General features: G+C 44.7%; 1 protein-coding gene across 1 annotated transcript; it reads left to right on the forward strand.

Moving 5' to 3' along the window:
- The first annotated feature begins 608 nt into the window (after nt 1-608).
- On the forward strand, nt 609-107,441 carry NWD1 (NACHT and WD repeat domain containing 1). The gene is made up of 21 exons (XM_040321131.1): nt 609-1,372; nt 7,501-7,586; nt 11,361-11,477; nt 18,949-19,303; nt 23,215-23,570; nt 24,658-24,984; nt 25,063-25,661; nt 32,412-32,615; nt 36,315-36,474; nt 44,121-44,238; nt 49,327-49,491; nt 52,751-52,948; nt 57,388-57,510; nt 59,098-59,294; nt 68,207-68,485; nt 70,859-70,949; nt 79,399-79,553; nt 79,700-79,976; nt 90,426-90,973; nt 92,871-92,976; nt 106,981-107,441. The coding sequence occupies exons 1-21, from the start codon at nt 1,270-1,272 to the stop codon at nt 107,277-107,279; spliced, it is 4,863 nt and encodes a 1,620-aa protein (XP_040177065.1). The 5' UTR covers nt 609-1,269; the 3' UTR covers nt 107,280-107,441.
- Nucleotides 107,442-144,179: the final 36,738 nt, after the last annotated feature.

Consider the following 144,179-nt stretch of genomic DNA (forward strand, 5'->3'; position numbering starts at 1 on the left):
ACGACGCACGGGGACCAAGTTCGGCGCCAAATTCAAAAAGTGAAACACACAATACACATACAGTATAATCTTACAGATTACAGTACTGTATCAAATAATTACACACCCCCATTTGTCCCTAGTGGTCTGTCCAGTGTCCTACATGCACTTTTATGTTATAAAAACTATTCTTTCTTCTCGGAAACTGGAGATTGTCCATAGCAACCAAAAAGTGTCCCTTTACATCAAAAGTGCTTTTAGAGCAGCTAGAAAACAGCGATAACAAATTAGAATCACTTGCAGAATTGTGCAATAGCGATTTGTGGGGAAATTCATTATCAAACAATAAAAATAATGATAGCGACAATTCTGCAACTGAGCAAATTTCAGTGTTTTTGATTTGATTACATTATTGAATAATTTTTATTATAATTACATTATTATTTGTTATAATTATTTATAGTTATTTATTATATTATAATTTATGATTTTGTGTTTCAAACTTTATCATACCCGGGATGTCTACTAGACTCTTGTTTGGACAGATTTAAGTGATTTATTCCTAAGAATTGCGGGCCTACAATATAAAACGCCAAATTTCCATGCAAAATAATTGTACAGCTTTCAGCACCTAAAACCAGAAGGAATCATACTGCCAGGGAGGTTAAAATGTAATGTAAAATTGCTGTATGATGGTGTATAAACAGCAAAAAAACAAAGCCAATTGTACTTATTTTGCTGATAGATCAGGTAAATTTTATAACCCCTGTCAGGTGTTTATTACTGTCTGTGTCTGTGACTGGGAAATCACCCTCTTTATTTGTCCTGCTCACCATTGTTATTGGGTCTGAATATTTGGGAAAAAAAGTCAAAATTTTAAGCGGTAACTGGAACGAGTCAATAATGGGAAAATCTTCCAACTATTAAAAAATAGATTTTTCTCACTTTGGAGAGATTTACTCTCACTTCCTGTTGCGTTTACAGGAAAAGAACAGTACATTTCCCCAATGGGCCACAGGCAATACAAGATCCTGTACATTGACTTTAACCATTAGCCATAAATATTCATCTGCATTGTCCAGACATAGATCTTTTTTATTATTATTGTTGGAAGCAAGTCTCCTTCTATTCTACTATGCAGCTGTCTGAAAATTGTGAAATTTAAAAGAAAGTCATCTTCTAAGGTGTTTATTCAATTGTTGATTACTTGGCAATGAAAACTTGATTAAAAAAATAATATAAATTCCTGAATTGTCTTATATTTTTATACAAATAGTTTAATACAGCACAATGGATCTAGGAAACATAAAAGACATTCTCAGTGGAAAAGATGTGCCTCTCCCTGTAGAGTCCACCAATACTGTCCGACTCTTCATAAGCTCCACATTTTCAGGTAATGTCATGAGAGGTGTCAGCAGGCACACAGCAGGCATTGACCATGGCCTGAGTGGTTTATATTTTGTCCTACTGTATTTCCTCTGCAGGTTTGCTTTTTGCAGGAAAAAGGTAGCAGGTGTCCCTGTTCAGAAGAAAGGCCTCTTGTCCTCTGCCTATCTTGTTTTCCTGAATCGTTAATGACAATAATGATATGGTTTTAAATAAATAATGACAAACTGATTCTTTTCTCAGTCTTAATCCTGTCAAGGAGCCTATCCTGCACTGCTTCAGTCTTAAAAAACATCCAGTAGACACTAGGGCCTGCAGGTATTATGGCAAATAATGTTAACAAACATTTGTAGCCTCCATCTACCCATCAGTCTTTATATGCCTCCATTGAGGAGACTTCAAAAGTTTAGTTAGGACTGCAGATCGCAGAGAGCCTTGCCGCTGGCTCTGCAGCTTACTCATGTACTTGCAAATGCGTGCAACCAATCCTCTGCTTTTAACATATACAGTTAGACAGTTGAATTTGGCTTGCCGTTTGGGTGGTAAGTATGAGCCTGGTTATAAACGTTTACTATTTTACTTATACTACTGTTTGTTTAAAAACGCATCTCATTTAAAGTCCCAAAAAAAACTTTTTTATGTATCCAATAGGGATGGAGGCGTGTGTTTTTCATACGCCACATTTAAAGTCCCAACCCCAGTTTTCTTTGCAAACATTTGTAGCATTTCAGTCCAGTAGCTTAAAAATAGTTTTGGCAATGCATTTACGGAAGCCTTGTTGCATTGGACTGTAAGGCCGCGTACACACGGTCCAAACCGATGAAAACGGACCGAAGTCCAGTTTCATCGGTCCAAACCGACCGTGTGTATGGCCCATCAGACTTTTGTCCTTCAGACCAAAGTTTTAGAACTTGCTTTAAAATCGAACCGATGGACGGCTGACCATCGGTCAAAACCGATGGTTAGTACACAAAAGCATTGGTTCAAAACCCGCGCATGCTCAGAATCAAGTCGACGCATGCTTGGAAGCATTGAACTTCGTTTTTTTCAGCACGTCGTGTGTTTTACGTCACCGCGTTTCGACCCGATCGGTTTTTGAACTGATGGTGTGTACGCACATCAGACCATCAGTCTGCTTCAGCGGTGAACCGATGAAAACGGTATGTCGGACCATTCTCATCGGATGGATCGACCGTGTGTACGCGGTCTAAGAAGACAATGGCAGTTTCAATGGTACGAAGCAGTAATTGTAATAATGTGACTGTCATACTTAAAGCAGAGTTCCACCCTAAAAACAAACTTTTTATTAACAGCTTGCCTTTAATGTAAAAAAAAAAAAATCTTAAAAAATGTTTTTTACTCAATTGTATATGGCTGTTACTAGGCTAATTTCGTAATCTGCTTAGTTCCTAGTCCGCGGTGGTTCAACTTCCTGTCCTAAGACCGCATTGCCTCTTGGGAAATGATGACACTCATTTCCCAGGAGTCTCTGGGCATTACTGTGCCTAAAAATCCCAGCATGCACCTCTCTAGGGAAATTCAGGAAGACACAGGAACTGGGCTTCTCATGCCCACAGCTAACATGGAAACGGCCACAAGATTGATGAGCAGATATCAGGTAAGTGTTTACATTTTATGTACTGATCATGTTTTTTTGATAATTGTAAAAGAATATTGAATGTTTCAATATTCTTTTACAATTATCAAAAAAACATGATCAGTACATAAAATGTAAACACTTACCTGATATAAAAGTGAACTTTTTTGTGGATTGCAAAAAAAAAAAAACTATGCCCGGAATCCTGCTTTAAGTGATAGTAAAATCTTTTTTTTTACTTGTACCTATAGGTAAGACTATAAGGCTTACCTGTAGGTACAGTGAATATCTCCTAAACTTGCACCTTTTAAGAGACAGTCACACTGTAGGCAGCAGGTGACATCACTGGCGCATGCACTCTGAAGGGACGGCATAATCAAGTTCCGTGCCGCAGCTGTGATTCCTGAATCCATGCACTGGAGTGAAGTCATTGCAGCTCGGCTAATCAGACGTCCCGAGCATGCGAACCCGGACAGAAGACTGGGTGAAGATGGAAGCCCTTTCAGTGGTGACAGCGCACCGCTGGAGGGCTTTGTTCTAAGTTAAAACATACTAGCACATTATGCCATTGTCTTGCAGGGCTTTTTTTTTCTTTGAAAGGTGTAGTTTACTACCGCTTTAACAAACTATGAATGGTATTAAATGGTATTAAATGAAATTTATAGAATAGTGTATTTATCTAAGTATAGATTTTTAGTTAATATTGCAATGTTTTATTTGATGTTATGTTCCCATTATTACAGTTTTCCTCTTCCATATTTTTGTTATTGTAAGAAACTTCATTTTTAGATTAGCCACTAGAAAAAGCTCTGTGATTTAGATTTGTATTATTAGAAGGAACAATAAGAAGCAGCCATTGTGTAGCACTTTAAGGCTGCATTCACACCTGAGCGTAACTTGTTTGGTCATTTTTTCGCGCGTTTTAATGCGTATTTGCGCGTTTGCATACAGCGTCGTCCGACGTTTTTGTACTTCGACGTTTTTTATTTTAGCCAATAGGATAAATGATCATCTTTTCATCACTTGTTGCTATGTTGGTAGATTTTCTTTATCTTCTGCCTGGGTGAAATGTTCTATTGATTAAAGTGACAAAACGCCCGTAGCAAACGCTCGTTGTCGCGCTAGTCACTTGATTTAAGCGTTTCCATTACTTTCTATGGGAAATACAAACGCTCAAAAACGACCAAACCGCCCGATTCGCGCAACAAAAAAGGGTCCGGAACTTGTTTGAGCTTCAGGCGTTCGGCATCAGGCGTTTGGAGCCATCTCCATAGGGAATAATGTATTTTTTCCCCTCTAGCGTTTTGGAGCGTCGCGCTTCAGGCGACAAAACGTTTAGGTGTGAATGCAGCCTAAAGCAGGTCAAATGTGAAAGCAAATATGTCTGCCTCCATGTACATATATAATTGCAAATTATACATAAAAATATTTTTAAAAACATTACCTTATACCAGTGTTTCTCAATTCCAGTCCTCAGGCCCCCCCAACAGGTCAGGTTTTCAGGATTTCCATTATTTTGCACAGGTGATTTGATCAGTTTCACTGCCTTAGTAATCACCACAGCCTTTTCATCTGAGGGAAATCCTGAAAACCTGACCTGTTGGGGGGGCCTGAGGACTGGAATTGAGAAACACTGCCTTATACTAACAAGGACCAGATATAATGCTGCTTTACACATATCTAAATAAAAGTGAACTTTTGTAAAAGCTCCACCCCTTCTATTACAAGATTTGAAAACAAAAGATCAACTGGTAAAAAAATGTACTGATGGAAGCATGCAGAATACCAAACTATAGAGCACATTTTGGGAATATCAAGCTTGCTCTACCTTAGAAGAATTTAGTTTGACATTTTTTTGTTATAATAACTTTTCGGCGATTTTCTAAGTGATAGTGGGTTCAAATAAATTACTGTTTTCGACCATAAGGACGAGCAGATTCAAAGAAACAGGATGGAAAACTATCAAATTTCTAACAGTGTATGTAATTTTCGTTCAGGAAATGACATTCATTCCAAAATCGAATGGTAAAAGCAAACAACAGTTTTAGGTACCTTGGAATGACATTCATCCAGTCATGGAATGTCCAAAGAATTTTTGTACAAATATTGAGATGTGCACGACGGAAAAAATTGTTTCATTTCGTATTCGTTTGTTAGGTTAATAATTTCGTTTCCATATATTTGTTATGTTAGAATGATTAATTTTCAGAATTTGTTTTGTATATTTGGATTCATTTAGTATATTCATTACTTTCAAATCATTTTGAAATTTTTATTTTTTTCAAATCAATTAAAACATTTAAATTTTTTTAAACTGATTCAAAATTAGAATTTTGGAAAATGGCTATAAATGTTTTATTTTATTCTATTCTACCCTAATGTATTTGATTTTTTTCTATTCCATTCTAATATCTACTATATTTTTTCTATTCTATTCTTTTCTATTCTGTTCTATTCTATTTTATTCTATTATTTTCTATTCGATTAGATTCTAGTCTATGCTATTCTGTTCTATTTTATTATATTCTTTTATATCCTATTCTATTTCGTTTTATTCTATTATTTTCTATTCTTTTCTAAAGCAGCCTAGGTAGGAATCATCATGTTATTTCACTTTTATACCTGGCCGTATTTATTGCAATATGTTTCAATTCCTTTTTCAAACTCATTTTTTAATTCAAATTCATTTTCAAATTTGAATTCAAATTCATTTTTGAATTCTAATTTGGATAATTTGTTTCGTTATAATTTATTTCGAATTCGTTGAAATTTGTTACTATTGTGATTCGGAAATTAAGATACATCTGAATCTCCAAATAACAAAACTTTTGTCCAAATTGCAATTCATAACAAAATGAATCGCACGTGTCTATACGAATGTTCTTAAGAATATTCAGACAAAATGTTTCTACTTGTGTATAGCCAGGTTAAGACCAGCAAACAAAAGTAAAGGAGGAGTGGTTTAAATTTTCTTGAAATTTAGTCAGCCTCCTGACTGCTCTCAACATCCCATGCACACTGGAGCACAGGCAGGCTGTTCTTCCAGCACAGCTAGAAAATGCTGGGCAGGATATGCTTGCATGCCTAGCATGGTCTGCTCCAATTAGGAAAGCAGGGGGGATGGCAGGACAACCAAGGAAGCAATGCAAAGAGAACAGGATATTTTTTTAACATAAGTACATGATGCAGCAGGCACATATCAGGAATATGAAATGTTGGGGTAGCACACACTTCAAAGATGAACTCCAGTTAAGAAAAAAAATGACTGCGCTGCAAGAGCTACACACTAATTTTTATCTGGGTTAGTGGGTGAAAAGAAAATCCAGTAATACCCCAGCAGCTTCTTTTTGCCACTTCATTAGTCGGAAGCACTCTGACGTCATCACGTACAGTGCAGGGACAAGTTGCAAATGAGTTTATTAAGGGCCTGCCCACACAGAGGCGTTGCTAGGGGGGTGCGGGGGGTGCGGTCCGCACCCGGGTGACACCCACTAGAGGGGTGACACCATCCTGATTTAAAAAAAAATAAATAAAAATACTGTGTAATTTTAAAGGGGTCCAGTGATGCAGGGGGCTGTGTAATGTAAAGAGGTCCAGAGGTGCAGGGTGCTGTGTAATGTAAAGGGGCCCAGAGGTGCAGAGTGCTGTGTAATGTAAAAGGGTCCAGAGGTGAAGGGGGCTTTGAGATATAAAGGGGTCCAGTGATGCAGGGTGCTGTGTAATGTAAAGGGGTCCAGTGATGCAGGGGGCTGTGTAATGTAAAGGGGTCCAGTGGTGCAGGGTACTGTGTAATGTAAAGGGGTCCAGAGGTGCAGTTGTGGAGAGGGGTACACAGTAGTAACAAAAAGATATTGAAGGATGCAGAGGTATGCAGGGGGCACAGCGGGGTGTTTTTACATTTTAACGTGGGGGGGTTGCCAGATATTGGATCCGCCCCGGGTGCCAAATGCTCTAGGTACGCCCCTGGCCTATAGGCTCCTGAGATGTGAATTCCGGTCCTGGAGAAAGAGAGGTGGGGGGAGGGGACAAAGAAAAATGGAGAGAAAGAAGAAGGGATAGAACTAACAAGAAAGATGGATAGGGAGAGAGAGAAAAGGGGAAGAAAGGAGAACAATGAGCAAACAGTAGGGTAAAAAATATTTGAAAAATGTTATTTGGGGGGGGGGGGGGGGGTGACACCATATTTTACCGCACCAGGTGACACCAACCCTAGTGACGTAACTGTGCCCACTCTCTGTGATTTGAAGAGAGGAGAGCACTGGCTGCCAGGAAAGTGATAAATAAAGTAGGTATAACTGCTTTCTCTGTTCCCTCTAGACAAAAACAACCATTTAAATCTTGCAGTTTAGAAGAAACTCAACTGTAGGGGTATTTTTATTTTTGGCTGGAGTTCGGCTTTAACATATATCACATATAAAGTATATTTATTCCTTTTTACTATAAAATAGGTTATTGCGATATTTCCTTACAGATACTACAGTTACTACCTTTGCAATAGAAACTCTGTGAGCATTTTGTTACTATTTAACCTTTTTTAGATATGGCGGAGGAGCGTAATGCACTAATGGAGATGGCCTATCCTGAGATACAAACCTTTTGCCAGCAACATGGACTAACATTTGAGGTAAAAATGCTTCTTAAAAAAAAAAATTGTTGTGAGTAGGGAAGGATTTGAACCCCTTTCAGGTTTTTATTACTATCCAGGGATCTGTTAAAGATATTTCTCAAACTTACTGTCCCAGTGACTACAGTTTTATCAGATGGGAAGATCTCCAAAAGCATGCTAAGGACTATAAAAATGTAGATAAAATGCTGGCAGCTTTAATTGATGTATATATCCCCATTGCAGATTTTCCTTTGACTTTCACCATGACAACAAATGAGGGAAAATCTCTTTAATGGAGCATCAAATAGCATTACAAAACTGCCAGGGGTGCTAATCCCTTTCCTTTGAATCCAAAACTAAAAAAAACATTGCCTGGGATTGCACTGTAAAAATAGGAAAGAACCCAGAGGAAGCATAATATGGGGAAGTGGCAGCTGGTGATCGATTTCTTGGGGAGGGGGGATGGTTGGCTGGGGAGGCCGCGGGCTGCCCCCCTCCCCAAGAAATCGATCACCAGCTGCCACTTCCCCATATTATGCTTCCTCTGGGTTCTTTCCTATTTTTACAGTGCAATCCCAGGCAATGTTTTTTTTAGTTTTGGATTCAAAGGAAAGGGATTAGCACCCCTGGCAGTTTTGTAATGCTATTTGATGCTCCATTAAAGAGATTTCCCACACAAGCCAGCCAAACAACCAAACCCCATAGTGCTCGCTCAATCACTGCTTCCCCCATCGCTCAATCACTGCATCACTCACCCGTCACCCACCAGACCCCCTGCCAGCCCCTGCACTTACCCCATCCAGGTCGTGGCTTCCCCCCTGCATCTCCTCCCGGGTCCTGGCGGTTGCTTCTCCCCCGGCCAATCAGGACTTAGGACCAATTGTGTCTCGGGTCCTGATTTCCTTTCTGATTGGCAGGGAGGAGAAGCAGGAAGACAATAGCAAATATTAATTCGCTATTGTCACACAAGTGGGTGAGCCCACCCTTTTGAAGCCTCTGGCTCTAATCATGTGCTTCTAAAAAAAAACATTGGAATCCATGCGTCCAATGACCAGCATGGATTGGGGGGGCAGCACCCCTGTGCCCTGCATGAGCGACGGCCACTAATATAGGGTTAATTTACTAAAACCAGAGTGCAAAATCTGGTGCAGTTGTGCATGGTAGCCAATCAACTTTTAACTTCCGCTTCAATTAACCCCCCTGACGGTAAACACGAGCGTGACTCGGGGTTGGTTTTACATGTTAGGATCGGCAAACCCGAGTCACGCTCGGGCTGGACGGGCTTACCTTTCGCTGGATCCACAGGCTTGGTTTACTCACCTTGTCCCTGGATCCAGCGATGCCACCCGCTGTGTGAGCGAGCGGGACCTCCTCGCTCGATTCACAGTCCCCGTGTGACGCCGATCTCCGTTCCCTGCGACGTTACGACGCACGGGAGCGGAGAACGGCGCCAAATTCAAAAAAGTAAACAAACACATTACATACAGTATACTGTAATCTTATAGATTACAGTACTGTATGTAAAAAAAACACACCCCCCTTGTCCCTAGTGGTCTGCCCAGTGTCCTACATGTTCTTTTATATAATAAAAAATGTAATTTCTGCCTAAAAACTGTAGATTGTCCAAAAGTGTCCCTTTATGTCAAAAATGGTTTTAGATCAGCTAGAAAACAGCGATAATAAATTATAATCACTTGCAGAAATGTGCGATAGCGATTTGCGGGGAAATTTGTCATAACAAAAATAAAATAATGACAGCGACAATTCTGCAACTGCAAATTTCAGTGATTTTGAGTTGATTACATTATTGAATAATTTTTATTATAATTATATTATTATTTGTTATAATTATTTATAATTATTTATTATATTATAATTTTGTTTTAAAAAAAAAATCATACCCGGGATGCCTACAAGACTCTTGCTTGGTCAGATTTAAGTGAGTTATTTCTAAAAATTACAGGCCTACAGTATAAAACGCCAAATTTCCTTGCAAAATAAATGTACCGCTTTTGGTACGTAATTCCAGACAGAATCATACCGCCAGGGAGGTTAAGCTTTGACAAAATAAACATGAAAGCTGATCAGTTTCCATGCAGAGCTGTACCAGATTTTGCACTCTCCAGGTTTAGTAAATCAACCCCACTGTGTTGTGTTATGTGATCTCTGAACTCCATATTAAATCGTCAAGCTATAAAAAAATCTGGAGTAGAAAGTTGTATTTTGAATCTACCAGCTACTTATATCTCTGTAAATTGAACAACATTTTTTCCAATGAAGTGTTCCTAGGTTCCCTCATCTGCAGTCACCATTATGAAGGGACTTCACTCTCACTGTTGAATTTTTAACCAAATGTAAACCTCAGACATGAAATATGAACAAAGCATATCCCTCTATAGTGTGCACTTTAATTCAATTAAGAGCACTAAGTGTCATTTCTGTCTGTTGCTTTGTACCTCGGCTATCAGCATGAATAACTTCTGACAAGTTTTCCTGACACCAAGAGAAAAAGGGTGGAAGGCGAGGAGCTCCAGCTGATTGACAGCCTCAGTTCTGTTCCTTTGTGCTGTGTGATGGGGGTGTCCCTTTCCTCCAATCAGCTCTCAGAGCTCTCCTTACTGAGCTCCGCAGTGTGTAACTTCAGCTCTCTGCCCCCTGTTTTCTGACAGCTCAAGTAAGCTTTATAAAAAACTGAACTTTGAAGGCTGTACAGAAGAAAAGACTGCAGATAAATGTGTGCAACCTACGTAGGAGGATTTGATTCATCTCTGTGTATAACCTGAGGATAGTCACTTCACTGGGTATATGGAAGGGTTTACAACCACGTTAAAGCGGTTCTTAAGGCAGGTTTAAAAAAAATGAAAAAGTCAGCAGCTACAAATACTAGACTGCTTGTGACCTTTAATAAAAGTACATTTACCTGTCCAGGGAACCAGCACCGTCCCCACTAGGGCTGGTTCTTTGCTGGTCATTAGGTCTCTAGTATTGGCATGTTTAGTGTGGCAACTCGGCTGTAACTCCATGTGCTGGCTCTTGGGAAGGGTTATGCAAATATCAAAAGGGAGGTTGTCAGTCTGGAGGAGTGGAGGAGTTCTATCCAGACTGCATTTGCATGCCCTAGGTAACATCCACATGTGATGCCGGGCCTTTTTTTTTAAACAACAAACATGTTATACTTACCTGTTCTGTGTAATGGTTTTGCACATAGCAGCCCCTAAGCTTCCTCTTCTTGTGTCCCCCACTGGCACTCCTGGCCCCTCCCTTCTGCGGAGTGCCCTCAGAGCAAGCAGCTTGCAATTGGAGGTACCCAAGCAGGCACGCTCCCGAGCCGGTGCTCTGCGTGTTCATTAGCACATAGAGCCACAGCTTGGCCCAACCTCCCCTCTCTACACATAGGCTCACTGGTTGTGATTGAGGAGGAAGAGTCCCCAGAGAGCCAAGACTCTTGTGCACATTGCTGGATCGCTGCGTAGAAAAGTTTTTTACCTTCATGCATAGAATTTAGCCTTTAGAACCACTTTAAACTTCTCACAGTGTTCATTTAATTAAGGTAAACACTTTCTGTACAGGAGAGGAGCCTGTACAACCATGCAAGACTCCAGGTAAGGGTGAAGTTTGACTTTAAGTGCACATTATAAGTAGGGCTTGACATGTAAGAAATAAGTACTTCAATTACCTACTTTTTTTTTTTAATGCCATTACTAAAGGAATACATGTGTCCACCCATTTTTGCATAGCACACTTTCCTAGTACATATGTGTTGGGTACTTCTTACATTCTGCTATTTTACAGGTTGTGGACATGCGTTGGGGAGTACGAGATTATGCATCAGTGGATCACATGACTACAGATCTTTGTCTAAAGGAAATTAAAGTTTGTCAGAAAACCTCTATGGGACCATATTTTATTGTGAGTTTATTATCTTTTAGGACTTTCTGATTCTGCACCTCTGCCTCCATACCTATATAGCTTTTTCCTGTGGTGAAAGGAAAGAACTTTGTATAATCTATGGCCTGCCTTAGGCTTAGGCACATGTTAAAATAATGTAATATGAAAAAGAAATTGATCTGTTTAGCTGTAAAACATATACCAAAAAAAAAGAAGAAAACTTTGAAAAATAAATGAAACAGGGAATGTTCCCTGTTTTACAATTAAAGTAACTCATCTATCTTTGTCAACAAATAGAAGTGCTATAATTGTAGAGCTGCATGATTAATCGTTTAAAAATTGTGATCTCGATTCAACCCCCTCACAATATTAATCTGGCATTTCCACGATTCTATGTAACAAGTGCAGAGCCGTTCTCTGCTCAGAGCTGTCATAAAACATTTTTTTTTTTTTTTAAAAAGCCGGCAAATGTAACATTTCTTAGTGCTGGGAGATAAAGAGAAACATTGTAACATTTTGTTCTTTTAGATCAGTTTAACCACTTAAAGACTAATGCTGCGTACACACGATCATTTTTCGGCATGTAAAAAACAAAGTTTTTCAGCATCGAGAAAAAACGTATTTTTTTCCAACTTCATCATTAAAACTTGATCTAGCAAAGCGCGGTGATGTACAACACGTACGACGGCACTATAAAGGGGAAGTTCCATTGGGATGACGCCACCCTTTGGGCTGCTTTAGTTGATTCCGTGTTAGTAAAAGACGATTCGCGCTTTCTGTCTGTTACAGCGTGATGAATGTGCTTACTCCATTCCGAATGGTAGTTTTACCAGAACAAGCGCTCCCATCTCATAACTTGCTTCTGAGCATGCGTGGGTTTTTAACATTGTTTTAGCCCACACACGATCATTTTTTACAACCCGAAAAACGACATTGTTTAAAACGTCGTTAAAAAATGCAGCATGTTCGAAAAATGATGTGAAGCCCACACACGATCATTTTAAATGACATTTTTTAAAAACTTTGTTTTTTACATGCCGAAAAATGATTGTGTGTGGGCTTCACAAGCCTTTTTCTGATACTTGTTGCTTACAAGTTGAAATCATTATTTTCTGCTAGAAAATTACTTAGGACCCCTAAACATTGGGGGCCGGATTCAGATACGAGTTACGACGGCGTATCTCCAGATACGCCGTCGTAACTCTGAGTGTGCGGGGTCGTATCTATGCGCCTGATTCTTAGAATCAGTTACACATAGAATTCCCTAAGATCCGACCGGCGTCTCTTACGCCGTCGTATATTAGTTGCATATTTACGCTGGACGCTAGGTGGCCCTTCCGTATATTTACGCATAGAATATGTAAATTGGGTAGATACGCCGATTCAGAAACGAAAGTCCGCCGGGCGCATTTTTTTATGTCGTTTACGTAAGGCTTTATCCGGCGTAAAGTTACCCCTGCTCTATGAGGCGTAGCCAATGTTAAGTATGGACGTCGGGCCAGCGTCGAATTTTGCATCGTTTACGTCGTTTGCTTAAGTCGTTCGCGAATAGGGCATTGCGTAAGTTACGTTTACGTCGAAACCAATGAGGCTTTGCTGCGTAATTTGGAGCATGCGCACTGGGATACGTCCACGGACGGCGAATGCGCCGTTCGTAAAAAGCGTCATTTACATGGGGTCACGAGTAATTAACATAAAACACGCCCACCTCCTCCACATTTGAATTAGGCGGACTCACGCCGGCCCAGTTACACTACGCCGCTGTAACTTACAGCGCAAGTTCTTTCTGAATACGGGACCTGCCGCTGTAAGTTACGGCGGCATAGTGTATCTGAGATACGCTACGCCCGCCGAAAGATACGCAAATGTATCTGAATCCGGGCCTATGTATATTCTTTTTAGCAGAGACTCTAGAGAAAAAAATGTGTGTTTTATGTCACACTGTATTTGTGCATCGGTCTTTCAAACGCAATTTTTGGGTAAAAAACTAATAATTGATACACTTCAATGAATTAAAAAAAAAAAAAATGAAACAGTAAAGTTAGCCCAATTTTTTGTATAATGTGAAAGATGATGTTACGACACGAGATTCGTGATCTTTATTCTAAGCAAAAAAATTGTGATTCTCATTTTAGCCAGAATCGTGCAGCTCTATGTAATTGTATGTTTTTTTGTGTTCATGTGGCAAGCAATTGCCAGTAGGCAGACACCTGTACCATAAAGCCTTTGAGGGTTTAGACTGATCCAGACGGCTGAGTAAAACCAAGGAGTTACCTGTTGTTTGCCTTAGAATAGAATAGAAAACACGCCTCCCCTGAGTATATTCCACTTCTAATACAATCCTAAAGGAACCTCTCTAGGCAGACCACTTCATACTCATTATATAAATAACACAGGTGTGCATGTGTGCCGTAGTCTTTATGAAAAACATACCCAAGCTTAATATCATCTGGATTTATGCATCAGCTGAATCATTACATACACACAGCACATAACACATTTTTAGGTAGCATATTAGCAGGAATATACCACTGTCTGTGTTTAGCTATATAGGGACCTTGCCTTAAAGCGGAACTATACTCACTTTGGATCCAGCGATAAAGCATCCCTGAGCTGCCCGCCAGCTGCTGACATCTTCGGGTGGCCAGCTTCCAGGTCTCGGTCACCATTCGCTTTAATTGCCCAGTAACTTTAACTTACTTACTTAGGAACATTAATGAAACGTTAATGCAAAGCATGTCTCTTCTGCATTAAAAATCACCTTTTTTAACCTGCAAAAACAAATGCATTTATAATTTTTTTTAAGCCTTTAACCACTTGCCGACCACGCTAAAGCCAAATGATGGCTACAGCGCGGTCCTCCAGTTCTGGGAGCGCACCTGTCAGTGCCCTTCACTGCCACCTGTCAGTGCCCTTCACTGCCACCTATCAGTGCCGGATATCACTGCAGCCTCATCAGTGCCTCCTCATCAGTGCCTCCTCAAAGCTACGCGTAAGCATCTTACGATGTGAAACATGTCAGCCATCCTTTTTCTTTTGTCCACTTCTTCTTTTTGACTGCATTGTTTTTGGATGTTTTCTGTTTTTTGAACTTCACTTGCTAAATAAAGACATTGTTTCAAGGAGTGCGGCGGTCCAGGACCTTTTCTATCTAATGCACCTGTGCATAGCCAGCACCCTTTTGGTTCAGTGGGACGGAAGCAAAGCCAAGGGATCAGCAGTTTACAGAGCGGTATATTTTCTCACTGCCTCCTCATTGTGCGATTAGCATTTATGCACTTTGTCACTTTGTGATATCAGTTAGTTTTATACTTTATGGGCTAGATTCAGATAGCCCGGCGTAATTTTCTGCGGGCATATCGTATCTCAGATACGTTACGCCGCCGTAACTCAGGGCGCAAGTTCCGTATTCATTAAGAACTTGCGCCCTAAGTTACGGCGGCGTAGCGTATGTGGTCCGGCGTAAGCCCGCCTAATTCAAATGTGGATGATGTGGGCGTGTTTTATTTAAATTAATTGTGACCCCACATATTTGACGTTTTTTATGACGGCGCATGCACCGTTCGTGAAAGAATCCCAGTGTGCATGCTTGAAATTACGCCGCAAATCGTTAATGCTTTAGACGTGAACGTAACTTATGTACAGCCCTATTCGCGAACGACTTACGCAAACGACGTAAAATTTTCGAAATTCGACGCGGGAACGACGTCCATACTTAACATAGGATACGCCTCATATAGCAGGGGTAACTTTACGCCGGAAAAAGGAATCTACCTAATTAGCATATTCCTTGCGTAAATCGACGGAAGCGCCACCTAGCGGCCAGCGTAAATATGCATCTAAGATACGACGGCGTAAGAGACTTACGCCAGTCGGATCTTAGCCTAATTTCGGCGTATCTTGCTTTCTGAATACAGAAAGAAGATACGCCGGCGCAGCTTTGAATTTACGCGGCGTATCAATAGATACGCCAATGTAAATTCTTTCTGAATCTAGCCCAATGTTTTTACTCATAGTAGGAATTATTTACTAGGAACAGCGCAGCACCACCCCCCCTATTTAATATTGTTAATGGTAGCACAGGAAAAATCATACACTCTATACTTTTTTTAAGCCTTTAACCACTTCCTGACCACGCTATAGCTGAATGATGGCTACAGTGTGGTCCTCCAGTTCTTAGAGCGCATCTATTGACCTCCTCCTAGAACTGCGCTACCCTGCTGCGGTGTGCAACCGGTGCACTCTGTGTTTGCCAGTGCTGCCTATGGGTACCCATCATTGCTGCCTATTGTTGCCCATCAGTGCCCGTCAGTGCAACCTATCAGTGCCCTTTGGTGCTGTCTATTAGTGCCTATCAGTGCAGCCTCATCAGTGCACATCAGTGAAGGAGAGAAATTACCTGTTTCAAAGTTTTAGAACAGAAACTAAGAAAAACACTTTTTTTTCTCCAAATTTTTGGTCTTTTTTCATTTGTTTAGCAAACAATAAAAAAAAACAGTAATGAATTAATAGCTCTATTTGTGTGGGGGGAACAAAATTATATTTGGGTACAGTGCTGCATGATGGCCCAGTTCTCATTTAAAATGCAACAGTGATGAAAGCTGGAAATTGGCCTGGCAGGGAGAGGGTGAAAGTGGCCAGTAGGCAAGTGGTTAAAGTGTATTTCCACTTTTACAGACAAATTGGGTTGACACCTACTAGTTACATATTTCCATTCTCATAGCATAAAAAAAAAAAAAAAGTTTTCCACTGTTATGCAGAGGGTCACCAATCTTGGTGTGATCAAATTCTTGTAAGTGCAGAGGAAGGATTTGGGTCTTATAGACCCCAGATCTCTCCATAAAGAGTACCTGTCACATGCCCATTGCTGTAACGAGGGATGTTCACATTCCTTGTGACAACAATAAAAGTGATACTTTTTTTTTAAAGCGACGGTGTAAAAATAATGAAAAAACATTTTTTTTTAAGTGCCCCCATCCCCTTGGCTTGCGCGCCAAGGTGAACGCATGCATTGGTCCCACACACACAAACAGCGATCTTCCCACACATGTGAGGTATCCCTGCAAACTCAGATCATGGGCAGTAATTCTAGCACCAGACCTCCTGTGTAAATCTAAAGCGGTAACCTGTAACGGCTTTTAAATTGTCGCCTATAGATAGCAAAATGTATGCAGTTTGTCGCAGTGGCACAGGCGTGCACAATTTTTGAGTGCGACAAGTTTGGTATACATTTTCTTTTATATTTTACCAACAATTTGGTTATGTATTATTTTTTTTGCATTAAAATGTTTAAAAAGTGTATTAAAAAAAATAATATTGCGTTTGAAAAACTTCTACGCAAGTACCGTGTGACATAAAAAATTGCAAAACCCATCAATTTATTCTCTAGGGCCCCTGCTTTAAATTTTTTGTATAATGTTTGGGGGGTTTTCTAGCAGAACAATACCGATTGTTACAAAATGTGCCATAAAATACTTCAAAGGGTTAATTCCACAGGGGACCCCCAAAACACAACTCTTCATGCTGGCTGTAGCTCCACCCCCTTTTGAAGTGGACATTATGGAATTATGGGTGTTAGTGTGGGGAAGGTACAGCCCAACACAGCCCCTTCTCAAAGCAAAGTGATCTGTCACTATGAACGAACAAGCAGTGCTGATAGTAAAAGTAATACTACAAATAGTAAAACAAATAAAACACTCAGAGCTATGGCTCTATATACTGTATACTGTATCTGCCTGAGCCCTGTATGAAGTAAAAGTAGCTAGATATATTACATAGAGTGACATCTCTGAATGATCTTCTACCACTATAAATGAAGAGACAGCACTGATCGTTCATACATAATAATGACAGATCACCTTGGATCATATACACTTTGGGGAGTTAAAGCGGAGCTCCACCCCCTAAAGTGGAACTCCCCCTGATCGGAACCCTCCCCACCTCCGGTGTCACATTTGACACCTTTCAGGGGGAGGGGGGTGCAGATACCTGTCTAAAGACAGGTATTTGCACCCACTTCCGGCCACACAGTCTCGGGCATACTGCGGGCATGACGTCACCTCCCGTTGTGTTCTGGGAACACTCGGCTCCCAGTACACAGCGGGAGCCAATTTCAAATTGTTTAGAGTAGCCTTCAGTCTGCCTGCTCCAAATAAACACCTAATAGGGTAAAAATACAAATATTTAAAATATATATAAGTATGGTGTGTGAATGAAAAGAATTATTGAAACAAATTAAACGTAAACGGGCGGGGCCCCCTATTAAGCGGGACCCATGGGCTTCAGCCCAGTCAAGCCCAATGGTAAGTCCGGCCTAGCCTGTAGGAGAGATCAAATGCTATTGGAAGATAGTAGCCCATCCAGACATTTGGGCCCGGATTCAGAAATGAGATACGACGGCGTATCTCCGGATACACAGTCGTATCTCTGAGTTTGGCCGGTCGTAACTATGCGACAGATTCATAGACTCAGTTACGCATAGATTTCCCTAAGATCCGACCGGCGTAAGTGTCTTACACCGTCGTATCTTAGGCTGCATATTTACGCTGGCTGCTAGGTGGCGCTTCCGTATATTTACGAGATGAATATGCTAATTAGGTAGATACACCGATTCAGAAACGTACGTCCGCCCGGCGCATTTTTTTACGTTGTTTACATTAGGCTTTTTCCGACGTAAAGTTACCCCTGCTATATGAGGGGTATCCTATGTTAACTATGGACGTCGTTCCAGCGTCGAGTTTTGAAAATGTTACGTTGTTTGCGTAAGTCGTTCGCGAATAGGGCTGTACGTAAGTTACGTTCACGTCTAAAGCATTGACGATTTGCGTCGTAATTTCGAGCAATTTCGAGTTCGTAAAAAACGTCAAATACGCGGGGTCACATCTAATTTAAATAAAACACGCCCACATCATCCACATTTGAATTAGGCAGGCTTACGCCGACACACATACATTACGCCGCCGTAACTAAGGGCGCAAGTTCTTACTTGCGCCCTAATTTACCGCGGCGTAACGTATCTGAGATACGTTACGCCACCCGAAAAGATACACCATTGTATCTGAATCCGGCCCAAAGAGTTTACTGAGATGTCTGCTGTGCAGAGGCATTTTTACTGCTGTTTTGAGGATATTCTGTACCCTCAAGATTCCCTCCCAAAGACAATGGAGCCAATAAAATTGCAAAAGAAGATTAAAAGGTATTAAAAGATATTGAAGTCTGTCTGGAAGTTCTGAAATCTGTCTGTCCATCTGAGGATGGTGAGTGTCTTGGTGTAGCTACAGGACTGGTCACCATTAGGAAGGCTAGGAGGGCCCATTAAATATCTAGCTGCTTCTGAAGGAATCATTGTACAAGGAAAACTTATACACATATAATAATTTCAGTCCCAGCACTGCACACGGAAGAAAATCTATTCATGTATAATTTCTTTATTAATGTTTTTGAATGTCTATTGATCCATATTATATATTTGCCTAAATCTTCATGTCCACAGGGTTTGGTTGGTGATCGATATGGTTATAGACCCATGCCTCGAGTTATTGGTGAGGAAGAATTTAATATTTTGCATAAAAAAGTACTCAAGGATGAAGTTCAAGCTCAGTTGCTGACCCACTGGTATTGGAAAGACACCAATTCTGTTCCTCCTATTTATATTTTTCAACCAATCACAGTTCACTTTCCTCATTTCTCTGACACAAATCCATGCCATGCAGAGCTTCAGGCAAAAGAAATCAAGGAGTGGAAAGAAACTGAAAAACGACTATCTGAGGCAATACGCTCAGCAGCAGAAAATGCTCAGAAAGAAGGACTGATTACATTAGAACAAAAACACAAGTATTTCAGATCAGGTTTGTAATTATAAAAGTCTAGAGGGTTTTGGGGTGGCTACTGTTACTTTGGGTTAAAAGGTAGATTTTTTGTTGTGCATCGAGTTGAAAGGGCAGGGTCTTTAGTCGTATTTTCATTGCGGAGTCCCTCTTGAAAATATTTAGCTTGCTTCCTGTTCTGGCATTACAGATTAACTTACTGTGAACTGCATTTTTTGTCCTATCTGAAGTGCATTCTTTTTATATTCTTTGAAGAATCTACTATGGGCTATTGAGAGTGTCACTGGTAACCTGGAGGATTATCTTAACTTATTGAAAACACACTGCAGCAGGGGCATTGCTATGTGGCAAAAAGACCAGGGGCTTTAGCCCGAAGCTGGCACCAGGGGGGGGCGCACGGTGGAGTGGCGTGTTTTTTTTTTGGCTGGGTGGTGGGGTTGCGTGAACTACCTGACACATATACACTGACCTACTTGACATACACTGACCTACCTGGCCTACATACACTGACCTACATACACTGACCTACCTGACCTACATAGACTGAGCTACATACACTGACCTACCTGACCTACATACACTGACCTTACACTGACATATATACACTGACATACCTGACATGCATACACTGACCTTACATTGACATACATACACTGACATACACACACACATATGAGTGTCATTATTACACACACAGGCTGAGATTTATTGAGATAAATACAATATTTTTTATTTTTTTGCAATGAAATTGTGTATACTCTATTCTCCTCTTTCTCCTGTGATGTCCAAAACAAGACAAACAAAAGATCTAATCTGACTGGGCACCATTAATCTCTGTCAGAGCTCGGGGGGGGGGGGGGGGTTGGGGTTTCAGTGCTTTCTGTTTCCACCACAATTATAAGGATCAAGCAATGTTGTAAGTCGATTTGCTTCAAATTTGTAAAATTGCATTCACAAATAACAATGACAGTTAAATATTCATGAGTGCTGGTGAGCATAGGCTTGAACTCACAAATACCTTAACATGTAACTTTACACTGACATACACACACACACACTGACATACAGACACACACTGACATGTACACACACTGACATATACACACACTGACATACATACACACACACACTGACATACACACACACACTGACATACACACACACTGACATACACACACACTGACATACACACATACACTGATATAGACACACTGACATACACACACACTGACATATACACACACACTGACATACACACACTGACATACACACACACTGACATACACACACTGACATATACACACACTGACATACACACATACACTGATATACACACACTGACATACACACACACTGACATATACACACACACTGACATACACACACTGACATACACACACTGACATACACACACATACACTGATATACACACACTGACATACACACACACACACACTGACATACACCAACTGACATACACTGACCTACCTGACCAGAAGACAGACTTTATGGGGGTTATTTACGAAAGGCAAATTCACTTAGCACTACAAGTGCACTTGAAAGTGCAGTCACTGTAGATCTGAGGGGGAAATGCAAGGAAAAAACAAAAACAGCATTTTAGTTTGTACATGATTGGATGATAAAATCAGCAGAGCTTCCCTCCATTTCATATCTTCCCCTCAGAGCTACAGTGACTGCACTTCCAAGTCCACTTGCAGTGCACTTGTAGTGCAAAGTGGGTTTGCCTATGTGTCCTGCAGCTCAGCTCAGCATCAGCCGCGGTGTTCTGTGTGCGGCGCACCCATCTTTCATCACAGGCTTCACAGCAGGCACTCTGGGCTTACAATGCAATGGTTGTTGCCTGACTCCCGGGCTTTTCGCCGACCCATTCGGGGGTCCAGCCCCGCCCAGCCCCCCCTCTCCCTACGCCCCTGCACTGCAGGTTGATGAAACTTGAAGTTCAGCTAACAGAAATCTTGTTAGGAAAGTTGTTAGGAACAGAAAACAGACTTTTGAGGTACCCAAGGCTTACAACCATATATTTGTGCAAAAAGTACACATTTGTATTAATATATTTTAAAAGCATCATACAAATTATACAGTCATTGAGATGCCTACTACAGGTATCCTATCTGTTCCATATGCAGTAATGCTTCATATACCAGTGGCAAATAATTATATAATTTCATCTAATTAAGAGCCTATAGGCATTTTCCCGGGCTGATAGTACAGTAGCCAAAACAATTGCTTATCCTTCTACATATTTCATTGATCTACTTTGCTTCCTCAGTAGAATGACATGAATTGCACTGAAAGTGCACTTGGATGTATAGTCGCTGTAGATCTGAGGGGAACATGCAAGGAAAATAAAAAACAGCATTTTAGCTTGCACATGATTGGATAATAAATACAGCAGAGCTTGCCCTCATTTCACGCACTTGTAGTTTGCACTTGTAGTGCAAAGTGGATTTGCCTTTGGTAAATAACCCCCATAGTATTATAGGCCCAGATTCACAAAAGAGATACGATGGAGTATCTCAGATACTCCGTCGTATCTCTCAGAGTATCTATGCGACTGATTCATAGAATCAGTTACGCATAGATATCCCTTAGATCCGACAGGTGTAATTATTTTACACTGTCGGATCTTAGGATGCAATACCGCGGCCGCCGCTGGGGGAAGTTTGCGTCGTAAACCAGCGTCGGGTATGCAAATTAGGAGTTACGGCGATCCACGACGGTTTTTCGCATTCGCTACTTCGCTGCTAGTCTAGTTTCCCTTCGCAAAGTTAGATGTCGTTTTTGGTGCCCTAACTTTACACAGCACACGTATGTGCTGTATAAAGTATGGCTGTCGTTCCCGCGGCGAAATTTGAAAATTTTTCCTTCTTGCGTAAGACGTCCGGGAATACGGAAGTACGCTACGCACGTCGCCATTCGAAAAAATGACGTCACTTCGCGCAAAGCACGGCGGGAATTTCGAAACGGAGCATGCGCAGTAGGTCCGGCGCGGGAGCGCACCTAATTTAAATGGCACACGCCCCTTTGAATTACGCGGGCTTACGCCGGAAGGCCGCCGGCGTAGGTTTTCATTGCAAGTGCTTTGTGAATCAGGCACTTGCGATGAAAACTTGCGGCGGTGTAACGTATCTACGATACGTTACGCCGCCGCACTTCTACGTGAATCTGGCCCATAGTTCTTATGTCTGTGTAATGTTTCAGAGGCTTCTTACTTTATTCTGGGGCTGATTGGTAGTAACTCCAAGGCTTCTATAAGTCTTTTTGAGGCAACGTAGCTTGTGCTTTGAATGCCCAATGTATATATTAGGCTCCAAGGTTTTTTATATTGTTGGCTTAAACCAAGAAGTCAATTGACCTTGGAGCTGGCCACAACAGTCCATAAAAGACCTGAAAGGTATGTGGGAGGCAAAATGGGTTTCTGAATTATACAACTAATTTGCAATAGCAGAAAAACAGCCTGTATAAAATAAATACATGTTTATCGATTTACCTGCTAAAGAATTCTTAATTATTATTAGGCATCCAATTTGCACAATATTGCTATGTGGCACCACGAATCAGGTGAGACACCTATAGTATTTTCTGTTTGAGCCATGCAGCTTTCTGGGTCACCTCTTTCTCCATATTCACTACACAACCAAATAGTATAGAAAGTGGCAATGTGATCTCTGGGACACTACAGAATTGGTGTGGAGATCCCAAGAGCAGCTGAACAATCGTTTCCCATGTAGACAGTAAATATATAAAGTACTGTGAAAAAGTTTTAGGCAGATGTGAAGAAATGCCGTAAAGTAAGAATGGTTTCACAAATATACAGTTTCAGTGTCAATGTAGCTGTTTTCTTGATGCTTAGCTTTATTATAATAGCATAATATGTATATAATAACCCATTTTTTATCGATTTTTTCCAGTGACAGAGTGTGAGATTGATTGTGGACTATTTGCCTCTAACACAGATGTGGAAGGCTCTACTATTTTCTTCAGAGAAATTAAAGACATTGACCTCTGTAAAGAGAATGCTTCACAATTTTTAGATGTCAAGGAAGATGGGAGTCCTGACTCAGAAGCTCAAGGTCTTTTAGAAAATTTCAAATCCTGCATTGTCGAGAAACATTCAAACAAAGTAAAAACATTCACAGTGGAGCTAAGCAAACAGACATTAAAGACCACTTACCTTAGGAAGCTTTGTGATCAGGTCATTGCTCTTGTAAATCACCAGATACTTAGATGTCTTTCTGCAAGAGAAAAGGAGATATCAGAATCACAGGTAAACAAGACTACAAAATCCAAAATAAGTTTATGTGATCTTGTACATGTAATCTTTTACTGCTCTGAGAACGTTTTTCATCTGATTGCATTCTAAGTATAAGTAATGCATTCTGTATTTATAATATACTGTATCTTAAACACAATTTTTCTTTAGATTTGAACAGAGTAGAAAATCCCTGTCATGGTTATTTGCTGTCAGTGTCCCGTGAGGTATATTAGCCTTCACTTTTTGTCTCCAAACACAATAGAAAGCAAAAGGTCATCTCCCCAAAGTAAGGGAGATATTAAACATATGTCACTGGAACAAGTGTCCCCATTGGAAGATCTGTTTTCCTTTTTCCGGTGACAAGTCAACATTTTGGATTTCACCTCACTTTAAGTTCTAGTAACAAAGGTCACATAAGCAAAAAGAGAGGGTGGATCATCTTTAAGTGGATGCAAACATCACTAAAAAAATGACAGGGGTTTCTAACTCTTTCCTACTACCTCCCAGGGGGTGCACATGAGTGCTTCTAATATGTGAAACGTCATACCACATGACGTCAGTTTATGTGCCTGTTCAAAACAGTCCAAGCTTTCGTGGCATTTAAAGCCAAAATCTGCGCAGATATACAAGATAAACATTAAAATAGCTCTGCAATAATAAATGCATTATTAAATGTATTTTTTTAATGCAAGGAGTGTAAGGGTCTGAATTTTACCTGGTATCAGCCTTTTGCAGTGCCTGTACAACAGGGCTAGAGTGTGAGAAGAGGAAGAAGCAATACAAAGAGACAATCAGTCTATGTGCTGACAAGGAACGTTATAGGAGGAGAAAGCAGAGGGGGAGAGAGCTGAAGCTTGTAACTCACTGTGCTGCTTCTCCTTTCACTGTCCAGTCACAGGGTGGAGCAGGTTCAGGATGAACTGGGCTTGGAGGAAGCTGATTGCAAAATGAAACCAAAAAACATAATTAGTTAATGTACCAGTAATTTTGTTCTACATCCAGTTATTACTATAAATCTTCACAAATTATTAAGTATCTAGATTCTTATTCATCCATTTAAAAAAGTAGAAAACTAATCATTGCTGATACATTCTTGCAGAAACAATATCCTTGGTTAGGAGGGCTACTGCAGGAGGTAACACATCATCTGCATTTGTCACGTACAAAGTCAGAAGTATTTTGTGGACGTCAGGATTTGCTCAACACCATTTTGAGTCGACTCAGGAATAATACAACCCTTGTGCAGTTCCCTCTCATCATCTATGGAGCTTCTGGGTTAGGAAAAACTGCTCTTATGTGCAAGGCTTTTGAACTGATGAGACAATCTGCAACAACTGATGGAAATCATGTGTTAGTCTTAAGGCTTCTTGGAACTTCACCTCAAAGCTCTGAAATCCATGATGTTCTCAAAAGTATTTGCTATCAGGTAGGTTTGCTGTGACTTGTGCTTACTCTCAGACACCGTTAAAATGCTGTGTTCTTATGACTGTCATTTTCTACTTAGGTATGCTTAGCATTGGATCTGCCCCTCCCCACTGCACAGGTCACTAACATTTACAATGAAACAGTGAGATTTTTTCACCAGATCCTCACACAAGTATCCAATCAAAGGTCAGAAACGTTGGTGCTTTTTCTTGACTCACTTGACCAGCTTTCCTCTTCAGAAGGAGCCCATCATCTCCACTGGCTACCAAAGGAATGCCCAGCCAATGTGCACATTGTCTTGTCCACATTACCTCACGAAGGAGGCATTCTGAACACCCTACAAGAGAAAATTACAGATGCAACTTCTTACTTGGCGGTGCAACAACTCTCTGCTGAACAAGGGGACCAGGTGATTAAAATGCTCATGTCTTCAGTTGGACGGAAGTTGACTCCTGCCCAACTTGATATTGTACTTAACAGCTTCAGCAAATGTGGGCAGCCACTGCTTCTTAAACTGGCATTCGATGAAGCCAAGAGATGGTCATCTTACACACCACCCTCAGAAATCCATATTGCTATAAGTACAAAAGAAGCTGTGTATCAGTTGTATAAAAGGATGGAAGATGTTCATGGCAAATTACTGGTATCTCATGCCCTGGGTTACATTGCAGCATGCAGGTGGGTAAATACATTTATCTGCAGTACATTGTAAGAATGTCTAATCGGCTTTACTAAACCTCTTTACTCAAGAAGAACCCTTCAATATAATCAGGATTCAGGAAACCCCTGCTAAGATTAGTTCATAGGGAGTCAATGGAAAATGCTTGGTGGTTAGTGGGAAGAATGCCCTCTTACTGTGGTGATCAGAATGCCACACTTACAGTCAATTAGAAAGACAATTGGTGTCATTCTATTGGCTCTGCCCTGTGGCCATGTACCTAAAATTATGCAGGCACCATCAGATGGAAAGTCAATTACCCACAGCTAAACAAACCCCTGGCAACCTTTGGAGGAACCCTAGGGTTCAATGGAACCCTGGTTTAAAATGGCTGGTCTATATTGTTATATGTATAGTTTAGATTACATTTGTGAAAATATTGTTTAAGTGGTTGCAGAACATTTACATGTTTAGGAAGGTCACATTATCCTTGCAGATTCCATAGATCCATTCTTACAGACATATTCTAACTGTGTATGCTAAAAATGTGCTTAAATTGTGCAATACAAGAATTTGGTTTATTTCTTGTTCAACTTAAGTACTAAACAAGGTTCAATATAGGGCAGACAGCAGATTTGTCATGAAAAACAAGTCTGAGGCCCCATACACACCATAGAATCTATCCGCAGATAAATCCCATCAAATGGGTTTCAGCGGATAGATTCTATGGTGTGTACACTCCGGCGGATATTTATCCTCGGATAAATCTCCCCTGGGATGGATTTCCAGCAGATGAATATTTGCTGACATGCTCAACAAATCCATCTGCTGAAGTCCATCCCAAAGGATGGATCCGCTCGTCTGTACAGACTCACCGGATCCATCCGTCCAAAGGGATTCCCCGCACGCGTCGTAATGATTTGACGCATGCGTGGAATTCCTTATATGACAGCGTCGCGCCCGTCGCTGCGTCATAATCGCGGCGACGGCGCGACACGTCATCGCCAGAGGATTTCGGCGCGGATTTCAATGCGATGGTGTGTACACGCCATCGCATAGAAATCTGCTGAAATCCTCGAGAGGATTTATCCGCGGATATGGTCCGCTGGACCGTATCTGCGGATAAATCCTCTCGTGTGTATGGGGCCTGAGAAGTAACACAATATTGAATGATAGTTAGTACTTGGGCATCGATGCCTGGCCACCAGCATTGTTTGCATAGTCTTGGCTTTTTCCCTAAATCCCTTTGTGACGGTTATATGTGTGAAAATTGAGTAAACACACGTGGATGCTTAAACTTTGTCTATATTGCAGAAATTGACTGATCACAAACATAATTATGGGAGGACATATGTTGCAGGTCATACACTTTTTTAGGCAGCAAAGGGCACTGTTTATCCACAAGACACTTTCCAATAACAATGTTATAGCAATAGCACTATATTTTCTGCAGGTCATACACTTCTCCAGGCAGAAGAGTGTACTGTTCCAAATAGTAATATATCAGCTATTCACATACCAGAGTTACATTTCCCTAGGAGGCAGCTATAGCTAGCTCACACAAAGCTCCCTAAAAGTCCAAGCAGTTATCCAGCTGCCAGCGAGGGACTCTTCCAGGAAGCTGACAAAGGAGACACCCTGTAAGGGAAACCTATTCTTCGCCTCCTCAAGCACCTCTCCCTATCCCACTCCCACACTGTGGGCACACAAATGATGCTGGATCCTACTATTTAGAGAATCCTTCGTCAAAATGGTTGCTCACGTTTTGCAGGACTTTGGTATCAAAATAGGATTGCTCCCCAAGGTGGCTGCCTGGAGCTCATAGCAATAGATAAGTTCCCAATGACCATAAGTTCTCAATGGTCTCCTGCCAGCCTGAAGAAAATGACACAGTACTATCTTCAGATTGGAATATATACTGCAGCCTTAAGCCTATTCCCCCCAATAGTTTTTTTTTTTGTTCAACCCAGCATGGCTGAATGGAAAAAAAACGACAGCTTCGGAGGAGCTACTGTGCTAACCATGCGATGTTAGTACAGCGATCTCCCCTACTGTGCTATTGTGTTCTTAAAAAGGCTGAGAGCACTAATCGGCAGACCCTTTTTGGTCACGTTCCATTGACAGAAGTCAGCTGAACAACCGGCTGCAATACACACAGGCCGTATTTATTAGGCTTTACCTGCTTACTTGCAAGTTGTGTAAGGCAAGATCTGTGGTACTAGTAAGTTATAAAATCCACATAACATACAACCATTTATTAAGGGCAAGACTATGCATGTAGTTGGATCATAGAATAGGGCTTATTTTTTTTCTAAGTTTGGCCATTGGCTTTGCAGATTGTGCCTTAGTTGTTCTTGTTCTGGGCATGTAAGACAAGCTTGTTCTACGTTGTAGTAATTTCTTGGGGAAAAGCTTCTCTTACAGAGAAGGGTAAAGCATCTCAATTTCTGACACACTGGTTTTATACTGGATCTTCTTGCACAGCCTAGTGACATGTTGCTGAGTGGTGAAACTTTGGACGGTGGTAACACAAGGACAACTGGAGCTGTTGTGATAGGACGGTCCACTAATTGTAGATTTAGTGCAGAAAAAAGATTTCTGCCTAGTGTAGTGGTGCATTTCTTTATATTGTATAATTCAACTTGTACACAAATTTACAGTTACTTTAAGAGAACCAAGCACAAGGAATAGAGTCTCCAAGTTAGTTAATTTGTTTTACAGAAAGAGAAGTAGGTGGTTCATTTGCAAATTAAACATTTGTACAAACAGTAGATTCTGTATGAAGCATTATGGAGTAGTCCTTGTTGGCAGAAGCAGTACTAACAGTTACAGTGCGCTTAAGTTTATCATAATATTATTTTTTTCAAATATAAATTTTATAAGAGAAAAGTCAGGGAAAGTACTAAACAGTACAACGACAGCAACAACAGAATAGGTACATAGGTGGTTACAGCGATCAGTGCCTGTTATCCATCCAGAGTGGAAAACACAGAACAGTAACATCAACAACGTTTGTGGTAACTAGTACAACAGTGTTAGACACTGAACCGGATTCATTTAATGAGACAAAACACATTGGCTACTTAATCAAAGATACATTCGGGCTGTTTGATCCCCAACCATTAAAACAGAAAAATCAGAGAGAGAGAAGAAAAAGAAGGCACCGAAGCGCCAAAAGAAATATTGAGAAGAGGAGAGAGGGAGAAAGAAAAAAAGGGGGGGGGGGATATTGACCCGGTAATGATGCATGCATCATCACTGGCGGGGTTAATTAGGCCCATATCAAATATCTGTTCAGGAGCTGAGTAGGGATATGCCTTCATCGGATAGAAAAAATATATATTCCAGAGCCGCCAAGCCATAGAGTGTTTTTCCTGTTTGTGTTGTGCCGTGAGGACTAGGTCCTCCAAGTGTTTGATTTCTTCCACTCGCAACCACATTCCAATAGATGGCGGTGTGTTCTTTTTCCACATGATGGGGATACATGATTTTGCGGCATTCAATAAGTGTTGCATTATTGATTTTTTTTATAGCTCTGCGCCAAAATCGTGGTGGCGTGGAACAGGAGGAAAGCTGGGTCATTCTGGATTGTATGATCAGTAAACTTCTGGGTTATTGCCCTGACTGTCGTCCAAAAGTGTTTCAATAGTGGGCAGGACCAGAAGATATGGAGGATTGTCCCCTTGTCCATCTGACATCTCCAGCATTTGTCTGTGGTGGCTGGGAAATACTGGTGGCGTATAATACCACCTTGTCAAGATCTTGCCATTTGTTTCCTGTACTTTCGTACAAATGGACGATTTTATGGAGAATCTGATAATAGTTTGTTTTTGGTAGTCAGTAAAAGAGCGCTGTAGGTCAGTCTCCCATTTCTGTAGGAACAATATGTCAGGTTGTTTTATTGGGGAGTTGAGTAAGGTATATGATTTGGATAGTACTTGAGGTAAGTCTCCCTCGCTCCTACAGTAATCCTCGAAGGTTGTTAGGGTACGGTTAAAGCGAGCCGGGTCTGCAATTGAGTGCAGGATATGGTGTAGGCGTAATGCTTTCCAGAACGGGAGTTGGAAGTGACCTGTGGTACACGTCAATGATTGGATGGAAGGCCATTAATTACCCTCAAGGAAGTGCGAGGTACGGTCCCTACCTGACGAAAGAAGTGCCCCATTTTCTGATTGCTCAAGTCCAGGGGGGAATGCAGGGTTTCCCAGGAGTAGAGGGGAGATTTTGGTGGATAGAGAGGTTGTATGCACAATTTCTGAACCTATGCGGAGTGTCGTGCGTATTATAGGGTGAGATGTCATAGTAGAAAGGAGTTAGTCATAACACCATACCGCCCCCTTCAACGAAACCATTGTCTGGGCCCTTTCTAATTGCATCCATAATTTGGTTTTGTCATGTCGGTTCCAGTCGATAATTCTTCCTAAGTGCACTGCTAGATAGTAATTCCTTAAGTCTGGAAGGGCTAGTCCTTCTTGGTGTTTCGGCAAAGTAAGGTATCACCTGCGTAGACGCGGCTTTGAGCACGACCAAATACATTTGGTGAAGAGAGAATGCGCCTGCTTAAAATATGAAGTCCTTTGTTCCATTCCTTGAGCAGCACACTTGTCTTGGTTAACAGGGGTGGAAAATTTAGTTCAAAGGTGTGTGTCAGGTCACTCGGGATAAGGGTTCCCAAATATTTGAGGGAGCAGTCTAACCATTTAAATTTGAACTTGGCTTTCAGGACATACAGCCTATTTGGCGCTATAATAATCCCTATTGTTGCGGACTTATCGAAATTAATCTTTAGGTTGGACAAATTTGCCGTATCTATCAATTCCTCTGAGAAGATTTGGTAGGGACACCGTCAGGTTGGTTAAAGAGAACAAGAGGTCATCCGCGTGAGCTGAGATCTTGTATTGGGAATGACCTACAGTCAGTCCCATTATGTCTGGATTCAAGCGTATAGTACACAGAAAAGGTTCCAAGACTAGGGCAAAAAGAAGGGGTGAGAGTGGGCATCCCTGTCTGGTGCCATTTGAAATTGCAAAGGGATCCGAGAGGACACCATTAGCTTTAACCTGAGCCATTGGTGTGGTGTAAATATTGGAGATCCATTGCAGCATTTTACTTCCCAGGAAAATGTGTTTAAGCACGGAGGACATGAATTCCCAAGTGACGCGGTCGAGCGCTTTCTCAGCGTCTGTGCTGAGAAAGATGCACAGCGTTTTGGACACGGAGGCCACATTGACTAGATTGAGTACTTTAGTAGTGTTATCCCTCGCCTCCTGTGAGGGAACAAAGCTTATCATAATATTTATCTACACTTATGACGGTAACCTCCAGGGCAGTAACTTCACAAACCTGTCTAGAAGTACAACAGACATTTTTTAAAGTGTCCCGTTTTCTTATATAGTCCCTTGACTGAGGGTTTTTACATAGGCCACAGCAGGTTCACTTTGTAACTAAATTTTAATATCCTTTGCCAAGTTAAATAATTTCCAAGAGCAATCTTTCTCTAACGCTGACTGAGTTTGTTTTTTCTATTAGTGGGTGTCTTGTGTTTCATGTGTTACCACAACCAGTTCTCTCAAAGCTGCTAAATACTGTACTGTTGTGTCACTGTTATGTACGACGTACCTGATAGTCAGAGCCTAGTTGCAGGAGAAGGCCTCTCTTACAGCCCTGGCTCGCGAGCCACTGGGATGGGAACAGCGGGCTCAGGAGCACAGCGAGGTAGGAGTGCCGCAGTAGTGGCAGTAGTCGGCACTGGATGCTGATCCCTTCTGGAGCGGTGGGACTGGAGACCACTGGAGCGGAGGAAGTGGGTCAGCGACCCTAACAGGTGTTGCAGGTACTGCGGCAGGAAGCTGGTGAAGTAAACTGGATTAGAAGACAGCAGGCAATAGCATAATCAGACATGCCGGGTCACAACGGGTAATCAGGTAGCAGGTACGGAGGGCCGGAGCGTAGTCACAGGTACAGGCAGAGGGGTCTGGCAACGGTTGAGCAATCAGAAGAGCAGGGTCAATAGTATGCCAAGGGTCAGAGGTCGGAGAGATTCGGAAGGTCAGGCAAGCCGGGTCGGTAACGGTAACAGGTAGTCAGGTTCAGATGCAGGGTACTAACACAGAAGCTGCAGATCAGACAGCAATGTGTTGGTGGAGCTAGTGGGCTTTTAAAGGGGATTTGTCGCCAAACCCGAATTAATGTTGCACGTGCCCGCACCGTTGGCGCATGCGCACGCACATCTCACTTGAGTGGCAGCATGCGTGCGCATGCCGGGACCGTGAGGTAAGTCCCTGACAGTCACCATTATGCACTCTTCATTCGTGCAATTTATATCTTTCTGTAACCACATTTAATTTTGTCACAAATTAAATCTTTAATGTAATAAGAGCTGTATCTTAAACCATCTGCTGCTGGTGGAGTATACAAATTACACATGATTTCCGCTCCTAGGCAGTAAATAAGCAATGCACACTTTCTTGTAATAGGTAACTCCTGTTCAGCAGAAAGTATGTACCGGTAATTCTCAAACATATTAATCCAAGCAGCAAAATGTATTGCAGGCTCACTAGGGCATAGAAGAAAACATGCAGGCTGCTGTATGGAGCCCTGTTGCCAATCCTGTTCTATCCTGTATTGTGGGAGGCAGAGTAGTTATTTAGTACTTTATTAACAAGTTCAGGCACCTTTTAGTATATCATAACAGGAACAGCAACTGAAAGTAACGTTTACAGTTTATAGAAAGTATCATGCATAATTTTCAATTTGTATCTCAACTTTAGGACTGGTCTATCAGAAGCTGAACTAAAGGATATTCTTTCTATAGATAATGAGGTTCTCGCCGATATTTATCAGTATTGGGCTCCTCCAAGAAGTGATGTCATACGAATTCCTGCACTGTCGTGGACTCACTTACGGCATGACCTAGAAGGATATTTGGTGGAGAGGCAGGCCGATGGAAGCACAGTACTGGGCCTATACCATAGGTATGAAAATTCAAGAACGTGTGTTGTGCCCATGCAGGCTCCACCAGCAGCTTGGACATATCTTCTTTTCATCCTCCCCATTGCTCTGTTTGGCCACTGGAAGCAATGTACTTCCAGGTGTAGAGTAGCATGTGACTCGTGTGCCTTCTTCTAGTTGAAAGTGATTGGCTGCTCAAGAATGCAGTGCTGTCACAAGGAGATGGGGTGGAATCTTGGGTCCTGTGTAAGCTCAAGTAGTGATACAGAGCTTACACAGACGTAACGCTCATCATTCCAAGCAAAGGAAATATCAGTGTAGGCTGCCGGTGGGACCACTATAATGCCGCGTACACACCATCACTTTATGTGATGAAAAAAAACGTCATTTTTAAAAACGTCACTTTAAATGACCGTGTGTGGGAGAAAACATAGTTTTAAGTCTTGTGAAAAACGACAAAAAAAAATTGAAGCATGCTTCAATTTTATGTGTCGTTTTTTACTTCACAGAAATTGACCGTGTATAGCAAAAAACGATGTTTAAAACAACGTTTTTACACCCGCGCATGCCCAGAAGCTAGTTATGAAGCGAGCTTCAATGGAAAAACGTGGTGAACGTAACCTCGCTTTGCTAGAACATTGTGAGAAAAACGATGGAGTGTAGGCAACTTCGTCTTTGAAAATTGAAGTTTTTAAAACGTCGTTTTTTACTCCACAGAAAATGTTTTTTTTTTTTCATCACATAAAGTGATGGTGTGTATGCGGCATTAGAGTAAACCCATTTTTTGCCCTGCATGATCAAAGCACAGGTTTTCTTTAAACACTTCATTTTATGGCAAATTTTGTGTTGGTTTGGTAAAGTGCACAGTATGTCCAGCCTAAACCTTTTTTTTAATATTGGATGTAGTGGTACAGAATTAGAATGCCTGCTTTCTGGTGCACTGTTAGAGAGATTTCTGCTCACTTCTGGTCACAATGATAATGGTTTCATCTGAAGTGAAGGAAAAATTTAAACTGCAGATTTTAGTAATGAAAGGAAAGGATATAACCCCTGGTTTATTGCTGTCTGTGGCTTAGCTGCAGTTTCTCCTTCACTTCCTCTCTGATGAAACCACTGCAACAATGACAATAATTAGGAGGAAATCTCTCACATGAAACCCCAGATAGCTGTAAAAACTGACAGGGATTCTAATCCTACCCCAATCTAAAGTTTTGACGTAATTTACACATTAGATTTACACATGAATTAAATAAGTATGTGGTGGCACACAGGACTTGTGAATGAATAAATCAGCTGTGTGGATGCTCTGTTTTTAAAATGTGACAGCTGGTGTGGGGAGGGGATTCCCTGCCTGCTGTCACAAAGGAGTATGGGAGGTCAGGGTTGTGCGGGAGCTGCTGATTTAGTGACATGTTACACCCGAAATATGGGTGTAGCATATACAGTATCTCACAAAAGTGAGTACACCCTTTACATTTTTGTAAATATTTTATTATATCTTTTAATGTGACAACACTGAAGAAATTACACTTTGCTACAATGTAAAGAAGTGAGTGTACAGCTTGTGTAAATTTGCTGTCCCCTCAAAATAACTCAAAACACAGCCATTAATGTATAAACTGCTAGCAACAAAGTGAGTACACCCCTAACTGAAAATGTCCAAATTGGGCCCAAAGTTTCAATATTTTGTGTGGCCACCATTATTTTCCAGCACTGCCTTAACCCTCTTGGGCATGGAGTTCATCAGAGCTTCATAGGTTGCCACTGGAGTCCTCTTCCACTCCTCCATGACGACATCACAGAGCTGGTGGATGACAGAGACCTTGCACTCCTCCATATTCCATTTGAGGGTGCCCCACAGTAGTGATGGGCTATATGTTCAAGTCGAACATGAGTTAGACTCAAAAATTGCATGTTCGCCCATTCGCCGAACAGCGAACAATTTGGGGTGTTTGCGGTAAATCCGAAAAGCCGCGGAACACCCTTTAAAAGTCTATGGGAGAAATCAAAAGTGCTAATTTTAAAGGTTAATATTCAAGTTATTGTCATAAAAAGTGGCATCGCTCAAATGTCTATTTCCCAAAGACAACCTCTGGATATAATGCTGAGCACATTCACTCAACATCTTTGGTCGACCATGGTGAGGCCTGTTCTGAGTGGAACCTGTCCTTTTAAACCGCTGTATGGTCTTGGCCACCATGCTGCAGCGCAGTTTCAGGGTCTTGGCAATCTTCTTATAGCCTAGGCAATCTTTAGATAGAGCAGCAATTATTTTTTTCAGATCCTCAGAGAGTTCTCTGCCATGAGGTGGCATGCTGAACTTCCAGTGACTAGTATGAGCGAGTCAGTGCGATAACATCAAATATAGCACACCTGCTCCCCATTCACACCTGAGACCTTGTAACACTAACAAATCAAATGACACCGGGGAGGGAACATTTTCACTGAGAGGTTGAACATTCATTTTTCACCCTATAAGAACTATGGCCCAGATTCACAAAAGAGATACGACAGGGTATCTCCTGATACGCCGTCGTATCTCTGTTTTAGGGTCTTCCTAACTATGCGACCGATTCATAGAATCAGTTACGCATAGTTAGCCCTAAGATCCGACAGGTGTAATTGAATTGTCGGATCTTAGGATGCAATACCTGGGGGGAGTTCGCGTCGTAAGCCAGCGTCGGGTATGCAAATTAGTAGTTACGGCGATCCACGACGGTTTTTCGCGTTCGCTACGTCGCTGCCAGTCTAGTTTCCCGTCGCAAAGTTAGTCGTCGTTTTAGCTGCCCTAACTTTACACAGCACACGTATGTGCTGTATAAAGTATGGCCGCCGTTCCCGCGTCGAAATTTAAAACATTTTTGTTCTTGCGTAAGACGTCCGGGAATACGAAAGCACGCTACGCACGTCGCCGTTCGAAAAAATGACGTCACTTCGCGCAAAGCAAGGCGGGAATTTCAAAACGGAGCATGCGCAGTAGGTCCGGCGCGGGAGCACGCCTAATTTAAATGGCACACACCCCTTTGAATTACGCGGGCTTACGACGGAGGCCGCAAGCGTAAGTTTTTATGCAAGTGCTTGGTGAATCAGGCACTTGCGATGAAAACTTGCGGCAATGTAACGTATCTACGATACGTTACGCTGCCGCAGTTCTATGTGAATCTGAGCCTATATAACTGCAAGTTCATTCACACTTGTTTGGATCCTTTCACGTTTTTCCTCATCTCAGTTTAATGGACATTTTTGTTTGCAGGTGCCAAACACTGGCTCTTAATATAATATTGTACTGTCATTTATTGTTTGCATATTTGCACCAACCATTTAGCGGTGCACTTCATCCCACATTCTCTTACACAATTTGTCTAATTGTAGTCAGCAGCATATGTAGCGTATTGGGTGGTGCAGTCATTTTTTGATTTTTGAATTATTATTGTGTGTTGTGTTATTTTGAGGGGTCAGCAAATGTACACTGTTATACAAGCTGTACACTCACTAATTTACATTGTAACAAAGTGTAATTTCTTCAGTGTTGTCATATGAAAAGATATAATAAAATATTTACAAAAATGTGAGGGGTGTACTCACTTTTGTGAGATACTGTATGTTACTAAAGGTGAACTTATCCTTTAAAACCTTCCCTTTCTTCTGTTTTAAATGTCCAGTTATGTACCTGGAACAGTACATCTAATTTATTTGTTCACTGAACGTTTTTGTGGCTACAGGCAGTTCATTGAAGTAGCACAGGAACACTACTTGAGTGATTCAGAAAAGAAGAAAAGACATCATACCCTGGCAGAATATTTTTTGGGAACATGGAGTATGGGGGCTCTTCGGTGGATAAATCTTCCACTCCTCAAGCAATCCCTATCTGCTGACCGAAAGGTACTTAAACTTTAGCTGTTCCAAAATGTAGCTCATTGTCATTTTACAAATGTAATACTGAGAACCAGTTATGTGGGTTTTGAAATGTAGCTAACAAATATTTAGCTCTTGAAAAATGATTGTTTTAAATAACATCATTGGTAACATCCATCAGTCTATAAATAAAATTTGAAAAACAGCCTAATCTACCTAGTCTGTAACCTAATCCAACCTAGACTCCCACTCATACCACCACCACCACCACACAGGTGCTTACTTATCCCATGGTTACATCTTCTGGCCCAAAATACTCTCTAGTGTTGCTCATGCCTGCACAATAACTCCCTGAAGGCTTGAATGGGGATGTATGTCTACTATCTCTACTGGAGGAGTATGAACCCATTCAAATGTATGGTTAGTTACTGCGCAGAAGTGAGCAGTGCAACAACAAGAACAAAAAGTTTGCATTAAGGTTGTAAACATTGGAGGAGGCCAACATCTTCAGGAAGAGGTAATTAGGTACCTGGCTAGAAGGTTACGGCTTGAAACTGGCTACAGAGGGTGGGTTGGATTTTTATTTATTTTTTTAAAGTGAATGACATACATAAAGCCAACACAGCCAGAGTGAGGGTGATGATTCACTACTCTGATTAATTCACTTGCGTGTGTTAACTTTATCTTGAGCTAAAAAGCCAAAGTAGTAAGCTAATTAGAAAGTAAGTAATGTGAAACACATGAAAAGTGGGGTACTGATGGCTAGATACAACAATACAGAATTAACAGGAAATATTCCATGTTTACTTGACTGAATTAAAAAGAAAAATTATTTTTAAACATTTTATTTTTAGATCTAGCAATTATAAATAATGAAAGAAAATATATTTACATAGTTAGTCCAGTTGAAAAAAAATCCATCTAGTTCAACAAATATGTACAAAAATCTTTAAACATTCAGATTAGATTAGAAAATTGTGGGCCAGATTCACAGCAGTAATACGCCGGCGTATCTACTGATACGCCGGCGTTTTTTCAAATTTGCCGCGTCGTATCTTGATTTGGGATCCTCAAACCAAGATACGACGGCTTTTGGCAAAGATCCGACAGGCGTACGGCTTTGTACGCCTTCGGATCGTAGGTGTAATTTTCCGGCGGCCGCTGGGTGGAGTTTGCGTCGTTTTCCAGCATCGGGTATGCAAATTAACTGTTTACGGCGATCCACGAAGGTACGCGCGTTCGTTACGTCGTCGCTAGTCAGATTTTCCCGTCGCAAACATAAGCCTGCTTTTTCATGGCTTACATTTAGACCAGCCATGTTAAAGTATGGGCGTCGTTCCCGCATCGAATTTCAATTTTTTCTTTTTTGCGTAATTTGTCCTGGAATACGAAACGACGTAACGCACGTCGCCGTTCAAAACATTAAGTTGGGGCGACGTCATTTCGCGCAAAGCACGGCGGGAAATTTTCACACGGAACATGCGCAGAACGTTTAGCACGGGATCGCGCCTAATTTAAATGACACACGCCCCATTTGAATTAGGCAGGCTTGCGCCGGACAGATTTACGTTACGCCGCCGCAAGTTAACACGTAAGTGCTTTGTGAATCAAGCACTTACGACGAAAACTTGCGGCAGAGTAACGTAAAGGGGATACGTTACGCTGCCGCAATTTTTCATGAATCTGGCCCAATATTTTTAAGTCACAAATCTCCACAAATGAATACTATATCAAGGTAAAAAAAAACAACATATTTAATTATTTTTTTTACATATACTAGAAAGTCTTGATTTCATAAGTATGCATTTTCTCTAAAACTCCTAAATTAGATATGGTGCAACCATATGCAATCAGAAATCACATAATTATTGAAAAAGATGCAACTTAAATTAAAGTGTTATATATTCTCAGAATAGACTCTGGAAAGTCTTAAAATTTGTTAGAAAACATAACATTTCCAAACAAATAACATCATGATGGTCAGGGAGAATAATTATAGAACTTATCCAAATGAAAAAAGACATTTATATAATTAAAGGTCTCTAAACTTACATTTCATAATACATTTTATATTTTTCAAGTGCTTTATAGTAAAAGGTTTTCAATGGAAGTGCTGAGTGAATATTTAAAAGACAAAGGATCTCCCAAAAATGTACACCCTATCTAGTACTGGACTGTAACGGAATGACCCGTGACACCCAAAGACTTTGTGAGGATGGAGGATACTCCTGTGTCAGCGTCACTGATAACTCTTGGGTCTGAGTCCACTCTGTGCCCTTTGGGCATGGAGTGGCAAGTGAATCGTAATTCATGGATTACATGAGATTTGACATCACGGACAGTTCATATTGCAGGATCTTGAGAGACTACAAGATGTTGGTTAATTGTGACCCCAACCAGTCAATATTCTATGACTCATTTCTATGATTAGTCTAGTGACATGCTAATTGCATCAGGGCTTGGAGGACATTCCATTGTCCTTGTGTAAAGGTGTTGTAACGGACAGGTGTTAATCCCAGGTCTGCTCCCAGAACTCTAATTATGCATACTAAAGACTGCTTATGTGTGATAACCCTGTCTACAATCTATTGATGCTCAGAGGTGTCAAGAGGTATGCGGAGACGGAGTGGGTGAAGGCTTTTGTTGTTAGTAATTGAGGAATGTTTAGTAATTAGCCTTAGTGTGTGATTGGGAGGGGGGACAGTTTGATTGTTCCTGTAAATTCTGTGACCTGTTGTACTATATAAAAAGACTGAGAGAAATCATTAAAGTATCTTTACATTTGGAACAAGTAACAAGTACAGAGCTGCATGTCTCGTCTTGATTCTGGGAAAATGGGATGCCTGCTGGTCTGTCTGTGTGTCAGATGAGCTGTTGTCGTGGATGGAAGGTCGTAAACGGTGGTGACCGTTACAGTGGTGGCAGCAGTGGGATAATTCCATCCCTTAAAGGACGGCTACAAGGACACAGGACGATGGAGACGCTGTATGAGCGGCTGAAGCTCTCTTCCCTCAAGGACTTACTGGAGAGCCGGGGCAGATCGGCCTGCAACCGTAAGAGAAGGGACATTATCGCACAACTTGTCGAAATGGATAGAGCTGAGAGGCCCAGCGTAACAGACAGGACACCCGATGAAGAGTTTTGGGACCGGGCTGTTAGACGTGGACTGGCACAGTATGGACCTAATCCTCCACCGGAGATCATAGACCGGGTTATAGCGGCTGTGGATGCCACTTGGCTAGAGCAAAGAGGTGCTGCAGCAGCAGAAGTCACAGCAGCACCAACTGAAGAGAGGGGAGAGGTACCGAGACCAGTCACCATGGAAGTGGAGTTCCAGGGAGCCGGGGCAATTGGCCCCTCTCCCCAGCAACAAGCTGTGGTGGTAAAGCATTTACCCCCAGCTGAATCCCTGGCAGCAGGGCAGGATGATACTGGCTGCTGCACACAACTGCAGCTTGAGCTGACATCGGGTGATGGGACTGTGGTCTCCCCTCAAAGCGACCCAGCAGAAGGGCTGGCAACGGAGCAGAGTGCCACAAGTCTCTGCTCTCACCTAGCAGGAGAGGGAGTTCCTGCACCAGTGGATGGGACTTCAGTCTCCACTGGTATACCCCAGGGATGGTGGCCAGTTGGCCCAGATCCCCAGCAGCATGAGGAACTGAGCCCAGTCACCCTGTCTTCTCTCCAGCGGCTGAAAGGACTCCAGGGAGAAGGGCCAGTCCAGGCCTCTCCCCAGCGGCAGGCAGATTCTCTGAAAGAGACAGAGGTTGGCTGGGTGAGTAATACTCTGTTTGGAGCAATTTATTTGGGGTACGGTATGGATACCAGCATTGGAGGACTAGATCTACTGACTGACTTCGGAGTCAACCCGTTCGGGGTCTCCTCCTGTGTCAGTCTCCCACCGAAAGGGGAGAGATGTAACGGAATGACCCGTGACACCCAAAGACTTTGTGAGGATGGAGGATACTCCTGTGTCAGCGTCACTGATAACTCTTGGGTCTGAGTCCACTCTGTGCCCTTTGGGCATGGAGTGGCAAGTGAATCGTAATTCATGGATTACATGAGATTTGACATCAGGGACAGTTCATATTGCAGGATCTTGAGAGACTACAAGATGTTGGTTAATTGTGACCCCAACCAGTCAATATTCTATGACTCATTTCTATGATTAGTCTAGTGACATGCTAATTGCATCAGGGCTTGGAGGACATTCCATTGTCCTTGTGTAAAGGTGTTGTAACGGACAGGTGTTAATCCCAGGTCTGCTCCCAGAACTCTAATTATGCATACTAAAGACTGCTTATGTGTGATAACCCTGTCTACAATCTATTGATGCTCAGAGGTGTCAAGAGGTATGCGGAGACGGAGTGGGTGAAGGCTTTTGTTGTTAGTAATTGAGGAATGTTTAGTAATTAGCCTTAGTGTGTGATTGGGGGGGGGCAGTTTGATTGTTCCTGTAAATTCTGTGACCTGTTGTACTATATAAAAAGACTGAGAGAAATCATTAAAGTATCTTTACATTTGGAACAAGTACAGAGCTGCGTGTCTCGTCTTGATTCTGGGAAAATGGGATGCCTGCTGGTCTGTCTGTGTGTCAGATGAGCTGTTGTCGTGGATGGAAGGTCGTAAACGGTGGTGACCGTTACATGGACGATCCCGCTTTTTTCCTGTTACATCTTTCACAGATCCCAACAAAGACATATAAAAACTCAATCATCTGTCATCTGACTAATGAAGAAGCCAAGGCAGGTATTGCTCGGAATTGGTAAAAATCCTAGGCCACCCACGATTGCAGAGTGGCTCCATAGGGTTAGAAATGTGGGGGACATAGAAGACCTGGTACTTTCGGCCCAAGACAGAAAAGAACAATATAATGAAACTTGGAGGGCATGGAATGTATTTGTATATTTAGAAGAAGGGAAGAGATTACTGGGGAATTTAAATGAGGAATAAGTCAGTCTGTCTTATATTAGTAAACTGAAGGCCCGGTTCCTTGAAAGAAGGGGGTGATGCGGAGAGGAGGAGGTGGAGGAGGGAGGAGGAAGGAGAGAGGGAGGGGGGAATTATCTGGGGTTTTTGTGGGTGGGGCAGGGGAGGATTGGGGAGGGGGAGAGAGATAGGGGGGTATAAAGAAAAAGGGATGAGTAGGTGGCAACCCGATATTTAAATAATATGACCAGCAAGAATTGGAGGGTTACTTAAAGTATATGTTTTGTTATAACTGGAAAAATCCTTGAATAAAGAATTATATTTAAAAGATTGGGGACTTTTTTGGAACATATACAATGAAAATGGTACAGCAAAGATCATTACTATATTAAACCTTAATGCTAGACATGTGCACTACTGAAAAATGTGTTTTTTCCGTTTTCGTTCTATTCGTTTTTTTGCCTTTTTTCGGAAATTTGGAATTCGGAAATTTGGAATTCGGAAATTTGAAAATTCGAAATTCCAGTTTTCCAAATTTCCCATTTTCGAAATTTTTGAAAATCTAATACATTTTTTTAAGAAAATCAGTAAAATTCGAAATAATAACTAACTAATAAAAACTATTAAATTACACGTATTGGAATTTCCTTTCAAATTTGGCTGTTAGTGAATGTAACAAATTCAAATTTGTCTGAAGTTACAAAATATCCGAAATAACAAATGGAACATCTAAACCAATGGAATGGAACAAATTAATAATAATAATACATTTTATTATTATTATTTATTTATATTGATCGTGATGTTCCATTCGTTATTTTGGATAATTTGTAACTTCGGATGAATTCGTATTCACTAACAGCCAAATTTGAAAATAAATTTAAATACCTAATCTCCAAATTTCCAAAATATAAATTTTAGAATTTCCGAAATTTAGAATTTCCGAATTTTCCCTATTCCAATTCCTAAGTCCTAGCCTTATTCTTCAAGGGGAAACCCTAACCCTACCCTGACCCTAAACCCTGGCCCTGACCCTTACCCTTACCCCTAACCCATAACTTCTAACCCTAAGCTCTAACCCTAACCCCCAACCCTAACCCTAGCCCTAGCCCCTAACCCTAAACCCTAGCCATAGCCCTAACCCCAACTCCTAACAATCTAAACCTAACCCTAACCCCCTAACCCTAACACCCTAACCCTAAACCTAACCCTAACTGCTAACCCTTACTCCTAACCCTAACTGCTTCCCCTAAGCCCAACCCCTAACTCCTACCCCTACCCCTAACCCCCAACCCTAACCTTAAACCCTAGTAATAACTCTAACCCCCTAACCCTAACTCCTAACCCCTAACTTCTAACCCTTATCCCTAAGTCCTAACCCTAACCCTAATCCTAGCCCTAACCCTAACTGTTAACCCTAACCCCAACCCCTAACCCTAACCCATAACTCCTAACCCTAACCCTAGCCCTAACCACTAACTCCCAACCCTAACCCTAAACCTAACACACTAGCCCTAAACCCTAAACCTAACCCTAACTGCTAACCCTAAGCCCTAACCCTATACCCCTAACCCTAACTCATAACCCTAAGCCCTAACCCTATCCCCTTACCCTAACCCTAACCCTAAACCTTAGCAATAACCCTAGCCCTAACCCCTAACCCCCAACCCTAACCCCCTAACCCTAACTCCTAACACCTAACCGTCTAACCCTAACCCCTAACTGCTAACCCTAACCCTAGCCCTAACCCCTAACCCAAACCCTAGCCCTAACCCTAACTGCTAGCCCTAAGCCCTAACCCCAACCCCTAACCCTAACTCCAAACCCCAACCCTAACCCTAGCCCTAGCCATACCCCTAACCACTAACCCCTAACCCTAAACCCTAGCCATAACCCTAACCATGACCCTATCCCTATAACCATAACCCTATAAGCCTAAACCTAACCCTTAACCCCTAACCCTATCTGCTTACCCTAAGCCCTAACCCTTAACCCTTAACCCTCTAACCCTAACTATCACCTTAACCCTAAGAATTTAATAACTTTGAATTTTCAAATTTCCGAATTTTCAATTTTCGAATCAGAAATTCGAAATTTCGGAAAACTGAAAATTCGGAAATTCAAAATTCGTAAATTTCGGAAATTATCTAATTTGTCAAAATTCGTTAAAAAACTAATTCAGAACTAAACAAATTGCACATGTGTACTCACATTCAGTTCAGTAATCCCATATAGCGGGGATATGCAATTAGCGGACCTCCAGCTGTTGCAGAACTATGATTCCCATGAGGCATAGCAAGACTCTGACAGCCACAAGCATGACACCCAGAGTCAGAGGCATGACGGGACTTGTAGTTTTGCAACAGCTGGAGGTCCGCTAATTGCATATCCCTGCCATATAGGTACACTACCACTGTGACTTAGGTGCCTCTTTTTGTGTAACATGCTAGCTAACATGCTAGCTAACATGCTAGCTAACATACTAGTTAGCAGTAAGCAGCTCAACAAAGTTGATTCATTTTACGTATCTCAGTGCACCTGCCATTATATTATTTTGCCACACACCATGAATGATGTCAGCAGCTTTTTCACATAAAGTAGATATTTGGTTTCATGCTCAATAGTCCTTGTGAGCAAAGTCCTACAACTCATACATTTACGCCAGTGTTGTACGCTTTCAAACATAATTTAACAATAACAATAAAAATGTAGTTAAGGGCATTTGTTTCTCATTTTGATCGCAGGTAGCACCACAGCCACTGTGGTTCTCGAAAGATATGCCCAATCTGAGAAAAATGAATGAGCTTCCTTACCATCTTCTTAACGCAGGTGACATTGACGAATTGCAAAAAGAAATTCTAGGTATGTATTTATGACCTTTTTTATTTCTTTTGACATGTATATATCTGTGAAAAAGTTTAGGACGGGTGTGAAAAATGCTGTAAACTAAGAATGCTTTCAGAAATAGAAGTGCCAATAGTTTATTTTTATCAATTAACAAATTGGAAAGTAAATGAACAGAAGAGAAATCCAAACTAACATTTGGTGTGACTACCCTTTGCCTTCAAAACAGCATCAATTCTTCAATCCTTCTAGGTACAGTACATTCGCACATAGTTTTTGAAGGAACTCGGCAAGTGGATTGTTCCAAACATCTTGGAGAACTAACCACAGAACTTCTGTGGATGTAGGCTGCCTTAAATCCTTCTGTCTTTTTATGTAACGCTAGACAGACTCGATGGTGTTAAGATCAGGGCTCTGTGGGGGCCAAACTATCACTTCTAAGGTTCCTTGTTCTTCCTTACACCGAAGATAGTTTTTAATGACATTGGCTATTTGGGGTCGTTCTCCTGCTGCAGAGTTTGGGGCCAATCAAATGCCTCCCTGATGGTATGACATGATGGATCTGCCTGTATTTCTCAGCATTGAGGACAGCATTGATCCTGACCAAATCTCCTTTACTTGTAGAAATGCAGCCCGAAACTTGCAAGGAACCTCCACCACTCTTCACTGTTGCCTGCAGACACTCATTGTATCACTCTCCAGCCCTTCGCAAACAAACTGCATTTTGCTACAGACAAATTATAAAGATTTAGATTTCTCAGTCCAGAGCACCTGCTGACATTTTTCGGCACCCCAGTTCCTATGTTTTCATGCATAGGACCAGGGCTTTTTTTTTAGGGGGAACTTGGGGGAACTCAGTTCCACCACCTCTGGCTCAGACCCTTTGGCGCCTGCTCACCACAATCACTTGTAAACACAGAAGTCTGGTTTCTGTGTTTACACGTGACAACTCTGCACTTTGTGTGAAACCCCCTGAACTCTACACTCTGTATGTAATGCAATCCTGGTATTTAATGCCCCTTTAAGACCATTCTACTGTTTGTGAAATTTGAATAGGGTCGAGGGTTGAGTTCCTGCACCTATTTTTTGAGGACAAAAAGCTCTGCATAGGACATAAATACCAAGGGACTCATTCCTAATTTACAGAACTGTTTCACACCAGCCTAAGATTTTTGCACAGTACTGTATATATGTATCGTTTTAATATCCCTGTTATTGATAATGAAAACATACAGACATAAAATGTTTATGTTTGTTAATCTCTCACCAACTTAAAACTCCTGTTCCACAAGATTACTTAAACTGCTGTAAGTCAATGACATAAGCAAGTGGGAAAGAAATTACAGGTATTGTTGCTGTGCTGCCTAGAAAGTAAAATTATTGTTGATTGCTTGGTATTATCCATTTGTTTTTATTAGAGTATTGATTTTGAATGAAATGTCATTTAAAGGCAGGTATTACTTCCCATCTCTTTTTTTGTTTCTATTGTTAGCTTTTGCTCCTTTAAAAGGGCCCTTAATTTTGGTGACTAGACTTTTTGTGATCTAAAAAGCCTGTGCTGAGGAAGAGGTTGATAATTTTGCCCGATATCAGTCAGTCAATACCTAATCATTAAATTATGACTGGTTACTCTACATTTACAGTATGTCATCATACTACTACTGTGCTTATGCCCAAAGCTTGAGGAACCCACTTAAACCAAGATGTGTCATGAGACAGATTTGTTTATGTATCTCTAGTTTCACTGTCATGTTAGCCCTCAGTTTGATGCCTACGTCTGACATTGGCTTTAGGATTAGAAATTAATGTAGTAGTTTTGGTGCAACTGATTTAATCCTGATTTTTTTTGTAGTTTAGGTTATTTAATTTAGTGTGATTTATCTCCCCCCCCCCCCCTCTGTATTTGTCTACAGTTGCTTTAGATTTTTCATTGACCGTGTTTAATTTGTGTGAAATAAAAAAACATACAATATTGAAAGGTCCCGGAATGTTGAAAGGAGCTTACATAAACCTCATGAGTTGTTTAAAGCCAATTGCACTCTTAAAAACCAAGAAATCCTTCCTAATTTCACCTTACACATTATTATTATATAGGATTTATATGGCGCCAACAGTTTACGCAGCTGTTATATCTACAATATAAAAGGGAGACAATACAGTTATAATACAATAAAATACAAGAGGATTAAGAGGGCCCTGCTCAGAAGAACTTACAATCTAATAGGGTGGGGGAGGTGGTACAAGGTTGTAACTGTGTGGAATGAGCTGATGTAAGTGGTAAAAGATTAGTTGGAGACGTGATAGGCTACCCTGAAGAGATGAGCTTTCAGGGATCGCCTGAAGGGAGCAAGAGTAGGAGACAGGTTGAGGTAGCGAGTTCTAGAGGATGGGAGAGGCTCTGGAGAAATCCTGGAGACAAGCATGGGAATAGGAGACGAGGGAGCTTGAGAGTAGGAGGTCTTGAGAAGAGCAGAGAGGACGGTTTGGGTGATATTTGGAGACAAGATTGGTGAGGTAGCTCGGGCAGAGTTGTGAATGGCTTTGTATGTTGTGGTTAGTATTTTGAATTTAATTCACTGGGCGATTGGGAGCCAGTGTAGAGATTGGAGGAGAGGGTTGACAGACACTGAGCGGTTGGTAAGCTGGATAAGTCTGGCAGCAGCATTCATGATAGACTGAAGAGGGGATAGCCTATAGAGAGGCAGGCCAATAAGAAGGGAGTTGCAATAGTCAAGGTGAGAGATTACAAGGGAGTGAATGAGGAGCTTGGAGGTTTCATTTGTTAAAAAGGGGCGAATTTAAGGATTTATTCTACAAACTTTTGACAACGATTGGATTTGAGGCTGTGTCACGAATACCCCAATGCAGGTGGTCAGACACTATAGGTAGCTACTGTGTGCTTCAACTATAGCAGCCCTCTTTCCCTTAAGACGAGCATGCCTATCGGTACTTGGTTCCCCCCAGAACTAATACACAATGCTATAGTGTCTGGCCACCACGCCAAGGCAGAGGTGAACTGAGCAAAGCGAACAGACTACTTGCAGTTTAGCAGACTGATAGCTGTTAGTGGTTCTAAGATGGTCCAGGTAATAAGGCAGGCTGAGTTCAGGGAATAGTCCAATATCCGATTCAATGACAGTCTGGTTGAAAGGCAGGCTGAGTTCCGGGAATAGTCCAATATTCGATGCGGGTAATACACAGGGAAATCCAACAGCAAAGCAAGACAGACAAATGGGAGGCTTGAACAGAAACAATGCAGGTAGCAAGGCATAGAGTGTTCGGTTTGCTTTTATCAGGTGACTGATCAGATCAATAATTTTTCAGGTGAACACAGACAGGGGAAAAGCAACAGCCAAAACCCAGATGCTGGAATGAGGAACAGGGGCATGAAGTGATCATGATAGGCTGAAAGGACAAGTCAGAGTCTAGGATTACACCTAGTAACCTGGCGTGAGGGGAGGGGCTGATGGTTGCATTGTTGATTTTGATGGAAAAGTCATGGAGGGGGGCACGGGCTGGTAGTATTTTAATAGCTTGGTTTTAGAGAGATTTACACTAAGGCCTCGTACAGACGACCCAACATGTCCGATGAAAACGGTCCGCGAACCGTTTTCATCGGACATGTCCGCTGGGATCATTTGGTCTGATGGCTGTACACACCATCAGACCAAATTCCGCGCAGACAGAATACGCGGTGACGACGCGGCGACGACGTGTGCGAACCCGGAAGTTCAATGCTTCCACGCATGCGTCGAATCACTTCGACGCAATGCGCGGGTTCTCGGGCCAGAGGACATGTCCAATGAGTCGTACTGACCATTGGACATGTCCGGCGGACAGGCTTCCAGCGGACATGTTTCTTAGCATGCTAAGAAACAGTTGTCCGCTGGAAACCTGTCCGGTCGGCCGGAAAATTGTCCGGTCGGCCCTACACATGACCGAACATGTCTGCTGAAACTGGTCCGACGGACCAGTTTCAGCGGACGTGTTCGGTTGTGTGTACGAGGCCTAAGGCCCAGATTCTGAAAGAAGATACGACAGCGTATCTCCAGATACGATGTCGTATCTCTGAGTCTGGGCGGTCGTATCTATGCGCCTGATTCTTAGAGTCAGTTACGCATAGATTTCTATTAGATCCAACCGGCATAAGTCTGTTACGCCGTTGGATCTTAACTGCATATTTACGCTGGCCGCTAGGAGTGTGTACGCTGATTTACGCCTAGAAATATGTAAATCAGCTAGATACACAAATTCACGAACGTACGCCCGGCCGACGCAGTACAGATACGCTGTTTACGTTAGGCTTTTCCCGGCGTAAAGTTACCCCTGCTATATGAGGCGTACATGCGGCGTACCAATGTTAAGTATGGACGTCGTTCCCGCGTCAAATTTTGAATATTTTACGTTGTTTGCGTAAGTCGTCCGTGAATGGGGCTGGACGTCATTTATGTTCACGTCGAAACCAATACGTCCTTGCGGTGTACTTTTGAGCAATGCACACTGGGATATTCCACGGACGCCGTTCGTAAAAACGTCAATCACGTCGGGTCACAAGTTATTTACATAAAACACGCCCCCTGTTCCACATTTGAATTAGGCGGGCTTACGCCGGCCTATTTACGCTATGCCGCCGCGACTTACGGAGCAAGTGCTTTGAGAATACAGCACTTGCCCGTCTAAGTTGCGGAGGCGTAGTGTAAATAGGATATGCTACGCCAGAACAAAGATACGCCGATCTACGAGAATCTGGCCCATAGTCTCTATTGCATTTCTCTGAAATGGCAACATTTCACAGAAATCCCATGATTTTACAGAAATAAAACTTTCCATTTCATTTATCCATATTTAGAAGTATTTAACAACACAAACAATGGAAATGAGCATTATAACCTATATCTCACAGAGAGTGCATTTAATTAAAAGAGACAAATGTGCTGTAGTAACGTTACAGACCCAGAATTACTACTTCAGATTGAGCTAGGTTTTTTGGTCTTCTATAATCCTAATTACGAACATTACTTACCATTATCTATTTATTAGTGCATGTACTTCTTTAATGTTTGTTTTGTAAAAAAAATTATAACACCTATAAAACAATGTCTACAGGTAATATGAACTGGATATCTAGCAAAATTGTTGCTTGTGGAATCAACAGTCCCATCAAAGACTTTGATATGAGCTTGAAACACATTGAAAATAATGAGGCCAAGCTTGTGCATGACACACTGCGACTTTTTCAACCCACTATCAACTTCATTGAAGGCGATATAGGTGAGTTTTCTGCTTTTCACTTATAATGTACCTAGATTTCAAAGAGATTATTTAAAGAACATAATATGAACCTACAAAAAGATCTGAGTTTTACATAACTCATAAATGTAATGGTAGAGGATGCAAAAGTCTGCATCTTTAAAATGAAGGGGGCATGCCATATTTCAAAGACAGTCATGTGGTGATACAATCAGAGGTAAAAAAAAAAAAAAAATTTCATCAGTGATCAATTTGTTTTAAATTTGAATATTGGATCTTACTCTACAGTGGTGGGTGCTTTGGATCTATTGGAATGTCTTAAGGAATTCCTGAGACCATGTACATGGTTCACTTTTTGTTCACTTTTAGCCAACCTGTATAATCTACTTTTCAGATAAACTATCGTTGAAAAATAATTATTTGCACAAAGCAAAATACATTTTCTGTATGTACTTGTAGGGATATACTGCCGTCTACTGTTGGCTGCTTATATCACAGTTTAACCACTTCCCGCCCGGCCTATGGCCGATTTACGTCCGGGAAGTGGTTATGAAATCCTGACAGGACGTTCTAGAACGTCCTGCAGGATTTCATGCCGCGCGCGCCCGTGGGGGCGCGCATCGCGGCGATCGGTGATGCGGGGTGTCAGTCTGACACCCTGCATCTCCGATCTCGGTAAAGAGCCTCCGGCGGAGACTCTTTACCACGTGATCAGCCGTGTCCAACCACGGCTGATCACGATGTAAACAGGAAGAGCCGTCGATGGCTCTTCCTCACTCGCGTCTGACAGACGCGAGTAGAGGATAGCCGATCGGCGGCTCTCCTGACAGGGGGGGTTAGCGCTGATTGTTTATCAGCGCAGCCCCCCCTCGGATCGCCACACTGGACCACCAGGGATGCCCACCCTGGAGCACCAGGGTGGGCAAAAAAAAAAAAAAAGTCTAAAAAAAAAAAAAAAAAGTCTAAAAAAATAAATAAAAAAAAGCATAAAGTAAAAAGATGCCAGTCAGTGCCCACAAATGGGCACTGACTGGCAACCTGACAAAAATCAGTGCTGCCACCCCAGTGTCCATCAGCGCCACCCCAGTGTCCATCAGCGCCACCCCAGTGTCCATCAGTGCCACCCCAGTGTCCATCAGTGCCACCCCACAGTGCCCATCCATGCCCAGTGCCCACCTATCAGTGCCCATCTGTGCCACCCATAAGTATCCATCAGTGCCGCCCATGAGTGCCCATCTGTGCCGCCTATGAGTGCCCAGTGCCGCCCATGAGTGCCCATCAGTGCCGCCTATGTGTGCCCATCAGTGCCGCCTATGTGTGCCCATCAGTGCCGCCTATGTGTGCCCATCAGTGCCGCCTATGTGTGCCCATCAGTGCCGCCTATGTGTGCCCATCAGTGTCGCATACCAGCGCCGCCAATCAGTGCCACCTCATCTGTGCCCGTCAGTACTACCTCATCGATGTCCATCAGTGCCATCTCATCGGTGCCCATTAGTGCCGCCATATCAGTGCCCGTAATTGAAAGAGAAAACTTATTTACAAAAAAATTAACAGAAAAAAATAAAAACGTAATTTTTTTTCCAAATTTTCAGCCTTTTTTTAGTTGTAGCGCAAAAAAAAAAAATCGCAGAGGTGATCGAATACCACCAAAAGAAAGCTCTATTTGTGGGGAAAAAAGGACGCCAATTTTGTTTGGGTACAGTGTAGCATGACCGCGCAATTGCCATTCAAAGTGCGACATGGCTGAAAGCTGAAAATTGGCTTGGGCGGGAAGCTGCGTAAGTACCTGGTATGGAAGTGGTTAATGTATAACTATGTGCATCACTTCCTGAACCTATGGTCTGGATTAGGAAACCAGGAAAGAGAAAGTAAAGGGAAAGAGAGAGACATACTCAGCCACATGTCCTGTTCATGCTATCAACTCCTGCAACAGAAGAGACTATTATATACCACTAAGGAGGGACTGTGCTGCTGTGCCCCCCCTATTACTTTTTTGGGGATAACCCCAAATTTGTGATTTTTTTCTACTTTACTTTTAATCGTTAAGAGGACAAATAGAGAGAATACATTTCCCTAATGGAGGTACAGACAGCAATAAAAACTGACAAGTGTTCTAATCCCTCTCTGCTCTATACAAAACAAAAACATTTTTGTTGCCTTTAGTTATATTTAAGTCTCTGACACAAAGGCATATGCCACATCGTCCTCAGGGGCCCCTGCAACTGGACTTTACTGCAACATTCATCTAAGAGTGTCTCTGTTAATAACTATACAGTATATACCTGGGTATATGTACACAATTCCACCAGGACTCCTATCAGGCTAGTGTGCTTAATGTGGTTCCTTTACTAAACTTTCCAAAACAACCTGTACCTGTAAAATAAGACTGTGAACACTTCCCCTGCTAATGGTGGTAATGAACACCTTCTCTTCTCCTGAAAATTATCCATTGATGATTGAGGTTTGCTGGGAAACAAACACATCCTTCTGTGTCCCCAGCAGCTCTTGTTGGTTCCTCCTTCCTACCTCCACATCCCTACTGTTTCCTGCAGTAACATGGAGGTAAGCAAATAAAGTAGCAAATAAAGTAGCAGGAGAGACTAGTATTTACAGCCTTCTTTTACAGGCATAGTTTTATTTGGAAAGTGACATGATTGCGTTAAGCTGAAAATGTGGCTCTTTATTTTTATATCAAGGCAGATTCAGGTACATAGTCTAGAAGCAAGTAAAAATCTACTTTTAATAAACAAATAAATAACTGGATTAAATGTTGGTTATTTATTATTTTCCTGGTGCATCTTCATGACAGCATACCATGGGAAATAAGGATAAAAGATGATCAGGACAGCCGCACTGCAATCCAACGTAACTTTAATGTAAAAAAATGGAAACAGGCACTACAAGTCACAGCCACGGAACCTAGGACATCTGACGCGTTTCACACTAACTTCAGTGTTTACTCATAGCTGATGGGTGCCACAACCAATTATATGCTACTATGATGCGCCAGGAAAATGAAAAATTGTATACTCACCTTTCCTTAATTTTCCTTTCCTGTCGCATCTTCATGGCAGCATACAATGGGTTGTGGCTCTGCCCCCATTGTATGCTGCCATGATGCGCCAGGAAGATAACTTTCCAGAGGAATATTGTAGAAGTACATATTAAAATACGACAGTTTATTACTGAGAACAAACAGGACTTCCAGGTGGTATTTTCTTTCTTAACCGTTTCTTTGTAAAGGGCTCCTGTAATCAAAACGTTTGTTATTTCCCTACAGATCCCTGCATCATATATGTTGAGATGTTGGCAAGGCTGCATTTCTTTAAACTGTCCTGCCCATCTTTAATTGGTGACCTCTGCAAGCAATGTTTCACCTGGTTTGAGCAGTATAAAAATCCCACCTTTATTCCTATAAGTGGATTTTTTCAGCCCCCTGGTGGACCTCTACAGACCACTCTTACAGGATTCAAGAAAGGTATTTGATGACTTGATGCCAGAATACCAAGACTATGGGATTGATTTACTAAAGGCAAACAGACTGTACATTTTGCAAGTGCAGTTGTTCCAGAGCTTAATAAATGAGGGGGAGCTCTGCTGACTTCCATCATCCAATTATGTGCAGGCAAAAATGCTGTTTTTTATTCCTTGCATGTGATTGGGTATTCTTTGCAAAGTGAAGCTTTCTGACATTTACTAAGCTCTAGACTCTAGAGCAACTGTACTTGCAAAATGTAGTCTATTTGCCTTTTGTAAATCAACCCCACCAATTAATTTCTAGTTCATATATATACCACAGTAAACAACAATTATGCCTTCAGTGTTTTTTTGGTACCTAAAGCTGCAATTCCTTTATGTCTTCAATTCTTCTCAGTGCAAAAATGTAAATACAAATAGATTAGCTTAGGAAAGGAGATTTTTTTCTGTGCACAATCACTGAGATCCAATGCTAGTGATAAACTTTACAGAAGGAACATGTTCAAATAGATTGCCCTACCACGTCATCAAGGGTTATTTAAAGGGGTTGTAAAGGTACATGTTTTTCACCTTAATGCATTCTATGCATTAAGGTGAAAAAACATCCGAGGATTAGCGGCCCCAGCCCCCTGTTTACTTACCTGACCCCTCGAAAGCCCCGTGTCATGAACACACTGGCTTCTTGGCCAGGCTTCTCAGCTCATTCATTGGTTGATAGCAGCGCAGCCATTGGCTCCAGGCTTCTCGGCTCATTCATTGGTTGATTGATAGCAGTGCAGCCATTGGCTCCTGCTGCTGTCAATCAAATCAATGACGCTTCGCGTCGGAGGGCGGGGCCAAGTGATACAGTCGGCGGCTATACCCGCCGGCTATATCACGGGAGCATGCCCGCAAACTAACCCCCATGAGAGAGAGCTTCCCATGAAGGGAGTTAGCTGATGCGAGGAGGAGAGGAGGCAGCCGCTGAGGGACCCCAGAATACAAGGATCGGGGCCACTCTGTGCAAAATGAGCTGCACAGTGATAGTAAGTATGACATGTTTGTTATTAAAAAAAAAAACAGGGACCTTCAGGCCGCGTACACACGGTCAGTCCAAACTGATGAGAATGGACCGAAGTTCAGTTTCCTCGGTCCAAACTGACCGTGTGTATAGCCCATTGGTCTGTTGTCCTTCGGACCAAAATTTTAAAACTTGCTTTAAAATCGAACCGATGGACCGCTGACCGATCGGTCCAAACCGATGGTTAGTACACAAAAGCATTGGTTCTAAACCCGCGCATGCTCAGAATCAAGTCGACGCATGCTTGGAAGCATTGAACTTCGTTTTTTTCCAGCACGTTGTTGTGTTTTACCTCACTGCGTTCTGACCCGATCGGATTTTGAACTAATGGTGTGTACACACATCAGACCATCAGGCCACTTCAGCGATGGACCGATGAAAACGGTCCGTCGGACCATTCTCGTCGGTTTGGACCGACCGTGTTTACGCGGCCTTAGTGTCCCTTTAAAATGAAGGGTGCTATCCTGGAAAAAAAAACTACATTTATGTTGACCATCCTTCTGTTCTGAAAAAAATCTGTGGCTCACATCACAGTACAGTAAAACCTTGGTTTGAGAGTAACTTGATTTGAGAGCGTTTTGCAAGACAAGCACATTTTTTTCATACATTTTGACTTGATATACAAGCAGCATCATGTCACAACTGAGTATAAAAGAGAAGTGGGGGGGGGGGGGCACAAAATTGTGGCAATATGGTTACATTTAATTAAGGTACAACATTTAGTAACTCACATCCACCCAAGCACTTCAAGCCTCGCTTTCAGATCGCTCTACTGCAGGGTAGTCTTCCTGGTCACTATTGCAGACTGACAGCGGTGAGAGCTGGCTGTGTGGAGGACGGTCTATGTGGATCACTTTACCCCGGGTGCCTGCATACTTACATGTGCCTCTTTTAATCATTTACCATGTGAGCTGCTAAATGTTGTACCTTCATTACATGTACCCATACACTTAGAGGCGCCTCTCTCCTCTTGTATACTCTCTAGCTCCTGCTGGATTTTGCTTTTAATCCCCTTGTGGAGGCTGCCATTAGGGCATTTTATGGTTATGGTGCTTTGGATTACAAGCATGTTTCCGAAACAAATCATGCTCGCAATCCAAGGTTTTACTGAAATGTGGCTTTTTAGATATTACCAACTTAGGTAGTTCCTTCTTGATTAGGTCATTCGGGAGTGTGAGGTGTTGTTCTCGGGTAACACAGCAATGTCATCCAGATAGGCAACTGCAAATTCTCCCAGCCCTACCTACAGGTAATTTATGACCCTATGAAATGGGGCTGGGACACTCTTTATACCAAACCACATTACTGTGAACTCCAATAACCAAGTTGTGTATGAATTTCTACTATTCCTGTGCCCCTCAATGAACAGTAAGAAATTACCTTTGCTTTTTAGGCATTTATTTTTTGTTCAAAGTGCAGTATGTAATCTCAAATGTGATTTACCCCCATTCTGTCACCCATCAGGTTATAATTGCATTTGGCTTGATTGGCCAAGCTCCTTTTTTAACTACTTCCGCCCGGAAGATTTGGCTACGCAATGACCAGGCCATTTTTTGTGATACTGCACTGCATCGATTTAACTGACAATTGCGTGCAAAACTGTACCTAAACAAAAATTTCCCCACAAATAGAGCTTTCTTTTGGTGGTATTTAATCATCCCTGCAGTTTTTATTTTTTGTACTATAAACAAAAAAGAGCGACAATTTTGAAAAAAAAAACCACAATATCTTGTACTTTTTACTATAATAAATATTTTTTTAAAAAAAGCAATTTTTTATCTCAGGCCGATATGTATTCTTTTACATATTTTTGGTAATACAAATCGAAATACGCATATATTGATTGGTTTGTGCAAGAGTTATAGCGTCTACAAAATAGGGGATAGATTAATGGCATTTTTATTATTATTATTTTTTGACTAGTAAGGGTGGCGATCTGTGATTTTTATCGGGACTGCGACATTATGGCAGACACATCGGACACTTTTGACACATTTTTGAGACGATTGACAATTATACAACTAATAGCTAGGAACCACAATCTGTCATCTCATATAGTGAGTCTCCTCCCCCCACAGTTAGAACACACACTAGGGAACACAGTTAACCCCTTGAGCTCTGGGGCAGGGGTGTTCTAGGGCAGGCCAATGATTACTTGGATTTTCTTTTCTTTCACCACAGGTAGAAGAAAAGAAAATCGCTTGATTCCCCCATCAACACAATCAGTGCCTCCCCCAGCACTATTGTATTCTGACAGCGGGGGGCATCGGGAGCCTTCTCAGCCGGGTGAAATACAATGGTTACTGCTAGTGGTTATAGTCACTGGCAGTAATTGTATGTAGAAAAATCCGACAGGCAGGTTGTACCCAAGTAGATCGATAGATTGACTTTGGTACAATCAGCCTGCCCATACATGCATTGAAATTTGCATTGAAATTTGTCCGGTCCCTGCTAAACCGAGTTTTTATCCATGCTTGAACAGCTTAATTTTGTTAAACTCTGCACACTGTGATGCTCTGCCTTTTGTGAATTTGCTTTGTCCTTCAAAAGCCCCCCTAGCCCCAAAGTTCAACACTGGTTCCCCTAGGCAACGATCTTATCCTAACAAAGTTTCTGCCTAATCCTTCAGATGGTCATATACTGAGTAGATCTTGGCTGATTCCTGATGAATCATCACACCAAAATCATCACACCTTGCTGAAAATTGTTGGCCAAACAGCTAACAAATTAGATGCAGTCATTGCTTGGGTATTCTGAAAACCACTTGTGCCAGCTTTAAAAAAAACGTTAGCCAGCACTTCAGATTTGTTTATGCAGGCAATATAGATGGAGGGATCTGTTATTTTTTTGTTCAGTCTGTAGGTTAAATGGAAAAAAAAAAATCTATCAGTGTACAGCCAACTTTATGTACTGCCTCTGCTTGGCTGTATTTGAGTCCAGGTGTCTGCTTGCCCATTAACTTGGCACTTTTGTCTATGTACCTGCTTGACAATGTTTACCAAGCAAATACAGTCCAACTACTAGGGACTCTGGTGAAGGACAGGTATTTCCACACCCTGATTTTGGTCAGAGCCAAGTTCAATCCCACTAGAGTCTATAAGCATGCATGCCACTTCTAGATTGTCTAAAGATCTGGTCTGGATTCATACAGATTCAACTTTATTTTTTATTTTTTATTAATTAATCTATTATTAATATTTTTCATTACAAGTAACATTTACAATCCAAAACAAAGACATGATTATATACACATACAGATAATGAGAGGTAGCCCCCTGGTGTTTCTGTATTACCTCCCTTTCTTATGCAAGAAAAGGAAAAAACATACAGATTAAACTTAGCAGATCTAATATTTATTATGTATTAATGCTTCCTCCTAGGCATCACAGTAATGGAAGTTTGCCCGTACAAGGATCTTGTTGTTGTAGGATCTGATGATGGCACAATGATAGTGTGGGACATAAAGGACATTGAAGTAATTCACACATTAAATGGTCATACTGGTAGGTGTTAAAGACAATCCTAAAGCACAAAATATAAGAAAATTAAACGATTTGCTTTGAAACGTATAGATGTATACAAAGTTGGAAAATACCTTAGGCCTCGTACACACAACCGAGTTTCTCGGCAAAAACCAGCAAGAAACTTGCTGGGAGATATTTTTTTGCCGAGGAAACCGGTCGTGTGTACATTTTCGTTGAGGAAACTGTCGAGAAACTCGACGAGTCAAAAAGAGAACATGTTCTCTATTTCCTTGACGGGAATGGAGAAAATTGGCTTGTCGAGTTTCTCGGCGGCTTCACAAGGAACTTGACGAGCAAAACGATGTGTTTCGCCCGTCGAGTTCCTTGGTCGTGTGTACGAGGCCTTAGACACAGCATCTTTTCCAGCTATTTTTCCATAAATGTTACATTATTATTATATACTAATAAAAAATAAAGAGTTACACAATGGATCTATTTTGAAGTCCACCAAAAATTGATATTTTAGTTTTTGGTAGAAGCTAGTGGACCATCTAACATGTTCTCATATTTGACTATTGATCTCTCTGGTCTGTTACAACTGATGTAGCCATAAAAACTTCTTCTTATTTTTACTTCTGGATTTTCTAATACTTTTATATAATGAATAATAAAACTGGAGGCGTTGGAACATCTCAAGGTGGACAGGAACTACATTTCCATGGTGTGTGAAACAATGCCAGCCACTATGCCTTAGATAATATCACTTTTTGGTGGACTGTCACTTTTAGAGTTATACTACCCAAGTAGTTATTTTATAATTTCAGCATGTGGCCAAAAATAGAAAAAAATCTTGCATGTTAAAGTAGAGCTCCAGGTTACAAACAAAATATTAAATCTGAAACTGCCTCTGTCCTGGTCAATGTACATTGCTTTTTAAATGTTATAGTTCCCTACAAATACTTCTTATTTGCTAGTAAATTTGTAATCGTGTGACTGCTCCATTGTTGTTCATCCTCTTGATGTGTTCTGACAGTAAGTGGGTAACATCTGCCCCATGTCACAAAGGCAGGCAGCCACAAAGAAATTACATGTCCCCAGTGGGCCCAACAAATCAAGCTGCTGGGGGCATGTCACTCAATGTCTGTGAGCATTACTGGACAGGACAAGAACAACTTTGCCACTAGTATGCTTACTTGCTGTGGTGGTGTCACTACGTTTATTGTGAACTGCCTTGTAACATGGATTATCCTGGATTTTAGAAAACCCTAAAGACAAAGATATGACACCTGCCAGCTTAGTTTTTCCACGTCAGTAACTCTAGTTAGTAAATGTAATATTATGTTGTTAATTGAGGGCGAACCTTTTAAAAATTAGGTAAGTGTGTCTGTGGCAGCTCTCATATTCCTGTCATCATGAGTTCATTTTAAAAACAAGACTCATTTTAATTTACTGGGCTTATTTATTAAAAGTGGAGCATGTAATCTGGTGCAGCTTTGCATAAAAATAAATTAGCTTCCAGGTTTTATTATCAAAGCTTAATTGAACAAGCTTAAGTTAGAAGCTGATTGGCTACCATGCACAAGTGCACCAGTTTTAGTAAATCTTCCCCACTGTGTCTACTTTCAGCTGGGATACTATGCATCCAGGTTTTTGGTCAAGGAACACGTACAGTCTCTGGCTCTCTTGACAATACTCTGCTTCTGTGGAATCTGGTAACTGGTAAACATTATCTGACTATTCAAGAAGACCACACAAATTATGAAAATGCCTATCTGCATGTGGATGAAAAGAATGGGATAGTTTATTCAGCAGCAGGATCTCAGGTGCGTACATTTTTTTTTAAATTTAGCAATGAACTCTACAAAGTAAACACAACACAACTAAAAAGAGTGCACATTTGGCTTCTTCAGCAAAGCAGAATACAAATTGCAAGGATGTGGAAAAAGAGTAACCTACAGAACTGATTTTGCTGCTTTTTCCATTCATGTCAATGACTTCTAGAGTGTATCTATAGCTGATAGTGGCAGTCTCTGATCCCACTGCTGTCATCAGAGTGTGATTAAATGCCTCAACCTGCACAGGGGATATCCAGCTTGTGGGATAACAATCTGCACTAGCAGACTAATGCCACGTACACACGATCGGTCCATCCGATCAGAACGGTCTGATGGACCGTTTTCATCGGTTAACTGATGAAGCTGACTGATGGTCAGTCGTGCCTACACACCATCGGTTAAAAAACCGATTGTGTCAGAACGCGGTGACGTAAAACACAATGACGTGCTGAAAGTTCAATGCTTCCAAGCATGCATCGACTTGATTCTGAGCATGCGTGGATTTTTAACCGATGGTTGTGCCTACTAACGATCGTTTTTTCTATCGGTTAGGTATCTATCGGTTAAATTTAAAACAAGATTGCTTTTTTGTAACCTATGGATAAATAACCGATGGGGCCCACACACGATCGGTTTGGTCTCATGAAAACGGTCCATCAGACCGTTCTCATTGGTTTGACCGATCGTGTGTACGCGGCATTAGGGTGATAATAACTGGTGTTGGTTAACTTTGGAGTTAGCCGTTTACACAAACAGTAGCTACTATCATGTGTTTTAATGGAAACATACAACACTCACAATGTGAAAAATATACTACAGCGCTAATTAAATAATCAATTCCACGTGCACCTAAATAAAAAAACAAATAATATAGCTGCTATCTTGAGTGATACCAAATCCAAACAGTGAAACATATAAAATATAGATGCGCTAATATTAACTTAAAAGGTGATAAAACGTACAAAGAAAACTAATCAGGGAGAACACTCCATAAACTGTGAATTACTAATATGTCCTTAATTAGTGCACAGTGATTAGCAGGATTCCATGCAGGGAAAAAAATCACTCTCTTCAATCTGAATGCTAATCCAGCCCTCCACCGCTGTGATCAGATGATACAGGCACTCACAGACAAGGATTGCATGAAAGAAAAGAGAAAAAACCTCATTGCGCAATATTCGATGACAGATCAAAAAATTTAATCAGAGCATTGACATATGCACTCACGAATCCCCGCTTTCAGTAAAGCATGAAAACGCCACTCAGTATGTTGTTTCCTCAGCTCGATCCGATGCACTCGGATTCGATCGCAGGCTCCTCCCTACGCGTTACGTCACAGGCACGCGATTTACTCATGGGTTCATACGTTATGAGAATGGCTTGGGGTTTAGATAGCCTTCTCATTGACAGCGTTTACATTAGTGTGAGCAACCAAAGGGAAAGACAAACATCATTGCGGCAAAACTTTACTCACATAGCTGAATTCTAGTGAGATCAAATGTCGATGCATAGACACACATAATTTTAATAAACAAATTTAAAAAAATTTAATTGATATAAAACTTTAAAAACATTCTATGTTGTTTGCTATGCGGATGGTGCATTTGCATTTGCATATGCAATCTACTGCCCTCTTGTGGCCAGATATACAACAAGCATAGAATAAGTAGATGAACATTTAAAAATACAATTAAATAGATGCATCAACACTATTCAATATTATCAATAAAACATATAAAACCATCAAAAATATGTAATAAAAAATATGTAATAAAAAATTGTACTGAAGGGTTAAAAGATTATTACTATAATAACAGTAATAAAAACCATCATAATGAATAAAAATACCAATACCTATATCAAATTACGCTCCAATCCGACAGGAGAATACAAGGAGGAGCTAGTTGACTTGATCTATAGAGGAAAAGAAAAAGGAGTGCTGAACAAAAGAGAAGCTAAATACTTAATACCTGAGGTGTGCCGAGTACCTATTATATATACTGTTCCCAAAGTCCACAAGGATCCTGAGAAACCCCCTGGACGTCCCATTATTAATGGGATTCAATCCATCAACTCACGCCTAGGGGAGTATGTGGATAGATTTATTCAGCCGTTAGTGCCCCAAACTAGGGCTTACCTCAGGGACACAAAGCATTTAATACAGATCCTTGAGAGCACAGTACTGGAACCTAATTGTGGTTACTTGTTGGCCACAGCTGATGTGGCCTCATTGTATACTGTGATAAACCATGAAGAAGCCATTGGGGCCACGAAATGGGCATTGAACAGTTTTGGTCATCTCATATCGAAACAAAAAAGGTTTATTTTGAGATGTCTTGCATATGGGCTACAGCACAACTACTTCTGGCATAAATCAGAGTATTACCGGCAACTGAATGGTATAGGAATGGGTGCTAAATATGCACTGAGTGTAGCCAACGTGTACATGTCTGAGTAGGAGGAGTCGTCCATATATGAAGGTATGCCGGAGCAGCTCATACTCTACAGAAGATTTATAGACGACTGTATCATCATTTGGAAGGGGGATGAGAATACCCTAACTCAGTTTTTTGAGAAATTAAATGATAACCAGAAGAACATAAAACTCACCTACACTTTGAGCAACACTACTATTCAGTTCCTTGATTTAGAGATTACTATAGACAATCAACAACTAAAAACTAGAACACACTTTAAGCCGGTCCAGAGGAACAGCTATATCCCTGTGGATAGCTGCCACCATGACCCGTGGCTAATCAATATACCAAAGGGTCAAATGCTAAGGATTCGCAGGAATTGCTCAGACCCTGAGGTATTTTTGGATCAAGCTAAAACGATCGGAATTTTTTTTATTGATAAAGGGTATAACAAGGACTTTATAATGGAACAAATACAAAAGGTGTATGAAACTCCACGTACCTCTCTAACACAAGACAAAATCAAGACAAAAAGGCTGGAAACTGAATTACCCATAATTCTAAATTATAACACCCAACACAAGCAACTTGAAGCTATTATAAAGAAACACTGGCCAATTTTGAAAGCAGACAGACAGCTACAGGGAATTTTACCGAGTTACCCACGGGTGGTGTACAGAAGAGCACCAACTTTAAGGGATTTGGTAGCAAAAAATATTCCTGACCCACCAGTGAGAAACAATTTACTCACTTTTTACCAAGGAAAAGGTTTTTTTCCATGTAAACGATGTTTTGCGTGTAGGCAAACCAATTTCAATGGACAAAAATGTTCTAAATTCAAATCTACAGTGACTCAGAAGGAATACAACATAAAGGATCTGATCACGTGTAGGACTGAAGGGGTAGTATATGTATTGGAGTGCTCTTGCTCACTCCAATATGTTGGACGCACGAAGCGCCCAATGTGGAAGCGCATCAGAGAACATGTCCAAAATATCCAAAAAGCCTTCCCCAAACACAATGTGTCTCGGCACTTTGATCTATGCCACCACAACAATCCCAAGGAAATTAAATTTTGGGCCATTGCCAAATACACTCCACACTGGAGGGGCAGTCATAAAGTAAGGGAATTAAGTAAAACTGAGTCTCGCTGGATACATGAGATGCAGACTCTATCTCCCAATGGCCTTAATATCGAATTTGATTTAAATTGTTTCATTTCCAATTCGTAAACATACTCATGGTTTTGTATTAATAATTAATTTTATTAATATATATTGATTTTTATTCATTATGATGGTTTTTATTACTGTTATTATAGTAATAATCTTTTAACCCTTCAGTACAATTTTTTATTACATATTTTTTATTACATATTTTTGATGGTTTTATATGTTTTATTGATAATATTGAATAGTGTTGATGCATCTATTTAATTGTATTTTTAAATGTTCATCTACTTATTCTATGCTTGTTGTATATCTGGCCACAAGAGGGCAGTAGATTGCATATGCAAATGCAAATGCAAATGCACCATCCGCATAGCAAACAACATAGAATGTTTTTAAAGTTTTATATCAATTACATTTTTTTAAATTTGTTTATTAAAATTATGTGTGTCTATGCATCGACATTTGATCTCACTAGAATTCAGCTATGTGAGTAAAGTTTTGCCGCAATGATGTTTGTCTTTCCCTTTGGTTGCTCACACTAATGTAAACGCTGTCAATGAGAAGGCTATCTAAACCCCAAGCCATTCTCATAACGTATGAACCCATGAGTAAATCGCGTGCCTGTGACGTAACGTGTAGGGAGGAGCCTGCGATCGAATCCGAGTGCATCGGATCGAGCTGAGGAAACAACATACTGAGTGGCGTTTTCATGCTTTACTGAAAGCGGGGATTCGTGAGTGCATATGTCAATGCTCTGATTAAATTTTTTGATCTGTCATCGAATATTGCGCAATGAGGTTTTTTCTCTTTTCTTTCATGCAATCCCTGTCTGTGAGTGCCTGTATCATCTGATCATAGCGGTGGAGGGCTGGATTAGCATTCAGATTGAAGAGAGTGATTTTTTTCCCTGCATGGAATCCTGCTAATCACTGTGCACTAATTAAGGACATATTAGTAATTCACAGTTTATGGAGTGTTCTCCCTGATTAGTTTTCTTTGTACGTTTTATCACCTTTTAAGTTAATATTAGCGCATCTATATTTTATATATACACAACACTCACAGCATCTGCTGTAGCAATTCCTATCTTTAAAGTGGTTGTAAAACTCCCCCTTTCACCTTGCACCTACAGGTAAGCCTATATCAAGGCTTACCTGTAGGTGCAAGAAATATCTCTTTAACCCACACAGTTAAGGAGATATTTGCAATAAGGAATGCACCAATGTCTACGGCTCATGCGCGCCGTAGACAACGGCGCAGGCACACTGACGATGCAGTTTTTTTTAATGGCATTACAGTGTTAATGCCGTATTCCCGCGCTTGCGCGGGGATCTGCCGGTCCCGCGTACATGCACGGGAGTGACGTCATCGCGGCTCCGGCCAACTCACAGCGCCGGAGCGGCGATAACAGGAAGTAGCTACGAGGGGACATGGCAGCGGCGGTGGATGGGACCGAGGAGGACTTTGGGGGCTTCGTTCTCAGGTAAGTGCCACATAATGAGCTAATATGCTGTGCATACTAGCTCATTATGCCTTTCTCTTGAAGAGTTTTTTTTTTTTTATAATTTGAGAGGGTTTACTTCCTCTTTAACTGCTTGCCGACCGCCCACCGTCGTTTTACGGCGGCAAGTTTGCTCCCCTGCGCGAGAGCATGTAGCTGTACGTCGGCTCTCGTGCAGGCCACTAGGGGCGCGCGCCCCCCGCTCGCCCCCGACTCCTGTGCGCGTGCCCGGCGGGCACGATCGCCGCCGGGCACACGCGATCGCTCATTACAGAGCGAGGACCGGGAGCTGTGTGTGTAAACACACAGCTCCCGGTCCTGTCAGGGAGAGAAATGCTGATCTTCTGTTCATACAATGTATGAACAGAAGATCGGTAATTTCCCCTAGTGAGGCCACCCCCCTACAGTTAGAACACACCCAGTGACATACTTAACCCCTTCCCCGCCCCCTAGTGTTAACCCCTTCACTGCCAGTGGCATTTTTATAGTAATCCAATGCATTTTTATAGCACTGATCGCTATAAAAATGCCAATGGTCCCAAAAATGTGTCAAAAGTGTCCGAAGTGTCCGCCATAATGTCGCAGTACCGATAAAAAAATCGCTGATAGCCGCCATTACTAGTAAAAAAAAAATATTAATAAAAATACCCCATATTTTGTAAACGCTATAACTTTTGCGCAAACCAATCAATAAACGTTTCGTTTTTTTTTTACGAAAAATATGTAGAAAAATACGTATCGGCCTAAACTGAGGAAAAAAAATGTTTTTTTATATATTTCTGGGCGATATTTATTATAGCAAAAAGTAAAAAATATTATTTTTTTTCAAAATTGTCGCTCTATTTTTGTTTATAGCGCAAAAACTAAAAACCGCAGAGGTGATCAAATACCACCAAAAGAAAGCTCTATTTGTAGGGAAAAAAGGACGCCAATTTTGTTTGGGAGCCATGTCGCACGACCGCGTAATTGTCAGTTAAAGCAACGCAGTGCCGAATCGCAAAAAGTGCTCTGCTCTTTGGGCAGCAATATGGTCCGGGGGTTAAGTGGTTAATGCCACGTACACAAGATCGGAAATTCCGACAAGACAACTGTGAATTTTTTTCTGATGGAATGTTGGCTCAAACTTCCTCTTTTGCTTCCTCTTGCTTGAGTTCTCACTTACTGCTGAGCAGGGATGGACTGGCCATTGGGACTACAGGGAGTTTCCCGGTGGGCCGATAACTCAGTGGGCCGGCTTCAGTGACAGTGGACTGCCGCTCCTCTGTCTCTCCCTCCCCGCAGCGCTAACCTGGGGGGGAACAAAGAAGCAGGGGGAGGACCGACAGAAGAGCATGGGTGGAGGGGACAGACAGCTGACTCAACAGCTATGGCCTGGGAGTTTCTCACTTCTGCCTAATCTTGTCCCATAAGGGGGGGCACCAAACTGATTTTTTTCCCCTGGGTGAAATAATTTCTAGCTACCCCACTGGTACTGCCTATAAGAGTACCAACACCAGCCGTTCTACTCTAATAAAGTAGAACGGCTAGTGAAGGGGGAGTGGGGGCTTGGGTGGCCAGGGGGGGGGGGGGGTGTGCGGGAGTTGTCCGGCCGCCATGGGAGAGACCTGTCAAAGTGGGCCAGTCTGGATGAAGTCCAGGGCCAAATTTTTGTCCCAGTCCAGCCCTGCTGCTGAGCCTCTTGATTATTAAAACAAACCAAGCGTCTGTTTCTGTGTATTAGGGACTCTAGAAAACACTTTCTAAAACTGTACAGGGGTGGGGATGTCTTCAATTCAAAGCAGAGTAAAGCATATAGCAGCATAAAGCCCTTATAGCTTCTATTTAGGTAGCAAGAGGTTTGACATGGTAACCATACTATACATACCATAGTGTAACACATACTATACATACACATGTAGAGTACATACGACACATTGAGCATTACTTCATACCACATTTGGAAAACTCCATGAGATACCCAAAAAAGACCTAAAGGTGAGTTACAACCATATTAGGAATCACTGTTAAAACCTATGGGGCAGATCCACAAAAGAATTACGCCGGCGTATCTCTTTATACGCCGCGTAATTTCAAATTTTGCGCGTCGTATCTTTGTTTTGTATCTACAAAACAAGATACGACTGCATCTCGGATCGATCCGACAGGCGTACGTCTTAGTACGCCGTCGGATCTTAGGTGCATTTTTTCGGCGACCGCTAGGTGGCGTTTCCGTCAAATTCCGCGTCGAGTATGCAAATTAGCTTGTTATGGCGATCCACAAACGTACGTCCGGCCGGCGCATTTTTTTACGTCGTTTGCGTTCGGCTTTTTCCGGCGTATAGTTACACCTGCTATTATGAGGCGTACTCAATGTTAAGTATGGCCGTCGTTCCCGCGTCGCCTTTTGAATTTTTTACGTCGTTTGCGTAAGTCGTTCGTGAATAGGGATTTGTGTAGAATGGCGTCAACGTCGTAAGCATTGGCTTGTTCCGGTTTCATTTTGAGCATGCGCACTGGGATACCCCCACGGACGGCGCATGCGCCGTTCAAAAAGAAAATGACATATTTACATAAAACACGCCCCCATCACATCCATTTGAATTCCGCGTCCTTACGCCGCCAAAGATACACTACGCCGCAAATTCTTTGAGGATTCGAAAAAAAAAAGTTACGGCGGTGTAGTGTATCTTAGATACGCTGCGCCCGGCGGAGATATGCACCGAGGTACGTGAATCTGCCCCTATGTATTTTATAGCACCTGCTCTATGCATTGGCTGTTCTGAACACACGACAATGTAAGCCAAAAGTATCACGTACTTTTTATACCTACTGTTTATTAACTTGAATTCAGTGCAATCTATCATCTATGTACACATAAAGGCCCGGATTCACAAAGCACTTACGCCGACGTATCTCCAGATACGCCGCGTAAGTGTAAGTATGCGCCGTCGTATTATGCGCCGTGCCCATAAACTGAGATATGCCTGAAAATAGGCTTCATCCGACCAACGTAACTTTCCTATGCCGTCGTATCGTGAGCGCATATTTACGCTGGGCACATTTGCCGCTCCCATTGATTTTCTATGCATATATGCAAATGAGTGAGATACGCTGATTCACGAACGTAGTTGCGCCCGGCGCATAATATACGTGGTTTGCGTAAGTCGTACGTCCGTCGTAAAGTTATTCCCCATATAGGAGGCGCAACTCATGCAAAGGTATGGACCAGGGAACAGACCCGTCGTATTTTACGTTGTTTACGTAGTACGTGAATAGGGCTGGGCGTAGGTTATGTTCACGTCGTAGGCAGTGATCCGTCGTATCTTAGGGAGTAGTTCCGACGTGATTCTGCGCATGTGCACTGGGATGCGTCCACGGGATGGCGCATGCGCCGTTCGTTTTAAGTACTTCTATGACGCATGGCCCATCATTTGCATGGGGTCACGCCTCATTAGCATGGCTCACGCCCACTTCCACCCACGCTGGCTTACGCCGAGTAAACCCAGCGTATCTTTAACAGCGAGTGGGAGCGAGTGCTTTGTGAATCCAGTGCTTGCCTCTGTGCGATGTGCCGGCGTAGCGTAAAAGAGATACGCTACGGCGGCATAAATATGCACCGATGTATGTGAATTCGGGCCAAAGGGTTTATAGGGTTCAGTTAACCATGTTAAGAGTTTTAGCATAGCCAAGCTCTACTACATGTGCAATCATCCTGATGAGGCTGGAGTGCTCTGTGGCCCAAGTACATCAAGTCTGGCTAAAGTTTAACTGACATTTTCTGTTTCTTTATGTAGTCATTCTAACATCACGACCACTTCTGTCTTTCTTCAGGTCTGTGGATGGAATATTGAATCTGGGGATCCTGTTCTGTGCTTTTCGCCAGGAGTTCCTGGGTTTCCATTGCAAGCTGCTGTATTTTCCCCACAACAAACTGTAATGACAGTAACTGAAGGAGGAACAGTTCACATCTGGGAATCCTCCACAGGACATCTAAGGGGTTCAAGGCAGATACCTGGTATGGATGCTGTGACTGCACACCCAGTATGTAGCTGCATTATTCCCAAATATGGAAAGATGGTGGTTGGGTTCCAAAATGGCCTTCTGGCATTGGTAAGTTGAATGGTTATTACATCTGAAACATTTAAATGCATGCTTACTAGTTCTTTTGTTCCTCAACATTTTTCCTTGATTTTAGTCTGCCTATTAACATTTTTTTTTTTAAATATCATGTTTAAACGTATTACAACTTTTTCCAATGATCTGTTTGTAGAAACACAGAGGAGACATGATAGAAAAAGACCTAAGTCCATCCATTCTGCCCCCCTTTTTTTTAATTATTTGTGTTTCTTTTTTAAAACTTTTTGTATGCATAGATCTATGTTTGTCCCAAGGATTTTTAAATGGACTTACTGCTAAAAGTCAGTTCCAATTAACCACTACTCTTTCTGTACTTTTATGGTTAGCTTTGAAAATTCTCCCTGCTAGTTTGAGGCTTTTTACTTAAAGGGTTACTAAAGGAATTTTTTTTTTTTAGCTAAATAGCTTCCTTTACCTTACTGCAGTACTGGTTTCATGTCCTTATTGTTCATTTTTGCTTTGAAGTAGCTGTAATTCTGCTGTGATCTCCACACTTCCTGGTTGCCTGTTTCCTTATAACCATGGTACTGGGAGCTTTTCACGGTGGTCTAAGCTGTCATTACTGTGTGTCTAAAACTCCTCAGAACCAATCAGATTCATTTTAAAAACAAAACACTGCCCTGGATTTGTTTGTTTGTTTTTATTCTGTAAATCTTCCCGACTCACCTCTCACCCGGAACTTCATGTATGTACTTTAAAACCGAAAGTGAAACTAGAGGCACATTATATGATTGAATTTAATCTATTTTTAATCATTTTTAACCACTTCCCGACCTCCTCATGTACATTTACGTCGGCAGAATGGCACGGACAGGCACATCAACGTACCTGTACGTGCCTGCCTAGACGTGGGTGGGGGGTCCGATCGGGACCCCCCCCCAGTACATGCGGAGGTCGGGTCCGCTCGGGGAGCGATCCGGGACGACGGCGCGGCTATTTGTTTATAGCCGCTCCGTCGCGATCACTCCCCGGAGCTGAAGAACGGGGAGAGCCGTGTATAAACACGGCTTCCCCGTGCTTCACTGTGGCGGCGCATCGATCGAGTGATCCCTTTTATTAGGGAGACTCGATCGATAATGTCAGTCCTACAGCCACACCCCCCTACACTAGTAAACACATACACAGTGATCCCTAAATGTTACAGCGCCCCCTGTGTTTAACTCCCAAACTGCAACTGTCATTTTCACAATAAACAATGCAATTTAAATGCATTTTTTGCTGTGAAAATGACAATGGTCCCAAAAATGTGTCAAAATTGTCCGAAGTGTCCGCCATAATGTCGCAGTCACGAAAAAAATCGCTGATCGCCGCCATTACTAATAAAAAAAATAAAAATGCAAAAAAACTATCCCCTATTTTGTAAACGCTATAAATTTTGCGCAAACCAACCGATAAACGATTATTGCGATTTTTTTTACCAAAAATAGGTAGAAGAATACGTATCGGGCCTAAACTGAGGAAAAAATTTTTTTATATATGTTTTTGGGGGATATTTATTACAGCAAAAAGTAAAAAATATTTTTTTCAAAATTGTCGCTCTATTTTTGTTTATAGCGCAAAAAATAAAAAACGCAGAGGTGATCAAATACCACCAAAAGAAAGCTCTATTTGTGGGGAAAAAAGGACGCCAATTTTGTTTGGGAGCCACGTCGCACGACCGAGCAATTGACTGTTAAAGCGACGCAGTCCCGAACTGTAAAAACCCCTTGGGTCTTTAGCCAGCATATTGGTCCGGGGCTTAAGTGGTTAAAAGGAATCAGTTAACTTTTATGTCTCTATACCCTGTAAACAGTAATTTCAGCAAAAAATAATTTTTTCCTTTAATGACCCTTTAAGGAATAGATTGTACACAATAAGAGAACATTATCTATTGAAGAGGAGATATCATTGGAGTCATGGGGAAAATTAGAATAAGCAAAGGGCATCAGTCACAGGAATTCCTGGGTTTGATTATAATACCTAAGACCTTATACACAATAAGGCATTTGTTTTTTGTAGCACACTGCTCCAGTGTGAAAGCACCAGGCTTTCACACTGGGGAGGCATGGGAGGCAGTTTACAGGCGCTGTACATGTGCTATTTTTAGTGCTAAAACGCCTGTAAAGCGCCTTCAGTGTGAAATGGGTCTACGCATTTACTTTAGTGTAAAACATTATTTACAGTACTTCTATGACTTTCTGGCTTATATGTGTAATAGAGAATCAAACCCAACACCTATTGGAAGAAAAAATTGGTAAAAAGTATTAGGTAATTGGTAATTATATATGGGTCAAACTGCATAAAGGATGAACATAATGAAAACAGCAGTGTACTTGTGTGGTAAAGTTTCATCTTCTTTTCCATCAGATTTCCACTGGAGGAGCTGTATCAGCTGAACAAATGCCCAGTGCTCTAATCTTTGCAGTGGTCTCTGAGGATGAGTCATTATTTGCTGCAGGTAAGTAATATACATACTATTAAAGTGATGCAAAAAGTACTCAACCTTTACAGTTTTCAATGAGGCACACCATTCTTGAACTGTCAACCAACATTTGACAAACCTCAAGCCAAATCTTTCATTTTACATACAGTAAAAACCTATCCTACATTTGTCCCTTCATCCTAAAACCGATGAAACCTCATCCTACAGCTAACAAAAATGCATTCTAAAGTTAGTAGACAAAATCCGATCCAACTTCAAACACCTCATCTTACATTTGACTCAACCTCAGCATAAATGTAACAAATATTCTAATATTAATATTCTGACCAATGGACTCCAGAAACGCTCAAAAGCTTGACAGACCTAAACTCATGTGTAATATGTAGCTTTGTGTGTCTTTTAAGCTTCTTATTCCTGCCAAGAGTAAAAGGCATTCAGAGGAAAAATTCAGATGCCCTATGCGAGTTAGGCCTAAAGATTTTTCATACAAACATCATTACTGAATATTTCTCTAAGGAAGAAAAATATATAAAAAGAGAAAAGTGGGCAGTACAGTGGCTAAGTGGTTAGCAATTTCAACTAGCAGCACCAGGGTCGTCGGTTTGAATCCCTACCATAGCACTACCAGCCTGGATTTTGCATGATCTCTCTGTGCCTGTATGAGTTTTCTCTGGGTACTCCAGTTTCCTCTCACACTCCGAAAACATGCTGGTGGGTAAGTTGGCTCCTTCACTTACTAAAAACCAGTATGATGCCGCGTACACACCATCGTTTTTCCTGACGTTCAAAAACCCGTCATTTTTCACGATGTGATTCCTCTCCAGCCTGACTTGCATACACACTTTCATGCAAAAAAAGGTCCGACCAAAGCGCGGTGACATACAACACGTACGACGGGACTATAAAATGGGAAGTTCCTTTCAAACGGTGCCACCCTTTGGGCTGCTTTTGCTGATCCTTGTGTTAGTAAAAGTTTGGTGAGAGACGATTTGCGCTTTTCAGCCTTGTGCTTTTCAGTCTGTTACAGCGTGACAAATGTGCTATCTCCATTCTAAATGCTAGTTTTACCAGAACAAGCTCTCCCGTCTCATGAGCATTTTTTTCCCCTCGGAAAAGCATACACATGACCATTTTTCGCAAGAGAAAAAGACTGACGGGAAACATGATGAGAAAAAAGAGAGTTTCAATTTTTTTGCGGGCAGTTATTTAGTCAAGAAAACTGCTAGGGAGCATACACACGACTGGTTTTCTCGACCAATATAAAAAATGGCAGTTTTCTCATTGTGAAAACCAGTCGTGTGTACAAGGCATTAGGAATATTTTTCCTTTACTGGTTTAAAAAAAAACATCTAAGTAAGGAAATCACAAGGCTGCTGTTTGCAGGGGTCCCAAGGGTTGGACACCAGGGATGAAACATGAGGTAATAGCATCATACATGGAGCATAATTTTTGGAGTGCCCTTCAATGCATGTTTTATCATATTTTGTCAGATTTAGCATCAAAATTTATCAGATAATGGATTGGGGTTGATTTATTAAAGGTAATTAGGCTGTTTACTTTGCAAAGGAAATTTGACTTAGAACGAAAATGCAGAGAAAATTAACCTTTCAAAAAATATCCTATCAGAACAAGGTTTTGATGGGTAAGGGTCCCATAAGAAGTACTGTTTCTCAAAAATTGTAATTAGCGGCATACCTAGCATATCTGGGACCCTGGGTAAATTATTATTTTTTATACCCCCTCCAAAAAAAAAAATTGCCAAATTGTGGATGTGGTCAAACTGCACTAACAGTGGGAGCGGCTTAAAAGGAGCTTTGGTTAATAAAACCTGAGATACTTCCCCTATATTCAGCACACATATACCACAGTAATTTATCCACAAAATTAACTTTAATGACTTTGCCACAAGCTAGAGTGTAACAGACACATATAAACATCAGAACACTAATTTTATTACATTAGCTTTTCTACACACAGCCTACCTATAAGAAGAACTTCAGGAGTAGTGTATATGGAGTGCAGTGGTCAGGAGTATGAAATGTAAAACACAGTGAGGGGAATTTATAAAAATTGGAACAGCCAGAATCTGGAGCAGCCATGCATGGCAACCAATAGGATTCTACCTTCAGCTTGTTCAATTAAGCTTTGAAAATGAAGCCTTCTTCCCTGCGACATCGGACAGATGTTGGCGTTGCATGGAAGACAAGGGCACACTGTTACACATATTCTGGTCCTGTCCCCGACTCCGGAACTTTTGGACCGAAGTACGGCGGATAACGCAACAGTTTACGGACCGTGAGGTCCCTGATGATCCAGCATTCTTCCTTCTCCACGCGACTGACGCCCCCACGCGGGTGTACAAGAAATCGATTGTTCGCCATCTGTTGGATGCGGCCAAGGCCTGCATTCCGATACTTTGGAAGTCAACGCTCCCGCCGACTGTTGCCATGTGGTTGCAGAGAATAGACGAAATCAATAAAATGGAAGATCTCATCCTAACGAGTCAGGACAGACAGGAGGCCTACACAGATACGTGGCGTATCTGGAATATTTTTAAATACTCCGATGAAGGGGTAGCCCTCAGGGGCGGAAGTACCTCAACCTGAACTCCTTGATTTCGTCTATGGTATGCTCTCTGGAGTAGTTGCGGGAGGAGACACAGCACTAAAGCCCTTCCCGGTGGCAAATGAGAGACGAGGTCCGTAATCAACCCCCCCCCCCCCCCCCTTATAACTACCCATCCCCCCGTTCCCCTTCAACTCTCCTCCATCTCCCTTTTCTTTGCCTGTATTTTCTAGGAGAGTGCTCGCTCTCTATATTTACCTCTATTCACCCTTTCTGCTTTCATTTTCTCTATAAATCTGAAAAGTCAGGGGATCGGGCCCGTGGGACCACGGTGACTCATTTGATTTTGAATGGGTGGGTTGAGGCACACATGCAGATAGAGGGGAATGTAAAGAGTGGGGAGGGCGGCGCCGTGAGACGCGCAGCCATGTCCACATAAAGACGGACCAGTAGCCGACCCCTCCGCTGTGATGATTAATATTACCCTATATTGTTTGAATTGTTCGATGTTTTCCTTTTTTTTTTTTTTTTTATCTGTACTGGATGCCTTGATGTTTACCCCATTTACTGTACTGATGTTTGTAATGATGCGGTGGTTCCTATGGACCCCCTTTTTCCCTGTTTATAAATAAAGAATAAAAAAAAAAAAAAAAAAGAAAATGAAGCCTAAATCCTTATTGGTTAACATGCACAACTGCTCCAGATTATGGCTGCTCCAGTTTTGATAAACTACCCTGGAGTGTTTAATACACAAGCCACACACATTCTTTTCCACCAGGGGATGAAAAAAGGTTTGGTAAATGGATAATTAAAGATAATACCCAATAAAAAGATGTTATGGAGCAAAACAAGCTACTAACATTACAGGAATTAAAAAACAGAAAGGAAATGATTTTGATCGATGAATGGCAGTACGCGCAATTGAAACACTTTTTTGAAAGTCTCCCACAGCCTATTAGATCTGAAGTAAATTTTCGGCCCTTTGAAAAATTATGTGGGGATAAAAAAAGATCGAAAAAGGGACAATCTCAAAGATTTATAAAATCCTGAATGTCTCAAAATTGCAGAGCATACCGCCGTTCATCAAGAAATGGGAGGAGGAAATGGGCTCATCTGTAAATGAACATGAGATCAGTCAGTTAATAAAGAGAGTTCACGCGACGTCGGTGTGACGGTATCGGTATGATATCCCCGTCAAGCATTCCCTCCTCTCCATACAAGAACATCACAGGATTCCCCACACATGAGTCAAGACTGGATGCTGGAACCAAGACACTTTATTGACACAAAAACTCAGCTTATATGTGGTTACAGCCTGTTAGGAACGCCCCCCTCACACAGTGGGGTTTCCCATACAGATTATAGGAGACAAGTCGGAGCCGACCATGCAGACACATTTCTTTAGATAAAGACATCACTGGAGTTAATTACTACACTGAAGCAATCAGAATAATTAACATACTACTTCTCTAATCATTTAGCCTGATGATACAATACACATCTTTTAAGGGTAAACACAGATCTTCTTTACACAACACAATAGATCAATTAACGTTTAGAATAGTGAGGGGACATTAGCACGTCAATAACCTGTCAGAGGAATGAATCACACATGAAATTCCTTTCTACCTCTACCCATGGCTAGCAGGGAGCAGTACACTGAGACATATAGGCAAATGTATCACAATGGCCCCCCTTTTGCTCCCTGCTCCGGCAAATCCGGTTGGACCTTCCCTGGTCCAGTAGGGTTGACGGGTTCAGAGCTTTTAGTCCGAGGTTAACTCCATTTGGCATGACTGACCTCCCTTGACAACTGCTTCAGACTCAGGTATGTCACCGGGTCGTCAGATCACACGCCGGTCAGTCCCCAAGTCTTTGTGCGATCTGCAAAGTCACCAGAAGTCAGTGTGAAGACAGCGAATGGGTCTGTGCGCCGCCGTCTAGGTGTCCCGCTATGGGAGGGGGCAGGTTATGGCTCTGAAGTGACAATCACAGGAGATTCATAAAAAGGAAAAGTTATATTTGTTGTAGCACTGGTGCTCAGAGTCCGGGGGGGGGGGGGAGAGGGGACTCAGAGCCCCATAAGGTCAGCCACCCCCTGCTCCCTCCGCAGCCGCCGGTTCTCCTCTTGGAGCTTCTCCAGCTCCATCTCCAGTTCATGGAGCCTGGGGGGGTCAGCCTGCTGTGACCTCAGGTGGTTGTTCTCCTCCTCCATGCGGCTTATGCACTCCTCCAGCTCTATGTACTCACGGATCAGCTCCTGCTTGCTCATGTCCTGCAGGCTCTCCACGTGGTCCTTCATCATCAGGAACTGGGTGGTGGTATAAGGGGCCACCGGTGGGCCCTTGGCGAACATCTCGGCCCACATCTGGGACGCCCGCTGCGACTCCCTCTCCTCCAGTCGCTTCTTCTCCTCCCAGGTCCGCTTCTTCTTGAAGGGTGGCCGGCGGTGCCTCTTTCTGCCCAGCTCCCTCCAGGGCCCCTCCGGCTCAGGGCTGGAGCCCATGACTAGCTGACAATGGTGTTCCCTGTTGTCCGTAATAGCAGATTGTACCATGAGGGCTTCGTAAGGGGTGCCCAATGGTTCTTCCCGACCCCGCTCCTGGGGATCCCAAGCCGAGTCTACACAATGGGCTGCTGCTGGTGGGCGGTACCCAGGTTGAGACCAATTTGACCTAGTGTTGTCATTCATGGGGCAATTCTGCTTGAAGTGACCCAACTGTTTGCACCGGAAGCAGCGTTGTTCGTTGTCCTCCTGGCGTGGATAGCGAGGGCTAGATGTCACCGGTCTGTTAGGAGGTTGGTATCTAGCGGCTGGTGGGTGTGAGGGCGCCGTTGGTCGTGGAGGTTGTACCCGTGGTGTGACCTGGTTTGTCTTGCGAGTATCCGCATATTCATCCGCCAACTTCGCGGCCTCTGGTAGAGTCATGGGCCTGCGATCTCTCACCCAATCTTTGACATCCGTCTGGATGTGATTGTAAAATTGCTCCAGGAGCATTAGTTGCAAAATGTCCTCTGCGGTGGTGGCCTGGCTGCTGTTAACCCAGTTAGAGGCCGACCGGGACAGCTGGCATGCCCATTCTGCGTAAGAGTCTTTCGTGGTTTTGCGTGAGTCCCTGAACTTCTGTCGGTGGGACTCTGGGGTTACTGCATAACGAGCCAGGAGCGCTTCTTTAACCCTGGCGTAGCTATGGATATCCTGATCTGGCACGGTCCGGAAAGCATCAGAAGCTTTGCCTGACAGTTTGCCTGACAATATTGAAACCCACTCTCCTCTAGCTATTCGGTGCAGGTTACATTGTCGCTCAAAGTCCGCCAGGTAGTTATCAATCTCACAGTCCTTTTCATCAAAAGCTTTAAAAGCGCTAAACGGAATCTTCCTTGCGTCTGCTGTGCTGTACTCACTGTTCGGAGAAGGTGCGGCTGCTTGTTGGACTGCTGCCAGTTTTAACTGTAGCTCTGCGTTTACTAACATGTCCATCACTTTCAGCACCACATCCGGCGTTGGCTTCGGGTCGAACCACGCTAGCTTCTCTCTCATTAGCTTGTTGGTTGGTGACTCCTCCTGAATCACTGGTGTCTCCATCTCTTGTACTGCTGGCGTTGCTGCAATCCCGTTCTCCTGGTCTAGCTCCATTAATTCCGCTATGATGACCCGCTTGGTTTTGTTGCTAGCAATCCTTCCAGTAGTTCTTCCAGTGTCTGCTTGGAATCCGGGTGTGAAGGAGAGTAGAAGGGAAGATCCCGCTGCTGCCAACCAATTTGTGACGGTATCGGTATGATATCCCCGTCAAGCATTCCCTCCTCTCCATACAAGAACATCACAGGATTCCCCACACATGAGTCAAGACTGGATGCTGGAACCAAGACACTTTATTGACACAAAAACTCAGCTTATATGTGGTTACAGCCTGTTAGGAACGCCCCCCTCACACAGTGGGGTTTCCCATACAGATTATAGGAGACAAGTCGGAGCCGACCATGCAGACACATTTCTTTAGATAAAGACATCACTGGAGTTAATTACTACACTGAAGCAATCAGAATAATTAACATACTACTTCTCTAATCATTTAGCCTGATGATACAATACACATCTTTTAAGGGAAAACACAGATCTTCTTTACACAACACAATAGATCAATTAACGTTTAGAATAGTGAGGGGACATTAGCACGTCAATAACCTGTCAGAGGAATGAATCACACATGAAATTCCTTTCTACCTCTACCCATGGCTAGCAGGGAGCAGTACACTGAGACATATAGGCAAATGTATCACAGTCGGTAAACAATAATTTAATGGAACAGAACTACAAATGTCTGGTACGATGGTACCTTACACCCGATAAGGTACATACGTTCTCAGGAACCACAACACAGCTATGCTGGAGAGGTTGTAATGAAATCGGTACGATGACCCACATTTGGTGGACCTGCCCCAAAATTAGAATATACTGGGCGGAGATTAGACAAAAAATTTGAGAAATATCAAACTTAGATCTCCCAGATGACCCTTGGGTTTGTATTTTACATGGGGCCCGAATGTCAACTAAAGAATACCTGAAGACATTAATCCCACAGTTCTTGAACGTGGCAAAGAATCAAATATCATGTAACTGGCAACAACTGGAGAGACCAACATTGAGAAGGTGGTCCAATAAAATAGATGAAATTTACAATATGGAATATCTAAGATTTAGAGATGGAGGAAATTGGGCGGAATTTGAAGAGAAATGGAAAGATTGGAAAGGGTTCAAGTTCACAATGGAATATGCAGAGATGATGGATGTTTAATAAGACTATCATTTAATATTATGAGGTAGCGCCCGCAAGGGACAGAGAAGGTGAAAACTGATGTTAACGGGAATGAGAGAGAGGTCGGGGGCTGGATAGGGGTGGGAGGGTAAGGATGGGAAGGGACAGGGGAGGGGGGAAGGGAATTAATCTTCATTAAGACAAGAGATTTTAGAAACTGCAGGAGGATAAGAGCAATGGAAATAGAATATAGAAATAATTAAAGATAATAATAATAATTATATATATGAAAAAAAAAAACATATGATAAAGATATAAATTAACATTCTGAACTCCACATATGATGCAAAACCGAAGTAGAGACGGAATTATTGAATAAAACCATGAGTAGGTCTCGTGCTGTGGTTGAGTCTGAAGTGGAGAAAAAAAAAATACACAAGCCACTTTACAGAGTACAACCGAAAATAACCCCCTCCTCCCAGTACCAATCACCCCCCCTACCCCAAGCCCATATTCCACACAGTACAGATCTCCCCTGACATCCCTAATTTTCCCCCTCCCAGCCTACACCTTAAAGTGGTTCTAAAGGCTGAAGGTTTTTTTTTTTTTACTTCATGCATTCTAAGCATAAAGGTGAAAAACCTTCTGTGTGCAGCAGCCTGTCCCCTCTAATACTCACCTGAGCTCCATCACGATCCAACGATGTGCACAAGTGCCTCAGCTCCTCTGGAAATCTCTTTCCTCATTGGCTAAGATAGCAGCGGGAGCCACTGGCTCCTGCTGCTGTCAATCACAGCCAGCGAGCCAATTAGGAGAAAGAGGGAGCGAGCTCCGTGTCTGAATGGAAACACATAGCAGTGGCTTGGAAGGTCACACTGCACAGACAGACCACCCCCAGTGCAGACTGTTCAGAACAGATGCCCTCCCAGTACAAACCCCTCAGTACAGACTCCCCCCAAGCACAGACCGATCGTCCCAACAGGGATCCCCCTCTCCCCAGCAGAGACCCCTCAATACAGATGGACCCTCCGTCAGTACAGACATGCTTCCCCAGCATACACCCATCCTCTTATAAAACAAAACATTTTTTTACAGTTCTGATTTTCATGATTTCCAAATAAAATCTTTTTATTTCTATTCAGGATTTGGGAAACAAGTGCAAGTATTTCGGGCCGACTCTAACACTCTTAGGACATTTCTAGAATCCTGTCTAGAACATGATGACATGGTAAAAACTGCTGTAATACATAGTCACAAGAAGATCATTGTAACTGGATCCCAAGACGAAACTATTCGAGTTAGTAAGAAGTATTTAAACCTATGATATTTTCCAGTACAGAATCTACTGTGTAATAGATTGCACACTTTAGATTATTAAGTACAAATGAGGTGCTTTTTTGACATACTGTAAAATTTCACAATCACACTTACTATATTTTTTAGGTCTGGAGTTTGTCTAAGAGGGGAGCTCTTCTAGACACATTTTTTGGTATGGGAGTATCAGTCACTGGACTGGCTTTAAAAGGAAGCACTTTATTATCTTCTTCTAACACTGCTTACTACCTCAAACTTTGGAACCTAGATTATGATCAGAAGCACAAGACATTGCCTCCTTTTCAGGATCGCAGTGGCTGTGTCGCTCTATCCAATGGAGGTGACCGGGTTTATTTCCCAAAAACTGGAGACAAACACAAGATTGTGGTCTGGGACACAGTGCAAGGTAAATTAAAGCCCATGTTTGCCCATGTTTGCTGCTATTTTTATTTACAATACTGAAAAATAAATTAATATGAAAATGGCACAGAATATGCTGTATATATAGGCAGTGTTGTTCATCTTCCTTTAAAAAAGTAATTAGTTACAATTACAAGTTACTTGTCCGAAAAAGTAATTGAGTTAGTGACTTAGTTACTACATTGGCAAATTAACTACGGTAGTTACTAGGCTAAGTAACTGAGATTTTTTTTTTTTATATTCTACAATGCAATTACGTTCTATAACATCTTTAATATCAAAGATGTTTATATTAACTGATTGAAGAATAAAAACCCTATATACAGTATTTTAGAACATTTCGTACTGTGTACAATTATTAATATCATCATTACACTCCACCTGCCCAGGCAGCAATACTGTACAATATAGATTCAGTGTGCAGTGTGAGTGACACTGCTGCAGTGCACACTGAATCTATATTGTACAGTATTGCTGCCTGGGCAGATGGAGTGTGATGATGATGATGATAATAATTGTACACAGTATTGCATTTGCTGGGCCTGCCATATACTGTACTATACTGTATAACTGCACTACAAAATTCCTTTACAAATAATGCATATTTTAAAATGTTATTACTAATAACATTTTAAAATATGCATTATTTGTAAAGGAATTTTGTAGTGCAGTTATACAGTATAGTACAGTACAGTATATGACAGGTCCAGCAAATGCAATACTGTGTACAATTAATAATATCATCATCACACTCCACCTGCCCAGGCAGCAATTCTGTACAATATAGATTCAGTGTGCACTGCAGCAGTGTCACTCACACTGCACACTGAATCTATATTGTACAGTATTGCTGCCTGGGCAGGTGGAGTGTGATGATGATATTCAACCAGTTCTGTTGTACTGGGTCCAGGCCCCATCAGCTAAACAGGGGAGCCCAGGGCAGCTTTATTGTTCGTTTCTGCCTAAATGAATACATGGATTGTATTAGACCACACCCTCCACTCCTACTTGCTTACCAGGGCTTAAATTAAATGTCCCCAGGCCCCATCAGGTTACCAGAGAGGTCCAGGAGGTTGGAGCAGAGGAGGGACTTTTTTTTCCGGAGGTGTAGGTGGATAAAGTCAGTGCTGCTTTTCCGCTTCACCCCGAGGAGTAGGTGGGGTGTAGGCATGGTTGATGGGGCCCTGTCCGGAGGGCTGTATGGAGCCCCATGATTTTTAACAGTGGCCCTGAGGCCATTTCCCAGTGGTTGAAAACGAATCTATAGAAACCCAATACAGGAACAAGCATCCACTTACAAATACAATCTCATTTTGGGGTTTACTGCCATGGAACGTGTATAGCCATGGGTTTTATAAGATTTAAGACACAGAACACTGCAATAAAAGGGCACTATGGAATTACAAATGTGAGCTGAAGATTATACACATTCTTTACTGTAAGACTATTCTAGTTCTAACCAACAGAAATGTTTACAAGTTATGTGAAGACATATTCTGTTCTTCTTGATGCTAACACAAGAAAGTACACCATAAAATGTCCAACAAGTATTAATGGAAGCAAGTATGTTAAGTTCTGGAAACCAACATGGGACTGGTACAATTGATCCTCAACGAGCTACGTACCAGGCAGCACACCCTAATTACTTGTGCTCTGAGCTCTCTCCCCCCCGGCCCCCCCACTTCCAATCCGATGCCGCTCGCCTCGGCTCCTCACCTGCGCAGGGCCACGGTCGGTCGGTGCACTGCTGGTCTGCTGGCGCTGCGAGTGTCCCCGGAGTCCGGACCGGTGGTCGTGGAGCGGACCCTCCCCGGCGGCCTGGGGAGATGTCGGCTGAGGTGACGGTGAGGAGGTGAGCCAGACTCACTCCCTCCCGACCCGTCACACGACACTGCTGCGGGCGGGAGACTTCAGGCGCGTGCATGCGCTAGCGCCAGTCACGATGTCGAAGACACATGACCTGGAGCTGGCCTGTGACCTAATCACAGGCCAGCTCCATCCCGCCGTGACAGTGACGTGTCACAGACATGATGCCCCTCAGTCAGAGTCTGCTCGGACTCCCCCCCCCCTTCCCCCCGCGCGCGCTCAATGTAATTTCGGTAACGCCGCCCAAGTAATGGGAACAGCGTTGCCGAGAGGGAAAGAGTAATCTGGTAGATTACTCGTTTCCCTCAGGAGGCCCATCGTTACGTAACAGCGTTTATTTAAACGCCATTACTTACAACACTATATATAGGGTATACAAAATAATCCTTACTAAATTTCAAATGTTTACAAATATTTTGTATACTTTTCAATTTATAGTATATTTCAAAATATACATCAAACACATACTATATTGATACTCTTTGTGAGTAATAATAAAAAAAAATGTGCATATAAGATGAAAATGAACAAGTATGGATATGCTTTAAAATACAGTGCCTTGAAATAGAATTCATACCCCTTGAAATTTTCCACATTTTATAATTTTACAACCACAAATGTAAATGTATTTTATTGTGTTTTGAAAAGACTGAAACTCTCCACTTCTTTCTTTCCTCTATTGTTATAAGGCTCATCCAGAAGTACAGTGTCTTGAAAAAGTATTCATACCCCTTGAAATTTTCCATATTTTGTCATGTTACAACCAAAAACATAAATGCATTTTATTGGGATTTTATGTGATAGACCAACACAAAGTGACACATAATTGTGAAGTGGAAGAAAAATGTGCTGTGCATTTATATTCAGCCTTCCTAAGTCAATACAATACTTTGTAGTACCACCTTTCACTGAGATTACAGCTGCAAGTCTTTTTGGGGATGTCTCTACCAGCTTTGCTTATCTACAGAATTACATTTTTGCCCATTCTTCTTTGCAAAATTGCTCAAGCTCTGTCAGATTGGATGTAGAGCGTCTGTGAACAGCAATTTTCAAGTCTTAAAACAGATTCTCAATTGGATTTAGGTCTGGACTTTCAGTGGGCCATTCAAACACATGAATATGCTATTATCTAATCCAGGGATCGCCAAACTATGGCATTCCAGCTGTTGAAGAACTATACATCACATGAGGCATTGTAACACTCTGACATTCACAGACATGATGTGAATTGTAGTTCCTGAACAACTGAAGGGCCATTGTTTGGAGACCCCTGATCTAAACCATTTCATTGTAGCTCTGGCTGTATGTTTAGGGCAATTTTCCTGCTGGAAGGTGAACCTCTGCCCCAGTCTCAAGTCTTTTGCAGACTCTAAAGCCCTGTACACACGATCATCAGATGAAGCTAACTGATGGTCTGCTGTGCCTACACACCATCAGTTAAAAAACCGATCTAGTCCAACGGGGTGACATAAAACACAACGACGTGCAGATAAAAATGAAGTTCAATGCTTCCAAGCATGCGTCCACTTGATTCTGAGCATGCACGGGTTTTTAACCAATGCTTTTGCGTACTAACCATCGGTTTTGACCGATCAGTTAGGCGTCCATCGGTTGAATTTTAAAGAAAGTTCAACATTTTTGGACCGAAGGATAACTGACCGATGGGGCCCACACACGGTCGGTTTGGACCGATGAACCGGTCCTTCAGTCCGTTTTCATCAGTTTAGACTGATCGTGTGTACACGGCCTAACAGGTTTTCTTCCAAGATTTCTCTGTATTTGGCTCCATCCATCTTCCCATCAACTCTGACCAGCTTCCCTGTCCCTGCTGAAGTAAAGCCAGGGCCGGCGCTAGCGCAAGGCAAGTTTGGCGCTTGCCTTACGGCGCCGGCGCTACCCAAAGGAACAGGGCGGAATAATCAGTCCCGGCCGAGAGCGCCGTGCGGGGTGCAGTTCACCCAGGCGCCACAGAGGTGGCGCTCAAGCGCCAGAGTGCGCCTCTCCCTCCTCCTCTCCATCCTCCTCTCCTTGTCTGAGGCCGCGCTCCTCCCCACCGCCGCGGTGTTTCCTAGTCCTCCCTCCTGTGATCCATCCACGATCTTCATCTTCTCCACCCCGGCGGCGCAGCTTCACACTGTCCTCTCCAGCTGCCGCCCGGGTGGGGTTTGGGGGGGGCTCTGTACTAATTGTGGGGGGGCTCTGTACTAATTGTGGGGGAGAGTGGCTTGTGGGGGGGCTCTGTACTAATTGTGGGGGATGGCTTGTGGGGGGGTTCTGTACTAATTGTGGGGGGAGTGGCTTGTGAGGGTCTCTGTACTAATTGTGGGGGGAGTGGCTTGTGGGGGGGCTCTGTACTAATTGTGGGGGATGGCTTGTGGGGGGGCTCTGTACTAATTGTGGGGGATGGCTTGGGGGGGGCTCTGTATTAATTGTGGGGGGGCTCTGTACTAATTGTGGGGGATGGCTTGGGGGGGCTCTGTACTAATTGTGGGGGATGTCTTGTGGGGGGGGCTCTGTACTAATTGTGGGGGGGCTTTGTACTAATTGTGGGGGATGGCTTGTGGGGGGGTTCTGTACTAATTGTAGGGGGGCTCTGTACTAATTGTAGGGGGGCTCTGTACTAATTGTGGGGGGGTGGCTTGTGGGGGGGCTCTGTACTAATTGTGGGGGGGTGGCTTGTGGGCGGGCTCTGTACTAATTGTGGGGAATGGCTTGTGGTGAGGGGTCTGTAAAAATGGAGGGGGTGGTTTGTCCGGGGGTCTGTACTAATGGATGGGGGGGTCTCTACTAATGGGGGGGTGGTGTATGGGGGGGTCTGTACTAATTGAAGTGGGAGGTTTGTCCTGAGGGGGGGTCTTTACTAATGGAGGGGGGGTGGTTTGTCCTGGGGAGCAGCAGTGTGTGTGGGCTAAAGCTGCGGGTGGCATCTGAAGGACGAGTCCATGCCGCGCTCACCACACAGGCCGGACACACACCCCCCGCAGAGCCGCCGCTGCGACTTGCAAGGCTTCAGAAACAGGTAAGGGGGCCCTTTTTTAAAGTTTCCTGTTTAAAAAAAAAACACCAAATGCCTTCAATAATATATTAAACAGCCTGTATAATGTATCATTGCTGGGATTGGTAGTCCTCTGTAACTGCTGGTATTATGCATTGTGTATTATATAATGTATCATTGCTGGGATTAGTAGTCCTCTGTAACTGCTGGTATTCTGCATTGCGTTTTATATAATGTACTATTGCTGGGATTTGTTGTTCCTCTATAGCTGGTGGTATTCTCCATTGCGCTGTATAATGTATTATTGCTGGGGTTTGTAGTTCCTCTATAACTGGTCAGTGGTAATCTGCATTGCACAGTATAATCATTATACAACGCAATGCAGAATACCAGCAGTTACAGAGGAACAACAAATCCCAGCAATAGTACATTATACAACGCAATGCAGAATAACGCCATCTATGCTATCTTTCTCTGTAAAAGATAAATAAGTTAAACGATCACTTTAAGCATCATAGCCATTAAAGGTTAATGGAGCACAGATATAATGTATGGCGTGTGCGCGCATCCCCACAACATGATGCTGCCACCACCATGTTTCACGATGGTGTGTTCAGGGTGATGTGTAGGTGAGTTAGCTTTCTGCCACACATAGAATTTTGCTTTTAGTCCACAAAGTTCAATTTTGGTCTCATCTGACCAGAGTCCCTTCTTCTACATGTTTGCTCTGTCCCCCACATGGCTTCTCACAAACTGCAAACAGGACTTCTTATGGCTCTTTTTCAACAATGGCTTTCTTCTTGCCACTCTTCCATAAAGGCCAGATTTGTGGAGTGCACGACTAATAGTTGACCTATGGACAGATTCTCCCACCTGAGCTGTGGATCTCTGCAGCTCCCTCTGAGTAAGGATGAGCTCCGGCGTGTTCGCATTGAACACGTGCGGAGCCCGCCAGGAAGTCGGCACCCGCGCTGCGCTAATCACAGCCAGGCAGACATTTCCCGATCTCTGCAGCCGAGAATCGGGAAATGTCTGCCTGGCTGTGATTAGCGCAGCGCGGGTGCCGACTTCCTGGCGGGCTCCGCACGTGTTCAATGCGAACACGCCGGAGCTCATCCTTACCTCTGAGTTACCATGGTCTTCTTTGCTGCTTCTCTGATTAATGCTCTCCTTGTCTGGCCTGTCAGTTTAGGTGGACGTCCATGTCTTGGTAGGTTTGCAGTTGTGCCATACCCTTTTCATTTTCAAATGATGGATTGAACAGTGCCTTGTGAGATGTTCAAAGCTTGGGATATTTTTTTAATAACCTAACCCTGCTTTAAACTTCTCCACAACTTTATCCCTAACCTGTCTGGTGTGTTTGTTGGCCTTCATGATGCTGTTTACTAACTAAGGTTCTCCAACAAACCTCTGAGGGTTTCACAAAACAGTCGTATTTATACTGAGATTAAATTACACACAGGTGGACTCTATTCACTAATTTGGTGACTTCAATACGTTCCATTAGAATTTAGTTAGGGGTATCAGAGTAAAGGGGGTGGAATACAAATGCAAGCCATACTTTTCACATATTTATTTGTAAAAAGAATTGAAAATCATTTATCACTTTCCTTCCACTTCACAATTATGTGCCACTTTGTGTTGGTCTATCACATAACATTCCAATAAAAGACATTTAAATTTTTGGTTGTAACATGACTAAATGTGGAGAATTTCAAGGGGTATGAATACTTTTTCAAGGCACTGTAGCTGGTCCCAATGAGCACTGGGATAAATGTCCTACTATGATGGATTCCTGTTTTGTATATCTGAATGTTACGTCCATGTCACCCAGCATGATTGATACTGGGCGATTAATGACTGAAAACTATTAGCCAGATTCACGTACATCAACTTAACTTTGTGCGGGCGTAGCGTATGTCATTTATGTTACACCGCCGCAAGTTAGAGAGGCAAGTACAGTATTCACAAAGCACTTGCTCCGTAAGTTGCGTCGGCGTAGGGTAAATGTGCTGGCGTAAGCGCGCCTAATTCAAATTGTGAAGAGGTGGGCATGTTTTATGTAAATAAAGCATGACCCCACGTAAATGACATTTTTAACGAACGGCGCATGCGCCGTCCGTGGACGTAACCCAGTGCGCATGCTCCAAATTACGTCGCAAAGACTCAACGCTTTCGACGTGTACGTAAATTACAGCCAGCCCCATTCACGGACGACTTACGCAAACGACGTAAAAATTTTAAAATTCGACGCGGTTCCGACGTCCATACTTAACATTGGCTGCACCATCTTTTTGGTGGTTTATCTTTACGCCTGAAAACGCCTTACGTAAACGGCGTATCTTTACTGCGACGGGCAAGCGTACGTTTGTGAGTAGACGTATCTCGCCGATTTACGCATTCTAGGCGTAAATCAGCGTACACGCCCCTAGCGGCCAGTGTAAATAGACAGCTAAGATACGACGGCGCAGGCGGTCGTATCTTAGCAACATTTAAGCGTATCTCAATTTGAGAATACGCTTAAATATAGGACGGCGCCGATTCGGAGTTACGGCGGCGTATCTACTGAAACGCCGGCGTAACTCTACCTGAATCTGGCTATCTATGTGTATTATGCCTTCTGGGCCTACTAGAAATGTTTTACATTGCTCATCAGAGCAAACGTTTCTGTCTGTTTTAAAAATAAACAAAACACAAACCCCCACTGACTTCTGTAGCAGCAGTCACTCTGGAGCAGTGCAGCCTCAAAGTTTGGAGCAGATGTTTCATTATTTCAGAAAATGTACTATGAGCAAACCATGCTCTGCTTCAGTTATGCTTGTCTCTCTTGTCTCCCGGCTGCAGAAGTTTCTTCAATTGTGAGCCTTGGTACATGTAATTTTTAAATATTCCAAAACAAGAAAGGGAGAGGCACCCACCATAAAAGCCAACTTCTCCTTCTCCCCCGCTGCCTTCTGAGAGACACACAGGTCCCAGAAGACAGCAGGGACCATTCAAAAAGTGCAAGGCGACTCGCGCATGCGCAGTAGGAAACAGGCTGTGAAGCCGTAATGCTTCCCTTAGTAATGATGCTGGTGTCTGCATCCGGAGCCAAGGCCAGGTCGGCTCCGGGTTCCGACATTGCGGGGTCCCAGGACAGATAAGTGTCCTCATATTAAAAATCAGCAGCTGCTGACTTTGAATTTTTTTTACCCAGGCGGAACTCTGCTTCAACCTGTTGGGGCGGACAGTACGTAAATATGCAGCCTCTCGGCGGGTGGCCCTTGGCCCAGAGCGGTTGCATATTTGCCTACCACATTGTAAACACAGCTGTGCCGAGAGCGTGCACCCTACGCACTCAAAGGCAAGTAAACGCCAACTAATGGAAAGCTCCTGATCGCTGCTTGCAACCAGGAGCTTTCCGATCATGTGACCACTGTGACAGCCAATCACAGTGGTCACATGATCATAAACCCTGCCCCGCTCTGGCATTTGAAACCCTTAAATGGGGCCAGGAGGTGCCAGTGCCAAGGGGGTTAAAGGATAAGTTAAACTTTCATAACATGTTACACACATATTCAAGGTGTAGCATGTAGTGAATTCACCTGCCCCCCGCACCCCCAATCCCCACTGTTACAGCAGAACGGGCCACAATTCCACCCACCAGGTCACATCACTCATTCAGTCCTTTGTGAATGGAAAACCAGGTCTGGCAGCCTTTGCAGGTGTAGTTTTTAATGAAGCGCTGTGGTAGTTCATTGAGTCTTCCTGTCAGAATGTATGGGCTTCCTCATACGAGGCATGAGCAAGCTGATACACTGACAGATCTGCAGGGGACCTGCATGGCATCAGCGATCTTCTGATCATGGGTGCAATGCTTTACAGCATGGGTGCTCAATGTGTAACCCTCAAGCTTTGGGGAACTACAAGTCCCATCATGCCTCTGCCTTTGGGTGTCATGCTGGTGACTGGCTTGCAATGCTTCATGGGACTCATAGTTATGCAGCAGCAGGAGGGCCACAGGTTGAGCACTTATGCTTTGCAGGTTCCTGCAACAAAAATAATAAATGCACATTTTTTTTTACCTGCAAAAAAATATGCCTCTATTTTTTCTTATTTAAAAAGTGAACTTATCCTTTAACCACTTACCGACCGCGGCACACACATATATGTCGACACAATGGCACGGGCAGGCAAATGGGAGTACCTGTACGTCCCTTTAAATTTGTCCCCCAGCGGGCATGCGCCCGCCACGTGCCTTCGTGAGTGTGCTTGCGGGTCCCGGGAACTCGATTCTGGGTCCCGGGCGGCCCACGATTGTGGTCGGCAAAGGCAGAACAGGGGTATAACTTTGTAAACAAGGCATTTCCCTGTTCAGCCAAATTACATGTTACTGATCTACTGTTCCCCGTGATCAGAAAGAGTGATCAATGACATGTCACTGGTAGCTCCTCCCCCTAACAGTTAGAATCACTCCCTAGGACACAATTAACCCCTTCAGCGCCACCTAGTGGTTAACCCCTTCACTGCCAGTGTAACCCCTTCACTGCCAGTTTTACAGTAATTCTTGCATTTTTATAGCACTGATCACTGTAAAAATTACAATGGTCCCAAAAATGTGTCAAATGTGTCCGCCATAAAGTTGCAGTCCCGATAAAAATCACAGATCGCCGTCATTACTAGAAAAAAAAATAATAATAATAAAAATGCCATAAAACTATCCCCTATTTTGTAGATGCTTTAACTTTTGCGCAAACCAATCAATATACACTTATTGCGATTTTAAAATATGTAGAATACATATCGGCCTAAACTGAGAAAAAAATTAGCTTTTTTTAAAATAAAATTTGGGATATTTATTATAGCAAAAAGTACAAAATATTGCTTATTTTTTTCAAAATTGTCGCTCTTTTTTTGTTTATAGCGCAAAAAATAAAAACCGCAGAGGTGATCAAATACCACCAAATGAAAGCTCTATTTGTGGGAAAAGAAGAACGTCAATTTTGTTTGGAAGCCACGTCGCGTGCAATTGTCAGTTAAAGCGATGCAAAAAGTGGCCTGGTCTTTGGGCAGCCAAAGGACTTCAGTGCATTTTGCACTACGCCAGCCTTTCTCAATCAGGGTTATGCCAGAGGTTGACAGGGGTTCCTTGAACAATGATTCATTTTTACCCCTCATATAACATATAAGTAACCAACACAAATTATCTTTTTAGCTATCTGTAAGGAGGGAGGATTCTTCCAAAGAACCAAAAATGTAGGATGATCAAAATGCTAATGTACAATGAACTGTAGATAAAGTAATTGTCCACAGGAGTTCTATGAGACAGGAAAGTTAAAGCAAGGGTTCCTTTGTTTTAAACAAGTTGGGAAAGGCTGCTCTAAACTTTGAGGATGGATTGTTCCACAGTGTCTATAGCTACAGAGGTCAGAGGCTCCTAAATACTTTAATGTCAATTGGGTGGCCACCTGTTCACTTTAAGCAATTTCTGCTGGTGCTATAATATTTACCAATATTTACAGTTTAAACAAAAGTAAATATGCAAGATTTTACAATTGTCACAAGGTGAGGTCATATAATTATATGCTTTTTCAGGTCTTATGACAGATATCCTTGAGGCCTCTTCTGAAGTAACATGCCTGGAAGTTGCCAACATCAAGAGGATTTTGTTCTGCGGTTTGACGTCTGGCACTTTACTGGCTTTTCCATTAGACCAAAGGCAGGATGTGGCATGTATTCCACCACCTTATCATAATTTGGCTGTGATTTGTCTGTCATTAAGCAAACAAGAAAACTGTCTGGCTATAGCACACCGCAATCTGATTCTCCTCTATCAAGTTACAAAGGGGAATCCTCTTCCAATTCTTGATGGCCCAGTACACTCCATACATCCAGAAGTCCCAAGTGCTGTGAGCAATATAGCCATATTTGAAGATCAAAGGGTTATCTATGGTACAGAGAGAGGAGACATGTGTCTTTTTAGCCCAGAAAAGAATGAAAAGTGTTTAGATTCTCATGTAAGCAAAGTCACTTGCTTAGAAACAAGCTCAAAGGAAATGTATGCATTAAGTGGCTGTGAGGACTCAGTTCAGCGTCTCTGGAACATGGAAACTGGTTGCTGGGAACATGAAATGTGTTACAAGGTACCTTATGCTCACCAAGACAGTTTATGAATGCATAGGTTTATATGTAAACTACTATATCGTATACTGATGCTGCGTACACACAATCATTTTTCGGCATGAAAAAAAACGTTGTTTTTCAAAAATGTCATTTAAAATGATCGTGTGTGGGCTTCACATCATTTTTCAGGTTCTGAAAAATGTAAAAAAAAAAATCGAACATACTGCATTTTTTAACGTTGTTTTAAACTATGTCGTTTTTCGGGTTGTAAAAAATCATCGTGTGTGGGCTAAAACTATGTAAAAAACCTGCGCATGCTCAGAAGCAAGTTATGAGACGGGAGCGCTCGTTCTGGTAAAACTACCGTTTATAATGGAGTAAGCACATTCATCAAGCTGTAACAGACAAAAAAGCGCGAATCGTCTTTTACTAACACGGAATCAGCTAAAGCAGCCCAAAGGCGAATGGAACTTCCCCTTTATAGTGCCGTCGTACGTGTTGTACGTCACCGTGCTTTGCTAGATACATTTTTTTAAACGATCCTGTGTAGGCAACATCGTTTTAATGATGAAGTTGGGATAAACGTTGTTTTTGAGACATGCTGAAAAACAACGTTTCTTTTCATGCTGAAAAATGATCGTGTGTACGCGACATTAGAATGCTTGTATACCTCACAGCTCTCCATAGAATTTAACCACTTAAGGACCAGAAGGATTTGTCCCCTTAATGAGCAGGCCATTTTTTGCGATATGGCAATGCGTCGCGTTAACTGACAATTGCATGGTTGTGCGACATTGTACCCAAACAAAATTTATGTCCCTTTTTCCCCAAAAATAGAGCTTTATTTTGATGGTATTCGATCACCTCTGCGTTTTTTTATTAAAAGCGACAATTTTGAAATAAATTCTATATTTTTTACTTTTTGCTATAATAAATATCCCCCCCCCCCAAAAATTGTTTTTTATCAGTTTAGGCCAATATGTATTCTTCTACATATTTTTGTTAAAGGAAATCGCAGTACGCGTATATTGATTGGTTACGAAAAAGTTATAGCGTCTACAAAATAGGGAATAGATTTATGGCATTTTTATTATTTTATTTTACTAGTAATGGCATCGATCTGTGATTTTTAGCGGGACTGCGACATTGTGACAAACAGACCGGACACTTTTTTGGGACCATTGACATTTATACAGCGATCAGTGCTATACAAATGCACTGATTACTGTGTAAATGTTACTAGCAGGGAAGGGATTAACACTAGGGGGCGATCAAATGGTTAAGTAAGTTTCCTAGGTGTGTATCTAACTGTGGGGGGATGGGACTGACTAGAGGAGGAGACAGGTCGCTGTTCCTAATTACTAGGAACAGTAGATCTGTTTCTCCTCTCCTGTCAGAATGGGGATTTGTGTGCCCGCGATCGGGGGTGGCCTGTGGACATCACGGCCGCCGGCCACGCGCATTGGGTCCCCCAGCCGTTTCCTCAGTGTGTTTCTAACTGTGTGGGGGATGGGCTCACTGCATGGACACTCTGATCAGTGTTCCTGATTAGCAGGAACACTAGATCACAGTGTCCATGCCTGACAGCACGGCGGTCTGCTTGTGTACATGAGCTGTCTGTCTCTGTCTCTGCGGGGAGCGATCATGGGTGGCCAGTGGACATCGCATCCACCGGGCCAGCTGACTGGCTCCCGCTGTGGTGAATTAGTGCATGATCACGGTTCCGGCAGTATGCGCACGCCCCCAAGTGGCCATTGACAAAATCACGTACAAGTATGTGCATTTTGCACATTAGAGTTGCCATGCTGCAGTATACGTACGGCAGGCGGTCGGGAAGTGGTTAAAGAAACAGAGAAAAAGCAAGAAAGTAAAAAAAAAAAAAAAATAATTTAAATGCCACTCTCATTTTACCTCCAGGGCTTTTTCTTTCAAGGAGTTGATTGTGCCTGCTTCTCACCAGATGATTGCTATATTTATACTGGATCTAAGGACAGAGCCATCAAAGTATGGGATGTGTCCACTGGTAAGTATCCATTCAGTTATTTTCATACACATTCAGGGCTTGTTTAGATTTGCTTCAACTTTTCTTTTTTTTTTTTTAAGATATTTTTATTGAATTTTGTACACAAAACATCAAAACAAAACCAAACACAAAAAAAGAAAATCCATGACAGTACATACAGTCAAAACAGACAGTTCGCTCTTACATCAGTCTATACCGGGCGTCACTAAATGGCGGACCGCGGTCCGGTTCCGGCCCCAGTGGCCATTCTACCCGGACCGCAGCCTCGCCTGTGTGTCTCTGTGGCCGGCTCGCCCGCCTGCCGATGCCGCTATATACACAGCATGGCAGGCGCAGCAGGTCTGTGCCGTCTCTGCACTCCCCCCTCCCCACACTGCCTGTCTGCCTTATTCACACAAACATGAATCACGACCGCGCTGGACAATGGGCGGGACTTTTTAAGTTAGAAAGTGGGTGATTGGTTGCTAGGCAGTGGGTTGGTCCCAGCAACAAATCACTCGCTTTTAATGGGAAAGGTCCCGCCCATTGTCCAGAGAGGCCACGCTCCATGTCCTGTGTGAATAAGGTAGGTTTTCTGTGGGGAGGGGGAGTGTTGTGCTGTGCAGGACAGGACAGGACAGGACAGGGGTTTGCTATTGAGAGGATTGTGATGGGGGGAAGTCAGTCTGCGATGGGGGGGGGTCTGTTATTGTAGGGAGGGGGTTGTTCAGTCTGTGATGGGGGGGTCTGTGAATTTGGGGGGTCCGTCTGATTGGTGGGTCAGTCTGTGATAGGGGGTCTGATTTGGGGGGGGGGGTCAGTCTGTGATAGGGAGATCTGTGAAATAACATCAGTGCATCCATGTAAATCGTAAATCAGAATATAAAGTGACATACATCAAAGTGTAAAGGTATACCCCCTCCTACACCACCCTCTATCAGCAGAACTTCCCCCCCCCCTTTTCCGCAACATTAGGACCCTTATACAACAATGGAGAAAGCATCACATCTCCCTATTGGGGAGAATAGCAGCAGTAAAGATGGCGATTCTCCCAAAAATACTCTACCTGTTTCAAACCCTGCCCATCCCAGTGCCCTACGCCCATTTGAGAAAACTCCAAACTGACTTGCTCCAGTTTACCTGGAACTATAAGCGTCATAGAATCCCCCGGTCGGTGTTGCTGGCGGCGAGGTCGGAAGGGGGTCTGGCTTACCCAGATCTAGTTAAGTACTACCAAGCGGCCCAGTTGAAGGCAGTAGCCTCCTGGTTCACGTTACGCTCCTACAATAAATGGACACAAATAGAGAAGCTGTGGCTAGCCCCGGTACATCCAAATAACTTATTATGGAATGCGAAGGGGGAGGTTGATCCCGGCCGCATGTTAGGTCCTATGACCCAGCTCAGACACACGTGGCGTAAATTGATACGCCAACACAAGCTAGCCTGAAAATGTTCTGAATAAAACTGTTATTGATAAAAAAAAAGTGTAAAGGTATAGTCAACACCCTGTGGGACTGCGTACAGAAGGCATTACGGTAAAAGGGGACATTATTACCAGTTCCCTCCCTCATGGCTGTATAGGTGATAGGGTCAGAGGGCTAGCCAGCCACCTGTCCCAGATCTTATGGAATGACTTGTTCCTCTTTCAGATCTCAAAGGTGAGCTTATAGAGCGGGAGGGCGTCATTAACCAGTTTCAACCACAATCCCCTTGTCGGAGTCGCCGTACCCTTCCAGGTCAGCAAGATAGACTTCTTAGCATAGAAGTATAGGATACGAAGTAATCGTTTGACCTGGGAGGGAACAGCGAGGTCACCAAATACCCCTAACAGGCAATTCTTGGGGTCTAATATATTGAGGAGCCCCAAAGCAGAAGAGAGGAAGGATCTTATACTTCTCCAGAAGTCCCGCACAACGGGGCAACTCCAAAAGCAATGGATGAAATCAGCCGCGTGACCACATCCTCGAAAACACTCAGCCGAGGGTAATATGCCCATTCTGTGCATCTTAGCCGGGGGTTACGTGAGATTGGTGGAAAATTTTAAGTTGGATCACCCTGTCCCTGGAGGATATAACAGAAGCCTTAAAAGTGTCACAGAACTCGGACCAGTCATCCTCCGTCATGGAGATGTCTAGGGATTCCCATTTTCGTTGCGATGCCTGAAATCTAGGGTTAGAGTTCACAGCCAGAGCTAAATAATAGGTAGAGATGAGTTTTGTTCGGTCCGAGGAACGCAAAAGTTTTTCTAAGTCAGGAGTCACAAGCGGAATGTCTAGGGAGCCAAACTGAGCCTGTGCAGCATGTCTAAGCTGATAGTAAAAAAACAAATAAGTGGGTGGCAGGTCGAAGTCTTTTCTCATCTGGGCGAAGGATTTAAAGCCCTGCGGGGCATATAGGTGGCACAGGTATTTGACCCCCCTGGATATCTACCTCTGAGGGTCAGGCAAAGTATTAATTTCCGGAAGTGACGGATTGAACCATAGTGGATTATTTGGGGATGTCGTCCATGAACCGGGGCATGTTTGAGAGTCACTGTTTTAAACAAGGATAGAAAGGTATGCAGCACAGTCAGTTCCGGTCCAGGCGGAGTGCATCCACGATAGACAATGTTGTGCAATGTCTCGAACGACGTGACCATAGCCCCCTCAGTAGTGGTGCATGCATTATTTGAATCAGGGTGCAACCAATCATGAATATTAACCAATTGAGATGCTTGATAGTAAAGGTAAAAATCAGGGAAAGCTAATCCTGCTAGGTGTGACGGAAGTCGAAGCGTCTCCAGTGCTACTCTAGGGGCCTTACCGTTCCGGAGGAACGCTATACAAATCGAATTGATGCTTTTAAAAAAGGATTTAGGAATTTTGCATGGGGCGTTAGCTAGGACATATAGTAGTTTGGGTAGGTATATCATCTTTAAGACGTTGGCACGCCCCATCAGATCTAGGGGCAAGTCCCTCCACTGTTTAGTCTGGGTCTGCAACTGAAGCAGTACAGGGCCCAGGTTATTGGCAATATACAGGGATAATGGCAATTGAACCACAACACCCAAATATCTAAACGAGGTGGCCACCTGCAACTTAGAGTCTGAATGAATTTGTAGAGTAGGTGACCGATCTATGGGGTAAATGATGGACTTCTCCCAATTCACTCGGAATCCCGAGAAGTCCCCAAAGTCAGACACCATTTCTAACACGTTAGCAAGTGAGTCCTGGGCGTCTGCCAAGTACACCAACGTATCGTCAGCATAGAGTGAGATCCGCTCCTCTATAGCATTAATGGGCATATCCCCTAAGAAGTGGGGAATTGCGTATCCGTATAGCGAGGGGCTCCATGGCCAGGGCAAATAGAAGGGGTGACAGCGGACAGCCCTGCCTGGTCCCCCTAGTAATTTGGAAGGCGTCTGTAACCTGTGAATTAATGCGAATACGGGCAATCGGCATGGTATAGAGGAGTCGAATCCAGGCAACCAGGCGAGGGCCGAAACCATACATCTGCAAGACCCGGAACAGGTATGGCCATTCCACACTGTCAAAGGCCTTATAGGTGTCTAGGGACACTACAATCCGGGTCGATGGACAGTCGTGTGCAAACGTCAAGTTATGGAACAGTCTACGAATGTTCATTCTGGTCGACCTACCTGGGATAAAACCACCCTGATCACTTCCCACCAGGTGAGCAATCACCTTGTTCAGACGGTTTGCAAGGGCCTTAGCCAGAATTTTGGTATCCACATTTATAAGGGATATCGGACGGTAAGAGTCACATTTCAACGGATCTTTCCTGGGTTTGAGAAGCAAAACAATCAGCGCCTCTCTCATCGAGGGGGGAAGTACCCCCTCTTTCAACGCCTCATTATATGTCTTAAGTAAAAGAGGGCCAAGAAGGTGTTGGAATTTCTTGTACCATTCTACTGGGAATCCGTCTAAACCTGGAGACTTATGCGCCGGCATCTGTGAGATTGCAAGTGAAAGTTCCTCCACAGACAGCGTTTCATCCAACTCCTCCCGAACCCGGTCCGTCAGTCTAGGTAGTGGTATGTGGTCAAAATAATCGTCAAACTGCGTGTCTGAGTAGTTGGCTCTGGAGGTGTAAAGGTCACGATAAAAAGAAAGGCATCTGTTATATCCTGAGGGACATCGCTAATCTGATTGCCTGAGATCGATATCCTAGGAATAGAAACAGGGGCACTCTCAGCCCTGGTGATATACGCGAGTAGGCGACCCGCTTTGTTATCATGCTCAAATGTCTTCTGTGTGACATAGAGCATACGTTTTTTAGTGAGATCTAATAACCGAAGTTCATAGTCCCTGGGACTACGGAGCCAAGAAGCAAATGTATCCGCAGTGGGCCGCTTAGAGTACTCAGCCTCTGACAGTACCAAAGCCTGTTCAAGTTCTTCAGTGCGCTGTTGATTGTTTTTACGCAATATGCCCGTAATGGACATAAATGATCCTCTCAGCACTGCCTTGGAAGCCTCCCAGGCATTGCTGAGTCCAGTTGTACCCTGATTGAGACTCCAGTAGTCAGCCATACTTTTTTGGCACTCTGCCTGTACAATCTCATCCTCAAGCCAATAAGAGTTCAATCTCCAGACCCGAGGGCCTGTTTTTGGCAGAAGAAGGAGACCGACCAGCAAGGGGGCGTGGCCCGAGATTCCTCTGGGCAAATATGTGACCGAATGAACCAGTGGGAGCACATCCGCCGGGGCAAATGCCATATCTATGCGAGACATAGTGTGGAAAGAATCCAAATGACAGGAGAATTGTCTACCTTCCGGATGTTTTTACACTCAGAGTCTCAGCCGTGAGGGCCTTCGCCACCAAGATCGAGACCCCTCGCGAAAAACTGGAGTAAGTGGCATGATATTCAGTGGCCAACCAGGGACGTTTAAGGAATTTCAGCTTAGGGCCCATAAGGTGAGTCTCTTGGAGACAAATAATATGAGGCTTGTGTTTTTTCAAATAGGAAAAAATCAGGGACCGCTTATGAGGTGAGTTTAACCCTCTAACATTCCATGAAAGAATTTTAACCGTGTCTGCCATGAGTGAATACAGTTAGTACAATGCAAGAGTAAGTAACCAATGCAGTACTCCACCTATAATGAATCCCACGATGTAGTCGATAGCAGTGATGCATTAATAATAAAAAGCAAGTGATCATAGGAGCAAACTAACCAACCGAACTCCACAGTGGGCGATCATTCTCTGCACAAGGAACCCGTGAGAAGACCACCCAAACCACCACCCCGTCCCACCCCCCACCTTGCTCTACTAACCCCAACACAGTGAGCATTGGATCCCAAAACAAAGTTCCACCCCCTTTAGCAACAGTTATGAAAGGGAGCAGAAAGCCCTGTGGCCACGCCACCTACTGGTACTGGGGAAAGTGGTAGTTCCATATGGGCTCACAGATGTATTGGAAACGTCCATGGTGCAGGATCAAAAAGAAACTGGGATTATAAAAGGCACAACAGTGATCAGTGCAAGTGGCACCATAGCGACAGTACCTTACAGGCAGTGCAACAGGTATTGCTGTCCAGGGTCACATCGAAGTCGCCAATAGCGTAGTAGTGGCTCCTGCTGGAGAATTTCAAAGAACAAATTAAAGTTAACACAGAGGAGAGCCATTCAAGCCCGGGAGTGAGGGGATAACTAATATTCAGACATCCCAACGTAAAGGATAATTAAAAGGCAAAAACCCCCTCCCCCCAGTCCCCCTGAATGAACAGGACCCATCTCCCAAAGGACCCGGTATCCCGGGGGGGCATGTAGGAAAAAGGGAAAGGGTCGCTATGAAACTCCGGAACCGTTGCTTGCTGGATCAGTTGAGACGGTGTCTGGGACGTTTCCCAAATCTTGCATCCAGCCAAGCCATAGCATCTTTAGGACAAGAGCAAAAGTGAGCTTTCCCTTCATAGATGATTCTTAACTTAGCTGGGAACAACATTGCATAAGGAAGGCCTTCATTGCGGAGACGGTCTTTCACTGCAGCAAAAGATATACGCTGGCGTTGTATTTCAGCCGAGAAATCAGGGTAGATGGAGATGTTGTTACCGTTGAACTTGAGGGGACCTTTTTCTCTTGCTAGGCGTAGAATAGCAACCTTATCCTGGAAATTCAAAAATTTTGCAATGCGAGATCTCGGGGGGGCACCAGGTTGCGGAGCACGTGGCAGGGTACGATGCGCTCGCTCAATTTCAAAGGTTTTGGAGAATTCCTCCACTCCACTGCACACTAGATGTGACATTTGCATCAGACACTCACAGAATATATACACATGAACTGGAAGGGACTGCTGATAAAGTCTTTCCAGTTGCTTGTTGGTTTCCCAGTACATCCTTGGATATCTCATACCTGCAACACCTCCAAACCAAAGTAAAACTAACTCTGAATAAAAGTCTCTCAAAAGCTGTAGGTGCTGATATTGGGTGTTGTCATAGATTTCTATAGAGGCTTTGGAGACACTTTTAATTACCAAGAAAGTTACATGGGGTATAATTTTTGAAGTAAAGGAAAGCAAAGAAAACGAAACACGCGAACAGGACTGTAAGCTTACCATTTAATTTAGCGACGGGTGCTTTGATCCTTTAAAAAGCATGTCAAATGCCACAATTTGAAGCAAGTGTAAATAAGCCCTTAATCAGTTCTGAATATATTCATCTACTCAGAATGCTTAAAGAAATCTATAGTGTTTTTGTACATATTTGGATATGGATATTTTGTATTCTTATGTCCAGGCAGCTGCTTTCTCCTTGCATCCTTCTATAAAAAAATATATATTTAAAGAGCTCAATAGCTCAAGCTAAAGTTCACACACAGAAGTAAATGAGCCAGAGCACTGACTCACCTCCTCTCCCCACTTTATATGGCTTCGGCAGAGAGGTTTCCATTCCTTATTTAGTCCCTGCTATGCACTTTGCAAATGGAGTTGCTCCAGAGTTTAGTAAATTGGGTATTCTTTGTAAAGTGACGCTATACCTCATCTCATGCAAGAAAAAAAAAAAAAGTACCAGTTACACTTACCGGTAACGGTGTTTCTGGGAAGTCTTACAGGACGGCACAATGAGAGATGACTGGCTCCACCTGACAGGAAACACAATCAAATGAGAGGTTAAAAACCCCGCCCCTCCCCGTGCTCCTCAGTTTGTCACAAAGTATAGACCCACACCAGTGCATGGGCGTGTAAGATATCACGAAAACTCTAAGGCCTCGTGCAGACGAGGGGATATCCGATGGAAACGGTCCACCGGACCGTTTCCATCTGACATTTCTCCTCCGGATTTCGATCCGATGGCTGTACACACCATCGAATCATTCCGATGCATGCGAGGGATGGGGATCGGACGGACTTATCCGGTGAGTCTGTACAGACGACCGGATAAGTCCGACGGACAGGATTCCAGCGGATAGATTTTGTAGCATGCTACGAAATTTTTATCCGCTGGAAATCCGCCGGCTGGATTTTTATCCGCTGGAAAATGTCTGCTCGGGCCTACACACGACCGGATATATCCGCTGGGACTGATCCGCGGATAAATCCCAGCGGATAGATCCGGTCGTGTGTACGGGGCCTTATACAAACCAATAATCATACCAAGAGGGTGGGAAGCAGGGATGGACTGACCATTGGGACTACAGGGAGTTTCCCGGTGGGCCGATGGCTTAGTGGGCCGGCTTCAGTGACAGCGGGCCGCCGCCCCCCTCCGCTCCTCTGTCTCTCCCTCCCTGCAGCACTCACCTCCTCTCCCTCCCCGCAGTGCTCACCTGGGGGGGAACAGAGAAGCAGGGGGAGCACCAGAGGAGCAGGGGGATGACAAAGGAGCAAGGGGGGGACCAGAAGGAGCACGGGGGAGGGGACAGACAGCTGACTCAACAGCTATGGCCTGGGAGTTTCTCACTTCTGCCTAATCTTGTCCCATGGGGGGGGCACCAAACTGATTCTTTGCCCGGGTGAAATAATGTCTAGCTTCCCCACTGGTACTGCCTATAAGAGTACCAGTACCAGCCGTTTTACTCTAATAAAGTAGAACGGCTAGTGAAGGGGGAGAGGGGGCTTGGGTGACTGGGGGGGGGGCGGGAGTTGTCCGGCTGCCATAGGAGAGACCTATCAAAGTGGGCCAGTCTGGTACTGGTACTTTCTCAAGTCGTCTTCCAGGACGGCACAATGAGAGAGTAGCAAGTAGCTTCAGCCCTACCTTAGGGCGGGACCACTGCTTGCAGGACCTTCCTACCGAATGCCAAGTCCTGAGGTGACAGCAGCTCCACTCTATAATGCCTTAAGAATGTATTCTGGCTTGACCAAGTCACAGCGTTGCAAATCTGCTCAACCGAAGCTCCGGCCCTTTCTGCCCAGGAGGTTGCTAGGGACCGCGTAGAGTGTGCTTTAACTCTTGGGGCTTTTTTACCAGCCTGTTCATAGGCTAGAGAAATTGTCTTCCTGATCCATCTAGAAATAGATGCTCTGGATGCCTGATGGCCTTTTTTCTGCCCAGAAAAATTTATTAATAGATGGCTGGATTTCCTAAATTCGCTTACCCTATCCAAATAAGATAATAGACACCATCTGACATCCAGACAATTATTTTATTCTGGGGATTTGAACAAAAAGATGGGAGAACTATCTCTTGTGTCCTGTGGAACTTAGATACCACTTTGGAAAGGTACAGGGGATCCCTCTCCCACCTGGAGAGAAAATGGGAAAGCCTTCCCCCAACTCTCCTGTCACTTAGTCTTTATCGTTGGATTTTTGGTTGAAAAAGAGGATATTCCCTTTTTGTTTGTCCTTTCCAACTCCCCAACGTCCATTACCGGCAGGCTTTTTCTCTGAAAAGCGGTTTCTACCCTGGGGGTCTCGAAAAAACATACTTTTATCCCGTTTAGGTTTGGTGGGGAATTTTTTACCCTTTTCAGTAGACCTAGTCAGGGCCTGATCGAGCCCTGTGCTGAAAAGGAGGGAGCCCACGAATGGGAGACCACAAAGGAGGGTCTTGGACGCATTGTCGCCGTCCCACATCTTGACCCACACTGCTCTTCTAGCAGCGTTCACGAGGGCTCCCGTCTTTGCGGTGGTTCGCACGGTCTCCACCGCAGCGTCGGCTAGATAAGCCACTGCGCTACCTATGACCTGTAGTGAGTCTAGTATCTCCTTGGACTTAGAAACACGGGAAACATGGTCCATCAGCCTGGAAATCCAAGCATCCGCATTTCTAGCTATGCATGCTGAGGTCAACGCGGGGCTCATTGCTGCTGCATTGGCCTCCCAAGCCCCACGCAAGGTAGTCTCTGTACACCGATCCATCAGAGCCTTTAGGTTACCTGTATCCTCAAAAGAGAGGTTGGATTGTTTGGACACCTGTGCCAAGGAGGTGTCCAATCTAGGTATCTTAAAGAATTTATTCTCATTCTCCTCCTTAAAGGGGCACCGACGCTTCCAAGTTTTATACCTTAGAAACTTTCTCTCAGGTTCCCTCCATTCCCTAAGGATGATATCTTTGAGTGACTGGTGTACCGGAATGGCTCTGAATTGGAGCCTCACTAAGCCTTGGTACATTCTTTCCTGTGCGGACACTTGTTCCACTGGCTGCTGAATCTCCTCAGAGGCGTAAACCGCGCTGAGGAGGGCCTCCATATCGTCAGCTAAAAAATGTGTTTTCCTGCCCTGGAATCTTCATCCTCTTCCTCTGCCTGACTATCGACCAGACCCTCTTAAGAAGGGCCCTGGTCAGGGGCCTCCGAGTCATCTGAATCTTGCAATAAGAGGGATCTCAGAGATTCTTGGCGAACTCTACCCAATCTGGAAGAGGAGGAACCCTCCTGAGATGAGGAGCCCCCCCCCGAGGTGTGTGACTCAGGTTCCTTAGTCTTAAGGGAGGTCTGAAACTCCTTGAGAGTGGCAAGCATCTGGGTCTGGACAGAGAGGAAGTCCCTCATAACCTGAGAAGTCTCCTTTCCCGCTAACTTTTGGATGCATCTAAAGCAGAAGGGTTTGGAGTAATCTGCCGGCTGGATTTTTATCCGCTGGAAAATGTCTGCTCGGGCCTACACACGACCGGATCTATCCGCTGGGACTGATCCGCGGATAAATCCCAGCGGATAGATCCGGTCGTGTGTACGGGGCCTTATACAAACCAATAATCATACCAAGAGGGTGGGAAGCAGGGATGGACTGACCATTGGGACTACAGGGAGTTTCCCGGTGGGCCGATGGCTTAGTGGGCCGGCTTCAGTGACAGCGGGCCGCCGCCCCCCTCCGCTCCTCTGTCTCTCCCTCCCTGCAGCACTCACCTCCTCTCCCTCCCCGCAGTGCTCACCTGGGGGGGAACAGAGAAGCAGGGGGAGCCTCCGAGTCATCTGAATCTTGCAATAAGAGGGATCTCAGAGATTCTTGGCGAACTCTACCCAATCTGGAAGAGGAGGAACCCTCCTGAGATGAGGAGCCCCCCCCCGAGGTGTGTGACTCAGGTTCCTTAGTCTTAAGGGAGGTCTGAAACTCCTTGAGAGTGGCAAGCATCTGGGTCTGGACAGAGAGGAAGTCCCTCATAACCTGAGAAGTCTCCTTTCCCGCTAACTTTTGGATGCATCTAAAGCAGAAGGGTTTGGAGTAATCTGAGGGTAATTTTCCATTACAATAATCGCATCTCTTGGAGTGGGCAGGGCTTTTAGAAGGACGGCTAGCTCCCCCCTGGGCAGTGATGTCTTCTCCTGCAACACAAGAACACACAGGTATGCTTCACATGCCAAAAGTACCCTGTGTGGTAACAAGGGGAAGAGTCGGGGTACCCTTCCCCATCATAAACCCCTGCTGAATGGGAGGACTCACCCCAGTGGTCTCCTCTGCAGCTGTGGCCGTGGAAGGCCGGTCCTCATGCTCCATCGCTGGACCGATCAGGCGCCTCTCTCCCTGGCTGCTCTGCTGGAGTGTCCCAGGCACTTGCGTCTGCCGAGACCATTGCTTCTCTGTGGGAGAAAACGCTGCTGGCCGTCGCCATCTTGCCGGAGCCGGAACCGGAAGTAACACAGAGTCGCATTACGTCATCTCCCGGCGCTAGAGGGAGAATCACACAGACGTTGGGAAGATGGTGCCGCACTCCCCCTGACAGAAGGGCAGTAAAAAGCCCCGTAAACCGCGCGAGCGGCAAGGCAGACAGCCCTTGGCTTCAAAGAAGCACCGCAAGAGCGCCCATCCCGCCACTGTACTGGACATCCAGCAGGTAGGGGGAGAAGAGAGGAGAAACCAGCCTTTTGGAGTTCTAGGGTCACCTAACCTAGGGTCCTCAAATTCTCAGGGGGGTTCTTCTGACGTCCCCCCTGAGTGTACATAGGGACACCCCTCAGGAAGGACCACCTTGTCCTGCTGAGCCCAGAGGCTTCCACAGCTTACGGCTCTGCTCCCAGTGGGAGACCTCCAGCCCCAGGCCTTCAGGTCTAAGGGATCAAAAAAACAAACGGTTTTGCTGTGGGGAAACACAATCAAAGGAGGTGCACGGGGAGGGGCGGGGTTTTTAACCTCTCGTTTGATCGTGTTGCCTGTCAGGTGGAGCCATTCATTTCTCATTGTGCCGTCCTGGAAGACGACTTGAGAAAACAGCATTTTTGGTTGTACATGATTGGATGGTGGAAATCAGCAGAGCTTCCCCACATTTACTAAGCTTTGGAGCAACTGCACTTGCAAAGTGCACAGTCTATTTGCCTTGTAAATCAACCCCTCAGTGTTCTTGGAATCGCAATGATTCACCACGTATTACGCTGTTTATTTGTAAAACAACGTATATTGTGTATTGTAAAAAAAAAAAAGCAAAAACAGAAATAAAAAACATTTGTTTTAAAAAAAACTAAGCCCAACTTTCATTTTTAGTTAGCCAAATACTTTCCAGGAGCATCAAAACAAAGGGGGAGATTTAATAAAACTGGTGCACACAGAATCTGTGCAGCTGTGCATAATAACAAATAAGCTTCTAGGTCTAAGCTTCAAGGTTCTAGCTCCAGTTCACGGTGTGGCTTTGAAATCGGGATACTTCAGTGGAAGTCACAGATAAGTGCAATTTGCACCTCCAGATTCATTGCGACTTTGTTTAAAAGAAGTCTATGTGAGTGGCAATGAAATTGGAAATCATAAGTATTGCAGGAATCTTTTTCAAAGTTTCTGCGACAGGAGTCATGGCAATTTGAATGGCTCCATTGCCGACAATGAGGTGTAACTTGTCATGTGATTTGTGACTGTCAAATCGCATGAAAAAAAAATCACACCAGTGTAAACAGGAGCTTATTTTCAATGCTTAATTGAACAAGCTGTAAATTGAAGCTTATGGTTACTATGCACAGTAGCACCAGATTTGGATTACACCAGTTTTAGTAAGACCTCACCCCCCCCCCCCCAAATGTGTACAAAGTCTTATAGCTTGTTTTCTAAAAAGTAGCCACAGCCTTGGTAGAAAAATGGTCTGCCATTTATATTTTGTTCCATCATTTTGAAATTGCTATCAATACAGTTTATTATTCTTAGGTTGAGACTGCGGCTGCCCGATTCCCTCCTTCCCTCCAGAACTCCTATGGGTTCTTTCCCCATTTCTCATCAAAAGTCTGACTATGCTCGCCCCTTCCTCCTACCTGCTCCATTCATAGAAGCCATATTTTAGCTTATTTGGATGAAGCAGGATCTATTATGGAAGGGGGCGGACCTGTTAATCATTCCTAACACTCCATTGACAAATTGCTTTCTATTCATAAAAACTGTAGTGCGACTTCTATGATATGGGTGAAGAAGGCTGGCGTAGTTGAGCTCTTTTGATGAGAGCCTGTGACTCATGATTTCACGAAAGACTACTGTACAACATGACAAATGATTTGGTATTTACAATTTCAATTGTGTATTTAGCGGTTTACACTTAAGAAAGGAATTGCATTTACAGCAAACCACATTTCACCAACATATTAACCACTTAAGCCCCAGACCATATTGCTGCCTAAAGACCCAAGGTGTTTTTACAGTTTGGGACTGCGTCGCTTTAACAGACAATTGCGCGGTCGTGCGACGTGGCTCCCAAACAAAATTGGCGTCCTTTTTTCCCCACAAATAGAGATTTCTTTTGGTGGTATTTGATCACCTCGGCGGTTTTTATTTTTTGCGCTATAAACAAAAATAGAGCGACAATTTTGAAAAAAATGCAATATTTTTTACTTTTTGCTATAATAAATATCCCCCAAAAACATATATAACATTTTTTTTTCCTCAGTTTAGGGCGATACATATTCTTGTACCTATTTTTGGTAAAAAAAAAACGCAATAAGCGTTTATCGATTGGTTTGCGCAAAATTTATAGCGTTTACAAAATAGGGGATAGTTTTATTGCATTTTTATAAAAAAAAATTTTTTTACTACTAATGGCGGCGATCAGCGATTTTTTTCGTGACTGCGTCATTATGGCGGACACTTCGGACAATTTTGACACATTTTTGGGACCATTGTCATTTTCACAACAAAAAATGCATTTAAATTGCATTCTTTATTGTGAAAATGACAGTTGCAGTTTGGGAGTTAACCACAGGTGGCGCTGTAGGATTTGGTGTACACTGTGTGTGTGTTTACAACTGTAGGGGGGTGTGGCTGTAGGAATGACGTCATCGATCGAGTCTCCCTACATAAGGGATCACTCGATCGCTGCAGCGCCATAGTGAAGCACGGGGAAGCCGTGTTTACACACGGCTCTCCCCGTACTTCAGCTCCGGGGAGCGAACGCGACGGAGCGGCTAAAACAAATAGCCACGCCGTCGTCCCGGATCGCTCCCCGAGGGGACCCGACCGCCGCAAGTCGTGGGGGGGGGGTCCCGATCGGACCCCCGACCCACGTCTAGGCAGGGACGTACAGGTACGCCAATGTGTCTGTACGTGCCATTCTGCCGACGTATATGTACATGCGGCGGTCAGGAAGGGGTTAAATTGATTTTCTGTTCAAATTGTAATGTATATATGACTAGGCATCTAGTACATAATGTTAATGCTTCTTTCTTGTCATGTACCATTACACAGGTGCCCTGCTTGCAGTACAATATGTATATGCAACTGTCACCCGAATTGTCTCTACTCCTAGTGGATTTATAGGAACCACGCGTCTGGGCTACGTGATTCGAGAGAAGTTTCAGTGCCCGGAAACCATCAGCCCTCAGTACGACCCACTTCAAAACATCAAAGCCACATGTACTGTCAATTCTAGAAAGTCTAAAGGTGCCAACAACAAAACTGTCAAATTGGAAGCAAAAAGTTTAAGGAAATGGTGGCGATGCAAAGAACAAGCAAGCAAAAATTCACAAATCTGCATCATTGTTTAAATGAAAGAACAGTCATATATCTAGTTTGCCATTTTTACGTTTTTCCTGAAATATTTATGAAAACAGTTTTTGGCACTTTATTTGAAAAACTGAGCAAAATATGTTATACAAATGTGTAATTTGCCAAATATTTACTTGTAATAACAAAGTACTTTTTAAATACTTTGCTTTTTTCAATGACTACATTTTTTACTTTTTATTTTTGCCTCTAATCCCATTCCTTTCTATATCCTCCCCTATATATTTACTTTTATAAATATGCAAGAGTACTGCATGTGCTAAGCCATTCCCTTTCTCATTTGGCAAAGGGGGGGGGCATGATGTCAGCAAGAGCAGTTTGGCCACAACCACTGTTTGCCGCAGCGAGCTGCATTACCACTCTTCTTGAGGCACCCAAAGGTGTCCCAGATCTTTTATAATCCTATTGTGTATACTACAAAAAACATGTGGCCTGTGCCGCTAAAGTGTTCGGGTTTGACTTGAAGAAAAGGTGGCAACCCTAGGTGACTCCCCCTAATGGTTGCCGAGACAATATTAAAAACTGACAAGCATTCTAATCCTTCTCCACTCAAAAACAAAACAAAAAAAAATCTTGCCTTTAGTTATCCTTGAATAAATAATATTTCACTACAACATTATTTAATATGTGCACTCATTAGCAAATGGCTTTATTGGGCTTGCAGAATCTTTTCTATAAAAACAAAAAAGTGAAAAATGTATGAATCCATGGACTAAATCAATAAAATAACAGAAATACAATGACAAAAAAAATTATTAATAAATTAGTGCCATCATATGTATAGGAGTATGATTACAAAGTTTTAGTTCTGGCGCTTTCCACAGTCATAAAGTCATACTACCACAGTGACACTCAGTGACCAATATGAGTCACTGCAATTTACAAAACTTCAGTATACCTCCTAAAGTGATTTTGCCATAAAAAATATTAAGGGGGCTGCCATTGCTGACTTCTTAAGAATGTTAGTTCCCTGGCTATAATGCTTTGTGAGTATCTCACCTGGAATAAATATATACAAAATTTGGGCACTTTACTCACATTCTTTTACAATATGCTTGTTTTGGGAATGTTACTCAAAAGTACTGAAGCTAGACACAACCAGACAATTAACATTTTCAAAAGAGGGACGGCAACTGTAGTCCCCATGCATTTTTCACGACAGAGTACTAACATTATTAAACAGTGACTCCACTTATGTTGACAAAAAAAAAAAATCTCCTCTTTGTAAACAGTGTGCATTACAAGGATTTTAACAAACTTTGGTCTAGATTTCTACCTGTTTCTGCTCTGAAGAATAGGCTGTATGTTATATCATTGTGCATGTGAATCTGAATGGGATTGACTTTTTCATTATTAATCAACTGATGCACTTGCAGTGTTCCAATGAACAAAGTTGCAGTGCCTGAATACCTTTAGAAGTAATTAACCCTTTGGGGGATATCTTGCAAAAACTTAATAAAAGAAGTGAGTCAGGGAATTAGATTTTTGGGGAGATTTAAGAGACCTTGTGCTCCTCCACCTTCCATTTGAGGATGCCCCACAGATGCTCAATAGGGTTGAGGTCTGGAGACATGCTTAGCCAGTTCATCCCCTTTACCCTCAGCTTCTTTAGCAAAGCAGTGGTCATATTGGAGGTGTGTTTGGGGGTCGTTATCATGTTGGAATACTGCCCTGTGGCCCAGTCTCCAAAGGGAGGGGGATCATGCTCTGCTTCAGTATGTCACAGTACATGTTGACATTCATGGTTCCCTCAATGAAATGTAGCTCCCCAGTGCCAGCAGCACTCATACAGCCCCAGACCATGACACTCCCATACCTCCCAACATTTTGAGATGGGAATGAGGGACACCTACTAGCAAATGTATGTAGGCACAGAACACGCCCCCTGCCACACCCCCTTAAAGGAGAATTGACCAAAAAAAAGGTTAGTTAAATTCACAAGGGCTTTTTTTTTTTTTTTTACCACTACTATTCCTTTATATTGGCCTTTAACATGTACAAATGCAGCAATTTAAAATTTGGATGAAAGGTTTAGCACTGGGAACACGTTTTTGAAACATAAAAAGCATTTTATATACAACTATATAGATCAGACCAAAATGAGGGACAAATGAGGGGGAAAGAGGGACAGAGGGACACTGCTCCAAATCAGGGACAGTCACTCGAAATCAGAGATGGTTGGGAGCTATGCACTCCCACCACCATGCTTGACTGTAGGCAAGACACACTCGTCTTTGTACTCCTCACCTGGTTGCTGCCACACACGCTTGATACCATCTGAACCAAATAAGTTTATCTTGGTCTCATCAGACCTCAGGACATGGTTCCAGTAATCCATGTCCTTTGTCTGCTTGTCTTCAGCAAACTGTTTGCGGGCTTTCTTGTGCATAATCTTTAGAAGCAGGGAGGAGCTGAACACTCCCCAGTTCGGTTCGCAGCAGAACATGCAAACAGGCAAACAATTTGTGCGAACATGCAAAAAACGTTAAAGTCTATGGGATGCGAAGTGAAAAATCAAAAGTACTAATTTTAAAAAACCTATATGCAAGTTATTGCCATAAAAAGTGTTTGGGGACCTGGGTTCTGCCCCAGGGGACATGTATCAATGCAAAAAAAGTCTTAAAAACTGCGTTTTTTTCAGGGACATTGATTTAAAGTGAAACAATAAAAATGTAATATTTCTTTAAATATCGTGCCTGATGGTCTCCTTAGTCTGCCTGTAAAGTAGTGCATCTTTCCCATGTTTATAACAGTACCACAGCAAAATTACATTTCTAAAGGAAAAAATTTCATTTGAAACTCGCGGCTGTAATGTATTGTCGGATCCCAGGAATATAGATAAAAATCATTGAACAAAACGCGCCAAAAATACCCCAAAAAATTGCCTGGATGTCCCTCCTCAAAATCCATACCAGACCCTTTTCCTGATTCATGCTATTCCTATTAAAAACCTTAGATAGAGAACCTGTTCTCTTTCTTTCCGTCGGACTTCCGACAGACTCACAGCGGACTTTTGCACGGTCAAAAGTCAGACCGTGTGTACGAGGCATTACAGGAGTGAATTTCCCTTCCTAGGGGTAGATTTCCTCTCACTTCCTGTTGTCTCCCTCCATTTGTAAGTAGGAGTTATCTGTAAGTCAGGTGTTTGTAACTCGGGGACCGCCTGTACCATAACTCCTCTGGAGGCCTTTCAATTATCTTAAAGAGGAGGTCCAGCCTCCCCACGAAAAAAAATTAAAGTCAATTTTTATATCAGGAAACTTACCTGTCCGGGAATCTAGGAATGTCGGAACCCCAAGCTGATGTTTCCATCGGCTCTTGGGTGCTGCCACATCCGTTGCCTGTAAGGGGAATCAGCAGTGAAGCCTTGGAGCTTCACAAGGGGGGGGGGGGGGGCAGATAAGCAGAGGATCCCCTTTTGGGTGGAGCTCCGCTTTAAGTTTGGTTCTTCATTATGAGTTAGGGTCTATTAACTCCCTGATGTTCAGGATATGTCACTACTCACCTTTACTGTTTGCATCACTATGCTTCTAATTTTGTGGCACTGTATTTGTTACTTATTTCGAACATCGCACTCCGTTTACACATATCGTACCTTATGTTCACTTTCCTTGATTTGGATACATAATGTTGTCTAGATAGGTCATTACATACCTCATGTAATCTATCTTTTAAATGGATATGTTCAATTTTGTACTGTTTGTGCAATAACTTTTAATAAATACAGATTAAACATACTTGTTGCTTGTAAATCTGTAATCTCTTACTTGAATTATTCGGAAGCAGGCAGCGGTCATCAAGGACATGGGCATCTGAAGCCTGCTCCTGTGTATTTCCGAGATTCGGTACAGCTGGATACCCAGCATGCACCTCCGGTTCTCGCGCTTGTGCAGTAATGACACTGCGTGGCGCACTTTGTTGATTACAGGTTGCCATAGCAGTGGCGGCATTGGTGGAAGTTTCTGCCCTGTTTATCAACAGAGAACCTGGATTCTCGTGACCATACCTGTATTAGATGCCCAAAAAGTCCTGGGATCAAACACATAGATATCCCAGGAGTCAATGGGCCTAAGCGTCCACGACCAGAGGTTGCGGGAAAGAATATTTAACCGCTTCTGGACAACCCCACGTACATTTACTGCAGCAGGGCGGCCCGGCTGCGCAAAATCACATACCTGTAAGTGATTTTGTGCACACGGTTTAGGGGCAGAGCCGCTCCAGTTGTGATTGGACACAGCGGGAGCCAAATCAGCAGGTCCGGTGGCCGCTGTGACCTGCCGATCGTTTACAGGAGAGACGGATCAGCCGTCTGCCTGTGTAAACGAGGCAAGCGGCGGATTCTGTCAGGAAGGGAAAGAAAGATCTTGTGATTCAGCTAAGCAGAATCACGGATCTCTCTTTTCCTTCAGTGTGACACTGCCCAATACAGTTAGTAAGCACCTCCCCAGGGATAATTTAACCATTTGATCGCCCCTGGTGTTAACCCCTTCCCTGCCAGTTCCATTTATAGAGTAATCAGTGCATTTTTTTTAGCACTGATCACTGTATTGGTGTCACTGGTCTTTAAAAAGTGTCACTCAGTGTCAGATTTGTCTGACGCAATGTCGCAGTCCCGCTAAAAATTGCAGATCGCCACCATTACCTGTAAAAACATTTAAATAAAATAAAAGTCCCTAAACCTATGCCGTAGTTTGTAGATGCAATAACTTTTGCACAAACCAATCAATACATGCATATTGTGATTATTTTTAACACAAATATGTAGAATACCACCTATTTTACATTTTTTTTTATGGATATGTATTATAGCAGAAAGTAAAAAATATATATATTTTTTTCCAAAATTGTCTGTCTTTTTTTGTTTATAGCGCAAAAAATAAAAAGCGCAGAGGCGATCCAAATACCGCCATAATAAAGCTCTATTTGTCAGAAAAAAAGGACATCAATTTCATTTGGGTACATTGTTGCACGGCAGCGCAATTGTCAGTTAAAACGGCGCAGTGCCGTATTGCAAAAAAATGCTCTGGTCAGGAAGTGGGTAAAACCTTTCCGGAGCTATAGTGGTTAAAAAAAAAAAGGTACTTTTTTACAAATTTCACCATTTAAATATCCAAAAAGTAAATCATTAAGGGTGTACATTACTGTACAAAGGGGCTAATTATGAAAAATAAGTGGAACGCCGCTAAATTGAAGAACATCCGACCTGGAGAGTAAAAAGCCTAGCAACATTTGATTTTGGCTGCATTTGCACAAACTATTTGAGGACCCGCAATGTACTGTGGCCGGTGGCCCGCACAAGCAAAGCCGAAGCCAGTCAGCAAGTCCTGGCCAGTGATTTATGGCGGACCTGCTGATCGGCTGTGTGCAATCACAGTCCAGAGGTCTGTGTTGAAAATCAACACAGAGCTCTGAACAAAGAGAACGATCTGTCTGTTTCTCATCCCTGCAAGATTGTCCGACGAACGATCTGCTTTCGACAGACGATTTTTTTTTTTCGTCAGACAAAAGCTGGATGTGCAGACCATAACATTTTTGTACGATTTTTAATTAGTACGGTTTTCTGAGCAGACTAAACATGCTCAGAAATAAAAAAATACATACAAAACATGACGAAAAAAGCCGTCTGAAAATCTGATTGTGTGTACGAGGCTTTAGAGATCTAGTAGTAAAAGCAGCACACTTTGCACATATTACACATAGTTAGGCACACCTTTAACCCCTTGATCGCTCTAGATGTTAGCCCCTTCCCAACCAGTGTCATTAGTGCAGTGACAGTGTATAGTATTAGCACTGATCACTGTAATAATGTCACTGGTGATGTCAGTGGCAGTTAGTCAGTACCCCCAGCATCAGTTAGTGTCAGATTTCCTGCCACAGTCACTGATCACCGCCATTAGTGTAAATAAAAAATTCCAATATATATACCATTTTTTGTAGGCGCTATAACCTTTACGCAAACCAATAAATATACACTTTTTGTAATTTTTTTTAATCAAAGACATGTAGCAGAATACCTTTTGACCAACATTTCTGAAGAAATCGTTTTTTTTTTTGATGTAGCAGAAAAAATTCTGGTATTTTTCATTTATACTGTATAATAAAAAACCCAGCAGTGATCAAATATCACCAAAAGAAAGCTCTATTTGTGTGTAAAAAAGCATATAAATGTAATTTGCGTACAGCACTGCATGACCACGCAATTACCAGTTAAAGTAGCGCAGTGTTTAACTGCCAAAAATGGCCTGGTCATGAAGGGGGTAAAACCTTCCGGAGCTTAAACGGTTAAAGAGAACTGCAGATTTCAAAAACTTGCAAACAACCATTGAAATAAAATGAACATATCTTTAGCAGACGCGCGAGAGTGCCAAAAAATGTTCAGATGCAATCCCTACACATCTGAAAATGCAGAATGAAAAGTGCAAAACCACCAAGCAACTTAGATGCGGATGCAATTTTTAAAAAGGTGCAGGGACCCTTTTCCTGCGTTTTCTACAGGTACAGCAACTCCTGCCCCTCGGTGTAAAGACCCTATTTTTTTTTTAAGTGTATTTTGTGCGTGTACTCGAGAGAGGAGCCGGTGATGTGAAATTTCCTCGGACTTGTGAAAAAATCGGAACCGCGTCACTTCCGGTGCTCGTACGTCAGAGCACAGCTGATCGCGGGTCCACGGCGCATGCGCAGCGCATGCGCAGATGTTTTTTTTTGGTCCGTGAATATCATAGACTGGGGTAGGCGGGCAGAGGCGGATCAAGCACAATTCAGAGACTCGGGTGGGCGGGGCGGAGGCGGTGCAAGAGTTTTAATGACAGTATCGGCAGCACCGCCTCCAGCCCCGTCCCTAAGCAGAGCTTCTTGAGGTCCGTGAAAAATATAGATTTGGGTGGGCGGGCGGAGGCGGAGCAACATTCTCAATTACATTGCAGCCAGCCCCGCCCCTTTACACACAGTAGCCTGCTTCTTCCCATACTATTTTGGTCCGAGAATTTCACAGACTCGGGTAGGCGGGACGGAGGCGGAGCAACAGTTTTAATGCCCAATATTAAAGTCTGTCAAGAAAATGTCTATTTAGGTGGAGAGCTTCTGAATACCCGACCAACAAACACATTTCCATTTTATTCCTCATTTTAATGGGAAAGTTTAAAGTGCCAAAAAGTAAAGTTCCGCTCTTCTGTATTTTTTTAGGCTCCATGTACACGGGACCATCCTCCCCACCGCCATCCTCCCGGCTGCAGGAATCACCCCCCCCCCCACCGCCATCCTCCCAGCTGCAGGAATCACCCCCCCCCCCCACCCAACATCCTCCCGGCTGCAGGAATCACCCCCCCCCACCGCCATCCTCCCGGCTGCAGGGATCACCCCCCCCCACCGCCATCCTCCCAGCTGCAGGAATCACCCCCCCCCCACCCAACATCCTCCCGGCTGCAGGAATCACCTCCCCCCCCCACCGCCATCCTCCCGGCTGCAGGGATCACCCCCCCCCCACCGCCATCCTCCCAGCTGCAGGGATCACCCCCCCCCCCCACCGCCATCCTCCCGGCTGCAGGAATCACCCCCCCCCCACCCAACATCCTCCCGGCTGCAGGAATCACCCCCCCCCACCCAACATCCTCCCGGCTGCAGGGATCACCCCCCCCACCGCCATCCTCCCGGCTGCAGGGATCACCCCCCCCCACCGCCATCCTCCCCGCTGCAGGGATCACCCCCCCCCCACCGCCATCCTCCCGGCTGCAGGAATCACCCCCCCCCACCCAACATCCTCCCGGCTGCAGGAATCACCCCCCCCCCCCACCCAACATCCTCCCGGCTGCAGGGATCACCCCCCCCCCCACCGCCATCCTCCCGGCTGCAGGAATCACCCCCCCCCCCATCGCCATCCTCCCGGCTGCAGGGATCACCCCCCCCCACCGCCATCCTCCCAGCTGCAGGAATCACCCCCCCCCCACCCAACATCCTCCCGGCTGCAGGAATCACCTCCCCCCCCACCGCCCTCCTCCCGGCTGCAGGGATCCCCCCCCCCCACCGCCATCCTCCCAGCTGCAGGGATCACCCCCCCCCCCCCGCCATCCTCCCGGCTGCAGGAATCACCCCCCCCCCACCCAACATCCTCCCGGCTGCAGGAATCACCCCCCCCCCACCGCCATCCTCCCAGCTGCAGGGATCAACCCCCCCCCCCACCGCCATCCTCCCGGCTGCAGGGATCACCCCCCCCCCCACCGCCATCCTCCCAGCTGCAGGAATCACCCCCCCCCCACCCAACATCCTCCCGGCTGCAGGAATCACCCCCCCCCCCACCGCCATCCTCCCGGCTGCAGGGATCACCCCCCCCCCCACCGCCATCCCCCCCGCTGCAGGAATCACCCCCCCCCCCCCCAACACCCCCCCGGCTGCAGGAATCACCTCCCCCCCCACCGCCATCCTCCCGGCTGCAGGAATCACCCCCCCCACCCAACATCCTCCCGGCTGCAGGAATCACCCCCCCCCCCACCCAACATCCTCCCGGCTGCAGGGATCACCCCCCCCACCGCCATCCTCCCGGCTGCAGGGATCTCCCCCCCCCACCGCCATCCTCCCAGCTGCAGGGATCCCCCCCCCCCCCACCGCCATTCTCCCGGCTGCAGGAATCACCCCCCCCCCACCCAACATCCTCCCGGCTGCAGGAATCACCCCCCCCCCACCCAACATCCTCCCGGCTGCAGGGATCACCCCCCCCCCACCGCCATCCTCCCGGCTGCAGGAATCACCCCCCCCCCCACCGCCATCCTCCCAGCTGTACGAATCACCCCCCCCCCACCGCCACCATCCTCCCAGCTGTACGAATCACCCCCCCACCGCCATCCTCCCAGCTGTACGAATCATCCCCCCCCCACCGCCATCCTCCCAGCTGTACGAATCACTCCCCCCCACCGCCATCCTCCCAGCTGTACGAATCACCCCCCCCCCCGCCATCCTCCCAGCTGTACGAATCACCCCCCCCCCACCGCCATCCTCCCAGCTGTACGAATCACTCCCCCCCCACCGCCATCCTCCCAGCTGTACGAATCACCCCCCCCCCCCGCCATCCTCCCAGCTGTACGAATCACCCCCCCCCCACCGCCACCATCCTCCCAGCTGTACGAATCACCCCCCCCCCACCACCATCCTCCCAGCTGTACGAATCACCCCCCCACCGCCATCCTCCCAGCTGTACGAATCACCATCCCCCCCCCCACCACCATCCTCCCAGCTGTACGAATCACCCCCCCCACCGGCAACCTCCCAGCTGTACTAACCCCCCCCCCCACCGCCATCCTCCCAGCTGTACGAATCACCCCCCCCACAGCCATCCTCCCAGCTGTACGAATCACCCCCCCCCACCATCTTCCCAGCTGTAGGGATCACCCCCCCCCCACCCCCATCCTCCCAGCTGTACAAATCACCTCCCCCCCCCACCACCATCCTCGGACCTGTGAAAAAATCGGACCGCGTCACTTCCGGTGCTCGTACGTCAGGAGCACAGCTGATCGCTGGTCCAAGGCGCATGCGCAGATGCTTTTTTTTGGTCCGTGAATATCCTAGACTGGGGTAGGTCACTTGTGCCCGTCATACGCAGCCAGTGTGCCCACTATTTGCAGCCACTTGTGCCCGTCATACGCAGCACTTGTGCCCTCCATATGCAGTCACTTGTACCCGTCATACGCGGCACTTCTTTCTTCTTCTTCTTCTTCTTCTTCTGTAGCGGCGGCTGTGGCTCCTGTGTCCGCTTGGCTCCTCAGGCTTCCTCCGTCATGTCTCCTTTTCCGCCAAAGCGTTAGGCATCCGATAGGATCGCCTAAAGCTTTGGCCAATCGGGAGACAGGTTTTACTGACCTGCCTGCTGATTGGCAAGGAGGAACTTTGGTGTGAAAATAGCTTCTGGCTCTTATCACGTGCTTAAAGATACACACCCCTCCTATTCCCGCCATAGTATTTCATGCGTCCGGCATCCTGAAAGGGGCCAGGCACATGAATAGGGAGGGCGGCAGAGGTGACGGGGGCGGTGCCCATGCGGGGACACCATTCTCTCCCCCGGAGGACGAGGACACCATTCTCTCCCCTGGAGGACAGGGACACCATTCTCTCCCCCGGAGGACGGGGACACCATTCTCTCCCCCGGAGGACGAGGACACCCTTCTCTCCCCCGGAGGACGGGAACACCCTTATCTCCCCTGGAGGACGAGGACACCATTCTCTCCCCCCGGAGGACACCATTCTCTCCCCCGAGGACGAGGACACCCTTCTCTCCCCAGAGGTAGGGGACACCCTTCTCTCCCCCGGAGGACAGGGACACCCTTCTCTCCCCCGGAGGACAGGGACACCAGGGCTGGACTGGGACAAAAATATTGCCCTGGACTTCATACACTTTGACAAGTCTCTCCCATGGCGGCCGGCCCCCATGCGCCTCTGTCCCCCTCTCTGCTCCTCTAGTTCTCCCCCTGCTTCTCTGTTCCCCCACATGCTTCTCTATCCCCCCCCCCATGCTCCTCTTACCCTCATGCTTCTCTGGTCCCCCCTGTGCTCCACTGGTACCCCCCCCTGCTTCTCTGTTCCCACACATGCTTCTCTGTTCCTCTCCTACTCCTCTATACCCCCCCCCCCATGATGCTCTGGTCCCCCATGTGCCTCTATCCCCTGTCCCTCATGATGCTCTGGTTCCCCGCAGCGCTCACCTCCTCTCCCTGTCCAGCCCTGGTGTCCTCGTCCTCCGGGGGAGAGAATGGTGTCCTCGTCCTCCAGGGGAGAGAATGGTGTCCTCGTCCTCCAGGGGAGACAATGGTGTCCCCTACATCTGGGGAGAGAATGGTGTCCTCGTCCTCCAGGGGAGAGAATGGTGTCCCCTACATCTGGGGAGAGAAGGGTGTCCTCGTCCTCCAGGGAGAGAATGGTGTCCTCGGGGGAGAGAATGGTGTCCCCGTCCTCTGGGGGAGAGAATGGTGTCCTCCTCCTCCGGGGAGAGAATGGTGTCCTCGGGGGAGAGAATGGTGTCCTCCTCCTCCGGGGAGAGAATGGTGTCCTCGTCCTCCAGGGGAGAGAATGGTGTCCTCGTCCTCCAGGGGAGAGAATGGTGTCCCCTACATCTGGGGAGAGAAGGGTGTCCTCGTCCTCCGGGGAGAGAATGGTGTCCTCGGGGGAGAGAATGGTGTCCCCGTCCTCTGGGGGAGAGAATGGTGTCCTCCTCCTCCGGGGAGAGAATGGTGTCCTCGGGGGAGAGAATGGTGTCCCCGTCCTCTGGGGGAGAGAATGGTGTCCCCGTCCTCTGGGGGAGAGAATGGTGTCCCCGTCCTCCGAGGGAGAGAATGGTGTCCCCGTCCTCCGAGGGAGAGAATGGTGTCCTCATCCTCCGGGGGAGAGAATGGTGTCCTCATCCTCCGGGGGAGAGAATGGTGTCCTCATCCTCCGGGGGAGAGAATGGTGTCCCCTACCTCTGGGGAGAGAAGGGTGTCCTCGTCCTCGGGGGAGAGAAGGGTGTCCTCGTCCTCGGGGGAGAGAATGGTGTCTCCGTCATCCGGGGGAGAGAATGGTGTCCCTGTCCTCCAGGGGAGAGAATGGTGTCCCCTACCTCTCGGGAGAGAAGGGTGTCTGTCCCCGTCCTAAGGGGAGAAGGGTGGCACCCTCTCCTCCTCCAACCACCCAAGGATCAGCTCTTCCAATTTGGCCCACACTGTGGCCCATCTCCTTCTCCTTCAAACAGCCAGGGGCTCACTCCTTCTCTACCAACCACCCAGGTTCTCACTCCTTCTCCCCCGGCCACCCAGGGGCCCTCTTCTTCACTAAATGGCCACCAAGGGGCCCTCTCCTCCTCCAAACACCCAGGTGCCCTCTCCTTCTCCCACGGATACCCAGGGGCCCTCTCCTCCTCCAAACACCCAGGTGCCATCTCCTTCTCCCTAAGCCACCAGTGACCCCAAAGCGGGACACACATGCGCTCTGCCTTCCCGTGACCTGATACCCACCGTCCTGGGATGCCATGATGATGGTGTGCAAGTCTCCAGTGTGAGGGCTATAGGTAAACTCGCACTCAGCTTCTTTGGCCCGATTGGAGGAAAAGCAGCGGAGGTGATCCAGACCCCAGCACTTGACAGAGATCAAAGACCAGTGGTGGCCCCTGCATGGTGGGCCCACAATGCATGGGCACCGCCCCCGTCACCTCTGCCGCCCTCCCTATTCATGTGCCTGGCCCCTTTCAGGATGCCGGACGCATGAAATACTATGGCGGGAATAGGCGGGGTGTGTATCTTTAAGCACGTGATAAGAGCCAGAAGCTATTTTCACACCAAAGTTCCTCCTTGCCAATCAGCAGGCAGGTCAGTAAAACCTGTCTCCCGATTGGCCAAAGCTTTAGGCGATCCTATTGGATGCCTAACGCTTTGGCGGAAAAGGAGACATGACGGAGGAAGCCTGAGGAGCCAAGCGGACACAGGAGCCACAGCCGCCGCTACAGAAGAAGAAGAAGAAGAAGAAGGAAGTGCCGCGTATGACGGGTACAAGTGACTGCATATGGGGGGCACAAGTGCTGCGTATGACGGGCACAAGTGGCTGCAAATAGTGGGCACACTGGCTGCGTATGACGGGCATAAGTGACCTACCCCAGTCTAGGATATTCACGGACCAAAAACAAAGCATCTGCGCATGCGCCTTGGACCTGCGATCAGCTGTGCTCCTGACGTACGAGCACCGGAAGTGATGCGGTCCGATTTTTTCACAGGTCCGAGGATGGTGGTGGGGGGGTGATTCGTACAGCTGGGAGGATGGCGGTGGGGGGGGGATGGTGATTCGTACAGCTGGGAGGATGGCGGTGGGGGGGGGGGTGATTCGTACAGCTGGGAGGGTTGGGGGGCTTGATCCCTACAGCTGGGAGGATGGTGGTGGGGGGGGGGGTGATCCCTACAGCTGGGAGGATGGGGGTGGGGGGGTGATTCGTACAGCTGGGAGGATGGCGGTGGGGGGGGGGTGATTCCTGCAGCCGGGAGGATGGCGGTGGGGGGGGGGGTAATTTGTACAGCTGGGAGGATGGCGGTGGGGGGGGGGGTGATTCATACAGCCGGGAGGATGGCGGTGGGGGGGGGGTAATTTGTACAGCTGGGAGGATGGCGGTGGGGGGGGGGTGATTTGTACAGCTGGGAGGATGGCGGTGGGGGGGGGTGATTCCTGTAGCCGGGAGGATGTTGGGTGGGGGGGGGTGATTCCTGCAGCCAGGAGGATGGCGGTGGGGGGGGGGTGATCCCTGCAGCTGGGAGGATGGCGGTGGGGGGGGGTGATCCCTGCAGCCGGGAGGATGGCGGTGGGGGGGGAGGTGATTCCTGCAGCCGGGAGGATGTTGGGTGGGGGGGGGGTGATTCCTGCAGCTGGGAGGATGGCGGTGGGGGGGGGGTGATCCCTGCAGCCGGGAGGATGTTGGGTGGGGGGGGGGGGGGATTCCTGCAGCCGGGGGGAGGGCGGTGGGGGGGGGGTGATCCCTGCAGCCGGGGGGATGTGGGGGGGGGGGGGGGGGTGATTCCTGCAGCTGGGAGGATGGCGGTGGGGGGGGGGGTGATCCCTGCAGCCGGGGGGATGTTGGGTGGGGGGGGGTGATTCCTGCAGCTGGGAGGATGGCGGTGGGGGGGGGAGGTGATTCCTGCAGCCGGGAGGATGTTGGGTGGGGGGGGGTGATTCCTGCAGCCGGGAGGATGTTGGGTGGGGGGGGGGGGGGATTCCTGCAGCCGGGAGGATGGCGGTGGGGGGGGGTGATTCCTGCAGCTGGGAGGACGTTGGGGGGGGGGTAATTCCTGCAGCCGGGAGGATGGCGGTGGGGGGGGAGGTGATTCCTGCAGCCGGGAGGTTGTTGGGTGGGGGGGGGGTGATTCCTGCAGCCAGGAGGATGTTGGGTGGGGGGGGTGTGATTCCTGCAGCCGGGAGGATGGCGGTGGGGGGGGGGTGATCCCTGCAGCCGGGAGGATGTTGGGTGGGGGGGGGGGGGTGATTCCTGCAGCCGGGAGGATGTTGGGTGGGGGGGGTGATCCCTGCAGCCGGGAGGATGTTGGGTGGGGGGGGGGGTGATTCCTGCAGCCGGGAGGATGGCGGTGGGGGGGGGGGGGTTGATCCCTGCAGCTGGGAGGATGGCGGTGGGGGGGGGTGATCCCTGCAGCCGGGAGGATGGCGGTGGGGGGGGGGGAGTTGATCCCTGCAGCTGGGAGGATGGCGGTGGGGGGGGGGGTGATTCCTGCAGCCGGGAGGATGTTGGGTGGGGGGGGGGGTGATTCCTGCAGCTGGGAGGATGGCGGTGGGGGGGGGGGGTGATCCCTGCAGCCGGGAGGATGGCGGTGGGGGGGGGGTTGATCCCTGCAGCTGGGAGGATGGCGGTGGGGGGGGGGTTGATCCCTGCAGCCGGGAGGATGGCGGTGGGGAGGATGGTCCCGTGTACATGGAGCCTAAAAAAATACAGAAGAGCGGAACTTTACTTTTTGGCACTTTAAACTTTCCCATTAAAATGAGGAATAAAATGGAAATGTGTTTGTTGGTCGGGTATTCAGAAGCTCTCCACCTAAATAGACATTTTCTTGACAGACTTTAATATTGGGCATTAAAACTGTTGCTCCGCCTCCGTCCCGCCTACCCGAGTCTGTGAAATTCTCGGACCAAAATAGTATGGGAAGAAGCAGGCTACTGTGTGTAAAGGGGCGGGGCTGGCTGCAATGTAATTGAGAATGTTGCTCCGCCTCCGCCCGCCCACCCAAATCTATATTTTTCACGGACCTCAAGAAGCTCTGCTTAGGGACGGGGCTGGAGGCGGTGCTGCCGATACTGTCATTAAAACTCTTGCACCGCCTCCGCCCCGCCCACCCGAGTCTCTGAATTGTGCTTGATCCGCCTCTGCCCGCCTACCCCAGTCTATGATATTCACGGACCAAAAAAAAACATCTGCGCATGCGCCGTGGACCCGCGATCAGCTGTGCTCTGACGTACGAGCACCGGAAGTGACGCGGGTCCGATTTTTTCACAAGTCCGAGGAAATTTCACATCACCGGACTGCAGGAGTTGGGAGTAGGCAGGCCTCCCCCAGAGGCAATCTGCCACCTTTCTCCATGCCCCGGGTGGCAATGGCGGGTGTGTGAGGGGGTCCTCCCACACAGCCCGCCCTACCTGCTCCACTTTGAAGCCCAACGGGGCAGAGGGACTCCCTATAAGAGAGTGAGAGGATCTAGCCCGCTCAACCAGCCCCGTTAGTCCTTCGCCTCTCTTTTTTAGAGACCACGTGGTCAAAGTGCGTGCATGTTAACCCAATTTCGAGTGCGTGTAAGTGTGGGAGCCCAGGAGCTGGGCTGAGACCACCAAACTCAATTCACATGTAGCCGAGACCGGGATCCGAACCCCTAGCTGCAGAGGTGAATGGCTTGTCAGCGCAGTGCCAATCGCGTTGAGCCACCGCAGCTCCCCATAAAGACAATATTAACCGCTTAGCTTCCAGGTCTGTATGTCGTATCAACCTGACATTAAGGGGTTTCACACACACTGTGGCTGCAGTCACCAGCAGTGTGTGTATATCAGACAAGCCAACTGCTGGCTGTCAGATGAAAGCGATCGCTTCCGAACATCTCCAGTAGCGTCCATCTCCCCTGGCCAGAGGGCAGGGAGCCTAGCGCACATTTGTCTGCTTTCCTCACTTTCTTCTTGCTGACTTGGAAACAGCGTTTAAATCGTCACTTCCGGGTCCCCTTTCACTTTCTCCAGTTTCATTGCATTTCATTAGGGCAGGGTAGACATTTTTATTTTTTTATCAATAACAATTTTATTGGTCAAAGGTTCAAGTGGCATAGTGCGTATACAATATCTCTGCCTGGTGTTTGCCACTATTCCAGCTTGCCTATCAAATCCAGCGACGCCAACGTGGCGAAGTGCAAGCTGGCCATCGTCCTTACGGACTACCCGCATGTTATGGCTAAACTGAGCAGTAAACTTAACTTCTAAGTATCATAGCACCTGGAGACACTAGAGGTCGCCCTAGATAAAGAGGAAAGAAAAGAGGGGAAAAGAAAGAGAGAGTAAGGGAAGGAGGGAGTGTCATCATTCTGACCCGCGTACCTTCTCAGGGTGGATCCTCCCGGCAGTGCCACAGCTCCCAGACCTCGTTGTGAGCCTCCTGCCGATCCCGCAATCTCGCGGTCATCCTCTCCATGATCTCCACGTCTTTGATCCTCGCGTACAGGGCCTCAGGGGAGGGGGAGATCAGCGTTTCCAGTGTAACGCCACCAAGCAGCGAGCTGCCGTGAGAATGTGTCGGGCCAGTTTCTTATATGGAGACGGGAGTCTTATCGGAGGGAGACCTAGGATGAAGTATTTTGGGGAGGGAGGGATCTGCCTCTCTAGGAGTCGCTCCAGCAACTGCCGGACCGAGTCCCAGAAAGGGGCGATCAGTGGGCAGCCCCAATAGACATGAAGGAGGGTGCCTCTCGCCCCCAGTGGGAAAGATGACGTCCGGAGTCATGTACCAGAAACATAGAATTTTATAGATGATTTCTTTGTAGAGCGTGCAAATCTAACTCTTTGCCGCCTGCCCCCAGATCTCATGCCATTGTTCCACGGGGATCTCCTCGCCCAGAGCCTTTTCCCATTTAGTCATATATGCATGCTTGCCATTCGCCTCCATGGGCCAGGCGTTCAGTATAGAGTATATCCCCTGAGATCAATCCTCTCTGGGCCGATCCTGCCAGAATCAGACGCTAAAATGGGGTCAGGGGGGGAAAACTGCAGCTTTGGAGCTATAGATAAGGCATAGTGGCGTATTTGGAGATACCCATAGAATTCCCGGCTCGGGAGATCATGTTGGGTCTGTAGTTCAGCAAAGGAGCATAATTTACGGGTCAGAGGGTCTACCAAATTGCCAAAGTGGAAGAGGTTCCTAGAGGTCCACGGGAAAGATCCGGTGGGTGAGGCTGTCTGGCACCTCTGGGGTTACAGGCAAAAGAGGTCAGGAGCGAGCTATCAGAGGTCAGGTTATGGTGGGGAAGCAGCTTACACCATACCCGTCGGAGCACCGACATTGGGTCAAGCATACGGTCGGGTCTACGTCCACGTTTGCGCTCCACAGGAGACTGTTGGGGTGGACTGGGCCAGCAATAGCTTCTCAATTTCCGTCCACTTATATGAACGCAGTGTAAACCAGGACGCTATGGCTCGCAGCTGGGCCACTTGGTAGTACCTAACAAGGTCAGACCCCCATCTGAACGCGCCGCCATCAGGACTGAACCTGGTATCCTATGACGCTTGTAATTCAAGGTAAACTGTAACAGGTCTGTCTGGAGTTTTCTTAGGTGGGCATATGGGACTTGGATGGGTAGTGTTTGGAACAGGTATAGGACCTTCGGGAGGAAAGTTATTTTCACCGACGCGACCCTCCACAGGAGAGATATATGATGCTTTTTCCACTGTAACAGGAGGGCTCTGATGGAGCGGAAAAGGGGGGGGAATTTTATTGATAAAGTGTGCCGAAGCTTGGGTTAATATATACACCCAAGTACTTTAGGGCGGTTGTCTTTCACGTGTAGGGGAAGTACGTTTGCAGATGGGTCGCCTCACCGACCGGCAGGTTAAGCGGGAGCGCCTCCGATTTGGACGCATTCATTTTATACCCCGAGAGAGCGCCATACCGGTTGAGTTCCGCGTGGAGATTTGGAAGGGATGTTCTAGGCTGGGTGAAAAAATGTGAAAATACCGAGCTGTCTCAGTGGATAATGAATAAATGCAAGCAGCTTAAAATGTGAGATACCCACAGACAATAGTACAATAGAAGAAATAGCTGCGCAAAGGATGTGAATATTAAAGTAATATTAATACAATATAAAATATGACAAACCTTGATAGTGAGAAAAATTAAACAAGTGAAAGTCTATTGTTCAAACAACAAAAAGTGCATCTGATAGTAGTTTGATAGTAGAAAATTCATTTTCCCATTCAAGCCGATAGTGACATCAAAAATGCATGAACCTCAGAAAAGTGCATGGATAGATAGGACACCTCCACCTCTTAATCACACTGTCCCTTACCAGAAGGGAAGATCCCAACTAGAGATCTTCTGACAGCAGACGGCTTATTCCCCAGCCAAGGGGTTTCGTGGCAGGATCTCCAAGAGCCAAGAACCAAAAACTTCTCCCACAGTAGATCGATAGTCAATGTAGATAGAAACCAATATGGAGAAGAAAAAAAGCTACATAGTGTGAACCCATATAACGATTTATTAAAAAAGATTAAAATCACACTTACAAGAATGTAGATAAAAATTTGCAGTGAAATTATAGCCGGCCGGCTAGCACAACCCGTTCACTCCTGGACACAGTATGCGGTTTCTAGACGTCAGCACGCCGCTGACGTCCTATCTATCCATGCACTTTTCTGAGGTTCATGCATTTTTGATGTCACTATCTGCTTGAATGGGAAAAGGAATTTTCTACTATCAAACTACCATCAGATGCACTTTTTGTTGTTTGAACAATAGACTTTCACTTGTTTAATTTTTCTCACTATCAAGATTTGTCATATTTTATATTGTACTAATATTACTTTAATATTCACATGTTCTAGGCTGAGTCAGGGTTAGAATCACGTCATCTGCGAACAGCAAAATGTTGAACTCCCGATCTCTAACCATAATGCTCTTAATACTTGCGTTCCCTCGGATAATGGCAGCCAGGGGTTCTACGCATAATGCAAATAGCAAGGGGGAAATTGGACAGCCCTGCCTGGTGCCATTTGACACCGGGAACGAGGGGGAGAGAGCAAAGGGAGTTTTAACTTGGGAGGACGGGTTTGCATACAGGTGCGGAATCACCTACAGGAAGGGTCCCCGGAATCCCACATGTTGTAACGTGGCGAACAGGAATGGCCACCCCAGGCGATCAAAGGCCTTTTCTGCGTCCAAGCTAAGTAGCAGAGACTGCAGGCCCTCCCTGTTCGCCACCTCCACCAGGGCGATTATCTTCCTGGTGTTGTCACCTGCTTGGCGGAGCGGGACAAAGCCCACCTGATCCTTATGGATAAGGGAGGGGAGGACTGCGTTCAGACGGACAGAGAGTAATTTAGTGAAAATCTTGAGGTCTGAGTTTAGGAGGGCGATAGGTCTATAGTTGGCGCAGATTGAGGGGTCCTTATCCGGTTTGGGTATCACCGTGATGAAGGACCGCTGCATGTCTACTGGAATGGGGGCATCACGTAGGAATGCATTGAATAATTTGCACATATAGGGGAGCAATATAGGATGAAACGCTTTACAATATTCATAGGGGAAGCTGTCTGGCCCTGGAGCCTTGCAGGGTAGACATTTTTAAAAAGTGTAAATGTAAGTTACATTCAAGCACTAAAAATATTTGATAGCCCCCACCTCCACATACGAACATAAATGCACATGTTGGGATGAGAATCTACAGTGTCACCTCATGCCCCGGTCCCTTGACTCCAATATTGGGGAACACAGGATTCCCACCGGATATGAACACCAAAGTCTTTCTGTGTTGGCAATCACCCAATCCATCTCCTATCAGGCAAGCAACTGATCAGACCGGATTGAAACCTCTATAAGCTATAATATCTCCATCCCATGTTGCATGTCGAGGCCGGTGGTTTTACTATTTTCAACTCCAACAGTTCTATGATGAGCTTGGGGTCAGGTCACTATGGCCCTGTAGAGACCTGACCCCATTTGAAGAGCTGTGCCTCTCAGAGGCACTCTGGTTCGTGTATCTTTTTTTGTCACTCTCTTATATTCTCCAATCATTTCCGTAAAAAGGTGGTACTGACGGTACCTTTGAATTCCAACCAGTACTGCTGTTTTAACAATAAATCGCAGACCTCCTGGAATCTGTTTATCCCACACCTTAGATCGATTTATTTCATACCCTTAGCTGGACTTAATTAGTAAAGCTGCCCAAATGAATTCCTGAGCCTGCAACTGCTGGGAGCTCTTACAGTGTGTTTTATTTTTTTCCTCTGTGCCATATTTGTGCAGATTGTTACGTTATGTTGACATTAGTCTCAGTCACTTAGAGTGGAGTTCCACCCAAAAATTGAACTTCTGCTTATCCGGTTCCTCCCTAACCTCCGGTGTCACATTTGGCACCTTTCAGGGGGAGGAGATACCTCTCTAATACAGGTACTTGCTCCCACAATTTGTCTTTAAATTTATCAAAACCACATAATATGGGGTCAAACCTAAACTCTTGCAATTTGTAAGCAATCAGGCAATCCCATGATTTACTTCTTATTAGGAAACATAGGAAAATGAAAGGGCTGGATAAACAAATTGAGGAAATCAAACAGAAAATTCTACCCTTCCAGGATTCTTCTGATTTCCCCAAATTTTCAGGAGAACTTAAAAATAAAATGATTAAATGGGACAAAGAAGTTCAAGATAAAAAGAAAATCAAATATATCAGAGACTCAGGAGACTTTGCTAGAGGGGAAATGTTTAAGTGGCAAAGTAAGGCCCCTGTTTCGGATACAGGATCTGGTACTGCGGGTCCTCCCCAGGTTCCATCTGTTTCTACAGTGTCCACTCCAGTTATGACCAGGGCCCCGTCTAATAGAGGACCCCCTATTCGGGGGGGCGACCTGGAGGTAGGGGGAACCCTACCAGAGGTGGACGTGGTAGATCAGCCCCATATCATCACCCATCCTCACATGAACCATACAATAATTGGCGAGACCATGGTGATACTTCTCGACCCTCCAGGGGGCATGTGCCCCATGGTCCCCCCAACAGGGACAATTTTCAGTATCAAAACCCAGACACACGTGGAGGAGGGAATGTACATCCTAGAGGTGATGAGCTATATTATGAGCCCCCCTCTGTTTCGGTTCAGAATCGCTTTGCACCTCTATCTTATGATGACAATGGTCAAACTGATGATTTTTTAGGACAGCACCAGCCCCACTGGGATAACCAATGGGCACATACCCCAAAGGTGAACCAGTTGGGCGGTAAAAGAAGGGTAAGAGAGGACGAATAGCTGGGAGAAGAATTCAAAAGGCAAAGACGTTTTTAAAATTAGTGGGATAGAATTGTCTGCAGATGAACTTAAGGTCCTAGACAAAGGACTTAAGTTCGCTCCTGTCCGCAATTTTAATAAATTCCAGACCTATATTAGCCTACAAAAATTCATCAGAACTCTTAATATTAAATGGTATTTTCTTTCAAAGCCTGGAACACCTCACCCAAGTCCTATTTCTGTCCCTGCTCCCATTGTCTCTCAAGGAGTACACTCCAATTCAGTGGCGGCCCGTCCATATGGGGCGCCGCCCCCCTCCCCCAGTCAGTAAAAAAAAAAAATTTTTTTTTAAAACTGTCCCTTTAAGAAAAAAAAAATCCAAAAAACGTCCTTATGTGCACTGTGTCCCCGCGCCGGACGCCGGGCACAGTGCAGTTGGAGTAGCGCCACGTCTGTGCAATCACGGGTTTGCAGACGTGGCGCTACATTGGCAGGAAAAATATGCTTTTGTGGCGCTTCCCAGCGCGCCACTGTTTCCGGCGCGCTGGACATTGGTGTTATCGCCGAGCGGGTGCATACACTTTCTGTGTGCACCCGCACGTCTTTGTGCTAGTTCCGACGTCACGCGAAAAACAGGAAGTGACGTCGGCACTCTGGAGCTCAGTGCGTCCCGCTGGAACGGGTAAGCTGAGCTATGTCTTCCTCTTCCACTCACCCTAACTGTATTACAACACTGCAGCAGCAACAGCATCGGCGGCCAGAACACCACCCCACCTGCTTATACCTGGATGTTATTTTTTTATGTAATGTTCGGCGGCCGGCAAAACAGCAACACCCCCCCCCCCCCCCCCGCTTATTACAAGTTTTCTTTTTTTTTATATCTATTAATCGGTGGCCAGCAAAGCCAATACAAACCCGGCTTATTGATTTTTTTTATATATGTACTATTCGGCGGCCGGCAAACAAACCACCACCTGCTTATTAAAAAAAAATATGTTTTTGTATGCAATATTTGGCGACTGGCATCCACCCTCCCCCACACCCCCGCTTAATCCAATTTTGTTTTAATATTTAATATTAAGCGAAAATAACGCTTTAATCAATGTTTTTGTTTTATATTTAATATTATTAACAGTTTATTTTTTATATTTAATTAAATTTAGCACTCCATCCCCCCCCCACCCCGCTTATTAACAAAATCTCTTTAATACATAAGAATAACTGCACAAATAGCGGGCGTCAACTTATTACCAACATTTCTTTTCTATGTAAAAATTGATTACAGCACAAATAGCGGCCGTCAACACCACCCCCACAGTTATTAAAAAAAAACTTTTTTTATACTTAATGTGCAGGGAAAATATCGGCCGTCAACACCAAACCACCCCCCCGCTTGCAAATTGTCCTGCGACTTGGGACTGGAAAGTTGCAGGATAAGTCGGACCCAATGATTTCCAATGAGAACTGTCCCTGCATTACTTTTGTCCCACTTTGATGTGACTTGAGGTCCATAGACCTCCAGAATACATAGGCATTATCGCTGCAAAATCGCAGCAAAAAATTGTGGCAGAATCTTGCGACTTTCAGGCTAACGCAGTCTGAAAGTTGCACAATTCTACCGTAATTTTGATGTGACTTAAAGCAATGCCTGTGTATTCTGGAGGTCTATGGACCTCAAGTTGCATCAAAGTGGGACCAAAGGAATGCAGGCACTACTTTGAAGTTGCTGTGACTTGAAGTCGCACAGATATGAACAGTGCTCATTGGAAATCATGGGGTACGACTTGTCATGCAACTTTGAAGTCCCAAGTCGCAAGACAAGTAATGCAGTATGTCCGCAGTCTCTGGTAATCTTGTGCAGTATGTCTGCAGTCTCTGGTCATTTCGTGCAGTATGGTAACCTCTGATAATCTTGTGCAGTCTCTGGTAATCTCGTGCAGTATGTCCGCAGTATCTGGTATTCTTGTGCAGTATGTCGACAGTCTCTGGTAATCTTGTGCAGTATGTCCGCAGTCTCTGGTAATCTTGTGCGGTATGTCCGCAGTCTCTGGTAATCTTGTGCAGTATGTCTGCAGTCTCTGGTAATCTCGTGCAGTATGGTAATCTCTGATAATCTTGTGCAGTCTCTGGTAATCTCGTGCAGTATGTCCGCAGTCTCTGGTAATCTTGTGCAGTATGTCTGCAGTCTCTGGTAATCTTGTGCAGTATGGTAATCTCTGATAATCTTGTGCAGTCTCTGGTAATCTCGTGCAGTATGTCCGCAGTCTCTGGTAATCTTGTGCAGTATGTCCACAGTCTCTGGTAATCTTGTGCAGTATGTCCGCAGTCTCTGGTAATCTTGTGCAGTATGTCCGCAGTCTCTGGTAATCTTGTGCAGTATGTCTGCAGTCTCTGGTAATCTCCTGCCCATTTTGAGTCCTTTATTACTAACAGTGTAATTTTTTACTTTGTTTGCACCGATCTGTAAGGCTGCGCTATATACCATGATTTGTGATGCTGGGGCTGTATACTCTGTGCTGTGATGCTGAGCTGTATACTCCTGACACTATGAGTGGAAGCAAGTGGAATACAGGGGACGGAGTGGGTGGATTATATAAGGGGTGTGGCTTATGTGAAGTGGGAGGGGCCAAATGTGGAAGGGCGGGGTCTTGCGCCCCCCCATCCTAAAACTTCACCAGCCGCCACTGCTCCAATTTATCTAATAAATCTGTGTTCAATCCTCCTAAATATGATCATAAGCACATAGAAGTGTTTAAGAACATGGTTGCCAGTGATCTGGAATTTATGAAAATTAAAAAAGTTAGGGATCCACAATACCTCAAACTGGGGATTGCATCCTTGGAGAAAAATAAGAATGTGGTGGTCAGACCCGCCGATAAGGGGGGTGGTCTGGTGGTTATGAGCAAAATATATTACAATGAGGAAATTAATAGATTGCTATCGGACAGGTCCACTTACAAATTATTGAGCAATGATCCTGTATTCCTTTATAAGAATGAGCTTCAATCACTTATTTAACAGGGCCTCACTACAGGGATATTAAATAAGAAAGAATCGCTATATTTGGATCCCAGCGCGTGTAGAAGGCCCATTATATATTTTTTGCCTAAGGTGCATAAAAATGCTTTGACCCCTCCGGGTTGACCCATTGTTAATGGGATTGATTCGGTTACTGCACGCCTGGGTCAATATATTGACCATTTTCTCAAACCATTGGTTTCTACTACCACTGCTCATCTCAAGGATACAAGACATGCTATCCAAATCATCGAGTCCACGCCAGCCTATGATAATAGTCTTCTTGTCTCTCTATACACAATTATAGGTCACCAGGACGCTATTAAAGCAGTTAAGTGGGCCTTGAGTTCCTCTGATTTACCCATTTCACTGCAGGGCTTCCTTGTGGATGCATTGGATTTTTGTTTGTCTAGGAATTACTTCTGGTATGACCATAAGTTCTTCCTACAAACTCTTGGCATCGCTATGGGTGCACGTTTTGCACCCAGCGTCGCCAATCTACTTATGGCATTATGGGAAGAAGAGGTCATATTTAGTGAGAGACCAGCACAACTAAAACGTTATTTTCGCTATATTGATGACCTGATCATCATTTGGGAAGGTAATCTAAGTAGTTTACAACTTTTTATGTCCAAATTAAATGGGAATAATAAGAACATTAGATTGACCTGGAATTCAGATGCCTCTTGTGTGGCCTTTTTAGATTTGGAAATTTTCAAGGAAGGTTCCTGTTTCAAAACCAAATTTTTTTTTAAGCAGTCTGATAGAAACGCATTGGACCTACTATTCACTGCACCATCTCCCTTATGGTGAGAACAAGCTGTCTTTGACCACTTGTGAAAACATATGGTCCATCTCATCTGGTAAGGAGGCATTTCTTATACTGGTGGAGGATATCATCACATTTGCCGAAGATTTTTGCTATTTCACTGGGTGTCATCTTAATTCTTGATTCTTCAATCAAGGGCCCGGATTCAGATAGCACTTACGCCGGCGTATCTCGAGATGCGCGGCGTAAGTGTAAATGCGCACCGTCGTATCTATGCGCCGTACCCACAGAACCAGATACGCCTCAAAATAGGCTTCTTCCTACCGGCGCATATTTACGCTGGACGGATCTGCCACTCCCATGGATTTTGTATTCAAATATGCAAATGAGTGAGATACGCCGATTCAGAAACGTACGTTTGGCCGGCACAGGGTACGCGCGGTGCGCGTAAGTGGAAAGTCCGGCGGAAAGTTACCCCTCATAAAGCAGGGGTAACTTTGCACCAGACTTGCACAGGTCAGCTGGAGAGCAGCTACAGCAGCACCGTTACAGACGACCTGAGCAACAACACTTGCAGGACAACACATCTGTATGCCAACATGCCAGGGGAAGCCATGGTCATAGCACTACTGCATCGACGGGCATGTAGGAGGGCACGGGAGAGGATATTCCGAACGCGCATTGACGTCTTTGGCATGGGGGATTTGGAGGTGTATCGCATCTTCAGATTCAGCCCTGAAGCCATCCTGGATTTAGCCACAACCCTGCATGATGACATTACCAGCAAGACACGCCGCGTACATGCAGTGCAGCCACTGGTCAAGGTCCTGGCAACACATTTCCTTGCAAGTGGATCTTTTCAGCGTACAAGTGGAGTTGTGGCTGGTTTGTCACAATCCACCATGAGCAGATGTGTGCACCAGGTTGTCCCCGCAATCCTCAGGCGCATGTCCCACCACATCATCAAACCCACCCAGGAGCATCTGCGGCAGAAGGCAATGGCAGATTTCTACAGAATTGCCGGATTCCCACGCACTGTGGGGGCCCTTGATTGCACACATGTGGCACTACGGCCCCCTGTGCCACAGAGCACATATACTGCAATCGGAAGCATTGGCATTCCATCAACGTACAGGTGATAGCCGATGCCCAATGCCTCATATGGCATGTCCGTGCCAAACACCCAGGGGCCAGTCACGACAGCTTCATATACCGTTAAAGCAGCATCCCAACAGAATTCGAACAGAACGTGAATGGGAACAGCTGGCTGGTTGGTGAGTGACATGGGTGTCAGGCATGACTGTCCGCCCCCATGATGCAGACATCACAAGGGGCACATGCATGACTAACATCCTCCTGTCTTTTCCCTTACAGGTGACGCGGCATATGCACTTGGGCCCCATCTCATGACTCCATTCCGGAATCCCAAAACCAGAGGAGAGAGAAGATACAATGATGCACACGCACCTACCCGTGGAGTGGTGGAACGCACCTTTGGCCTTCTGAAGTCCTGTTTCCGATGCCTGGATAAGTCTGGGGGTACCCTGTTGTATTCCCCAAACTTTGTGTGCCAGATCATCGGTGAATGTTGCATGCTGCACAACTACGCCATGAGAAAGGGCCTGTAGATTGACCTACGTGATGACCTGACCCCCGAACCACACAGTCCCCCCCTGCCCGAGGGTCCCCCGTCTGTTGAGGGAAGAGCAGTCAGGAGATGCCTCGTGGTAGGCTTCTTTACAAGTTAAACACACACATTCATCATGGCACAAGGAGAATGCACGCATGCACACCACTGTGGTCCCTAGCACACACACCCCACATCCTCATCATGTTGGATTAGCCCAAGTCCACCAATCTGGACTTGTGAGCAGCAACGCCACGACAAGGCTCCAATTATGTTGCTGACCATTCATACACCATTTACACAGGGTCGTGGGGATAACTTCTCCCCAATGACCGAGGGTGACACCCCTTTGCCGGCAGGAGTGTCACCCCCCACATTCACACACCAGTCACACTATAGTCTGCACTACTCCCCGTGTGCAGGGATTTCAAAAATAAATAAACTCATATTGTGAGTGTAAATAATAAAAACACTCATCACCTGAGTCTATAAATAAATTAAACAACTCGGCACTTGAGTATAAAAAAACATCTGCCAAAAAATCATCGGCCCTGTCGTGGGCTCCGTCTGGTGCCTAGGCTCCTGGGGCGCAGTTGCCTGGGGGGAGCCTGAGGTGGGGGGGTGGGGCGTCTGGTGGTGGAACAGCCCCCGGTCTCTCCCTGGCTGCCCTTCAATGCCACGGCTATCCGGTGGAGGTAGGTATTGGTGGCAGCCTGCATCCGCAGCCGGCGGGTGGTGTTGCTGCGCAGGTGGTGCCTTGTCTGCCTCCCCTCCTCATGGACAGCAGCTGCCAGGCTCCGGACCTCAGTCACCAGGCCAGATGTGGTGGCCTGCAGGTCCATCATACAGGACAGAAGGGCTGCGCCGTTGCCAACAACATCCTGCAGGCTCTCGTTGATGGTTACATTCTGGCCAGCCTGCTGGGTGAGGGCCTCCTGCACAGCCACAGTGCAGGCAGCCTGGCTCTCGGCCGAGGAGGCCAGGCTCTCTGCAACTCGGTGCAGATCAGCTGCTAGGGAACCCATATGGTTCTGCATGGTCTGGTCCCTTGCCAGATGATCCTCAAAGTCCTCAGGATCACCCCTGGTTTTTCAGGTAGCCTTCCTAGAGGCAGGAGAGGCTTAGGGCCGGCTGGAGTTGATGGCCCGTGAGGGGGTATCCCTGATGGGGATGGTGTCCCTTAAGGGGCTATCCCTGATGGGGATGGTGTCCCTTAAGGGGCTATCCCTGATGGGGATGGTGTCCCTTAAGGGGCTATCCCTGATGGGGATGGTGTCCTTTAAGGGGCTATCCCTGATGGGCATGGTGGCCCTTGAGGGGCTATCCCTGATGGGGGAGGATGTTTGGGAGGGACCAGGTATGGGGGTCTCCTCCATAAGATAGAATGCATCCTCCTCTATCCCGACGTGCTCCTCCTCCACTTCCTCAACAGGTGAGGAGGGGTCACTCTCCACCACGGATGGCGTGGGTCGCCCAGCAGCCGACGACGGCCCAGCTCCCTCCTGCACATCTGTGGATGACACAAAACATTCACATGTTGGTGGACCAACACACTTGTCACATGTTCCCTTGCCTATCCAAGCACCTGGCAACGACCATCTCATCTGCTGTCAGGGAGATCTTTGCGGCTGGTCCTCCTCCTGTGCCAGTGACATGCATCCTCATCGCCACAAGCTTCTCCTTGACCAGTCTCCGCAGATCATTGATTTTTTTCCTAATATGTTTTGGCTCCCTAGCCGCCACGCCAAGGGCATTCACCTGTGTGGTGATCTCCAAATAAATACAGGTTTTGTCATCCTTGCCAGTGGTGCCACTCTGTGGCCCATAGAGGCGGGCGCCGTATTGGGAGAGGCCATCAATAATTATGGCTTCTCCTCAGGGCTAAAGTTGGTCATCCTGCGGTCCGTCGAAGTACCTGGTGCAGACATATTTCCAAACAAAAAGTACTAGCACCCAAAAAAGCTTGTGTACTTTTGCACTTGACAGGCGCATGTCTGGGCGTATTTATGCACTGGGCGTAGGCAGTGGGCCGGCGTATCTCAGGGGTTACGCCGGGCGCAGTTGTGCGCATGCGCAGATGGGGGCAGACAATCCGTCGTCCTCACAGCGCATGCGCCGTTTAAGATATGCCCGACGTATCTCTCTGCGACACGGTCGGACCATCATTTGCATGGGGTGACGCCCACTTACACTTACGCCGCCGAAAATACGTTCCGCTGGTGCATCTTGGTGAGTAATATCTTTCTGAATGCAGTACATGCCTCTCCGCGCTGGTCCGGCATAGCGTAAATAAGATGCGCTACGCCGGCGTAAATATGCGCCAATGTATCTGAATCCGGGCCAAGAACTTTATTTGCGATGCACTTTTATTATTATTTGTCATTTATATTTTTTGAGTTTTTTTGTGATTGCCTCTGTTGGTGTTCAGCTTGCAATTAATTTCGTTTTTTAACATATGTGCGCTGATTGTTGTTTTTTCTACCCAATCCCATGCACTACATAATTAATGGTAAATCGAAAGGAAATTGAATAAGAAAATTGTATAATGTATGGCCAGCATAGGTATCCTTTTTCTCTGGTGCATCATTCCTCTATCAGCATGTGTCACTTCCCAAGTTTTCCAGACACATGACATAAATTTGTGACAGCGGAGAGCTCAAAACATAGTTTGTCTATTCAGAATACATCTCTGTACCCTTCCATCTATCAGCTCTCACACAGTGTATAAGAGCTGTCACAAACCTGCACTTTTGAAGGGATGTAGAGAAAAGATTGCTGCAGATAAACAAGTAAAACTTATATAGTGAGATTTGTTTCAGCTCTGTGTGTAACCTAAGGCTATTTATTTCACTGGGAATACATCCACTTGAATGTACCATCAATATTGTTGTACTAGGCTCAATTATCTTGTTTTGATTTCTGTCATTGTCACTGTGCCACATTTTTTCAATAAAACTTTATTCTTTAAAACCACTTGCTGACCTCCTCATGTAAATATACGTCAGCAGAATGGCACGGACAGGCACATGTACGTACCCGTACGTCCTCTGCTTGACGTGGGTCGGGGGTCCGATCGGGACCCCCCCGGTACATGCGGAGGTCGGTAAGCCTCGGGGAGCGATCCAGGACGACGACGCGGCTATTCGTTTATAGCCGTTCCGTCGCGATCGCTCCCCGGAGCTGAAGAACGGGGAGAGCCGTATGTAAACACGGCTTCCCCGTGCTTCACTGTGGCGGCGCATCGATCGAGTGATCCCTTTTATTAGGGAGACTCGATCGATGATGTCAGTCCTACAGCCACACCCCCCATAAGTTGTAAACACACACCAAGTGAACACTAAATGTTACAGCGCCCCCTGTGTTTAACTCCCAAACTGCAACTGTCATTTTCACAATAAAGAATGCAATTTAAATGCATTTTTTGCTGTGAAAATGACAATGGTCCCAAAAATGTGTCAAAATTGTCCGAAGTGTCCGCCATAATGTCGCAGTCACGAAAAAAATCGCTGATCGCCGCCATTAGTAGTAAAAAAAAAAAAAATGCAATAAAACTATCCCCTATTTTGTAAACGCTATCAATTTTGCGCAAACCAACCGATAAACGATTATTGCGATTTTTTTTACCAAAAATAGGTAGAAGAATACGTATCGGCCTAAACTTAGGAATTTTTTTTTATATATATGTTTTTGGGGGATATTTATTATAGCAAAAAGTAAAAAATATTGCAAAATTGTCGCTCTATTTTTGTTTATAGCGCAAAAACTAAAAACCGCAGATGTGATCAAATACCACCAAAAGAAAGCTCTATTTGTGGGGAAAAAAGGACGCCAATTTTGTTTGGGAGCCACGTCGCACGACCGCGCAATTGTCTGTTAAAGCGACGCAGTCCCGAACTGTAAAAACACCTTGGGTCTTTAGGCAGCATATTGGTCCGGGGCTTAAGTGGTTAAAAAAAATTGCACATTGGGAACGCCTGCACGCAAAAACCTTGAATGTGTTACACATATTTCATATACAGCGCACGCCGTAATTAAAACAATAATACTACAGTAAAACCTTGGTTTGCAAGCATAATTCGTTCCAGAAACATGATTGTAATCCAAAGCACTTGTATATCAAAGCATTTATTTACAGGGTGTAATAGAGAAGAGAGGCACCTCTAAGTGTAGCAATAAGCTGCTAAATGTTGTACCTTCATTAAATGTAACCATATTGCTACACTTAGAGGCGCCGCTCTTCTCTTTTATACTCAGTTGTGACATGAAGCTACTTGTATATCAAGACATCGCTTGTATATCAAGTCAAAGTTTATTAAAACATTTTGCTTGTCTTGCAAAACTCTCAAACCAAGTTACTCTCAAACCAAGGTTTTACTGTATTTTGTTGACCATTTCACAGATGCACACAATTTTAAGGCTTGTCATGTTGGATATCTATTTACTCGACACAACTTCATCTTTTATATTTTACCAAAAGTTGGGTAATTTGTGTGCCCTAAAATGTGTTTGCTAAACTGTTGCCCTAATATTGTGTAACAAAAAAAATTAACTAATTTATTCTCTATGGTGTCTGCTTTCAAAAAATATATATATTCAAGGGTTTTATGTCATCTTTAGGGCTAAAATTATTTTTTAAACATGTGTGTAAAAAAGCTCTGGCAGCGAAAGAGTTAAACTCACCCTAAAGGCTGAAAGGGTTAGAGAAGCTTCAGGCTCCCCACAAAAACCTAAAAAAGTCAGCAGTTACAAATACTGTAGATGCTGATTTTTAATATAAGGACACTTAACTGTCCAGGGAGTCTGCGATGTCCTCACCCAAGCCGATTCTTCAATTAGCTTCGGGTGCAGGCACCAGCATAGCAAGTAAGGGGAACAGGAAGTGAAGCCTTATGCTGCATACACACGATCGATCCATCCATCCGATGAGAATGGTCTGATGGACCGTTTTCATCGGTCCAAACCGATCGTGTGTGGGCGGCATCGGTTATATAACCATTGGTTAAAAAAAGCCAACTTGTTTTAAATTTTACCGATGGATTCCTAACCGATTGGAAAAAAACTATCGTTAGTAGGCACAACCGTCGGTTAAAAATCCACGCATGCTCAGAATCAAGTCTACGCATGCTTGGAAGCATTGAACTTCGTTTTTTTTCACCACGTCGTTGTGTTTTACTTGGCTTTGGCCAATTACGGCTTGTAATGGCTACCCACTGGTGAGAGGGTCTCAGCCGTTGGAGACGTCCTTTTCCCTGGCAAGCTGCGATATGCAGGTACCGCCGGTATATCCCATCGAACGCCCTTTCAAGAAACGAGACGGGCTACGTTTGCAGAGTCAAGCAGGACTGACTTTTAATGCCACATTTTTCATCCTTATATCTGGTTACAAAATGTACAGGAACAATTGACAGTCCCCCCCCCCCCAGGGGGGACTTCAATACACATACTTTGAAACAATGGCATTCCCTTGAGCCAATCAGCCGCTAGACGTTTTGGCTCCTACTTAGCTCGATCAGACAATAGAATTCAATTAACCTTTAAAACAATTATCACTCACACATAATCCCCATCAGCCTACACCTCACAGGAGGCTGTTACCTACACAAAAGAGAGTTCATTAGCTATGCGAAGGGTACATTAGCAATTAGCAGTGAAAGAGACCCTTGCCCAATTAACCCTTTGAGCTCAGAATACAATGTGGTACATCCAATTGTGACAAGCCATGCAGTTCCTTGTAGTCCTTCCTGCATGAAGCTTATAACTGTCTCGGCAGCATGCATATATCCGTTACACTGCTCCCCTTTTGTGGAACACTCCGGCAGACCCGGATTGATCCTTTTCGGATCAACTTGGGGATGTCCGGTCTGCTGTTAGGGTAAAAGTTCAGTTTGCCTGGACAGTCCGTCGGCCTTCCCATCGGCTTACCAGGTCGGTAGCTGATGGTGACGGTGAATAATAGAATTCAGTTCTGGAACAGTCACTTGCTTTGCTCTCTCCATGGCTCCCAAAACCTGTTGCTGATGCTCTTGGGACAGATACGGCACCACCTGGATGCAAATCCCATTTAATCTTTTGACAATTTCCGCCTGTTTGTGTATTTCAATGTTCAAGCCACGGGACATCTCATAATACATGACATAGTGTTGTTGCATCTCTGATTTCTCACTGGCCAACTTGTCACATTCCCATTTTAGACTGTGATATTGTGCCGGATCTACAGTACATGTCGGGGAAGGTAGTCTTACCCGGTTCTCAGCAGCAAGCGGGTTGATTCCAGCAACGCGGGTGGTCACGGGACAAGCAGCAGCAGGTGTAGGTAAATAAGCCGAAGTCAGAGGGCCAAGGTCGTTGCCCAGCACCACCTCGGCAGGTAGGTTGTCCATGATACCAACTGTGGTCTTTCCTGACCCGGCTCCCCAGTCTAAGTGCACCCGGGCGGTGGGTACGCGAAATACAGCACCCCCTGCGACCCGGACGGCAACTGTGCGAGTGGACACGTTCTCTGGTTTTACCAGATGTTTTTGAATCAGAGTGATAGTAGTCCCGGAATCTCTTAGGCCTTGTGCTACTTGTCCATTCACTCGTACCTCCTGACGGTGATGCTGACGGTTATCCGGAGAGGCCGCTTGTATTGGGTCTGCCTCATACCAAATTCCCAGACATTCCTCAGGGCCCCCCTCGGTCTCCAGGCAGTGGGCCGCAGAGGGACGTGATGGAGTGACCTCTGTGTTGGGTGTTGTGCGTCTCCAATTGTTATTTGTAGCTCTCAAAGGGCAATAACGAGCAATATGTCCCGTGTCGCTGCAGTGATGGCACGTCACCCTAGGCGAATCCCAGGGGTAGTTGCTAGGCCCCTGAGGACGTGGTGGGACTGGAGCCCGAAACTCTGGGCGTGGGGTGACGGTTGGAGTACGCGGTTCTACCTTCTGAGCCAGCCGCATAGTACCCTGGCTTACTTTCCTTGTCTCCGCGTACTCATCTGCTAGCCGAGCCGCCTCGTTTAAGTTAGCGGGACGGCGATCTCGTACCCAGTCTTGTATGTCTACGGCCAGGTCTTGGAAGAAATGTTCCATTAGGAAAAGCTGCAATACTTCCTCCCCGGTGTTGGCCTTGCACCCTTGGACCCAAAGGGATGCCACCCTTTGTAACTGGTTGGCCCATTCCATGTGGGAGTCCACAGCCACCTTCTTGGACTCCCGGAAGCGCCGGCGGTAGGCTTCTGGCGTATCGGGTTAGCAGCGCCTTTTTAACTTGCTGATATTGTAAAATATCCTCTGGAGCGAGAGCCCGAAAGGCTTCATTGGCTTTGCCCGACAATTTCCCCGACAAAATAGTGACCCATTGGTCTGGTGGGACCTGGTGTAGTGAGCACTGCCTCTCAAAATCCGCCAAATATCCATCGATTTCCTCCTCACTTTCTACAAAAGCTTTAAATGCAGTGAACGGTATTTTCTTTCCTGTAGCAGCAGGTGGGGGGGTAGGAACTGCAGGTGTAATGGGCTGTCTCGCTCTTACCAGTTCCAGTTCTTGTCCCCTCTTCGTTTGTATCTCCTCCCTTGCTTCCCGTAACAGCTGGTTTATTAGTTCCACGGACGTTTCTGGATACAAGGATAATCTCCGCTGTACAATCCCAGTAATTACATCTTCTTTGCTGACCGATGCAAGGGGCTCAGTTCCTTCCATGGATCCATCCATTTCGTCCAGCCCCAGCAGTTCAGCTATCAGCTCCCTCCGTGGTCTGTTGCTGGCGCTCCTACCACGACTCTCCAATAGATCTTTTAAGTGTGGATCTTTTCAGCCTGGCGTAGTGCGACTCCATTCAGCACTTGCTCTTTGGATAAAAGGACCATCCCACCGCTGCCAACCAATGTAACGGCTACCTACTGGTGAGAGGGTCTCAGCTGTTGGAGACGTCCTTTTCCCTGGCAAGCTGCGATATGCAGGTACCGCCGGTATATCCCATCGAACGCCCTTTCAAGAAACGAGACGGGCTACGTTTGCAGAGTCAAGCAGGACTGACTTTTAATGCCACATTTTTCTTCCTTATATCTGGTTACAAACTGTACAGAAACAAATGACACTCCCCCCCCCCAGGGGGGACTTCAATACACATACTTTGAAACAATGGCATTCCCTTGAGCCAATCAGCCGCTAGACGTTTTGGCTCCTACTTAGCTCGATCAGACAATAGAATTCAATTAACCTTTAAAACAATTATCACTCACACATAATCCCCATCAGCCTACACCTCACAGGAGGCTGTTACCTACACAAAAGAGAGTTCATTAGCTATGCGAAGGGTACATTAGCAATTAGCAGTGAAAGAGACCCTTGCCCAATTAACCCTTTGAGCTCAGAATACAATGTGGTACATCCAATTGTGACAAGCCATGCAATTCCTTGTAGTCCTCCCTGCATGAAGATTATCGATGTCCCGGCAGCATGCATATATCCGTTACACGGCTCTCTGTACTGACGGCGCTGTGATTGGCCAAGCATGCAGGTCATAGTGCATGCTTGGCCAATCATCAGCGTGCAATGCAGCAGTGAATTATGGGCCGTGGCGCGTCACTCGAATTTGGCGCGAACGACCCGTTTTGTTCGTATTTCGACAAACGATCGAACATACGATGTTCAAGTCGAATATATGTTCGACTCGAACACGAAGCTCATCCCTAGTTGTCACCAGAACAGGAATAGGGAAATCTTCCAATGGGGACACTAGTTCTGGTCAAAACCAGGGATTGTTATTGCTTTTGGAGGGATTTCCTCTCACTTCCTATTGTGACTATGGGACAGATAGTGAATAGAAATTACCTCAATGATTGACAGGGTTTATAACACCCCCAAAACAATAAAAAGTTTTGGCTTGAGTTTTACTTCAAACCTGTATTCCAGGAATAGAAAATATAGTTTAAAAGGACACTAGGGCCTCTTTCACATTGGGAAAGCCGCGTTGACGGTATAGCCGCGCTATTTGTAGCGCCGCTATACCGTCGTATTTACCGCGATATTCGGGCGCTAGCGATGAGGTTTTAACCCCCGCTAGCGGCCGAAAAAGGGTTAATACCGCCCGCATTGCAACACTAGTTCTGGTTTTGACCAGAACTAGTGTTGCCGGCGGTATTACTGATTATTGATTTCAATGGGAAGGCGCGGTATAGGAGCGGTAAACACCCCGCTCCAAAGATGCGGCTAGCAGGACTTTTGGATCGGTCCTGCTACCGCACCGCTTCAGTGTGAAAGCCTTCGGGCTTTCACATTGAAGCCTGCAGGGCATGAATTTTTAGCGCTGTACCGCATGAAAAACGCCTCAATGTGAAAGGGGCCTAAAGGTTCTTACCTCCACTGTGCAGCTCGTTTTGTACAGAGTGGCCCCGAACATCCTCTTCTGGGGTCATTCCCAGCTCCTCCCCCTTAGATAACCCCCTTGGAGAAGAGCTCTCCCGAGGGGGTTACCTTGCGGCCGCTCTCCCAAGTCATACACTCGGCGTCCGGTGATTGCCAGGTGTTTTTTCACCTTAACCACTTCAGCCCCGGACCATATTACTGGTCAATGACCGGGCCACTTTTTGCGATTCGCTTTAACTGACAATTGCGCGGTCCTGCGACGTGGCTCTCAAACAAAATTGGCGTCTTTTTTTCCCCACAAATAGAGCTTTCTTTTGGTGGTATTTGATCACCTCTGCGGTTTTTATTTTTTGCGCTATAAACAAAAATAGAGTGACAATTTAAAAAAAATATATATATTTTTTAATTTTTGCTATAATAAATATCCCCAAAATATATATATAAAAAAAAAAAATTTTCCTCAGTTTAGGCCGATAGGTATTCTTCTACATATTTTTCATTAAAAAAAAATCGCAATAAGCGTTTATTGATTGGTTTGCACAAAAGTTATAGCGTCTACAAAATAGGGCATCGTTTTATGGCATTTTTATTAATATATTTTTTTTACTAGTAATGGCGGCAATCTGCGATTTTTATCGGTACTGCAACCTTATGGCGGACAAATTTTTGGGACCATTGGCATTTTTTTAGCGATCAGTGCTATAAAAATGCATTGATTACTATAAAAATGCCACTGGCAGGGAAGAGGTTAACACTAGGGGGCGAGGAAGGGGTTAATTATGTTTCCTAGGTGTGTTCTAACTGAAGGGGGGGTGAGACTGACTAGGGGAAATGACAGATCGCTGTTCATACATTGTATGAACAGACAATCAGGCATTTCCCCCCCTGACAGGACCGGGAGCTGTGTGTTTACACACACAGCTCCCGGTTCTCGCTCTGTAACGAGCGATTGCGGGTGCCTGTCAGTGATTGCGCCTGCCGGGCACGCGCGTTGGGACCAGGGGTGAGCGTGCCTCCGGCGGCGCGCACGCGCCCCTATTGGCTGAATCACGAGATGACGTATAGCTACGTGATCTCGTGCAGCCGATCCGACATGCCGCCGTATAACTGCGGCGGCTGGTCGGCAAGCGGTTAATGCATAGGATGCGTT

This window comes from Rana temporaria, chromosome 1, assembly GCF_905171775.1.
Source record: "Rana temporaria chromosome 1, aRanTem1.1, whole genome shotgun sequence".
Lineage (NCBI taxonomy): Eukaryota > Metazoa > Chordata > Amphibia > Anura > Ranidae > Rana > Rana temporaria.

Excerpts from the sequence above, each read along its gene's own strand:
- NWD1 (XM_040321131.1), top strand. The coding sequence starts at position 1,270 with ATGGATCTAGGAAACATAAAAGACATTCTCAGTGGAAAAGATGTGCCT. Across the intron at positions 19,304-23,214 it reads ACACAAGTATTTCAGATCAG|TGACAGAGTGTGAGATTGAT; the intron begins GTTTGTAATTAT and ends GATTTTTTCCAG. Across the intron at positions 59,295-68,206 it reads ATTCAGCAGCAGGATCTCAG|GTCTGTGGATGGAATATTGA; the intron begins GTGCGTACATTT and ends GTCTTTCTTCAG.